Here is a 143,126-nt window from a genome sequence, read left to right as displayed (position 1 = left end):
GATTATCTGGGTGGGACTAAATGCAATCACAAGTATCCTTATGAAAGGGAGGCAGAGGAAGATTTCACACACACAGAGGAGGGGGCCCCATGTAGAGGGAGCAGAGCTAGAAGATGCTGGCCTTGAAGATTGGAGTGATGCAGCCACAAGCCAAGAAATGCTGGCAGCTACCAGAAGCTGGAAAAGGCAAGGAAAGGTTGCCCTCCCTACAGCTTCTGGGAGGAGCATGGCTCTGCTAACACCTCAGTTTCAGCCCCACTGATACTGATTTCAAACTCCTGGTTTCCAGAACTGCACAGGCTGAGAGTTTGTAGTAGTTTGTTCCAGCAGTCATAAGAAACTAATGAGGGGAATTCCCAGGCAGCACAGAGGTTAAGAATCCACCTGCCAATGCAGGAGACACAGGTTCAATCCCTGGTCCAGGAAGATCCCACATGCCACGGAGCAGCTAAGCCCCTGCGCCACAACTACTGAGCCTGCGCTCTAGAGCCCACGAGCCACAACTACTGAGCCCACGCGCCGCAACTACTAAAGCCCACATGCTCTAGGGCCTGTGTGCCGCAACTACTGAGCCTGCGTGCTGCAACTACTGAAGCCCGCTTGCCTAGAGCCCGTGCTCCACAACAAGAAAAGCCACCACAATGAGAAGCCCGTGCACCGCAACAAAGAGAATCCCCCGCTCACCGCAACTAGAGAAAGCCCACGCGCAGCAATGAAGACCCAACACAGCCAAAAAAAAGAAACTAATGCACCAACACACTAGTTTACTACTGAATCCTCAGGGCCAAGCCCAGTGCTCAGCACACAGTAGGTCTTGATAAGTATGTGTTAGATTATTGAATGAAAGTAACTATACCTAAAGAAAACTATCAAAAAAATAAATGGGATAGAAAAAAAATTAAGCAGGCAAACATTAATCAAAAGAAATATGGTACCACTATCTTATGAGCCTAAGTAGATAGTAAGGCAAAGGATTACCAATGGGGAATGTGTAGGCACCTAACAGCATAATCTGGAAATAGATAAAGCAAAATTTGACAGAATTAAAAGGGAAAAGTGATGAGAACATGATCATAGTAGGAGATTGTACTGTTCCTCTCAAAAATGAATAGGTCAAGCTGGCAATGAATGAGTAAGATGGTAGATGTGAACATCACAATTAGAAACTGGATCTAATAAATGAATGCATGGGGACAAAAGGCAGAAGGCAGGCCACGGATCAGAGGCTGAGAGAAGAGACTGCAGGGGCCACTTGGGGGCTGGGGGTTGGCGCTGGGCCCAGAAATCAGAGCAAAGGAGGGGAAACTGAGTGCAAGGGGCAAGGGGTAAGCTTCAGAGAGAGCAGAGAAGTAAAGGGGGTCCAAGCACCTCCATCTATGACTGTTCATAGCCTGCCCATCACTGGTGAGCTCTGTGACTTCAGGCAAGCGAGGGAACCTGTCGACACCTCAGTTTCCTCCTCCGTAAAATGGGGACACAGGTTGACACAAAATAGTCATCAAGGGGGTTCAGTAAGACAACGAACCTAGAGGATTGGCACACAGTAAACACACAGTAAATGGCAGCCCTTTGTAAAATCGGAGACTGGGATGAATGCATGGGCAGGCGAGAAGTAAGTCTGCCTGCTCTGGGGGCCAAAGGGGGCTGGGGCCAGAAGGTCTTCCTCCAGCAGAAACCAGGTTTCTTCCAGTGTTCCCACTGAGAGGCAGCTGATCTGAGTCCCGAGGAGCAACCCCTGTCTAGGGGTTCCTGTCTAGGCTCCTGGGGAGACCCTACATGGCTCCCCTCCATTCCCAACAGCCAGGACTACCTTTCCTGAGGGGTCCCATCAGGCCCCAGGAGCTTTGAAGACAGATTCTATTTATCATTCTCGGATGCGTGGTTTAACTCCTTTGTGCCTCAGTTTCTCTATCGGTAAAATGAGGGTAATAACGGTCCCTACTTCATAGGGTTACTGAAGGAATCAAATTAGTGGATACATGTAAAGCACTCATAGCAGGGCCCACCACACAGTATCAGGACCAGAGACCCTAAGGAACCCCAGTCTAGACAGACCACCCTGGGGTGTCTGCCCCCTACTCACTAGTAGACCTTTGCGCCTTCATGGTGATTTCTGTTATTGGTCCTGTGGGGACTCATGTACTAAAGAAAAACCACATCTTGGTTAACTGGAGGTTACCACACACCTCACACAAGGGCTGCAAACTCAAAGGCTTACAGGAACCTCGCATGTAAGACAGATGGTGAGACAGGCTGGAGGGGATTGAGCGTCCAGCTCATCTCGAGGGCACAGACTGGTACCCTGTGGGAACAGAAGTCCCAGGTGGCCTCATTTTCCGACTTTTCAAGAGAAGCTGCAAACAAGGTTCATATCTCTAAGGTCCTGATTTTAAAATGTTGACAACTCAGACAAAATGGTTAAAATACCATACTCTAAACTAGCCCAAACTAGTCACCAGTTTCTTGTTTGAGGACAAAGAATCCACGAAGCAGAGATGCCAAGTTCCTGGTGGCTCCCAGCTTAGACTGGGGTGCCTGAAAGTTAGGACAGCTTTCCCTAAAGATCCATGGGGGAATTAGATTCCCTGGGGTAAAGTACCAAAACCGTTTTCTTTTTAAATCAAATTTTTTTTTTTTAAATTACACTATACTAGGTGTGCTTTATTTATTTATTAATGGCTGTGTTGGATCTTCGTTTCTGTGCGAGGGCTTTCTCTAGTTGCGGCAAGCGGGGGCCACTCTTCATCGCGGTGCGCGGGCCACTCACTATCGCGGCCTCTCCCGCTGCGGAGCACAGGCTCCAGACACGCAGGCTCAGTAATTGTGGCTCACGGGCCCATTTGCTCCGTGGCATGTGGGATCTTCTCAGACCAGGGCTCGAACCCGTGTCCCCTGCATTGGCAGGCAGATTCTCAACCACTGCGCCACCAGGGAAGCCCCCAAAACCGTTTTTTTAATTGAGGTACAGTTGATTTACAATATTTTATTAGTTTCAGGTGTACAACATAGTGATTCAAATTTTTCATAGATTATATTCTATTTATAGTTATTATAAAATATTGGCTATATTCCCTGTGCTGTATAATATATCCTTGTAGCTTATTTATTTTATACATAGTAGTTTGTACCTCTTAATCCCCTACCCCTATCTTGCCCCTTCCTCTCCACACTGGTAACCAGTAGTTTGCTCTCAACATCTGCAAATCTGTTTCTTTTTTGTTATATTCTTTTTTTTTTTTTAGATTCCACTTATAAGTGATAACAGACAGTAGTTATCTTTCTCTGTCTGACTTATTTCACTAAACATAATACCCTCCAGGTCCACCCATGTTGTTGCAAATGGCACAATTTCATTGTTTTTTATGGCTGAGTAGTATTCCATCATATATATATGTCCCATCTTCTTTATTAGTTTGTTTCATAACCAATTTGAATGTCAGTGCAGCTATATGTTTGCAACAAACAGAACAAATAAGAGGTGTGACATTAATCACTCCAACAATGACAGCAAAATACCAGTAATGAATGAAAAGTTGTATACTTGATTTTCTTAAATGCTGGTGTTGGAAAAAAAAAATTCAGTTTATAGTGAAAAATCTTCAGACCCTCAACTTTGTGGAGTAAAGAATGAAAGAGAGAGAAGATGGGTAGAGGCAGGCCTACCACGCACACCTCTCGGCGTATCTCTGCCACCAAGAGGGAGCAGGGACTCTGAAAGAGTGGGGTGGGCGTTCTGGCCCTCAAGGATGTGAGACTCTGCAGGGGTCCCCGTGAGCTGACCGATTATAAGACAGCCTACCCCACTGAACATCCTGCCTCTGGATACACAGGGTAAGAATCCAGCAGTGTGCTCCCTGGAATTCACTCAACCGAGTTAAAAACTTACGTCCACACGAAAACCTGCTCACAGATGTTTATAGCAGCTTTACTCATAACTGCCCCAAATTGGAAGGAACCAAGATGTCCTTCCATAGGTGAATGGGTAAATAAACGTGTGGTACATCCAGACAATGGAATATTATTCAGCACTAAAAGGAAATGAGTTATCAAACCATGAAAAGACATGCAGGAAACTTAAATGTATGTAACTAAGTGAAAGAAGCCGATGTGAAAAAGCTACACACTGTGGGATGCCCAATATATGACATTCTGGAAAAGGCAAAACTGTGGAGACAGTAAAAATTTTGGTGGCCTCCGGAAATTGAGGGGAGAGAGGGATGAAAAGGCAGAGAGCACAGAGGATTTTTAGAGCAGTGAAACTACTCTGTATGATACTGTAATGGTGACACCTGTCATTTATACATCTGCCAAAACCCAATAGAATGTACAACAGCAAGAGTGAACCCTAATGTAAACTATGGAATCTGAGCGATGATGATGTGTCAACGTAGGCTTACAGACTGTAACACACTTGCCACTCTGGTGGAGGATTTTGACAGTGCAGGAGGCTGTGGGTTGGGGCGGGGGAGGGCACAGGGGAGTATAAGGGAACTCTCTGTACTTTCTGCTCATTTTTGCTCTGAACCTCAACTTGTTCTAAAAAAGAATGCCTAGTTTTTGAAAAATGCAGGCAAGACGTTTTGAGCGCACAAATGTTGCCCGACAGCGCCCCCTAGCACCCGCGAACTGTGAACTTTCTTATAGACAGTAGGGCTTGGAGTTTTTTTGGAAGTACCGGAGAGCCAGAGACCAGGGGAAAATTTGCTTCTCTGAGCTGCACTTATTGATAAGTTGGGTGTGTTCGGGGTTAGAGGGAAGGGCAGGGCGAAGGAAGAAAAGGCAGGCTGAGGCTGGCATTTACCAAGCCCTGGCCCCGGTGTTTTAGCCAAGTTCCCAGGTTTCCAGGCCATGGCTTGTGCTGAAGGCTCGCAAAGGCTGCCAAGCTTGAGCGCAGAGGCCCCGGGCTTTCTTGGAAGGCACTGGAGGCACCCCATGGTCTGTGGCAAGCCCGGCAGCAGTAGGGTTTGCCTCCAAACGGTTGAACTGTGGTGGTCATGGGCCTCACCTAGAAACTCTGCAGTTCTGCAAGCAGATGGGCCCATGGGGCGTGTGTGCCCACCCCAGTGCCAGGCCTGCTGACAGCAGGCAAGTGTGTAGACAGGCAGAGGACCACACTTACACAGCAGGGACGTTTTGGGTCAATGGCCACCAAACAGAAATAGCCATGCACCGGGCCACTGGGTGACAGCTTCAGCAGGCCTAGCTGGTGATTTACGCTTCACAAGGTGACGCAGTCCCAGGGAACCTCTGGAAAACCACTTGGAGAGAGAGCTCTGTAGGCAGGATTTCTCATTTTCTCATCACTTTTCCATTTTCATGATATAGCTCCCCCCTGGGGCTGAAGGAAGGGGAAAATGCTTTTTATATTATATTAGTGGCCATGTGGAAAAGACATGTTTCCCAGGACATTGGATTCGGGGTGAAGACGCACATTTATAAAGCATATGTGAAAAATGTCACGTGTGGAGGGTATGAAATATTTGTTGTCATGTCTCGGGCTACTCTTGTGAAATATCAAAGGACAGAGAGAGCGAGGCCACTGGGAAGAACGTGAGCTGCTGGCCTTGAGGACACAGCCACAGAGCAGGGCACCAGAGAGTGTTTAGAAAAGAGGTGGGTGGGCATGGCGGCATTGTCTGTTCATGTTTGCTGTACTTGCAGAAAGAGCATCAGGAAGGCACTCAGGACACTCACTACAGTGCTTCCCTATTGGGAGGGGTGAGGGACTTTGAACTCTACTCCTTTTTTATCTTTTCAAAGATTGTAAACAGTGTGGATATGTAAACTTTTCAAAACAGTACATAAAAATAAAGCAAACAAACAGCCTTTTACTTTGTGAGGCTGTGTCTCAGAACAGACTATAACCTTCAGAGAAATACTGTATCTTTTGACGAGAAAATAATCTCAGGCTTCCTCCCTCTAGCCACCACTTTCTCTGTACCCAGCGACTGGTCATCAGCCATCCTGCAGTGCACAGAGGCCTGTACCAAGTTGTGTGTGGAAGCCCAGCGGCTTCTACAGAGAACAATCCCCTCTCTCGGGGAAGCCTTCCCCCAGCTAAACTGCAGTCTTCCTGCCGCTGTTTTAGGCTGTCCCTTGTTCCGCTCTCTAAGAAGGCAGAGGGCTGATCGTGGGGCTTTTCACTACAGCGGTTCCGAGGTGTCAGGTTAGCAGTCAGCCTCCCTCCGTGTGAATAAATCTATAGCGGTGGAGCCCAGCTCTGAGCTTTCCCACCCTTGAGGAGTAGGCTAGCGGGCTGAGAAAAGAAGACTCAATCATCTCCCAATATCTGGTTTCCCTTTCGTCTATGATAAGACAGCCATCATTTGGTCACTGAGCACACAGCTACCCAGCCTCCCTTGCAGCTAGGTCTAGCCTGTGGCTAAGGCCAGGCCAAAAGGATGTGAGCAGAAGTGATGTGGGCAGTTTCCAGGTCATGCCTTTAAAGGGAGAGGATGTGCCATGTGCTTTTTGGTCTGCCCCAGTCCCGCTGGTTGGGATGCAGACGTGGCAGGGAAGAGCCATTTGGAGCCGCATGTATGAGGACAATGCTCTGGGGTTGACAGAGTGACAGGCTGGAAAGAACTCAGGTTGCTGACACTGTGGAACCACCATTAGGAGCCCTAGACTGCTTACACCTGGCCTATTAGGTAAGCGAGAAATATATTGTCTCTTGCTGAAGCCACTGCTTTAGATCTGTGTTAAACCAGCCAAACCTTCATTACACTGGAGAGAGAAGAGAGGGAGAGAGAATGTAGAGAAAAACTTAATGTGGGAATTATGGAGAAGACAAGATAGGCGATCACCACTTTGCCTCTCTTCATCTAGGTTCGGGCAGTCAGTACAGTCACGCTAGCTGACGTCTCCATGCTCTGTGCTTTCCATGCACGACCTCAATCTCACTGCATCCTCACTCCCTCACCATTTTGGAAATGGGAAACCGAGGCTCCGAGAGCTTAATGTGACTTGCCCAAGTCCCTTGATACATTAGTGGTGGAGGTGGGACTAAGATTCAGTCCACCTAACCCGAGAGCCACACTACCTTCCAAAGACCCAGGTTGCAGGTTCTCTGGGTATGGCCATCCAGACTGTATGCTGGACCTTCTTTCTCTGGTGGCCTCCCACATTCTGGGGGCAGAGACTGTATATTCTTCATGAGGGGCTGTGGCTTAGGGTACTCAACAGGACAGCAGAGATAGGAAAACAAGCTAAGCGATGAAGGCCAACATGCCCCATCAAACCCAATCAACTTTGGGGCTTTGATAGGGTCAAGGGAGAGACTGGAGGGGAAGAGCCAGGAAGACATGGGGGCAGTGATTACAGAAGAACCTCAGTGTGTGTGCAGAGGCTGAGGAAGCAGCAGCTTGCTCCTGCTCCTAATAGTTCTCTGACGTCTGGCTCCCTCACACTTGAGTGAGTCTTTGCTCATGCACGACCCCTCTTGAGATGCCTGCTCCTCCTTACTAACTTGGTCAACTCCTGCTGGTTCTTCAAGACCGGCCTTGGCATCATCTCCTTGAGGAAGCCTTCCTAATCCCCCTAGGCTGGTCTTGGCACATTGTTGGGACTCCCTTGTCCTCATGCTTCCCTCCCGGGTCCCACTGGGTGGTACTTGTCTGAGAGCCTGTCTTCTGCATGTGCCTGGACCTCCTTGAGGGCAGGGGGTGTCTCATATGTTTGGCCGCTGCAGAGCCCATCCAGGGCTGGGTGCAGAGGAGGCCAGTTCCCTTTGGGCCCAGCCTGCTCCTTGGGAAGAGGTCCAGAAGCCCCACTTGGAAATAACACATAAATGAGCTGGAACTTGGCTCTGGAGGCATGCCGGGGTAGGGTCCTGAAGTGGGGAAGTCTGGTAAGCTTCTGTTCTGTGTGTGGAAACAGCTATGAGTCCCCATGGGCTCCGAGCACATGTACACATGGGGGTAGTCCAGGAGCTCCAAAGCCTAGGGATCCTACTACCACCAAAGCCTCCACTCCCCAGAAGTTTCCATGATCCACCTCTTTGTCCCAGACTGAAATGCAGGTCATGTGGGATCTGACATCCACTCCAAAGTGAGGTTTCTGTCTTTCACTGGTTTTGAAATTCCAATTTTTATTAAGCCGGTAAAGGAGAATTAAAAGCAGGCAATTTGGGCTTCCCTGGTGGCGCAGCAGTTGAAAATCTTCCTGCCAATGCAGGGGACACGGGTTCAAGCCCTGGTCTGGGAAGATCCCACATGCCGCGGAGCAACTGGGCCCATGAGCCACAATTACTGAGCCTGCGCGTCTGGAGCCTGTGCTCCGCAACGGGAGAGGCCGCGATAGTGAGTGGCCCGCGCACCGCGATGAAGAGTGACCCCCGCTTGCCGCAACTGGAGAAAGCCCTCGCACAGAAACGAAGACCCAACACTGCCATAAATAAATAAATAAATAAATAAATAAATTTAAAAAAAAGCAGGCAATTTAATTTTGCAAAACAAAGCCACAGAAATTGCTGGAGGGCCTTTCCTTTGTTTTGGCAAAATCAAGCCAGATTGCACTACGCATGGTGACGGCTGCTTCCTGAGGTGGCATTTGAGGGTCACAGCCCCAAATCTTGGCCAGGCTGTCTTTCTTGGCACCAGAAGCCTCCGTGATTTAGCATTTTCCCAGGAAATTCAGGTCCTCCTCCAGCTCATGATGACTATTCCAGATGTGGAAGGTGGCTTGAGGTGTGAGACGCGGCCGGGGTGAGTGGACACCCAGCGTGGGTAGCACAGGCCCCTCAAACGCCTGCTGCGGGTGGCACTCTGTGCATTGGAGACCAGTTTTCCCTATGGGAAGTATCCAGCAGTTTAAAGCAGCAGCCTTCTAGGAGGAGCTTTAAACTATGAGCAAATCAAAAGTTCGGAAGTGCTTTGAATCTCTGGGTTTTATGTGTCTACTGCATTGGGGGTTCAGAACTCTGCTCGTGGGCTCTGAGTCTGGGGCACAAACCAGCAAAAAGTGGTGCCCAGTGGTGGCTGTCTGGCCGGAGCTTTATTTAGAAGCTCCCGGTAGCAAAAACGTAACAATGACACCAACCAACCCTTACCCTTAAAATCTGTGATATCAGGAACAACGGGAAAGTGCAGAGACCAAGCATCACAGGATCCTGCTCACAGGCAGGAAAGGGCAGGCGCTGACCCTGGTAAGTTACCACCGCATGGATGATTCATTGATCTGCCCACTAACACCTCCCCAAAATTTATATTGTTGGAAAACAATCCACACTGCTGAGGGTGCAGCATGTTATTTTTAACGAAGAGTATTTCTGTTAAACGATATAAAGATGGGAACATGAAATTAACAAAACCTACAAGGTGAATTTGAATGCTTTTTGTTTTGTATTGTAGCCAAGGTATGTAAAATATTTTATTCAACCAAATATGGTCAAATATGGTAAACTGTCACCATCAATCATAAATCTTATCTTAAGATAACTATTTGAAAGAAAACTGGATATCCACATGAAGTTGGACTCTGGACGCCTACCTTACACGGTATATAAAAATTACCTCAAAATGGATTAAAGATCTAAATGTAAGAACTAAAACTATAAAACTCTTAGGAGATAAGCTTCATGACATTGGATTTGGCAATAACTTCTTGGATGTGACACTAAAAGCACAGGCAACAAAAGTAAAAATCGGTACATTGGACTATATCAAAATTTAAAATTTCTGTGCATTCAAGGACACAACAGAGAGAAAAGGCAGCCCATGGAATGGGAGAAAGTATTTGTATATCCCCTATCTGATAAGGGGTTAATATCCAGAATATGTAAAGAACTGCTATAACTTAATAACAGAAAAACAAATAACCCAATTAAAAAATGGGCAAAGGATTTAAAGGAGACATTTCTCCAAAGACGATATACAAATGGCCAACAGCACATTAAAAGATACTTAACATCAGTAATCATTAAGGAAGTGCAAATCAAAACGACCATGAGATATCCCCTCACACCCATTAGGACAGCTACTATAAAATAAAATAAAATAAAACACCCACAACACAACAACAACAGAAAATAACAAGTGTTGGCAAGGATGTGAAGAAATTGGAACCCTTCTGCACTGTTGGTAGGAATGTAAAATGGTGTGGCCACTATCGAAAACAGTAGGGCAGATCCTCAAAATATTAAACACAGAATTAACATAGCCAGAAATTCCACTGCTGAGTATATATCCAAAAGAACTAGAAGCAAGTTATCAAACAGGTATTTATACACCATATTCCCAGCAGCATTATTCACAATAGCCTAAAGTGGAAGCAACCCAAATGTCCACTGACAGATTAATGGATAAACAAAATGTGGTATATACGTACAATGGACTATTATTCAGTCTCAAAAATGAATGAATTCTGACACATACTACGACATGGGTGAACCGTAAAGACGTTATGTTAAGTGACATATGCCCATCACAAAAGGACAAATACTGTATGATTCCATTTATATGAGGTATCTAGAATAGTCAAACCCACAGAAACAAGTAGAATGGTGGTTGCCAGGGGCTGGAGGGAGGGCGAAACGTAGAGTTGTTGTTTAATGGGTTTAAAGTTTCAGTTTTGCAAGATGAAAAGGTTCTGGAGATTGTACAACAACTTGAATATACTTAACACTACTGAACTGTACATTTAAAATGGCTAAAATGGGAAACTGTGTTATGTGCATTTGACCACAATTTAAAGAAAGATAACTATTTGCAGAGGAACAGTTTTGTTTTTTTTTTTCCTCCATCCTCCTGCTGTCAGATCTACATGGAGTACTTCTAGGCACCAGGGACCACCTAAATTGCCTCACAGAGGTTTTTTTCATGGTATGTTAAAAATCTGCCTTTGAAGACATGCTAATTTCAGAATACATTTTATTCCTAAACTTTAGTTAAAGTATTTATGCTAGGCTTTTACCTCACTTAATTAAAAACAAAAACCCCATGTTTGATGTGTGTTGTGCTGTGTTTGGGGCCATCTTTCCTGGCCAGCTGCGTTCTGTAAATAAGACCAAGCTGTGTTTCTTCAATATGGGTTCTTGACTGAAAAAGAAAGAAGCCCTTGGCAAATCCTTTTGACCAGGTGAAAGCTGATCCCTCTCCAAGTGTTAGATGAAGATACTGGCTATAGGGCCAGGGAGGTTGGGCAGGCATGATTATCCCCATTCTACAGATGAGGACAGTGAGGCCCAGAGAGGAAAAGCAACTTGCCACAAAGTATGTCCATGGCAGAGCCAAGGCTGGGCTCCCAGTGAGGGCTCCCTCCCTGCCCTCCAGCCCACAGCTGCTCTGGATGCTGTGGGTGAAGCAGGAGGGGACAGCACACAGGCCAGGATGCAAGACGCCTCTGCCTCCGCCTCCCCCGGCAGCCTAAGGGACAGCCCTTAGCTCAGTGGGAAAAAAGGAAGTAAAAGCACAAGGTAATTGCTGGGCTTGCAGGCACTGGCTCTATGTGGCCTGACTATCCCACCCCAAGGTGAGAGCCCAGAAGGCCTCAGAATTCCCAGGCACCATGTCTCTGGGGCCTGCCCCAGGCATTGGTCAGGGCTCCATTACTGGATTTAGCATAAAGTAAAATTGGCATATATTAAGAACACAGAACAATAATGAAATTGGGCTTAACAATGACCCCTGGAGTAGGGGAGGGAGCATGGGCAGAATGCTCACCATCTCTGGCTCTGGAGCAGGTGGAGGTCACCCCCCGGGCCATGCTGGCCAGCCCCACCTGTGCAAGGAGGCCCCACCAGCACTCTGGGAGGGAACGCAGCAGGAATAAGCAGCCAGGGCCGTCCCTCATAGCCATTTGCTTCACCCAGCCCAGCCCAGCCATCAGAAGCTGGGGACCCAAGGCCCATAGAGGGGAAAGGGCTTGCCCCTTGGGAGCACAGGAGTTGAGGGCAATGATCTGAAGATCAGACCTGGGTTTGAGAGGCAGCTCCGTGACCTTCTATGTGGGTGATCTTGAGTAAGTTACTTAATTGTGCTTCTGCTCTCTCATTTGTGAAACAGAATTAATATTGGAACCTCTCCCACAGGTGTAGTGAGGATTAAATAAGACAGTTCGTATAAGGGCTTAGCACAGGACACAGCATAGAGTCAGGACTCACTCAATGCTCATTTCATTATTGTTTTAAAATTCAAATGCACCATCACTGTCGTTGTTACCATTCTTATTAGCCAAGGGCATAGAGCAAAGCGTGGGAGAGCCCTTCCAGCAGCTGGGCAGCTGACTCCACCTTCCTCCGCCAGGTGCCACCCCACCTATAATCGGTTCCACCTGGCCAGCTCCTAGTCATTCTGCACAAGTCAGCACAGCGTCCCCTCCTCCAGGGTGCCTCCCTGGTGCTCCCCACCCTTGGCAGTTTAGGTGCCCCCTCCTGGGTTCATATTCTAGGCATCCCCCCCATCACAGCACCACCTCTACCAGTGACAGCTAATTTTTTTCTTACCTGACGGCTCAGTGGGGGCAGGGAACACTGTCCTGATGATCATGGTAACAACCGCTCCATCCGTATCCTGAGCGCTTAGTAAGCACGAGGTGCTGGCCTGGGCCGAGTGCGGTGCATGCCTTTCCTCCAAGGGGGCCCCTCCTTGGAGAGGATCATGGCTACTCCATCTTACAGGTAAGGAAGCAGACCTGGCCTCTCACCCTCGCTGTGTTGCGTACTAAGTTTGTCCCTGGGCAGGGATATGTCTGTCCCAGCACCTGCCCTTATAACCAATCGCCGCTCTGTGGGGCCTCACGCTCTGGCTTCCAGCTCTATCTCCACGGTCGGAGTTGGTGTCCTCTGGTGAGATTTGCTGTAGATTCACCATGGGCCATTTCAGGGCATTCTGAGTCAGAGAAACAAGGACCTTCTCGCCCTCCCTCCCCAGCAGTCCCATGAATGGCTCCCCCAGACTTTCACCGTCCGCCCCTTTCCGCCTAGAAGAGCAAGCCACCGGGTTGAGGGATGCTGCCACCTGGTGGCCACAGGCTATCAGGACACGCGGGGATGTCCTGATGGGGATGGGGGTGGTGAGCGGCCACACTGGCTTGGCAGGCTGGAAGCAGGGCCCTCTCTGCTGAGTGCACTGCCAGACAGCCAGCGGAGCACACGTTTGGAGAAGGTGGAGCAGCTGGACCGCACAGAACACCACCCATGAGGCACAATAGCTTCATGTTTAGGCCCAGGAGTACAACAGACTGGGCCCAAATCCTGGTTCGGACACTTCCCAGACATGTGATCTTAATTAGTCGACTGATTGCTGGGAGCCTCAGCTTCCTTTCCTGTGTACTGAGTAGCCTTCTTCTCCTGGGTTAGGGCCACGTGCCCCAGCCAGAACGTGGAGATTCTTTCTAGAGCATCCGTTTTACTTCATTATCGCTTAAAAATGGAATTTCTATTGAACTCAGGCAAATTATATATTCAGCTCCAGAATTATGTTTGTTTTAAGCAAAACCTGAAGGCTTCTGAGAATCTGGGGTTTGTGCAAGCTGTCAGTCGGTTCTGCCAGCCCCTCTCCCCAGGATGCATCTGCACTTGACTCTGGTGTTCTACCTACCAACCCTCCCCACGTGCTTGGCACTTTGCACATGTTTCATTTAGCCCTCACACAGCAACAAATTATCCTCATTTTACAGAGCAGAAATCAGGTTCAGAGAGGCTGAGTAACTTGTCTGAGGGCACACAGTTGCTACAAGAAGGAGCCAAGCCCCAGACCTGAGTCTCTCTAACAGTAGGGTCCTCATCTGCCCACCATTGTAGGAGCCCTGGAAGCTGTCCTTCTGTCCCTGAGCTCTCGAAGGAGCACGACTGGGGGCGTTTGCTCACTGATGTACCCTCCCCAGCGTCCTGACACCAGCCAAAGGAGGCCATCCTAGCCAAGGGCGCCGTGCAGAGAGAAGCCAGCACCTCCACTCCCTCTGCTCTCACCTTCCCTGGCTCTCACCCTGCCCCCGGGGAAAGGCCAGACAGTTACCAGCACGCCTTCCTGCTGGTCCGTGGGAGATGCAGCTGGGCAGTGCTTCCTCTTGTCAGATAAGTTCCCTGGCTGTTTCAGTTCTCTGTCTCGCTGGGAACTGCTGGGAACTGCTGGGAACTGAGTTATGAGGGAACTCAGGGGCCATGAGCACATCTCTTCCGCCCACACGCTCTCCCGTGCCAGGGCTGGGAGTGGGGACACAGCTTTCCTCTCACTGAGGCCTGGTTCCAGGGGGCAGTGAGGAGGTATGTCCCATGCCCCGGCGAGGAAAACTAAGGCATGGAGAGGGGATAGGACTTACCCAAGGTCATACACCTAGGGGCAGCAAAGCCCCTGCCAGGCTTCTGCCTGAGGCCCACTGCCCTTCTCTGCAGATGGGAGGAAATACCTGAGCATCACCAAGAAGGGAAGGCAGTGTGTGTGAGGGGCCCTGGGGAGGACCGTGGTTCCGAGACATGCAGCTGGCCAGCAGTCTGGGCTAGGCAGACCCATGGGCCGCGAGGAAGGTCTCTGGAACATGGCCAGCCACCTTCCGCTCAGCAGGCTCAGCCCTGGTGTGTTTGCAGAACTTAAAGCTCCTCAGAGTGGCCATTTGGACTTCTGGTCATCCATCCGTCCATCAGGGAGGTGAAGCTGTCTGTGCTGAACGGGGCTATGGTGCCGGCAAGAGCCCTGAGGTCTAGCCTGACTGCCTGCCCCAGGCCCCTCTCCCTCATAAGCCAACCAGCGCGCCTGAAATGCTGCCATTGGAACCACTGCGTGCAGGGAGGATGCCACGTGACGACGAAGGCAGAGATCAGGGTGATGCCTCTACAGGCCAAGCAATGCCAAGGATTACCAGCAAACCTCCAGCAGCTAGGTGACAGGCCTGGAACAGATTCTCTTTCAGAAGGAACTAATCCTGCTGAAACAGTCTTGGACATCTAGTCCCCAGGACTTTGAGACCATATATTTCTGTTTATTTAAGTGACGCCATTTGTGGTACTTTGTTATGGCAGCCCCGGTAAACGAATACACCAGTCAATACCTCTCTGCAGAGATCATTCAATACTCTGACCTCTATTACCATAGGCTAGTTTTATCTGTTCTTGCATTTCATGTAAATGGAATCATACAGTCTATATCATTTGTGCCTGGTTTCTTTTGCTCTCCATAATGGTCTTGAGATTCATCTGCATTGTTTTGTGTATCATTGGTCCATTCTCTTTTTTACTGCTGTGTAGTGTTTCACTGTATACATATTATACAAATTTTTATCCATTTTTCTTAATGGACATTTGGGTTGTTTCCAGTTTGGGGTTAATAGGATAAAACTTCTGTGAACATTCTTTTTTTTTTTTTAATTTTATTTATTTTTTTATACAGCAGGTTCTTATTAGTCATCAATTTTATACACATCAGTGTATACATGTCAATCCCAATCTCCCAATTCATCACACCACCATCCCCACCCCCCCACCGCTTTTCCCCCTTGGTGTCCATACGTTTGTTCTCTACATCTGTGTCTCAACTTCTGCCTTGCAAACCGGTTCATCTGTACCATTTTTCTAGGTTCCACATACATGCGTTAATATACGATATTTGTTTTTCTCTTTCTGGCTTACTTCACTCTGTATGACAGTCTCTAGGTCCATCCACGTCTGTGAACATTCTTGTACAGGTCTTTTTGTGGACGTACATAGTGAGATTGTTTCTGTTGGTTTTTTCTCTTGTTTGACAGTTGGTCCTGTAGCTTAGCATGCCTAGTACTTTTTTTATTAATTGTAGAACATTGTTAATGAGAAGTTGTAGAGGCTCTGTTTGATATTAACTTTTTCTAGCAAGTATATCTTTTTTTTTTCTAGGAAGCAGTTAGAGAAGAGAGATTGAGATCATCTGGGGCCAGTGCTGGACACACATCCATCTTGGTCTCTTCCAGGCGGCCCTCGAAGGCCAGCAGAGCCCTGGAGAGGTGGGCATAGAAGGTGGTCTTCCTGCTGTCCTACTGCTGGAGAGGCCACCCTCTGTGAGTAGCTGTTTTATCCTTCCCCTGAGGCCCTGCCCTTTCCTGAGACACTCAGTGGACCGCTGTGTTGCCCATAGCTCCCTTGGCCACCCCTGGTCCAGCCACAGTGGCCCCCTCACAGTCTCCCACATGCAATGGGAGCTCCCCTCACTGGCCCTCCGTCCAAAAGAGCTCCCCTTTCTAACAGGTCTGGGATGCCTTTGCCCCACCCACCTGGCAGAGGGGAAGAGGAACTCTGTTCATACCCTGAAATAGCTCTCAGGATCCCGGGGGATGGGGCAGTAGAGATTGGCAGAGATGAAACCCGGGAGGGAACTCAGGGGCCTCTCCTAGCAAGGGTCCCAGACTGGGGTTTCCAACCTCTTAGCAGTGGGGCTGCACTTCTGCAACAAGAAATTACGCTTCCATTTTCTTTCCTAAAGGGAAAAAGGAAGAAAGCAACAAACCTGATGAGCATTCTGACACATCACTTCCCCGAACCGTAGCCATAATTGCCATCCCCAGACTCGCCCCAGCCTAGACCCACTTCCTCCCGGGAGCTCACAGCTGCAGTGCCGGAGTCAGACGTGACCCTGGAAGTAAGGTAGGTGGAGGTCAGAAGCTCACAGCTGCAGTGCCAGAGTCAGATGTGACCCTGGAAGTAAGGTAGGTGGAGGTCAGAGACTTGAGCTCACAGTGAGGGGAGAAGGCCTGGTGGGACTGGGAACGGGGCCCCTGCCGGCTCCTCGCCAGGCACATACCCCGGAGAGTCTTCCTCTGAGTTTCCGCTTCCCCGGAACAACTGTGGTCCTGGAGCAAAGAGAAGGCCTCTGCAGGGGCTCTGCACCGGCAGGGGGATTTCTATCAGCTCTGGAGGACTCAGCAGAGCAGAGAGTAAGGTCACAAGAGCAGTGTTGAACCCTTTTTTCTGAGGGATTCTCTTAGGGTCCCTGGGCCATGGGATTGGTTCCTGGAAGTGAACTCTGAGCTCCTGGCCAGGCCTGAGGACTTGGCTGTCCAGCTCAGCTGTCCTGGGCCTGGTTTACGCACACCTCAGGGAGAGGCTTTCTGCAGGCTGGGGCAAGAAGCGGGGTGTGGTTGTGGTGTGTCTGTGTGGGGCTGCATGTGTGTGTGCGTGAGGGAAAAGGGTGTGCCCTAAGGGCTCTGCACTCACTGTCAGATTGGGACGTTCTCACCATTACTTCACCCAAAAGATAGGGAGTCCAGGGTCGGGAGGGACTTGGAGCCTGTCCCACAGCCTTTAAGGACCAGACTCTCATGTGGGGTCTCTCTGGACTGGATTTCACATGATTTTCACATGTGTGAGCCTCTTCCCATTTAGCCATTTGGCAGGTGTGCCCCCAGACACTTGCTGTGGCCAGACCCCGTCTGGACCGGGCAGTGGGACACAGGGCATCGAGGCAGCTCTGCCCTCGGGAGGCCTCAGGGACGACAGGAGGAGAGGAGCACAGGGCAGATGGGGCAAGGACCCACAGAACTGACACATAATGGAAAAGGGACTGAATGGAGCAGCCCCGGGGGGACCCTCCTTGTTGTGAGGGTCTGAGTGCAGAGAGAGGAAAAGGGCTTCATGGAAGAGGTCACATTTGAACCGGGCCTTGAGCAGTTTGGGATGGAAGATGCATTCTCAGGAGAGAAAATACTGTAAGCAAAAGCCTGGTGCTGGGAAAGTGTACATTTAGTTATTCAGATCCACTCAGTCCTTGGTTCCTGTAGAAGGTGGTGGCATGTCCTGGGCCCTATGGGGTTGGTACATGTGCCAGAGAGTTTATGTTCCTCAAATCCATGCAGGAACAGAGGCTTCCTGCATGTGCCAGTGAGATTCTAAAGGACAAATTTCTAGAGACGGAGTTACAGAGGCGAGTGACATGTGCATTGCACACTGGCAGATATGTATGGCCAGTTGACCTCCGTGGAGCCCCATCAGTTCTGAGAGAGATCTCAGCTCTTTCCAAGTTCATCACCAGGATCTGTCTTCTGCCCCAGACAGTGAGGAGGGGATGCCTGTGGCATTCGCGCGCATAGGAGCACTTAGAATGTGCTAGATGTTTTTGTTCTTCCTTGGGGTGTCCAGGCAGCCTTTCTGATTCCCCCAGGAGCAGGCGGGGGTCCCCTTTTCTGTGTCATTCCACAACGCCGGGAGCTAGAAACCCCTTCTCCTTTCCCAGCTGGTGTTCCTGTTGATGAGCTCATCCCCAGCCACTGGTCAGCGCCTGGCTCAGAGGAGGGCGCGGCAAGCATTTGCTGTGTGACTGGCGGATACAAGGAAGGTGGATCCTACCTTCTATCCTTCCCTTTCCATGAGGCAGGACAAATTGTCCCCAAATGTCAACAGGCCACGCAAACCCCACCACACAGGCTGGTATGCCTTGGACCTTGCACAGACAAGGATCAACATACCTACGTTACAGAAGAGAGAACTAAAATTTGGAGATTGAGTAACATGCCTCACTCAGAGCGTGTTAGGGATGAAGCTGAAGCTAGAAGCAGCGGGCCTGAGCTTTCATACCAGCTCTGGCCATGGCTGCAGCCTGGCTGGAGCAGAATGACTGCATCGACGTTCAGTGCCCGGCCCTGCTTGGCCGGAGGTGGCTGGGAGCCCCTGAGGTGGGCAAGAATGTCCGGGCTCAGGGAATCACAGAGGAGTGTCTGCCTCCACCCACGCCTGTGTGTCTGTGCTCCGTCTTTCTTAGGCTATCGTCCATGGAGAGGCCCCTCACGGTCCTGCGGGTGAGCCTGCACCACCCCACGCCAGGTCCTGCCACCTTCGCCAATGTCCCTCCGCAGCTAGAGCACGACACCAGCCCACTGCTGGTGGGCCGGGGCCTGGATGCCCACCTCCGGCTGCAGCTCCCTCGCCTCTCCCGCCAGCACTTGTCACTGGAACCCTACCTGGAGAAGGGCAGTGCCCGGCTGGCCTTCAACTTGAAGGCTCTGAGCCGCAAGGGCTGCGTGTGGGTCAACGGGCTGACGCTGAGGTTCCTGGAGCAGGTGCCCCTGAGCACCGTCAACAGGGTCGCCTTCTCTGGCATGCAGATGGTGGTCCACATCGAGGGAGGCACCTCCCTGGAGGCCTTTGTCTGCTGCTTCCAGCTCAGCCCCTCGCCCCTGATTTACAGGCTCCAGGCTGAGGAGACCGACGAATGGGAAATCATCCCCCAGGAGCAGCCTCCCTCAGGTTCAGGGCAGCAGGCTCGGGGTCACCTGGGGCTTCTCGACAGCCCTTCCCAGCCCAGCCCTGGAGGAGCACCAGAAATACAGCTCCAGAGGGAGCCCCCAGACAGTGCGCCCTGCGAGTCCCGCCGGCCACCCCGGAGCAAGCCTTAGCTGAAATGGGACTTGAAATAGTCAAGCTACATCATGCTAGGTTGACAAGCCAGGCCTGCCGCGTAATAATGAACCTATTCTGCAAGCATGAACCACCAGGGGTGAGGGGAGTGCCCTCCGCATCCATAGCTATGCAAGGTAACAGGAACTTCATATACTTTTAGAGGCCCTGAGGGGTTCTGGGAGCCTCTCTCGGTGTTTCCCCACATTTCCCCCTCTCATCTGACTAGGAGTTACTTTATGTTGCTAATTTCGTGTGCCGCTTAAGAGCTGGAGTTTGAGGTTGCACCAGGAATGCATGGACACATGTAACAATTACGTTTGTGGTAGCTTGGGGTTACCTTGGGCTTTCAAATACCCACAGGCACTCGGGGCTTAGGGAAGCCTGTGTTTAATAAACTGCAAGTATTTCATTAAGCTGGCATACCCAGTAGGATTCCCTGATCCCCAGATGGGCCGCCTGCACGCCACATCCTCATGCAGAGGCAGGGGCGGGAAATAGAGAAGAGGTGTAAGAGGAAATTGGCAAGGCGGGGGCTCACAGTTCTGGAAAGGATGAAGGTAGAGCGGAGGGCTTCCTGGGGATGGGGAGCTGGGGGCTGGGCCTGCCCGGGAATGCATTGCCACTGTCATCCTCTTCATCCTCATGCCCCCCCACTCTCACTTCTGGATCAAAGCCTTGGCTGACCAGAGGGCAAAGGTCTTCAGGGGAAGGTAGCTTCCCAGAGCAATGGGCTCTTCCAAGACTAATTCTATGAGAGGGCGGGGTGGGAGGTTGTGACAGAACACAGTTCAGCAGTTATTTCACTCAAGGGTGGGTCGTATGCCAATGGGGGTGGACTACTAGGGGATCAAGAGTGGGCTCATTTTCTCAGTGCCTGTTGGGAGGTATGTGCTGGGGGGCAGAGCACAAGCAGCCACGCTCCGTGCCGTCCTGGGGAGGGGGAGTGTGGTTTAGAAACCGTGTTCACCTGTGTCATGCAGGGAGGGACCTCAGACCCAGATAGTTGCCATCAGCCTTGACCCTGCTCTACGATATCCAAGGCACTGAAGCTGCCCACGAGCTGGCTCACATCCCCAGGTCTGTGACCACCTCCAGCAAGGCTTCCAACACTCCTCACTTCCCGCCCAAGAAGAGAGATCCTTTTGCACCCAGCGTAGGCCGCAAGGAAGTTCAACCGCACTGCCAGGCCTGAGCATCTTCTCCTTGGGGAAGGTAGCAGTGGGCAGGACCCAGGCTGCCCAGACTTGGGAAGATTCCATCCGATAGGGAATGAGGCAGATACACTCAGGTCACAGCCACAAAGCAGAGGAGGGCAAGGGATGTGAGAAGAACGGGCTGTCCAAAGCTGTGAATGGCCCATGGGGCCGCCAGAGCAGTCCTTCACTCAACTTTCACCAAGCACCCACCTTGTACCAGATGCTGTGCAAAGCCCGGGGAACCAGCAGTGAACAGGTTGACTAAGGCCCTGCCCTCAGGAAGCTTACTTGGGACTCAGGAAAGACGTGCATTCAGGAGATGATCACTGTGGGCAGTGCTAGAGACATTGTGTTTTCTCTCTCTTCATGCTGGTGTTAACCTCAGCTCTACTATTAAGTGGCCGTGTCTGGTGAGTGCTTACTACGTACTCCACGCTCTGCTAGGTGCTGTGTACATTCCCCCATTTAATCTCCACAACGCCCAGATAGACAACGGCATTAACCACATTGTACAGATGAGGAAATTGAGGCTCAGAAAAGTGAAGTATCTTGCCCAACGTCATGCCACTCACTAGCTGTGTGGTCTTCGGCAAGATCAAGGCTGCTTTGGTCTCCATTTCTCCTTCTGGAAAATGGGCAAGATGATAGCACCTCCCTGCTGGAGCCCGCTGGGCTCCCCACTGGAGCCAGCCAGTGGGCTGTGAGGGTTTTAGGAGGTGGCACATATAAAGCACTTACAGCACCTGGCACACAGCGGCCACTCAGTAAGCGTTAGCTACTATCGCGAGACCTGAGAGAGGGAAACGTATAGGTCCTGGCCCAAGGGCTCACCTTAGACAGGAATATGGAGTGAGAGAAGGTTGGGAGCCTGGCGGGATGGCTCCAGAGCCTGAGGGCTCATCCACACTCTGTGATTCCCTGATGAAGAATTTTGTCTTAGCCATGGACCTGGTGGGCAGTCAGGAGGGGGTTTATTATTGTGAACGTTGGCACCAGAAGGCCCAATATTCAGGGTTTGTAGAATGGGAGACACACGGTCAGGGCGGGTGAGCAGCAGAAGCCCTGTGTGGTGTGGTCTGATGAAGCCCATGTTTTGGGACTGCCTTTATTTTTCACACAATGATCCCTCCACAGACCGAAGTGCTCCCCAAACTATGCATTAGGGAGCAGCAGCCCTTTGCATGCAGAACTGAGAAGCCACTGCCTGGAGACTAAACCTGAACATCAAAGGCTGAAGAGAGGAAGCTGGCTGGTGGCTCCCCAGAGTCCCCAGGGTGCAGCTCCCCTGCTCCACCAGGGAACCTCTGCCATAGACCGAGAGTCCTCTTCCTTCCAGGAAGGAGCAAACCCAACCCAGCTGGGGGCCTATGAGAGGGAGCAGCCCGCCTCCTCCCTGGGGGGGACTCTGACTTGGGGTGAAGTCTAGGAGGCCCTCTGGGCCCCAGGATGGACTGTGCAGCACATGGGAGGAGGGCAGACCAGAGACAGGGCAGAAGGGAGCTAAGAAACACCCAGCTTGTTGTTTCAGACTCTACCTGTTCATGAAGTCCCCTCCGGAAACTCACTGCCTGCCTCATACACGTTTCCTAAACAGCAAAGCTCCACTCCATGCAAGGCTCCATTTTTCTTGGGTAGAAAACCATTTAAATCACCAGACCCCAACACCCACCCCCCAATTCTCGCCCAGCAGTTAGAATTATCAGACTGGTTTCAGGCGCTGGTCCATGAACTTGATACCCCTTTCCTTTGCTGCTCGGACAGACTGAGCAGGGCGGTGAGTCCCTCTCAGCAATGTCCTCTGCATTCCCTCAGCTCCCATACGCAGGGCAGCCTATGTGGCTGAGGGGTGTACATGAGCATGCGCGTGCACACGCACGCGTGCACTCACGCGTGCACGCACACGCACACATGCTGTTGTGGCTCCAAGCTGGGGCTCTGCAGTCAGGCTGCTGCCTGGGTTAGAATTCTTGCTCCACACTTACTAGTTCTGGGACCTTGGACAAGTGACTGAAATTCCCTGTACCTCAGTTTCTTCTTCTGGGAAATGGGGAAAATAACAGCTTTGAGAAGGTAACATGAGGCACTGCCTATAAAGAACCTGGTGCAGTGTCTGGCACACAGGAAGTGCTCAATAGGGCCGCTTTCATTGTTTGATTTAGTGGAATGAATTGAATGCATATAGACACATGGACTCAGCTTATACACACACACACACACACACACACACATGCACACACACACATCTGCTACAAAGAGCTACATCAATTACATTCAGGCATACCCCAGAGCGCTACAACTCTCTGAGAGGACATCTGGAAATTTAGAAATCATTCCCTGTGCCCTTTCAGGCATTATAACCCCACGTTCCTCTGCTCTTCTAAGAATGGGAGTCTCCCCGACTTGTCTGTGAGTCACTGCGTTCGCTTGAGCCCCGTGCTGAGGGAGACACGAGAATGCTCCATCAACAACCCCAGCGTGGGGCTCTGAGGCACAAAGAAACGCCGTCAGGTCGTGGCGGCAGACGCATCAGACAGCGCAGTCCTGGCCACAGCCATGCACGGCCGTTCTCTCCCGGCATCGGAACGCCGCACCCACGGTTTCCATGTCTGTCTCCCTGTGAGACCCCAAGATCCACACAGACAAGGACCCTGGGTGGTTTGCTGTTGTATTACCGACGGCCCTCACAGAGCTGGGCAGAGCCGGGACAGACAGACAGGCACGCGTGGTCAGGGAAGCAGTCAATTTGGCGGTGCTAAGGCTTGAGCCAGGCTTCTCGGGGCAGGCAAGGGCCAGGCCAAGGCCTGCAGTGGGGGGGGGGGGCAAGAAGCAGGCCGGCCCTCTGGGGCAACAAGGCCGCGAAGCTGAGGGCAGACAGTAAGTCTTATCTGCTGTAGGCTTCTGTTGGGGCAGCCCAGAGCCTCTGGCTGGGGCAGAACAAGGCTGGTTCTTCTGCCTAGTTCTTGAGACTCTGCAGCCCAAACTCAACCCGAATTCTGGGTTTTTGGAACTCGGTGTGATGACTCCTGAGGAAGGTTGACAGATTTGACAGGGTCCCACATACCAAGAGATAGCTCTCAGCCAGCACTTCCTGCCCCAAACAGAGGCACGGAGGTGTCCCCAGCAGACCCTGGGAGGGCTCCCAGCCACGGCAATCAGGGGTTGGGCTGGCTGGGTTGAGTCTGGGCCTGTGGGCCACAGAGACCACCTACCCCAAACACACACTAGGAGCACACAGCCTCCCTGAAACAAGACTGTCTCTTAAAAGAGATTTCCTGTGGTGCAGGACGCTAAGATCTCGCCCTGCTAGAGGCATCTGCATTTTCAAAGAAAGGATTGGAGAGGACAACGCTTACCCAGTGGAAAGGGTGACATTAAAGTTTTCACAGTAGGCTGACAAAGGAAACATTTTCCCTTTCCCCTCAAATCGACGGTTACTTCGTACACGTGAAGTAAGACAGAGTTAAGGGGCTAGCTCAAGGTTGCCCTGTGACCAAAGAGAGCTGAGACAGGAACTGAGAAGGGATTCTTTCCCAGCAGCCCACTGAGCGGCCAGGCTGCAGTCAGCAAAGAGATGTGCAAGAGCAAGGGAGCCCCACGCCAGGTGAATGGTTTGCTGCCGCCTCCATAACCTCCTCCCGCCGCCAGACTGGGCCGGGAGGCCTGCCTCCTGCCGTATGTGCGGCGTGAGTTGGTTTCTCCAGCTTTGCTCTGTGTCCCCTTCTTCCTCTGCTTCCGCTCCATGGCATCTGCTGGTACTGGTGCCTCCAGCAGGTTAGCTGGTCTCTGAATCACTGAGGCAACCTCCCCTCACTGAGGCAGCTCTCCCTGCACCCCGCGCCCCAGTCACGCTCTACCACACCAGGCCCCGAAGCCAGGCAAGGAGGAGCTAAGCCAGCTCCTCCACCTTTAGGAGGAGATTTCGGAGTTAATAAACTCTATTCACGTTGCAGGTTGTGGTCCCTCTTACCTTGAAAGTGAACTCACAGGCGGATTAAAGTGAAATAAAATCTACCATTTGAGTTACGTTCTCAGCTGATTGGAAACATGCATTACCTCCCCATGACCGGGCCGTGAGAAGGGAAGTTATCTTTCTTTAGAGTTTGTAAACTCTTTATGGCTGAGGCAGCTTTAATCCTGCTGGGGGAAAAAAAATGATCCGGGAATAAATTGCTCTCATTTACCTTTGTTTTCCAATCATACGCTCCAGTGGGAACAAAACAGCCTAAGTGAGTGGATGTGGGGAGCCAGGTGATCCTCAACAGAAGACGTTCATTATTTTCTTCTTTAGGCACGTGAGTGGAAAGGGCTTTAGGTGCCATTTGGCAGGGGGCTCGCACCACAAAAATGTGTGCCCCGTAGTAATGTCAGCATCCTTGAGCTGTTTCTATCTCTGCTTCCACTTCCCCGTGACGCCCACTTCTTTAAGGGCCACCATCACCAGAGTGCGCAGCTCCAGACATTTGGGAACAAGAAAGAAGGAGTCTGAGAAAGGGCAGATGTGAATCAAAACCAAATTACAGTCCAGGGAGGAGGGAGAAACCGTGGGGTCTGGGGCTCTGGAGGGGGCTTTCCTTCCCCCCTGTTCTCTGATCCTCTCTGCGTTACCTAACACAGAGCTTACACAGAGCAGGTACTGGGCAAAGCCATCAGGACGCCCCAGGCTCTGAGCCAAGCACTTTAACTGCTGGAAGGAGCCCCAGCTGGGATGTCTGCCTCACTTTCCTTTAAAGATGTGTATGTCGGGGGGAGGGGGTGGGGAATCTTCAGAATAAAGCAGAGACAGGGGCCTTTGGAGGGAGAGCTCAGCCAGGCAGCCAGCCATGGGGTTTCCATAATTGCTTCTCTGAGGGATGGGGATGCCATGATATCACTCTTCCATTCACCTGCAGCTTGCTGCAGATGAGCTAGGAAGATGGACCCTATTAGGTCACCTTGCTTGTGGGACAGGTGGGGTGACGGTGGCCGGGAGTATATCAGTCAGGATATAGTCAGGAAAAAAAAAAAAACAACCACTCTTAGTATTTCAACAATTTGATTCAGTGAATTGGGTATACAGGTGATAGAATCGCCAAAAAGCCACGCAGGCAATGCAATTCAGAGTTCAGCAAGAACAAGAAGTGCTACCACAGCTAGCTCCCACCCCCGGGGCTGCAGGGGCACCTGCAGAGACCGTGTTGCCAGAGCGGGTGCTGTGCGGCACAGAGCTAGAGCTACCCGTGAAGCTGGGACCTTGGAGGCAGAGGCCATCCAGCGGGAGCTGGAGCCACAGAAGAGATGCAGCTGCTGCCAGACTCTCCCCAAGGTGCTGAGAGAGAGGGCAAAATATCCTGGCTTCTCCCCTTTCCTGGCCCCCAGTGACCGAAGCCAGCCAAAGGCAGCTGATGAGCAGCCTAGGATATGCAGCCTGCAGGGATGACTCCCCGAAGTACAGAGGGCAAACCGTCAAACCCAGCACAGGGAGTGTGCCACCTCAGTGCCCTCAGTCCCAGCATGAAGCCCTGGGGTGGCCGCCAAGAATGGAGAGGAGATGGGAGAGGGACGCACAGCACAGAGGACTCCACTGCTCAGGGGTCTCCTGAAGCCATAGGCAAACACAAATCCCCCTCTACCACTGTCACCCCAGCCTGTATGACCTTCAGCACCTGTAAGAAAGGAAGGGAGAGGGCACAAAGGACGAGTGCAGGACAGTGAGGTACAGACGCGGCCTGGCCTGGCCCACACAGTCCTGCAAGGATGTCTGCTTTGATTCCGCAGCCCTCCCCTCCCGCCTGAGAGGCAGGGCAGCAGAGCAGGGTCCAAATCCCCCCCTGCCCTTCACTTACTGACCCTGAAACTTCATTTCCCAAGCCTCTTTTCTTCGTGTATAAAGTGGGGATACTATTAGTACCTACCCCACCTCTGTGAAGACTGAAACACACAACCTATACGGGATCTCAGCACCTACCTTGGAAATGCTCAATAAATGTCAGCCATTTCTTATTAGACATGAACCACCACCCATCCCCAAATGTTCCTCCCTCCAGAAAGCTTCCTTGACTTTTTCCCACAAAGAGCTAGCTCCTTCCTACCTCCAAACCAGTGTTGGGACACTCAGAGGATTTTCAGGCATGATCCATGGAACAAAAGGTACGTCCTCAGCTGGGCATATGTGTACTTGCTGTGTGCTCTACATCATGCCAGCACTCCCCCCCAGCAGAGCCCTGGGGGTGGCGGAAACTGTCTGCAGATCGAACAACCACCTGGCACACAGTAGGTCCTCAGTAAGTGTCTATTGACTGTGAGGAAGAATTTGGAGGGGGTGAAAGCAGACCTTTAGGGAATGAGGCTTTGAGAAGCACAGCAAACCACAACAAAGATGCTGGTTAAAAGGTTAACATGCACTTTAAAAAACTAATTGATCGGAATGAGAAGAGGCCAGCAGGTTTTTCTGTTTCTAGATGGGTCCCGTCTCCGTGAACCACCCAGCCCTTCACCTCTTGGAAACACACGCACGAGGCACAGGGCTCCCACGCTGGAGCTCTGGCCCGAGAGCCCTGGAGGCAGGCAGGCTGGACGCCGGACGTCGGAGGCTTCCAGCACAAGTGCTGGGACTCATTACTGAGGAACACATAGTCCCCTGTGGCACTCGCTGGAGGCCAGAGAGGGAAGCTAATCATCAGGGGGCTCCGTCTTTCGTCTTTCGGTTTTACATTCCTCTTCCCCGGGGCCTGCGGTTGCTGTGCAGACTTCAAGCTGCAACATCAGGAAAGACTCATGCGGTCTGACTTCTTCCCCAACACACACACTCACACGCACACGCCTGCCTCTGGGCTTTGTCAAGCACCCCAGGTAAAGTGTTGGTTAGAAAACCATGGGGTAATGATGAGCTGTGAGTTTTGCTCCTTGCGGTTAAAGAAAGAGAAAATACCTCCACTTAAGATTCTCAGCATGCTTTACAAACCAGAGTGAATATTTTGGCTCAGCTCAGAGGAAAAAACAGAAGCCAAGGAGATCTCATTAGAGGAATGGCAAGGAGCATTCAGAAAAGGCCAGAGTGTTCTGGATAACGAAATGCTATACACCCTGGACATGAGGTCCTGGGAGTGCTGAACAGCTAACTCTGACGGAGAGAGCAGCAGGTTGAGAGAAAGACATTCATCATGGCCGTGAGACTGAGAAAGTCGCCAAAAGCTCCGCATGCCTCACTTTGCCAATCTCAACAATCAGGGATGTGCTGGTTAATGTTTAACAACCGGCTCTCTGGGTGGTGCGTGAAGTCTGGTTGCAGTGTTGACCCATCTCCGATTTCCATGGTGTAAATTCTCCAGCTGTGGTCAATTTCAACGTATCAAGATGACATCACTGAACTTGGATTTGGAAAGAGATGCACAGTGAGCACAGCTTTTCATAGCATTTCCGCCATACAGACACAATTTACAAGAGCATAGATACAGTAAAATACAGTAAAATAATTAGGAAGCTGTGTTTTGATTATTTACTAACTTTGTATTTAATATAGTTTATTTAACTGTGAGTTCATACAATTTAATTTTTAATAGTGGCTTAACAGTCGTCTCTTACAAGACAGCATGAGACAGCTCCAGGACGCCACTGTAAAAGTGCCAGCCCCTTGTGCCCAACTGTGGGCCAGAGACACAAAATAACCAATGCGAAAATGCCTTGGAAAGAAAGATGCTAGTACACAGAAGCCCTAGAGGGGTCAGAGTAACTATCCTAAGAAATCTGTATAATGCTTTGCTATTTAAAAGTGAATGTGTGTTTAGATTTAGAACATTGGATATTCAAAATAACCTTATGAAGATGTTAAACCATCCCATGCAACAGAAGAAGAAACTAAGGCTCAGAGAGGGGATGAATGCCCAAATTCACTCAGCAGGTCAGTGGGAGAGCCAGTATCTGATTTCTTCTAGATCCTTGCTCTTCTCCTCACCCCCTTCCTCCATGCACACTCAGTGAAGGGCAGCTGATCAGCTCTGGTCGAGCTTGGGTTGCAGAGTCACATTGTCATGTCCCTCTAGCAGATGTCACCAGATATGGTTTACAATGGCAGTGCTTGTGCTAGGGCTCTGGAATCAGTCCTCTGGCTTAAAACATGCAACGGGGGTATTAAGTAAGAGACCACACTCCCTTCTTTCCTGGGAACTCTTTTAGAGTTCGGGGCAGTGACAGATTGCCTGGCATTTAGAGGAAGGAAAGCACAGCTCTCTGGGCCTCACCCCACCTCTCATCCCTCTTAGACAAAGGATATTGGAGTCTCTGGTTTACTGATCAGCAGGAAGCAGAGGGGCTTTCAACTCAGTCTCTGAGCTGTAGCCAAACCCCAAGGCCTGCTGGACACTGACAACAGGGCAGTGCCTGGTTGGCTACCCAGGCAGTGTGTGAGCATTACCCAGCAGCCCCTTGGGAGGCTCCAGACAGGCTACCCCGCAACCCAGGGCAACTGGCATTGGATTCCAGAAGGCATCAAGACCCTCACTTGAGGCTTGGATCCCAGACCCCAAACTCACATGTGGCAGAAACCCATCCCTCCTCCAGGGCAAAGTGAGCCCCTCTCCTACCTCTCACCTTCTCCCAACTTGGCTACTACCCCTCTGGCTTTTGGGTAGGAGACACCCCATTGCCCAGGCCGTGTCCCCTCAATCCTGTGTCATTTAAAATTTTCTGACATGTAGATTTGGTATGCTTGGCTCTTTTAAACATCACGCTTTATGGCCTTTTGCAGTGTAATTTTGTTCCTGTCCTGCCATTCAATTTGAATTAAATATCAAACAGATGTGAGTCATTTTTTTGCTCTTTATGAAGAAAAAGTTTAATATTAGGGAGCATGCCCTCCTATATGATCAGGAAAGCCATTCGGAGAAATAAGCCCCTTCAAATTAAAAAAGAATCACATTGGTTAACATTAAGATGCTTTCAAGCGATACATTTTGAAGTGCTAAGGGAAGGTGTTATCCAGCAAGCTATAAAGCAGCCAGGAGAAAGGAGGAGAAGATATACGGCCCCAGGCTGATGGGGAAATTGGAGCTCAGAGAGGGGGCAACCCCACCTGGGGAGGAAGCTCTAAGCTTGGAGGTGAGGTTCACAGATGATGGTGGGGGAGGCCATCTTCCCCAAAGGCCGGGGTGGGAGCGGGGGATGCTCTCTGCAGCCTGTGTGGTCCGAGTGGGAAGGCAGTCATGAGGAGCTCCATTCTGCTCAGAGAGCCAACCTGACCTGGGTAGCCATTCCCCATCCTCACATACTTGCACCAGCTTGGCACATCATCCCCCCACCAGCAGCCCCAGGGGTGGGCTTGTATGTTTGGGCATGCTGAATGGTGTAATCCCCTTGTTCCTACTCTAGTCTCTTGGATAGTGTGATCTTTGGCCTCGTGTGCGTCTTGGATGCCTCCGAAAATGCCAAGAAAGCTGTGGCTCCTCTTCAGACACAGGAACATACATAAACCTCCGTACAACCTCATGGTCCCCTGATTTAGACCCCCTTCCCCCCAGGATGGCCCTAGAACAGAGCATTTCATCATCAAGACACTCAGCCCACAGGACTGAGGCCCTTCTCTCACAGAGAACAGGAAGCTACTTTCCTGAGCACCCACAAGCCCAGCACTGTGCAGGGCCTTGGCGTGAGCTGAGGGAGCTGGTCAGTCTCCAGACCCCTCTGGCTTCTTGGCAACATGCATGCCTGGAGCTCAGCATTATTGGACCTGCCACCATTCATGGCTTTGAGCCAGGGCTTCTCCAGTGCCGGCTCAGGCTAAAGTGTTTCCATGTGGTCCTTTGACTCACTGCACCTAAAAGGCAGTTCTCCAACTACAGCCGGCTGACTATAAATGACATTTCCATGTGGCGGGGAAAGGGGCCAGAAGGCCTCTGATTCCAGCTGGTTCTGGACATCCTGGACCCTGAGATGAGGCTCTGCACACCCAAGGTTCCCCTCTAGGGATGATGTGCAAATGCCCAGAGGCCCTGCTCCATGGGGAGCAGGAGGCCCCACTGATGAGAAACAGAACCGACACTTCCTAGAATTCCGCACACAAAAGAGAAGTTCAATGGAGGGATTTAGAACAAAGAAAAGCCTAGACTTTGGAGTCAGACAGTCAACGTCTGGATCCCAGCTCTATCACTTACTACCTCTCCCAGCCTCAGTTTCTTCCATCTGTAAAGCAGAAATGCATGTCTCCTAGGGTGTTTGGGAGGTTGAAATGGACTGATGCACGTGCAGCACTTAGTACAATGCTTGACCTACAGCAAGGGCTCAACATTTGGAAGTTATCTTTTTTGCCCTTCCTTCCAAGAGGACAAGACCCCTATCTGATGGTGCTTGTGGGGTCTGGCACGGGGAGGTAGATCACAGCCAGGCTTGCTCCCTGCAGTAACCATCCTGATAACCACAAGAGGAACAGGAGATGCAAAGGGAGGGGATATGAGTTACTGTCTCATAATTCCTGTCTGAGGGGTGGGGTGGGGAGGAAGAGGAGGGAGGGAGGGGGGAGGGGAGAAACTGCAAAAATATCTACAAGTGGTTTTAGAAGAGGAATTGAAATTCACAAATCATTGCTGCTATTCCAACTGTTATTTTGCATCCGTGGCAATTCAGTAAGAAGGAATTGAGGTCCGCTCTGAAAGCCTGGGGGGAGAGGGAGGTGCAGCAGAGCAAGGGTGAGGGATCCAGGACTACATCCAGATTCTAGAAGGGCTCTGAGCTCAGGTGGCAAGGGCTGGGCTGGTCAGGAGAGGATTCCGGTAGGAGGAGGACAAAGCTGTGCCTTGAACGATGAGAAGTCTGTTGAGGGAGAGAGACACCCACAATCTATGCCTTGCTGCTCACCAGGCAGGGGTCCGAAGATAAGGAAGCCTGCTCTCAGGGGTCTCGGTCTTAGGCTCCCTCCATCTTCCAATGCACTCGGTCACACACAACAGCCATTCATTTCTGCTTCACTCAGAACAGGAGGTCCCCTCCATAGTGCTGCCCAGGTTTAGAACTCCTAACGGCAATGAAAACGCAGTTCCCTCACCCTACCGCTAGGGGAAGCCGTGCGCCGGTCAGAGCCCTGAGGACACTCCCAGCCCTCCTCAGGGGCCAAGGTCCCTCTCCAAGTGACAGGGGCAGGGGGTGTATGTGGGGTCCTGGGCTGTGAAAGGAAGCTGACTGTGATGGGGGCTCAGCCCCATTTCCCCCAGGACACCCTGCCCAACCTTGGAACTTCATGCAGGTGGCCACACTCATTCTGATGACCCTGCTTCTATGGTCTCTGCATGGGCAGGGCCCCAGCTGCAGGCTTTTCTCCAGCCTTTGTGACCACATACATCTTGTCCTGGACTGATGACATGGGCTCTCATCCTAGCAGGAACTTGATAACTTAGGCACATTCATATCAATCTCTATTCTCATTTAATTTTCATTTTTATTATGCATTTAAATATTGAATGACTTAAATATATTTAAATAAGCAATTACATCTCCCTCCAGTCTTTCTTTTTCAGGGTATGCATTTTCCCACAGTCATAATCAGGGTGCGTAAACTTGCTTTCTTCAGTTATTTCCTGGGCATTTGACATGGCTTCACACTTGTCATATTGATCTTATTGGCTATTCACTAATGGCATCAATGACACACCTCAGTGTATAACCAATCGATGGGCATTTTCACTGGTTACATTTTTTTTTTTTACTGTGTTCAAAGTAACACCCTAAACTATTTATAAAATAATTTTCCTTTTGAGCTATTCCCTTGGAGATGTTCCCAGGAGCTGGATGCCCAGTTGAGAGCTGTGTGAAGATTCTCTGTGGGCTTCATGTTCTATGAATGGCCTCTCACTTATCCATGTGCCAACCAAGCATAGTGCATTCCTGATTCCCATTTTACAGATGAGAAAACTGAGGTGGGTGGAGTGGCTCTCTCCCTGTGCCATTTCTTGGCATGTGACCTCCTCCCTCCCGATGCACTCTGGGTTTAAAAGGAGACCTGAGTGTCTTTGCCCAAGGCTGTGAATGAGTAACAGTGGAAATGCCCGGATGGCAGCATGGAGATAATTATAGGATGAAGAATGTCGCTTCTTCAACCTCTGAAAGAAGCCTGCAGATGGCTGTCTCTGACCAAGCCCAAGACTGCCCTCCTCAGTCCCTCCAAGGACCCTTTAAGCCAGGGAGGGCATGCTTTTTGGATCTCTAAGCCCTTCAGAAGATGTGAAAATGGGGGCAGGTCAGCCACAATGAAGTGCTGGCTGCAATGTATACACACCACCTCAGGGCGCTGCTAATCTCCCAGGTCAGGGCCTGGTGCCACCAGCTGCCCACTGCAGGCACAGAGGCCGGGGTGGCTCTCACCCAGTTGCGTGTATGATCTCACATCACTGGCAGGCGGTCACTGGGCTCCCAGGACCTGGCAGGGGACCATTCGTGGGTACCTCTCTCTGCCCTGCGGCAGCCTGAGCGCCCTGCCCAGCCTTCTCTAGATGCAAAGCTGCCGCAGCTGCCGGGCCAGAGAGGCGCCGGGCTCACACAGGCATCTCTGGCCCCCAGTTGTGCCCCTGGGCGAGGTGCATGGGGCTAACCAGAAACACCTGTGTACATGGAATTTCCTGCCCCAGTTCAGCCTTCATTTCCTCCGCCAGTAAAAACCCAAGGCGTGCAAAGGTGAAAGAAACCAGCCAGTCAATCACCCAGACGACGGCCACCAGGGCCGCAGAGACAGGACTCTCTAAATTAAATTTTAATTCCCACCTGATGGCCTGGCCAGGACAGCCATGATTCAAACCATGTAACCGCCACCACGGCCAGGCAGATCCCTGCCCGGTCCTTGCGGGAATTAACCTCGCCCCTGGGCCAGCGGACAGGGGTGTCAGCCTTGGCCATCAGGTCATGAAATGAGACCCTAAGAATGAAAGCACTCCCTTTCCCCTCCACTTTATTGTGCAGCTGCAAGGGCTGCCCAGCTGATTAGCTGCTCACTGCCCCAGGTTGTTTGAATTATTAGGTGCTGGAGAGATCAGATCCCACCGGTGATTCAGGGACATTTACCAAGACAACATCAAAGCCGGGGGGCAGCCCGGGTCCAAAGTGTAGGATAATGGTCAGGGCCCAAGGGTCTGTGCTCTGTCCTGGCCCAGCAGGTTTAGGTGAGGAGAGAGTTGTAAAAATGCCTCCATTTTTCCAGAATATTTTTTCCAGAGATTCCTGCCGGCTGGAGGAGGTAGGGCTTGGAACAAGAAAAGAGATATTGAGCTACCTGTTGTATGGTTAAACCAACCAAAGCATCGTCAGAGACAATGGCTTGCCTGACCATACAGCTGGCTGGGACCAGTCCACCAGACTCAGTCCATCACTGGAGACTGAGTCATGACTCCCATCTTCCCGTCTCAGCTAGCCATGAAAAGGGCAGGGAAGCGGCCTTGAGGGGGTGATCCTGGGGTCCACAACAGACCTGGGCTCAAAGCCCAAACTGTGCCCTTACACAAGCTCAATTCTCTCAGTTTCAGTCTCATGGTGATAAAATGCGAAATCATGATAGCCCCACATTTATAAGGTTGGTGTGAGAAATAAAAGAATGTCCATGAGGTGCTTTATGCTGAGGAATGTGACAAGCCAGGAGACCAGATGAGGCTACTTTTGCCAGGAAACTTCTGATTTTCTGTCAGTGGCATGTCAGCCATGGTCACCACAGGAACGGAGGTGAAGACTCGCCCTTCAGGAGGACTTGACCCCATCCTAGACACCCATATCCCCACTTCCGGTCTCGTTCAGCCTTTGGCAAGATGCACATGCCCCCTTCCCACCCTGTCTGACTGGTTTCTTCTTTGAGGGGTTCAGACACCAATATGTGTCATTGGTGATGGCAGGTGAGCCAAGGGATGGTGGGATTGGCACAAATCCATCCGAGACCTGGAGAAGCAACTGGGAGAGAGAAACTTCAGGACAGAGGGCTGGGGGCAGGAGGCCATAACCAACTCCCCAGCAGAAGCACTGTAGAGCCCTCATTGGGAAGTGGAAAACATCCAGGTTTTTGACAGCTGCCATCCGCCATCTGTTTAAAAATAGTTTTATGATTTAAAAACTATATATGCTCATTATAATATACTACAACTACACACCATAATGTGGGTGAATCGCATCAACAACTTTGAGCAAAAGCAACCAGACAGAAAGAGAGTTCACACTGCATGATTCCATTTATATAAGGTTTTAAAATAGGAAATGGAATCTGTGGTGTTTAACTCAGAAGCAGGTCATCCTTGAGGGCGGTAGTGACTGGAAGGGAAGACAGGGGAACTTCTGAAGGGCTGCTGATGCTCTGTTTCTTGATCTGGGGACTGGTTACACAGGTGTGTTCACTCAGTGACAATCCACTGAGCCGTACACTCATGATTCTGGCACGTTTCTGTGTCTTTTGTTCTATTTCACAATACATTTCCTTAAAATAAATTGCCAGGTCCTTGGCAACACTGTGTTAAAAACAAATATAAAACATTCATGCTCAGTCTAGAAAATGTTTTTTTTTTAATGTAGAAACTTGGAAACAGATCCCTCATCCTACCATCCTAAGTTACTTCTTTTTATTTTTTAGTCTATTTCCTTCCCACCTTTTGCCATGTATAATGTGTGTGTATTTTATACATTTAGTCGTATTTTTGAACTTAAAAGTGCCTGTGTGACTTCTGTTGTCTCAATATGATATTGTAAGGATTTGTGCACACGTCCTTAATGCCTCTTGAAAACTATCCTTATGACTCTGTAACATGCCACCATAGGGACATACCATGCTTTAACCTAGTGGTTCTCAACCTCAGTTGACTTTGCCCCTCCTCAGGGAGCATTTTGCAACGTGTGAAGACATTTTCGGTTGTCACAACTTGGGGGGCGTGGTGGCTGCTGGCATCTAGTAGGTCAGGGATGCTGTTAAAGAGGACAGCCCCTACAGCAAAGAATTATTTGACCTCGAACGTCAACAGTGCTGAGGCTGAGAATCCCTGTAAATAATTAATAATAATAATAATTAATGTTATTAATAAGGCAACAGCAAACTTCCTAGATAAATCATGCCGTGCGCCTCTGAGTATGTCCTTTGTATCAGTTTCCGTGGGCAAGCTCCGTGTTATGGCCACTTTGCAGAGCTTGATATGTATTGCTAGTCTGTCTTTCAGAAAGTGGTTTCCGTTCACCCACACCATCCCGATCCTTCCCCCTCCTTCTCTAGTGACAAGCTCTGGCCTCAACCTTTAGAGGCTCATGGACCTCCCATTCCTAAAGATATCTTCTTTGCCCAAGACTCCCTCTCTCCCTGTGGCCCATTTTCTCATGCTTTCTCAGCAGAGCTTCCCGAAAGAGGTGTCCACATCCCTCGTCCTTCTCTCCACCCACTGCTCTGGGCACCACAGAAGGACTCCCACCCCACTGAGACTATCCTCAGAGTTACTACAGGCCCCCCCTTGAACCAAACATCAAGGTTGTTTTTCAGTGCTTGGCCACCTAACCCTCAGACACATTGGCCACAGGCACCCCTCCCCCATCTCTCTTAGAAGATTGCCTAAGACTCTCGCACCTGCCACTCCTTAGGGCTGGTCCTCCCCAGGGCTTGGACCCCACCCTTTCTCACCCACAAACACAGAGATGATCCCAGCCCAGCCTGCTCTCCTGAACTCCAGACCTATATTTTCAACCAAAACAAGGCAGCTTGGCCTCTCTCCCAAGCCAGGACACTTGAGCCTTCCGCACTTCACCTTCTTTGGTGATCTTTCTGAAACAAAATCACAAATGCAATATGGTAGACTTGATTTGAATCCTGATTCACACAAATCAACCTTAAAACAAAAATATTTTGGGGACAATCTTGGAAATTTGAATATGAACTTGGTATTAGATATTAAGAAACTATGGGAGATGTGATGATGGCACTGTAGTTGTGTAAAAAAAATGTTCAGTTTTAGTATGGGTTCATGGGAAGTTCATTATACTATTCTCTCCACTTTTTACGAAATTTTTCATACATTAAAAAAAAAAAAACAAACACTGCAAATCTGGCCACATTGTTCTCCTGCTCAGAACATTCTGGTATTCCCTACTGCCTAGAAATAGTCCATACTTAAATGTGTCATACAAGCACTTAGAGCCTTGTCTTGCATCCTTCTCCAGCCTGCACTTCCCCAGACAGACTCTTCTGCTCGGTCTGACAAAAGCCAGGAGCAGGGGGTGATTTGGGTTCCAATCCCCTCCTGTAGTTGGTCATGCTGTCTTCTTTCACCTGAGAATTCCTAAGAATCTTTGCTGCTGGCTGTTTCGCCGCACAACGAATTGGCCATAAGACCAATTGAAATAACATAAAAGATAAAATAGTGAAAATAAAAGAGGACATTAAAAAGGACATAATGAAACATGAAAATTAATAACAAAATTAAAAAAAAATTTTATTGTGGAAAATGAAAATACAGAAACTATTTGAATACATTTAAAATGTGTGTAGATTCATGATTACAGTTGTATCTGGATATATCTTAGAGATCTTCCTTTCTCAAAGTCGATCATTAAGGGTTTAGGATCTAATGTCAGGCGTACATAAGTTCTTTACAATATTAAAAAAATCTGCTGTAAGTCTCTTCAGATTTCCCTGGAAGTAAAGCTGATATTTCTTACCAATATATGTAGCCCATATAACTGGTAGTACACATCTGGACTAGATTTAAATGTTCCATCATATGCCCAGTTTTAAAATTTCACCAAATCATCTAAGCCAAATTCTGTGCCAAATACCAAAATTCTGTCTCCATCATGTTACCCACTATCAAATAGCAAAATTTTTTTCACCGTTTTCAAGAAACTTATACTCATCAGGAATCATGTAACCATTTATTTGGCCGAGGGAGGGGGGGATAGGAAGTGCTGATTCTTTTTTTGCCTCCAACTTCTAATATTGCAATGATAAATTTGGTAAAGTGGCATTAGAGAACAATTTGGATCTAAATTAGCCAAAGAATTGATAATTAATGCTCTCGAAGAGTGTCGTGAATCACTAGCTGCCTCTTTTATACTATCTTTTACGGCCTTGAAAGCAAACTGTCACCCAGTTACTTTATCTTTTACGGCAGAAGTGCCTTATGGCCAAGCGGTGCGGTAAAACTGCTTGCGGGAAAGAGTTTACGGCAAAGGTACAAGATGCGGTTACGGTACTCGGAAGAGGGGACGCAGTTAAGAAGGCACAGCTTGGGGCCCAACCTGGACTTATTGAATCAATTCTCGGAGTGGATTTTAGGAATCTGCATTTCAGCAAGCTCTTCAGGTAATTCTTTTTTTTTTTTTTAACTGTGGTAAAATATATATAACATAAAACCATTTTTAAATGTATAATTCAGTGGCAGGCATTAATCACATCAACACAATATCACAAGCAATCATCACCACTATCTGTTTCCAGAACTCTTCTATCACCCCAAACGGAAGCTCTGTACCCATTAAGCAGTAATTCCCCATTTCTGCCAGCTTCTGGTAACTTCTAATCCACTCCCTGTCTCTATGGATTAGCCTATTCTAGGTAGTTCATGTAAGTGAAATCATACAATATGTGTCCTTTTGTGTTTGGCTTGTTTCAGTTAGAGTAAATATTTTCCGGTTTCATCCATGTTGTAGCATGTACCATAACTTCATTTTTATTGCTAAATAATATTCCATTGCATGGCTATATCACATGTTGTTTACCCACTCATTCTCCTATTGATTGACAGACACTCCATCTTTTGGCTTTTGTGAATAATGCTGCTGTGAACATTGGTCTTTGAGTATCTGTTCAAGTCCCTGTTTTCAATTTTTTGGTGTATATACTTAGTAGTAGAATTGCTGGGTCATAAGATAATTTTATGTTGAACTTTTCGAGGAATGCCAAAGTGTTTTCCACCAGCTGCTCCATTTTACATTCCCGTGCACGAGGGTTCCATCCCCATTCTCAACAACACTTGTTATTTTCCATGTTTTTTTTATTATAACCATCCTAGTAGATGCGAATTGGTATCTCATTGTGGTTTTCTTCTGGTAATTCTCATGCATACTAAAGCTGGAGAACTGTACTGTTTAAAAAGGAGACAGAACTTTCAACAGAGAGATAAGGACTCAGGTAAAGGGAAGGGGATTTTTGTCATTTTTCAAAGAAAAAGAGATTTTTCTTTTTTGTTGTTTTAAACAAACACTGGTTACTAGTGCTGAATTCAGTGGCCCATCAAGAGCACCTTATAGTCCTGAAGCAAGTTTGAAGAGTTTGGGAGTTGGGAGGGCGGGGCTGAGATCTAAGAAGACTGGGCAGATAGTGACTGAGCTGGGGGCAGAGGTGCAGGATTAGTGACGATGGAGCCGTGGAAACCTGAAGTCCCCCACTCTCATGAAGCTCTCAGCAGTGGAAGGGATTGCGTCTGAGCCTCTCTCCAGGGTCTAATGATTTCATGTGTTGACTTTGTAGGATAACTGTACCTTTTAGGAAGAGCTGTAATGAGAATGAACAGTGGGAAAAGCGCCATCCAGCTTTTTAATAAAAAAAACCATGTGAGTCATGGGTGGAGAGACTAACTCCTCTGCCTTCCCACCAGCAGTGTCTGTGGAACAGTGCTCAGTGGGCAAGATATCAGGCTCTGGATCCATCTTGAGACATATTCGATCAGAGAGGTTTTCTTGTTTTCTAGGACTTTAGTCCAGGCTGTGTGAAAATCTCTCCAGAGTCAGGGGATGCCCCTCAGTACCGCGCCCCCCATCACCCTCATTGAGAAGCTGCTGCCCAGTGGGGGTTCTGAGTGTCTGGGAAGTGCTGACCCCTGAGCCCCATAGAGGCTGCCCTCTCCCAAATGCCACATCCTGCCAGAAAAAACACTCACTGCTTTAGGTGGAATTCTGCTTCTTGGACTACACTGGGCCAATTAGCATAGCAGAGCTCTGTGGGTAAGCACACTCTCAATGGGACTTGTAAGAGCCACAGTCAGGAGATCAAATAACCCCCTTGCTCTCTGTGCAGCAGGCCTGGACTCCATCAGAAGGACACGCCCAGCCAGCCAAGACGTAACTTTGGTGCAGACAGCAGGGCAATGAGGCAAGCAATAAAAAGGCCTAATCTCTTAAGGCAACATGAATTGTTGGCAAGAACATAAGGGGAAAGCAACATTAGCCAAGGATCCTTTTCCTCTTGTTATAGATGCCTGCTGACTGCTTGGAAAAAGAAGAGGGGGGGAGGGCGGGGAATCCTGCTAACACCAGTGGGCAGCAAGGTGCAATTTACAGAACTGATTTCCCCCAAATTTTAACAGCTAAACAGTATCATCATCCCAGGTTCAGTGTAAGAAACAGGTTATTCTAGGTATTTCGAGCAAAAGGGGATTTTTGTATTGGGAATCATATGCCAACCAGATTGTGGGAGGAGCTGCATATGCAAAGGGGTGATAATAAGCTGCTGTTTATAAGGACCCATTACATGGCTGAGACATCAGGAAGCTGCTATAGCTGCCACCATGGCTACTGTCACATGACCTCTCCCAGCCTGAAGCTGGTGACCCTCTTTCTTGAACACCTCTAAACTCACAACAGCCAAGCTTGCCTCAGCAGGAGGAAGAGGCCTCCCTCAGCTCCAAACCTCCCATGAGAACCACCAGCTAGTGGGACTTACTTCCCATCCAGAACTCTAGTTGCAAGGGCATCTGGGGAGCTTTCCAGGCTCTCCAAGGAAGGAGGGTTGAATTGAGAACAGGGGTGCCTCACCTCCTCATTTTTCAGTTGTGTCCAGAGAGGTTAAGTCAGTTGTACAAGGTCACACAGCTAGTAGGTAGTAGAGCCATTACTTAAGCCTAAGATTGCAAGACTATGAAGCCTGTTCTTACCCACTGCTTTCTGGGGAATATAGGAGAAAAAGCACTCTACATATTCTAAGCATTCCTATTAGTTATAATTACATTGGTGGTTATTATAGATCTCAGATTAAATTGCCAGGAGACTATTATGGATAAAATTACTCTGGAAGTCATGAGAAATGAATTGTTCAAGTATCAGTGGAGAGAGCGTTCCGAGGAAGTGGTTAAGAGAAAGTAAATGTGACTAGCTGGACTTAGCTGCAGAGCAAACCTATATCCTCCTAGATCTCTGTTCCAGGCTACAGGTTCCTCACTCCCTGCCATTGCAGCCTGGGGAGATTTACAGCACCCTTGTTGAAGGGTTAGCATGGAAGGGCAGTTCTCACAACTAACGCTAGCACGTAGATGCCAGGCATGATGCCAAGCATATTTACAAAGATTAGCTCATTTCATCTGCACAAGAACTTTTGAGGTAGGTGACTGTCTCCTTTGAATTTCATAGATAGGGAGATTGAGTCTCAGGGAGGTTAAATGCCTCATCCGAGGTCACAGTCAGTCTGTGGTAAAGTCAGAGTTGGCACCCAAGTCTGTCTAAGTCTGTATTCTGAAATCCTTAGCCCCTGGCTACGTGTATGTACACTCCCTGGCCCTCCAAGGTCTGGCAGCCCCTCACAGCACACACACAGCTGGATTAAGGCAAAAAGATTGAATACCAGCTGGGTGGACACTGCTTGTAACAGAGCAGTGGTGACCAGCTCCCAGGACGCCAGTCTGGAGAAATCAGTGCAGGTGGCTTCCAGCAGGCCTGGGGACAGCTTGTAGGGCATCTCTCTACCCCAGGGATTCTTTCCAGGTCCATCATGCATTTCCCCCACCATACCCCATCCCTTGGGATTTTTGGCAAGTCCTAAAACCTCATTGTTCCAGCTTGAGAGACGTTCATGGCTTGCTAGTTAAGCCTTGCATTGTATGCATAGAGAAAGAGATTGTGAGAGAGGAAGTGACCTGCCAAGGGTAATTTAGATGGCTAGAATCAAGGGGGTAGGAGCAGAACCCAGGCTGCTTCATCTTCTCCTCAACTTTGGAGCTTACATTTAAAGGAGGAGGCGTCATAGCCCAAACTCAGTGCCCCTAGAATTCCTTCATCACTAAGAAATCCCCCCCAACCCTTACTTGTTAGCTTCTGAGATAGTGATCATGTTCATGTTTTATTTCTTGATCTGGGTGATAGTCATATGGCTATATTGACGCTGTGAAAATTCATTGAGCTGATTACTTATGGGTTTTTTTTTTCATTTTTTATATTACATCAAATTTCAATAAAAAGCTTACTTAAAAATAATGTGGGCTGATTTGCAACAACATGGATGAACCCAGAGAGTATTATGCTTAGTGAAATAAGTCAGATGGAGAAAGACAAATACTGCATGATTTCACTTATACGTGGAATCTAAAAAACAAACAAAAAACCAAAATAAATGAACAAACCAAACCAAGCAAAAACAACACGTAGATACAGAGAATAGAGTAGTGGTTACCAGAGGAACATGTACGGAGGGAGGGGGGGAAATCAGTAAAGGGGATCAACTGTTTGGTGATGGATGGAAACTAAATTTTTGGTGGTAAGTACACTGTAGGGTACACAGAAGTAGAGTACAGTGTTGTACACCTGAAACTTATGTTATAAACCAATGTTACCTCAATAAGAAATAAATAAAAATCATGGTGGCTGATTAGACTTCCCTCAGTACCAGGAAAATAGTCCATGTTTTCACTGAAAAGTATTTTCCTTCTAGTCTTAAGAGCCTGAACAAACCATATCCAGTGCTGCTGTCAACTCAGGGTTTGAGAAAACTGAGGAGTGAAATAGTCAAGAAGGTTTAGGGGCTCTTTGGCAAAAGCAAAGACATTCCTTTTACTTTTTCTTCAGAAAGCAGAAACACACACATACACATACAAGTGAGACTTGTGACAGAGACTTGTAGCTGTTCACAAATTATTTACCTCTTCCTCTTGGGCAAGCACTGGGCTGTACTTCCCAGCCTCCCTTGCAGGTAGGGGCAGCCATGTGACTGGATTCTGGCCAGTGGAATACCCAGAGTGGGTAGAAGTAATGGATACAGATTCCATGTTTGGCCCATAAACCCTCCCATGTACAACCCTTGATTACCTTTTCCTATCTACTGGCTAACTGGAGAGTTCTCTGAGGTCCTAGAAGAGGGCAGAGCTGTAAGACAGAAGGAGCCCAGGTCCCTGGGACATCATGTGGAGGAGAGCCACGTAGAAAAGATGCCTGATCAGGAAAACCTATGATGGGACATTGCACAAGCAAGAAATAAACTTTATTGTGTAAAGTATTGAAATGCATAGCTTGTTTGTTACAGCAGTTAGCCTACCCTGAATAATACAAGAACCATTTTGAAATTAGGCAAATCCTGGTCTCCAAATCACCCCTATTTTCTCAACGTAGAGCCAGCCCCAAAGAATTTTTAAAATCTGAGAAGCCAAAGTGCCCTCTTGCCTGTTACCGATTGACTTTTAATTCAGAAACAGTTGTAATAGGTACCATTTACCAGCTTCCCAGGTGAGTTAGGGCAAGAGGTCAAGGTGGGGAGACTCATTATAAGATATGAGAGTTGTCAGTCCTTTTTTTTTTTTTAATTGTTCTGTCTCCTTCTTTGTTAACAAAGTGCTCAGAACAGCAGCATTCCGAACACATTCAATACAGGGCTAACAGTCCTGTACCACCAGAGGGCAATACTATATAATGGCTGATGCACATAAGATAACTGAATCCTCATGAAAGGGAGAAATGGAGTCAGTAACTATGGAAAGGGGCAGGAGGCTGACACCAGGATTGTGGAAGGTCTCTGCGTGATGGAGTGGGGGACAGTGAGGAAAGTTTCTTCCAGATACGTGACCCCGACCTCCATCTCCTTTGCAATTGTTCTGAGGACCAACTCTGCCTGTAATTTTCCTGCATGTCTGAAAATTCTCTAGCTGAAATATCCTGTTGCACGAGGTAAGGAAAAACTGTGCTGAAGCTACCTTCCACCAAAACATACAAATGTGCAGAGCTGTTAGAAAAGAGACACTGAGGGAAAAAAAAATAGATATAAAAGGAGAAGCACATGAGGAGACAGAGTCCCATTTTGTTTTCTCTTGGGCCTGGGGCCTGCAAAAGTTTATAAGGAAACAGCAGTTTCTCTAGCAATACCCTGTGGTTTCTTATTAAAACCCAAGGTTGTGAGTTCTGCTTCCTGGAATGGGTGGGGGATGAGGTGGGGTCTAGCTTTTTTCCAGACCAAGCTTCTAGCTGAAAATAACTAGAAAAGAAGACAGAAATATATATATGTATCTTTTAAACTGTTCGATGGCATTAAAGAGCAACCAAAGATCGCTAGAAGCAAGATCTCAGAGAGAAGGGGCAGCCAGGAGTCTAAGCCCAATATTTGGCATCCCTTTTTTCCTTGAGAAGTTTGGACCTTTTTTTTTTTTTTTTTTTTTTGCCGTACCGTGCAGCGTGTGGGATCTTAGTTCCCTGACCAGGAATCGAACCTGTGCCCCCTGTATTGGGAGCACAGAGTCTTAACCACTAGACTGCCGGGGAAGTCCCTGGACTTTTGATTGAAGCGCTGATCAGAAAGTGGCAGCTGAGAAGCTGAGTAAGAACTTTTGACAGCCTCTCACCAGGTTGCAGGAACAAAAATTAGAGTCTGAGACCTGCCAATCAGGAGAGGATACGATGAATGGCCCAGGTTTTCAGTGGGGATCTCAAAGATCTACTACCTAGGATAAGAGGGTCTTAGGCCAGATTTCCTGGAAGACAGAGCCAGAGGCAAAAGCTTGCATGCTGCCACTTTGCCAGGAAACACACTTGCAGGGAAGCTGGAGTGAGGAAGAAAGGGAGTGGGGCAGAGCAGAAGGGAGAACGTGTGTAAGGGAGGGTGTACTGAATTCTACAAAGCACCAGTTCTCAAAACCCTCAATGTCGTCGAAAACAAGGAAAATCTGATACTGTTACAGACCAGATGAGACGTGATGACTAAATATGAAGTGGTATCCTGGAACAGAATAGGAACATTAGGGAAAAACTTATGGAAACCAAATAAAGTATGCAGTTTAGTTAATAGTTATGTGCCAATGTTGGCTCCTTAATTGTTACAAATGTACCTTAGTAATGTAAATTGTTACCAGTAGGGAAAAGTGGGTGCAAGGTATATGGAACTCTCTGTACTATCTTTGCAACTTTTCTGTAAATCTAAAACTATTCTAAAATACAATTTTATTTTAAAAAAAAGAGTAAATAGGTAGGTTAAACCAAATGAATTTTCTCTGGTGAAAATGTGAATAATAATGATAATGTCTTGTGGGATTATAAATGTGTATTTAACATCACTTATAATTAAATCATATACATATTAAATATTAATAAACATAAACACATATAATTATATTACATACATAATTAAAACACATACATAATTAAAACACACAGCAATAGCTCAAAGGCAGAAGGATGGGGATACATGGAGTTAAGATGTTCTAAAATCCTTGTATTGTCTGGGAAATTGTTAAAATATTCATTTATATTAGATTTTAATAAATCAAAAATGCATGTTGAATCTCTAGTTTCATCACCAACAGAATAGAAACTGAATGCGTAACTTAGCAACCAATAGAGAAGAAAAATAGAATAATAAAAATACTTAATATGAAAGAGTAAGAAAGGAAATTGAACATAAAAGAGGTAGGACAAATAGAAAATAAATAGTAAGTTGTAATGCTGAAACCTAAGTATCAGTTATAACATTAAGTATGAATGAAGAAAATGCTCCAATTAAAAGTCTAAGAGGAGATTTAGAAACAACAACATTATGCAAATGTTTCTTTAAATAATATACTTTAATTATAAGCATACAAAATTATTAAAAAATAGAGATGGAAAAAGACATTCAATTCAAGCAGTAACTAAAAGAAAACTGGTGTAGCTAAGTAGACTTCAAAACAAAGCATTATCGGAGATAAAGAGGAATCATGTATATTAAAAGAGTCAATCCACCAGAAATATATAACAATTCCAAATTTGTATGTACTTCATAACAGAGGCTCAAAATATAAAAAACAAAATTAGATAAAACTAAAAAGGAAAAAGACAGATCTACAACTACAGTGGGGGACTTAAATACACTTCTCTCAGCAACTGATAGAACAAGCAGGAAAAAAAATCAGGATTTAAAAGAATCGAGCTATAAAATAAAAAAAGTTGACCTATAACATACATACTACCACCTCTAAACAGTGAGAGATTGAGTATACAATTGACCTTTGAACAACATGGTTTGAACTGCGTGGGTCCACTTATATGTGGATTTTTTTCACCAACTGTATAGTACAGTACTACACAATCCACGGTTGGTTGAATCCAAGGATGTAGAACTGTGAATATGGAGGGCTGACTGTAAAGTTATACTTGGATTTTTGACTGCATGCGGAGTCGGTGCTCCTAACCCCCTGGTTGTTCAAGGGTTGACTGTACCTTCTTTTCAAGTGTATATGAACACTTGCCAAAATTGAACATATGTTGAGCCATAAAGCAAATTCAAAGAACTGAAATCATACAGAAGATGTTCTCTAACCACAGTAGAATTAAGCTAAAAATCAATAACAACAAACTAGAAAATACTCAAATGTTTGGAAATTAAGCAATATACTTCTAAATAAATCATGGATCAAAGAATATCACAATAGAGAGGAGAAACTATCTGAATAATAATGAAAATACAACATAGGAAAACTTGTGAGCTGTGGACTGAATGTTTGTGTCTCCTCCAGATGCATGTGTTGAAGCCCTATTCCCCAGTGTGATGGTATCGGAGGTAGGGCCTTTGGGAGGTAATTAGGTTTAGACGAGGTGACATGAATGGAGCTCCTATGGTGAGATTGGTACCCATAGGAGAAGAGGAAGAGACAAGAACCTTCTCTGTTTTCACCATGTGAGGATACAGCAAGAAGGTGTGCAGATCAGGAGAAGGGCCCTCACCAGGTGTTAAATCTGTTGACACCTTGATCTTGGAATTTTCCCCCTCCAGAATTATGAGAAATAAAAGTCTGTTGTTTAAGCCATCCAGGCTATAGAATTTTGTTATGGAATGACTAAGATATTGTGGAATATAGTCACAATGGACCTGGACCTGGAAGGAAATTTATAACCTGGAATTCATGTAAGAGAAAAGAGGAAAGAGCATCTATCTCCAGGAAGTTAGAATATCAACAGCATATTCAACCCAAAGAGGTCCACTTCCAGGTGCATGAAGTGGTTTGTGGCAAGGCAATGCTCCCACTAAAAAAAAACCCTGGAAACACAGACAACTTATAAAAATCATATATTCAAAAGCATCAGAGAACTACTGAGGCAATGGAGATTAAAGGATAAGATTTCATTGAGGGGAGAACTTTTTACCAAATGAGGGCAGAATACACATTATTTTCAGGAGACATTTATATGGTCGATTCATTTTCAGTAAAGATGCCAAATCAAACCAGTGGGGAAAGATAAGTCTTTTCATCAAAAGGTTCTGGAACAACTGAATATCCATATGAGAGCAAATGAAACTTGACCTCCCTACCTCACACTACATGTAGGATTTAATTTGCCATGGATCATAAACCTAAATGTAAAAGCTATAACTGTAAAGATAGTAAGGAAAATATCTTCATGATCTGGGGTAGGCAAAGATTTCTCAGAACTAGAAAGATATAACTATAAAAGAAATCATTGAGTGGAATTTATCAAAAGTAGAAATGTCTGTTCATCAAAAGATACAATACCATCAAGAAAATAAACAGACAAGCCCCAGACTGAAAGAAAATATTGACAAGATAGATAACTGAGAAAGAACTTATATTCAGAATACATAAAAACTCCTACAACTTAATAATTTAAAGGAAAAACAACCCCATAAAAATAAGCAAAAAACTTGACAGACGTTTCACAAAGGAAGATTTTTGAATGGCTAATAAGTTTGTGAAAAAGTGCTCAACATTACAAGGCATTAGGAAAGTGGCAAGGATGTAGAGCAACCCAAACTCTATTACTGGTAGGAACATAAAAGAGTACAACCATTTTGCAAAAGTTCTTTGGCAATTTCTTAGCAAGTTAAACATGCACTTACACTTTGACTTAGCAATTCCAATCCTAGTTATTTATCCAGGAGGTACAAAAACCAACTTATACAAGAATGCTCCACACACCTTTTTTCACAATAACAAAAAAAATTGGAAAAAAAACCCAAACCCAAATATTCATCAGCAGGAGAGTGGATAAACAAATCGCGATGTATTTATACAATGTAGTGCTATTCAACAATAAAAACAATCAGTGCACACAGCAACATGGATTGATATCCCAAACAAAAACAACTGAAGACAAAAGAGACATACTCTATAATTCCATTTTTATGACGTTCTTAAACAGTCAAAACCAATCCGAGGTGAAAAACATCAAAACGTTGGTTGCCTCTGGGGGTAGAGATTAACTGGGAAGGGACTCAAGGGAACTTTCTAAGGTGATGAAAATGTTATGTATCATGATAAAGGAGGCAATTAAGTGATATATCCATTTGTCAGAATCGTAAAGCTAAAATGTGTGCACTTCCATGCATGTATATTTTACCTTAAAATGAAAGAACTGTTAAAAATCATCATCAGGTAGGGGAGTTCGGGGGAGTATAATGGATGCAAGAATGGCAGAATTTGATAATTGTTGTAGCTAGGTGATGAATATACTGGCGTTAATAATACTCTCCTCCTTACTTTGTAAATGTGAATTTTTCCATAATAGAATTTGTTAATGAAGGTGAAATAAAGAAGTTTTAAAATTTCTTTAAAGAAGAAAGAATGAAGAGAATTAGTTGCCAGCAAGTCTTTATTAAAAGAAACACTAATGGTAGTTTTTCAAGAAATAAAAATGAAAAAGAATCTGAAAAAGAATAGATATATGTATATGTATAACTAAATCACTTTGCTGTACACCTGAAACTAACAACATTGTAAATCAAATACACTCCAATATAAAATAAAATTTTTTTTAAATAAATAATTTCAATTTAAAAAAAGCAATAAATATGATCCACATGGAAACATAGATATACAAGAGAGACTGAAGAGCACCAGAAGGGATAAATATGTGGATGAACATAAATTAATGTAACTATACAGAATAATCCTAATAATACGGAGTTTAAAATATATGTGGAAGATTCATGAGAATAATGAAAAGTTGAGAGAGTTAAAAGTATTCTAAGTTAAAATATTCTAAGGTGTTGAAATTATTGAGAAGATAGGAAAAATAATTTTTTGGTAAAATATCAAGCAGACGTCTTGTAATATATGTGGTAATTTATTACAGTAGTAATAGGAAACTAATGTAGTATCCACTGATGATTTTTGCCAAAACTAATCCTTACTTTGATGGTTGCACAATGCTGATTTTCCAACTCCAGCACTCCCTCTACATTTTCTAGTTGCCACTTGTCATTCTACTAAAGGAACAGAACTCCCCCTTTCTATATAAATAAATAAATATTAAATGTATAAGTATCTATTAAATATATATTTATATGCAATATACTATATGTATAAGTATATATTATATATGTACATATATTATCTTTTTATAATCAGTATGGACTCATAAATCTGTCAGATTGTCCCAGATTTGGCCCATGGGGGCCTGTTAAACTGGCTCATTGTTGAGCCTCTTTAACTGGCTCCCATCATTTTGTGAGTGTGTGTGTCTGTGCATGTGTATTTCCCTACTTCCTAGCATAGCAAGATATTCCAGTCTTATATATTTCCTGCCCTAGCCCTAGAATGAGCCATTTCTCCAAGGAGCCCTAGACTCCTTTTAGTAGGAAATGGTATTAAAAATCAAGATCTGGGTATTAGATATCCATATTGCTACAGGGGTGTCTTTTCTTCTTGGCCTTTACAGCAGCTAGAGCTAGGAAATACATGCGTGTATAATAAACACACACACACACATATATATATATACACACACAAATATATGTGTGTGAACATATACAGACATGTACACATATATATTTATATATACCTATTTTAGAAATGAGTTCACACCAGTACCTCCAGTCCCAATTCATCCCCATAGGGCTCTTCCTTGCCTTCCTCCATTCCATATTTCTACATTCCTTTTCCCCATGGTGAGAACCCTGGCTTCCAATAATATCAACACATTTACTCTTTTTTCTAAAACCTATAATAGATCCAAAACTATTTTAGAGGACTTCCCTGGTGGCGCAGTGGTTAAGAATCCGCCTGCCAATGCAGGGGACAAGGGTTCGAGCCCTCGTCCGGGAAGATCCCACATGTCGCGGAGCAACTAAGCCCTTTCACCACAACTACTGAGCCTGCGCTCTAGAGACCGCGAGCCACAATTACTGAAGCCTGCGCGCCTAGAGCCCGTGCTCCGCAACAAGAGAAGCCACCGCCATGACAAGACCGCGCACCGCAGCGAAGAATAGCCCCCGCTCGACGCAACTAGAGAAAGCCCGCGCAGCAACAAAGACCCAAAGCAGCCCACCCCCAAAAAAATTGTTTTAGAATTGATTTTCCTATAGCATTGCAAAAAAAAAGCAAACAATAAAAACGGTTCAGGATTTGTTTGTAACTCTTCCTTGCCTCCCTTCCTCACCACAGACAAAGTATCAAATACTGTATTCATAAGTAAAGTCAACTGCTTCTTTGCCCACCCCTGCATTCAGTAGGGTTATGGTATTCATTTGAAATAAATTGGGTTCACTGGTTTTAGTTTGATTTCAGTTTTAGAAATGTTCTCCCTGTTCATTCTTACAGATGCAATTTTAGTTTTTGAATATGTGGAACTCTAACATACTTCCAAAAGCCAAAAGTGTGCAAAATATACTTAGAAGAGTGTTACTGTCTCCCTTGCTTTCTGCCCCTTACCCCTTCTAGTTAACTATGTTCATTGTTTTCTGGTTTATCCTTCCTGTGTTTCTATTTGTAGAGATATATGTATGTTTTCTTATTTTGCCTTCTTTCTTATACAAAATGTAGCACACTATATATGCTCATTTGCACTTTGCTTTTTTCATTTAACAGTATCTCCTGGAAATCACTCCATAATCAGTTCATAGAGATCTTCATCCTTTCTTTTTACAGTGTGTAGTATATACTGTGTGTATGTATCAGAGTTTATTCAACCAATCTTACATGCTTGGATATTTAAGTATTTGTCAATATTTTGCAATTACAAATAGTGAAGCAATGAATAATCTTGAAGGACTGTATTTTCGTGTCATTGGGGTGCATTTTCAGGGTAAATTCTAAAAGCAGAATTGCTTGGTTAAGGGTACATACAAAGATAATTTTATTAAATACTGTGAAATTCCCCTCCATAAGTCTGTAATAGTTTGTATTCCTACCAGCAATATATGAGATCCTGTTTCCTACAGCTGTGCCAACAGGGTGTAGTTTCAAGCTTTTGAACTTTTGCCAGTCTGATAAGTGAGAAATGATACCTAGGTGTATTTTTATTTACATTTTTCTTATGAGTGAAGTTGAACATCTTTTCATATTTTAAGCACCATTTTTATATCTCTTTTGTTAATTGTTTGTATCATTTGAGCATTTTTTTTTTTTCTTTTGGCCGCGTTGGGTCTTCATTGCTGGGCATGGGCTTTCTCTAGTTGTGGCGAGCGGGGGCTACTCTTCGTTGTGGTGCTCGGCCTTCTCATTGAGGTGGCTTCTCTTGTTGTGGAGCACGGGCTCTAGGCACACAGGCTCAGTAGTTGTGGCGCATGGGCTTAGTTGCTCCGTGGCATGTGGGATCTTCCCAGACCAGGGATGGAACCTGTGTCCCCCGCATTGGCAGGTGGATTCTTAACCATTGCGCCACCAGGGAAGTCCCTGAGCATTTTTTCCATAGAATTTTAAATCTCCTCCCCAGTTTTCAGAAGATATATTTATATGACTGCTGTGGACTGAATTGTGTCCCCCCAGAATTCATATTGAGGCTCTAACCCCAATGTGACTATATTTGGAAATAGGGCCTTTAGGAGGTAATTAAGGTTATATGAGGTCATAAGGATGGGGCTCTAATCCAAAAGGATTAGTGTCCTTATAAGAGGAGACACCAGAGAATAATCTCTTCTATTTCTCTCTCTCTCCCTGTACACGTGTACAGCGGAAAGGTCATGTGAAGACAAGTGGCCGTGTGCTCTGGAAGAGAGATTTTACCAGAAACTGAACTGTACCAGAACCTTGATCTTGGACTTTCCAGCCTCCAGAACTGTGAGGAAATTCTATTATTTAAGCCACCCAGTCTATGGTATTCTGTTATGGCAACCTAAGCAGATTAAGACAAGGACAATAACTTTTACCTGTGTTATATTTTGCCAGTATTTTCTTCCAGTTTGTCATTTGTCTTTTTTTTTTTTTAAATTAATTAATTAATTAATTTATTTATTTATGGCAGTGTTGGGTCTTCGTTTCTGTGCGAGGGCTTTCTCCAGTTGCGGCAAGTGGGGGCCACTCTTCATCGCAGTGCGCAGGCCTCTCATTATCGCGGCCTCTCCTGCTGCGGAGCACAGACTCCAGACGCGCAGGCTCAGTAGTTGTGGCTCATGGGCCTAGTTGCTCCGCAGCATGTGGGATCCTCCCAGACCAGGGCTTGAACCCATGTCCCCTGCACTGGTAGGTAGACTCTCAACCACTGTGCCACCAGGGAAGCCCTGTCATTTGTCTTTTGACTTTCTTATGGTGGTTTTCTTTTTCCATGGAAAAGTTTTGTTTTGTTTTTTAATGTAGTCAAGAGAGAAGTATTATAATAACCTTTTCAGATAATTGTGGATATTGTTCTCTGATTCTACACCCAAACTTATTAAGTGGTAGTTTCCTAACGGTTAGTAGTTATGTAGAATATTAAAACATATCACTGGACTTTTCATACTTTGTGACATTAAATCCATTGGTTTTTCTTTCACTTCGAATGAATTCTTTTTTAACCAATGCATGATGTTGTAACATCATGCATTTGGAAAATATAAGTTCACTAAGTTATACTATCTTATATATTACTAAGATATTTAAGATCTTTCCAAACGTTGACAGATTTGTATTATATAACATCAAAAAATTATATTAGTTAATACCGTCACCAATATCATCAGAAAAGTTTTTAAGTTTTGGGAAGCTGTCAACTGTCAAGCTCATGGTGGCAGACACAGGCTTTAAAAAATTTTTAAATCTGCTCATTAAAGACACTTTTAATTCTTAAGTGAAACTGTGTGTGTGTGTTGAAGAATTCCATGACTGCTAACAGTTTGGGGCCACTGCCTTGATTTATGCTAAGACACAGTTTTACCCACCAGTGCTTTTGTAATATCAGTGCAAATGTCAATACAGTGAAAAAGGCAAATAAGGCCTTACTATTAATTATGAACGTAGTCTCGACCCACAGACCCCAGTAAAGAGTCTCAGGGACCCTGCAGTGGTCCCTTTGAGCACCACTGCTCTACAGGTAGCCTAAATCCTTTAAACCGTATTTTCAATCCAGCTCTAACCTCAGGGGGGAAAATATTTAAATCTAGAGATGCCTCTAGGCCTGGAAAAAGGTAATGTAGCCCTGATGGTTTTCCTTGGTTCCTTTGTTGTTCCCAATTAAGGGTAAATATTCATCTGTACTTCTCTTAGAGAAGGGCATTAACTGCTTACACAGACAGGAGGGGGTGGGGATTATTGAAAACATGGGAAGGAGTCAGACGTTACCGCCAATTACAGATCAAAGAGAGAGAACTTACCTCTGCAGTAATGAAGTAAGGAAGAAAGGCTCCAATGGAAGAGACGAGACGGTGGTGCATCTGTTCCATGGAAAAGACCACATCTGTTTGCTTGCGGGGGGCAGAGGACGGTGGGGAGAGGTTTATTTCTTTCCTGGGATTTCTCCACTCCCTCAAGCACTCACATTCACTTCTCTTTGCTTGAGTGTGTGATGAAAAGCTTAGGAACTAACTAGAGACCCACTCCCTGCCCTTCCACAAATAAGGTCAAGCTAAACCAGGGAAATGGTGACACCCCACCGTTTGACTCTCAGATCATCAAAGGTCTTGGAGAACAGTCAGGGTGGGGCCAGGAGGTGCTGGGGAAATGCACGAATGCTCAATCCTGCCCATTGCCTGCCCTGTCCCAAGATGTCTGGAGGGCCATTTGGCTACCTGTGTTAAAGCTTGTAAACTATGGCTCTTTGATCCAGCAGTTCCGCTTCTAAGAACTTATCCTCAACAGTCAGATGTGCACAAAGATGTATCTCTAAGGACATTCATCAGGTCTTTCTAATAGAGTGGGAAATTGCCTGAAAGAAAAACAGTAACAACAACAATAACCAATAATAATTGGTTAACTAAATAATGGTACAGCCCAGGATGTTTGGGACAGTGGTTCCCAAAATGGGGTCTGCAGATCCCCAAAGGTCACTGAGACCCCAGACTTTTCATGATAATGCTCAGACATTATTTAGCTTTTTCACTGTCTTGGTCTTTGCACCAATGGTGCAAAAACAATCGTGGGTACAACTGCTGGTGACTTAGCACATATCAGCAATGACACCAAACTGTACTAATCATCATTTTATCCTTTATTGCCAAACACTCACAGAAAAAAAAATCCCAACAGTTTCACTTAAGAATGTCCTTGATGAAGCAGTAAAAATCACTAATTTTATTGCTCTTGACCCCTCAGGACACATTTTACATTTTAAAATGTTCTCTGTGACCACATGGGAAGTATTTGTGAAGTACTTCTGCTGTATAACAAACTAGGATGGTTGCCTTGAGGAAAAAGCATTTGTGTGACTGAGTTGTGGGCTAAACTAGCTGCTTTTTTCATGAAACACCATTTTTATTTGAAACAACGATGACGGACAGCAGGGCTACATTAATATTTTCATGGGCTCCAGGCACTTTTGCTTTTTTGGGCCCCTTCCTCTATAAAAACATATAAAAATTATATTTTATGACTACGTTGGTATAAAGACAAATATATTAATGTTATATTTTAAAATATTTTATTCGATCTAAAAGAAGTAACCTTCATTTTCTTCTTCTGATTTTAAAGAAGTTGAAACACTTTCATGGGCCCATAAAGTCATGTGGGCCTGGGCTCTGTTCCTAATGGAGAAAGTGGGCCTGACTGACAGACGAACTGTGGTTGTTCAGACTCGGGTGTGTGCAAGGCTGAATTCTCCATGAGGCATAGTTGTAATATATCATGTTAATATATTTGTCTTTACACCAGTGCCGGGGGTTTTTTGTTTGTTTTTGTTTCTGTTTTTAAATGGAGGAAGGGAGCCCAAGAAGGTAAAGATGCCTAAGGCCCAGGAAATTCATAATGCAACCCTGTGTATATGGTGGACATTTTCTTGAAAATGAATAAAATGAACTTGTCACCTCAAGAAAGGTAATTGTGACATTATGTTGCCAATGGTAAATTTGAACTTACAAGCAAAAATTACAATATTGGGAAATTTGTATCTGCCACCATGAGCTTGAAATCTTCTCAGTACTTAAAAACCTTCTGTTGATATCAGCGGTGATATTAAGGAATGTGATCTTCTGATTGTACCATGAAAGGAGTTCGCATTTGGAAGACTGGGAGATCTGTATAACTCAGTGAACCACTGTTTTCCAAATGACCAATGAGTGATTATACCAAATCATGCATGGCTAAAAGATCCATCAAAATAATGGATAAAAAAATAAGATAGACTATTAAGGAAATTAGCCCTTTGCCTGTGGTGTGAGTTACAAATAATGTTTCCCTAGCTTATCATTTCTACTTGGACTTGATTTATGGTGGGTTTTTTTTTTTTAATGCAGACTTTTAATTTATTTTTTATTTTATTTATTTATTTTTTTAACATCTTTATTGGAGTATAATTGCTTTACAATGTTTTGTTAGTTTCTGCTGTATAACAAAGAGAATCAGCTATATGTATACATATATTCCCATATCCCCTCCCTATCCCACCCCTCTAGGTGGTCACAAAGCACCGAGCAGATCTCCCTGTGTGATGCGGCTGCTTCCCACTAGCTATCTATTTAACGTTTGGTAGTGTATATATGTCCATGCCACCCTCTCACTTCATCCCAGCTTACCCTTCCCCCTCCCCGTGTCCTCAAATCCATTCTCTACATCTGCGTCTTTATTCCTGTCCTAATGCAGACTTTTTAAATGTAAAATAAAATTTAAGAATTCTGCTCATTCCCCCCCTAAAATAAGATAGATTAATAAATCCGTTCAAAATAATACAAAAGTAGATTAACGGATTTTTATGTTACCAAATTCAAAAATTTATCCATTGGTTTCAGATTCTACATTGCTATTAACCTTTAAGAAACTACTACTTTTTGAGTTTTGGTATGGTATCAAAGAAGAACATCCAAAAGTATCTGAAAAGGATATTAAAATCTTCTATCTTTTCCCAAACACATATCTGTTTTTTTTTTAATGTAGGCTGGATTTTTTTATACTTAAAACAATAGATAGCAACGACCAAATACAGGAGACATTAGAATCTAGCTATCTTCTATTAAACCAGGCATTAAAGAAATGTGCAAAGTTGCAAGGCAATGACACTCTTCTCACTAAATTTTGTTTGTTTGGAGAATATAGTTATTTTTCATACAAATACATTATTTATATTAATGTGTAACTTGTTTACATATTAACATTTAAAAAATGAATAAATTGATATTTAAGATCTTTCTGTTTTAATTTCTGATAGAACAAATATTGACAGATATAACCCACATAAACAAGAGCTCTTTGCAGTCAGTAATTTAAGAAGCTAAAGGCATTTTGAATTCAAATAGTTTGAGAACTGCTGTTGTAGAATACCTGGTTAAATGTTCATAAAGGACCATTAAGTTTAAAAAGCAGGTGACAAGCCCTAAATGCAATAGGAACCCAAATACATTTAATATTAAGTAGATATGGATACAAGGGCTGAAAGGGAAGCAGTGGTTCTCTCCCAGTGGTATACCTAGGGTGATTTTTTTGAGCATTTTTATTTTCCAAGTTTTACATAGTGAGCATGCATTTATTTTGCAATTGGAGGGGAAAAAAAGCTGGTGGAACCCTCTGAGCCAGATTAGGGGAGAGTGCATGTCACCATCTCCGAGGTGGAAGAACAGGGCACACAAGTTAGAGGGGAAGAGAAAGGGGGGTGGAGCCTTTTGGAGAGAGGTGGAGAGAGGGCATCTTGAACTGCTCCCAGGGACAATATTCCTAGTGAGTTCTATGAGAATGGCACACTGCGGGGGGGGGGGGGAGTGTGAGGGGGATGGCACTAAGACCGCCTCTTGGAGGGGTATAGACTCTAACCCAAGGACAACAGTGCATGACTCAGTGGGGACAAAAAGACCCAGTCTGAATGGCGGGGGAGGATGCAGAGGATAGATGCTGGGTACAGAGGAAACCAAGCCCCTAGAAGGGCTCTCTTCAGGACTGAGCCATGAGAACTCAGGTCCCAGATGAACTTGGATTTGAACGCCAGCACCAGCCTACCTGCTCTTTGATCTCCAGCATATTTCTTAGCTTTCCGAATCTATAGTGTCTTCATCTGTAAACTGGGGATAGAAATGTCCCAGAAATAGTGTGCCTGCTAGGGCTGATGTGAAATGAAAATCATGGGATACATGTGATTTGACACATAGTGAGTGTGCAATAAGATGGAAAGAAAAAATAGCCTTGTAGGCATGACCCACTTCCATGTCACCAGGGAAATCAACTTAGAAACCAAAGCTGGTGTGGAGGTGAGTGAATTACTTCTTGGTGCCCTAGGGTTGCAGATTGGGATCTCTTACACAATCATGCTCTGTGTCTGGTCTTAGCCATCACTAACGACCTGGGGAAGAGGAAGCCTCAGGTCTGTAAACAGCCAGGGCACCAGCAGGCTGCAGGCATCTCCCCCTCTCCAGACGTGCCTGGCCTTCCCTACAGCCCAGCTGTTCTCTCTTGTTAAGGTTTCTAGGAGTACTGCTTATGTTTCGGACCAGAGCCTGGGCAGTGTGGCAACGCACCTGGAGGGTTTTTCTCCTGGAAGGAGCCTGGTCCACAGCAGGTGCTCAGCAAGTATTTGTTGAGTGAATTATTGAAGTCTGGCATCCTCCCGACTTGCTGTGGCCTACAGAAGCCTCACCTGGTGGGTGGCCCCTGCAGAACTGAGGGACCTCCCTAAGGAGCAGGGAAGGACAGAGCAACTGGGGTGGGGGGTGATCTCTGTCCCTTTCCAGGCACCTCTCTGGAGCTTCCCTGGGGGAGTCCTCACACATCCTTAATGCTTTGTTTTTGGACCCAAAGAAATATCATTTCTCCAGTTTCACCTCCTGTAATTTTCCCCTTCACTCATTCCACTTTAGCCTCACACTCACTCTTCCTTTCTTAAAAATTGAGATATTATTGACATATAACATTGTGTGAGTTTAAGGTGTACAACCTGTTGATTTGATATATTTATATATTGCCATGTGACTACCACCTTAGCACTAGTTAACACCTCTGTGATGTCACACATTATCTTTTTTTATGGTAAGAACACACTCACTATACCTTGACGATTTCAGAGACGCTTCTGCCTCAGGGTCTTTGCATTTGCTGTTCCTGCTGCTTGGAATACTCTTCCCCCAGATATCCACTTGGCTTGCTCCCTCAATTCATTCACGTCTTTGCTTAAATGTCACCTTCTCATGGAGGCCTTCTCTAAAGTTTGAAACCCCACCCCAACTCATACCTCCTATCCCCCTTCCTTGCTTTGTTACTGAGCCCAAGCTTGTACTCCTTGCCACACGACAGGCCAATAAATCAAGAGATGAGTTGTTGGGCCAAGGAATAATGACTTTATTCAGAAAGCCAGCAAACCAAGAAGATGGTGGACTTGTGCCCCAAAGAACCATCTTGCCTGAGTTAGATTTCAGGCTTCTTTTATACTAAAAGGGGAGGGAGTAGAGTCAAACATTTGCTGGTTCTGGTCAGTCTCTGGAGGGGATGTGTTAATTTCTTCCTCCCTGCAGTCATTCACAGGTTGGCCTGGTCAGGATGGTTCCTGTGAGCTAACCAAAGGTATTTTAGTTTCATGCTCATTACCTTGGAGGCAGGGTTCGCAGAGATGGGCCATTATATATAATTTAAGCTTATAGGAAACACCCTTTTAGTGATTAACTTGTAGTAGGATACAAAATTTCTTCCCTATTACAGCTTTATTTTTCTCTATAGGCTTTACACCATCTGGCACATCATCTCTTTTGCCTATAACCTTTCTTTCCCTACTACACTGCAAACTTCAGGAGGTCAGGGATTTTTGCATGTTCTGTTCACTGCTTCATTTTCATCACCCAAATTGGAGCATGGCACAAAGTATGACCACAGTAGTTAATTGAATTAATGGATGTGTGAATGGCATGTTTTGGACACTGCTTTGCACACTTTTAAAAAAATTTATTTATTTATTTATTTAAAGTATTTATTTATTTATTTATGGCTCTGTTGGGTCTTCGTTTCTGTGCGAGGGCTTTCTCTAGTTGTGGCAAGCGGGGGCCACTCTTCATTGCGGCGCGCGGGACTCTCATTATAACGGCCTGCACACTTTTAAAGTATAGTGTAAAGCATCATGGTGAGGGGAGGAGGTTACCACCGCTGCTACAGGGGCAGCTTGAGGGAAGGGAGGGGTCTTTAATGACTCATAATCTCCCATCACCAACTCCAGCAGCCACAGAACAACTCTGCGGAGGGTATGTATTGTTATCTAAAGTTGGTCCACAGCTGGGTGCTGAGGTGGCTTTGGTGGAGGGAGAGGAGAGAAGGAGAGGGAAGGCCCCTATTTAAGTCCTTGGGATGGGTCACTAACGCCTTCAGGCCAAAAACCAATTTAGGAATACAAGGTAAGTTTTGCATCGGCCCCTCTTTCTGCTTGTTTGCAGTTTAAAAAAAAAAAATGTGTGTGATGATAAAGAATCACTGTTTGTCTTAGTAAATCTCAACTTGGGTCCAAGAGTGAACATTTGCTGAATCGACGTAAACGCCTTCCATGCAACAATGCAGATCCAGACTTCTAGGGGTCACTATGAAGAACCTCAGGGGTGCGCATTAGTTGGTCGCGGGGAAGACCAGGTTTGATGGGGGCTTGTGTCTAAAGACAGCGGGAGGTTCTGAGGTGCGCGGGAGGTTTGCATTGGTTGGGGAGGGAAAAGTGCTTGCTGGTAACAGCAATCGTGCCTCCCTCCCTGCGTTAATGGGAAGGTTTCTAGGGATGGGCAGCAAAAGCCCCCCTCAGTAGGCGCTCAATAAGTGTCACTCGAGACGCACAGGCTGGGACGCGCGCTGGAGAAGCGCCTCTGCCGGGGTCCCGACCCTTTCCCAGGACTTAACTGAGGGCGAGTCCCCGGCTCGGGCGGGACCCAGCGTTCAGTGTCCTGGCGGGCTGACCAAGGGCTGAGGGCCAGAGCCAGGGCCGCGATGCGGCCAGGGGACTGACCCACCGACGTCCAGGCGGTACAGCGCGGAGGATCGCGCGCGCGCAGCCGCGGGCTTGGGGGTCAAGGCCGGGGCGCCCGGGTGGCGCGGGAGGGGTGGCCGGACGCGCGGGGACGGGATGGGATGTGACGAGCGGCGCGCTGTGCATTGTGGGAATCCCGGGGCCGCGGCTACTGGTTCCAGTTCACTCAGCAGCGGAGCCGGGCGGAGGGGGCGAGCGCGGGGCGCGCGGGCGGGAAGCGAGGAGGCGGGCGGGCCAGCCAGGAGCGCGGAGAGAAAAGGCGCGAGCGGCCGAGAGGGCACAGGCCAGACACCTTGCTGCTGCTGCCGCTGCCGCCGCCGAGCCGCCCCGTAAGTGCCGCGCGGGCCCCCTCGCCGCGCACCCCGTCCCCGCCGCCCGGGTCCGGCCGCCTCGCTCTTCCGGCCGAGGGTACCTGGGAGCCTCCGGGCCTGGCGCGTACCGGGCGGCGCACGGCCGCGCTCGGGCCGCCGGACTCAGCGCGGCCCACGCCGGGGCCTCGCGCGCGCACGGCGCCCTCCCAGGCCTTGCCCCGGCCGCGCGGGAGTCCCTCTGGTTTTGTTCAAAAAGCAAACCCGGAAGCCAACTTCTCTTAGAACCGCGTCCTCCTGCCTGCGCCTGGGCGCTTTTGTGGGCAGGAGACAGCCCTGGCCCGTCCCCCGGCGACCCTTCCCGGGGCGGGCGGGCTGGACTCGAGGCCGGGGGAGGCGGCGGGGAGCTGGCCGGCCGGCCTGGGCCTGGACGCCCGGGAGCTGTTGTGTGCGGAGTTGTACTTGGTGAGGCGCCCGTCCGCCGGCGAGTTGCCGTCCCCGGCACAATAAGTGGGGCCCGAGCCCCAGGTGGCCGTGGTGTAGGCGTCTGGCTGGTATCTGCTGGGAGGGTGGGGTGGGGGGTTGGGGGATACTTGCGGGACTGCAGCCAGGCGGGCGCGGGGAGGAGTTTGTCCAGGGACTGCCTGGAGAGGGGCCACGGGAACCCCCGCTGCTTTCGCTCGTCTTCTGACCGGCCTTTTGTTTGCTTTGTGGTTGGGAGTTTTTTTTAAGGTAACTCCGGAAGGCTGTAGGTTCCTCGGGTGGAGAAGGCCGGGAGGGAAGAGACTCGCTGGGGGTGGGGTGGAGTGAGGAGGTGAGTGTGCAGGATGCTGTTGGCCATGCCACCTGACAACAGGTGTGCGGAATGGCGCGCCCCACGTCCACTCCTGCAGGGACCACAGATCACTCAAGGATCTTGTCAGTAGATTGCTTGGAAGGTTCTTTTAGACAAGATGTTAGGGAAAAATATTCCTGAGTTTGAAAGTAAGAGACTTATGTATTGATACAAACAGCTGAGACAAGCCTTAAATTCAATAATTACAATTACCACGAAGTCCTTGTAAGACTTTAATGATCCAATAAACAGCATATAAGAATAGACAATTAGAGCGGCACTCCTGCTAGCTTCTCTCTTCTACCCTTGTGGCTTGAGGTTTTATCATTAAAGAGGGGGGAAAGTGCTTTGTTACAAGGCTTCCTGCTCTAGGGACTCAGGGAATTTTGAACAGTTTTAGGTTTGAGTGGGACACTCTAGTTGTGAATTAGATGGAATCCGTGTACTCCAGGCCACGTTTCGGTTACTAGTCTTTCAGAGGAGTTATTAGCTCTGAAATGGACACCTCATGCCTGCAACTGGAATTAATACCCCTTGTACACAACTAACCAAAGCTGGGCAGTAGCATCTCAGTCTTGCACAAGAGGCTACCCTATGAGGATAAATGTGTTTTTAACCTATTTTTCTTTCTTTCTTTCTTATTTTAAATCCTCAAGACTTTAAATTCTTCTTTACTCTAGTTTTAGGAGGAGAGTGGGAAATCTTTCCACTTTGTTATTGTTTTAATCTCTTACCATTGTTAATGCTGATCCCTAGATAAAGGCGTTTAGTAGGAGGGAAGGGGTTAAAGTATATGAAAATTGTTTGAGGCAGGGAGGGCCTTTAGAATGAGGAAGGGATGGCTCACATTTTATTAAACTTTAAGAGTTGTCTGGAACATCACACACGACACTCTACACTTTACACAACTATAAGTCACTAGCTTGGTCTATGCCAAATGGGCCAAGATCAGGGAGGGGTACGTCTCAATCTGCCATTTCTTCTGGTCCTCCAGACAGCAGATCTCTGGAAGATCCCTCATCCCTTCCTTCCAAGAGAGACTTGGACTACATACATGTATTCTCAGACCTGCCTCTAATAGCTTCAGAGTTAATGGCGCCCCAAGCCATTTAAAGGAGCTTTATTTAAATAAACAAGCATAAACTGAAAACCCAACCTGACAAAACCCAACAAGAATCTATATGTGGTGTTCATCAGAATTTCAGCAGCCTCTAGCTCTCATTTGAGTGTGCCTTTGGATTTATGTCAGCTTTTTCAGAGCCCCATTCTTGGCACATGGACTGGGAAGGGGCAGGGCTCAGTGGGGCCCATACCTGGCTTATGGGTCCTTCCTGAGTTCTGTAGGTTTAGAAATACATTGGGCCCCTCCCCAGCTCTTATGAGTGAGCCCAAGTGGGTCAGCTCTTCATTCCAAAGAGTTGTAAAGCTTGTTAACTTGGATCAAGCCTTCCAGATCAGTGTCTTGCAGCTTTCGGTAAATATTTCTTGAGAATCATTTTCTTGAGGGTCAGGCACTAGGGACAGAACCTGATCAGGAAATGTCCAGTCTTGCCATGTCCCTCCACCTCCCAGGAGGGGAGGGGGCTGGAGGTTGAATCAATCACTAGTGGCCAGTAATTTGGTCAGTCGTGCCTCCTATGTAATGAAGCCTCCATAAAACCCCCAAAGGACAGGGTTCAGAGAGCATCTAGGTTGGTGAACAAGTGGAGATTTGGAGAGAGTGGCACACTTGGAGAGGGCATGGAAGCTCCATGCCCTTCCCCAGACCTTGCCCTATGTATCTCTTCCATCAGGCTGTTCCAAGTCATATCCTTTTATAATAAACTGGTAATCTAGTAAAGAAAAAAAAAAAAGAAATGCCCAGTTCTTATCTTTGGGAAGCTGATATGAGGAGGAGAGGGCAGGCAGGCAGCCATTGCAGGATCAGTACAGGAGGCCACAGTAGATCCCATAGCAGCTCCCAGACAGTAACCTATTCAGGAGCAAGCCCTTACCAGGCACGGAAAGGCCAAGTAAGAGTTGGCTGGGCAAAGGAGGGCAGGTGGGGACAAGTGTTTGAGACCTGCCCCACATGTGCAGAGCCTGAGAACAATGAGAACAGGTCATATGGGGGAACTACCAGAGGCTCAGGATGGCTGGATTCTAGAGGGGAGTCAGGTGAAGCCAGGGGGCCAAACAGACCAAATCACAGAGGATCCTGATCAGAAACACACTGAAGGATTTAAACTTCTTCCTAAGAGCAGTAACAAGCTCTGAGTAGGAGGAAGGCTTGAGTAGGAGGAAGATGTGGTCAGATGTCCTTTATTGGGAATGCTTCATCAGTTCAGCAAATATTGAGTAGCCTCTAGATGCCAAGCCTCACCAGGGTCTTGCCCTACTGAAGCTCACATTTTCCTCTGATGGCCTTCCGTTCGAGTGATTCTCTCTGAGTTTCGCACAACCTTTAAAAGGGAGAGGAAGTTTGAAGGAAAATGTCCTTATGAAGCAAGCAGACACTGCCTTACTGTTGCTGAAGAATAGTGCTGGTTCCTTTAGTGTCGCTCAGGAAGTACACCACGGAGTGGGTTTGCAGAGGTGAAATTTTAATCCCAGCCTAGCTTCCTGCTAACTGTTCCTGCTTGTAGTGAGTAACACTTGTGTTCAGCTTTTGTTTTTTTCCCGCCATTAAAAACCTAACACATGAGGAGAGTAGTATCTGCTGGAACAAAATGTGTGGTTTAGGGTTTACTTACTGTCTCAATTTATCCTTCTCTCCTTGTTTGCAGTCCCTTGGTTCACTGAGGGTGGACTGTAAGTTCTTTAATCATCCGCCTCATTTTATGGTGTAGTGTTTTATGAATGGAGAGAGATGTTTTTCCTGATTGGCCAGAGTACCAGACCAAGTCTCTGTTCTGAGCCAATCAGAGTGCAGCTTGTGAACCCCTGCTCTGTGAGTGATAGTTGTGTAGTATATCCGCATGCCTCTGGGGACATGACAGCAACGACACCGTTAATCATTTGGTACGATAGGAGTAAACGGAAGAGAATGCAGTAAACAGGATTAGTGTCCTGCGCTTCAGAATTAAGTGTCTCGGGTTTGCCTTCGTGATTGGAGTTGATGGGAAGGTGACAAATGCATGTGGACACGTGGGCATTTATCCAGCTGCAGGGAATGGATGGGGCAGTCCTCGCTCTGTAACAGCGACTTGAGCGCTGATAGCTCAGATTCCTCCATCCTTGGGTGCTGGAGATAGGGCTGTCTTACTCGCAGCCCCCCAGCAGTTCTAATCAATATTTTGCTCAAGATCAATATGCACACATTCATTGCTTAGATAATAAAAGACTTCACCATTGACCATTCCAGTGGTTTTGTGAGTGTCCTGATTATTTAAGAGTTTTCTATGCTGCATCTTTTACAGAGGTCAGCGTCTTATAGATATGAGGAAGGTCAGTACTTTCCTCTGGTCTGTGTTACTGCGCCTGTCTTACGGCAAGAAGAGAGATTGCTGGAGCCATAGAATGGTCAGGGAGTCAGAAGGCCTCTGCAGGCTCCAACCTCAGCCATCAGGGAAATTGCAGTGTTCCCCTCCTGGGAATCCCCAAGGTAGCTCCACAAGCTCCCTGAATTTTGAGGGTCTGGGCTTCCACACGAATGGTCCCAAAGAAGGTCCCGGACTGGTGTCTCACTTACCACATCTCTGAGTCCTGTGGCCTTTGGAAATGCTGCCCTCATTTTTGTCAGGAGAACCCCATCCACTGTAACTAATCAGTCCCAACCCAGCCAGCATTTGAGGGCCTCTCAGGAACGAGGCAGGGTGGTAGGTTCTTAGAGATACAGTGGTGAACAGAGCAGCCTGGTCCATCCCATCAAGACAGACAAGGAAATAGGCAGTGGTGATACAGTGTAACAAGTGCTAAGAGTGGGATAGTTGGCTTTAGAATGTTTATATAAATTGGATCCGGAGTGGCAATCATGTTGGAGGGAGGGGCTGGAAACTGCACTTGCAAAGCACTTTATATAAGACTAAGAAAAGCGATTGAACATATTTCCATGGTGGCTGAGGTGCATCATAAGGGATTTTTCGCTGGGCTCAGGGGCCACCGCAGGAGCGTCTACTGAGGAAACAGAGTGATTCAGCCTGGTGGAGCCCTCATTGCTGGAAATAGGGAGAGATGAGCCGGAGGTCAGCGGGACCTTGCGTGTAAAGCTAGAGTCTGGGCGTGGGGCTGCTCCACACTAGACTGGGACTGGGGGCCACACGGCACAGCCACTGCAGGAATGGGTCTCCATCGCCAGAGGACATGTTGGGACCACTAGGTAGGATTGCCCCAGACTGAGGGCTGGAGAGAGTGTTCCAGACTGAGCGAGTGGCATGTGCCGAAGGGTAGAAGTGGGAATGAAGGTGGTTTGCAGCGCACTGAGGAACCAGTTAGGGTGCCCTGTTGGTGAGGAATAGAAGGGTGTGGTAGGATGGCCGTTTGCCTTCCTGAACTCTGTTGCCCCTCCTCCTTGTTTTTGTGTCCGTCTTATTCATGGAATCCTCACAGCCAGGCTTCTCATTTGGTCCTGTGCTTTGAGGACAGTTCACGTTGTAGCGGTCTCATCTCGATCGCTGAGGGGCTTGTCATCAAAGACCTGCTTCTCACTCGAGCCTGGCTCTTCCCTCTACAGCCCCCTCCACCAGTGTGTCTCTGTGTGAACTTTGGGTTTCTGCAAACAAGGTTCATGTCTATTGTGAATGATTTATTGTTGGAGGAGTTGCAGAGATAAAGACCACAGAGATCCCTTCAGGACCAACCACAGAATTTTCATTTCCTGGCCTGATAACAGTCAAAAAGACCGCCAAGCTAATGTTCAGTAACGAACAGATGCCAGGATTGCCTGAAGACCTATCACTGTCTTCAAAGCCTGTGGGGCCCTCTACAGGGCTGAGGGCTTCTGGTTTGCTGAACAGGGTGCCCCCCTGGTGGACGAGTCCAGGAAGGAAGGACACAGCTTTGTTAGTTCGATAACGTATTATTGCTGTTTCTCCTGTGGGCAAGCTCAGTGCCCTGAAGAGAAGGTGAATGCAGAAGGAGCCACTTTCTCCATGACGTAGGACTGTCCGTCTCTCAGAAAAGGCTAGACGTAGGACATGGGTCAAAGTAGGCTTTGACTGGTCACTCAGACCCTGGTTTCAGGGTCAGCTTTCAAGTTGGTCTGTCAGGTTACAGAGACTGGCTGTTTCTTCTTTTCTTCGGAGCACAGAGCTGGAGGACATTTCCCAATCTCTCTTGCAATTAGGTGTGGCCACGTGACCACGTTCTAGTCAGTGGATCACAGGGGTGATGTGCCCCACTTCCAGGCCTGGCCTCTGAAAGCCCCCATGTGTTGTTCTCCATGGCCCTTTCCCTCCAGTAGTAACCCTGAATTGTGCATTGAAGGGTGGGAGGAGTCTGGATCCACAAATCGTCCTGCAGAGAAGCACCAGCCAGTCATGGAAGCCACTTTGGACTTTTCACAAGTGAGAAATAAGCTGGCGGGGGGCGGGGGGGCGCTTATTTGTTACAGCAGCTAATCTAGGACACATAGGCTTTCAGTGGTAGGGCTGTGACTTGAATCAGGTCAGTCTGACTTTGGAATTCGAGTTATTAACCACGGTGCTCAACTGCCACTTCTGTCACAGCCACTCTCTCCCCCCACGTTGGTGCCTGGCCATAGCTGCCCACATCCTGTAGACCTCTGAAGAGCAGGATGGACCCAACATGTTCTTTGATTGGTTGATCTGGAGATTGCACATCATTTTCCAAATGATGTTTTAAAAATCACCACAGGTTACTGGATGTCATGAGGCTGCATGGCTCAGTCAGAATTCTTTCAGAGCTGTGGCTGCAGCTTGGGGATTTATAGTTAGAAGTGCAGGAAGAACATGAGGAGGGGTGAGGAACAGAATCCCTTGAGGACAGGCCCCTTGGGGAGGGGATGAAGACTCGGGCTGCTCTATCAGAGAGGAGCCTGACTCTAAATAAGACGTGAAGATGTTCTTCTATCAGCAGAGTGGCAGTGATGTTTAAGATCTTTCCTGGGACCTGGGGAGCTACAGATGAGTTGACTTACAGCACCTGGCATGGAGTAGCTCCAGGTTGAGTCGAGTTGGGGAGACAGGCACACAGATATATGCCGGCGTATGTGCTGTGGGAACACAGAGCAGTGAGCAATTCCATGGTCAGGACCGAGGAGAGGGGTCATGTGAGCGTCAGTTCAGCAGGTTGGCAAGAGGACAGAGGGTGTTTCAGGCAGGGGAAGCAGCCTATATAAAAACATTCTGGACACAGCTTCACAGGTCAGGAATTCAGGGGCAGCCTGGGACATCAGCCTAGGCAGGGGTGGCAGAAGCAGTGCTGCAGAAGTAGTTGAAGGATGCTGTTTGTGGCTGGCTCAGGGTGATGGGGAACCAGCAAAGTGGGCGGAGATCCTCTGGGGTCCATGGAGAGAGACTGGTGCTGGGGAGAACAGGTGAGAAGTAGTGGGAGCTGAACCAAGGCAGGGAGGGCGAAGAGAAGGGAAGAGGCTTGAGAAGTTAGGGAAGCCTCTGTTGAACCTTACTAATGACTGGGAGCTGCGGAGGTGGGCAGAGAAATAGGGACAGGGTGACTCCCGCCTGGCAGCTTGATGCATGGTTTTGCCACCGCTGGGGCTGAGAAACCCAGAGGAATTCACCTGCCTGTGGGACTTAACAAGTGGGCCCTGCCGCAGGCAGTCAGAACAGCTCTGGAGCTCAGCAACCAGGTGTGCGCCGGCTTAGGGACCTGGGAGTTACCAGCATGTCGACTAAGACTCTTGACTCAAGTCAGAGGGAAACCCCAGGAGCATTACTTTTGAAGAATAAGCGTGTCTAGGGCCCATCAGTTCCCTCAATGGTAGTGGCTCCTCTCTGGGACAGGACATTGTCCCATTCCCACAAAGGCAGCCCCAAACATACCCAGACAGGTCCGCCTGTAGACAGAGCTGGAGTCTGTGCTCCAAGAAGAACAGGCTTCTCCTTCTGGAAGGCGGAAGCATTCAGATGTAAAAGCTCTTAGTCCAAAGGCATGGGGTTGGTCTGTGAAACACATTTGCATTAAAGCAGAAGACTGCTAGGAGCCCAGTTACAGCTTTTCCCTGCAAACACACATGCACACACGTGTGCACATACCATTTCCTGCTCAGAGTGAGCATGGGCACCTGTTTGCAGGAAATGTTTTCAAATAGAGCTCATTACAGAAGAAATGGAGCCAACTAATTGTTTCAGAAAAACCAGACCCTTCTGGGACTCTCTTTAGCACTTGGTGATCAATTAAGACTTGGTGCCCGCCTTGACAGGGTGAAATACAGGGTTCTCATCACAGAGGCCTTGAGCCCCCTTAATTCTGGTGAGCCAGTCAGCACAGCTGCCCCAGAGTGTCCAGGAATTCTGCTCTCTGCTGTTTTGGCCATCTCTCTGTCAGGCAGGTGATCTGAGATGATCTTGGGGTTAGGGTCGGGTGTCAGAGTAACAAGGACTCCTAACTTTGTGGCTTCCATGGTCATAGAGACATGGACTGTGGCAACTGGAGGGGCCCAAACACCGTGGAGCCTGACCTCAGTTTACGAGAAGATGAGACACCTGCCCATTTTATTCAGTGGTCTGAGCATCAGTGACTTCTAGGGAAGGCTTGTCTGACGCCCCAGAACAGGCTGAGGGCTCTGCATAGCCCCTCTCCCAGCACCCTGCACTGGCCTTTCACAGTTACCATTTAAATGACTGTAGGGTTATTTATTGTTTCTCTTCCCCACCAGCTCTGGGAGAACAGGAACCACATCTGTCTCGTGCACTGCTGTCTCCATTCCCCAGCATAATTCCTGAAGTGAATGCATGAATGACTTGAATGCTCTTAGTAAACATTTGTGACCTTACTGTGTGGTGCTACACTAGGAATACAGTCGGGGGCAGCCCTCTGAGACCTTGCAGTGTGATGGGAGAGATGGCGGGGTGGGGCGGGGGCGTGTGCACGTCAGTGCTGTGGTGTGAAGCACATAGGAGCCCAGAGGATAGAGCACTCAGGGAGGGGTTGGCAGAGGGCAGAAAAGCCTGAAGGATAAAGGAGGTCCTGGTTAACGGGCACAGCCACTGTGGAGGAGGGCACTTGGGGGGACTGCCTGTGTTTGTGTTTAGACCTAAGGAAGCACAGGTAAAACTAGATGGGTGTGCCAGGCCTAGATTTCTAGGGCGTTTTGTGACAGGCCGAGGGCCCTGATTTTATCTTGGGAATTGTGGCAGCAGGGAAAACTTTAAAACCTGGGCCATGGCGTATTCAGACTTGTGTGTCCGGAGATAGCCCAGCCAGTGGAGGGCAGGTAGATTAGAGTGTGGCCTGTGGTGAGAAGTCCTTTTCAGGAGATGTTTGTGATCATTTGGTTAAGATAGTGGTGACCTGGATCCGGGCACAGTCGGGGTGGAAAAGAGAGGACCCCACAGTAGGTGTTGAAGAGGGGGGATCCTTCGGACTGGGGGGCATTTTGGATGGGAGTGGGTGGGGACCAAGGAAGGAAGAACTCTCCTCCCTCTTCTCTAAGGACAGGCCTGTCTAGCAGTCTGGAAGTGCTCAGAGGGCCTCTTACTCCAACCTGGCTGCCCACTGAACTCCTGTGAGCTGTTCTTGCCTCTCACAGGTAAAGGACCTTAAGGTAGAGATGCTGCTTTCATCAGAGAACCTAGGTATATGCCTTACATCTTCATTCTAGGGGCAGGTGACATAGTTTTCTTTTCTTTTATGAAGGCTTTGGCAAATTTATCAGCCCAGGTCTCAAGTGTATGGAAATACAATTATTAAACAAGCGTATAGATGGTAGCCAAGAAATCCCATTTTCTTTTGCATCATGTGGCATAAAGGTGAGGCACTTAAGAGCAGTCATTGTCAGCGTAACGTTTAAATGGAAGTGGCCGATAAAATTGATGTCATGGTATAAAATGTGAAAAGCGAAGCCGTTCTCTTTTCCAGGGCTGAAGCACACCGGCAGAATGCAGAAACTGGGCTCGTGGGGCTCAGCGGCTGCAGGCAGTGGCATCTGCTGGCACAACCCATTTCTTCCAGGGGCCAGAAGGCATGGGGGAAGGGGAGATGCACTGTCCCCAGTAATCCTGACCCGTGTGTCTCTTGCCTCCACAGTGTGTTTACTGATCCATCTCCAGGACCACCGCCATGTCCAGCCGGGGTGGGAAGAAGAAGTCCACCAAAACCTCCCGGTCCGCCAAGGCAGGAGTCATCTTCCCTGTGGGCCGGATGCTGCGGTACATCAAGAAAGGCCACCCCAAGTACAGGATTGGAGTGGGCGCGCCCGTGTACATGGCCGCCGTCCTGGAGTACCTGACAGGTGAGTGTGCCCGAGTCACTGCAGACACCACAGCTTTCCAAGGATTGGTAGGACCTTGTTCATTTCTTTTATTTTGAAATTTTTCAAACCTACAGAAAAGTTACGAGAACAGTACAGTGAACATTTTTACCTAGATTCAACAGTTGTTAACATGTTGCCCCACTTGCTTTATCTCCCTCCACCCTGTGTATGTGTGTGTGTGTGTTTGTGTGTGCACTTGGACGTTTCTGGAGAGCCCAGTCCAGTTGTTTTGCAGAATGTCCTTTAATCTGGGTTGGCCTAAGGCTTGGATTTAGGTTAAATGTTTTGGTAGGAGAATTCCATAAGCGATGTTGAGTCCTTCTCTGGCATCATGTCAGAAGGCGCCTGCTGTGGGTTTGTCCTGTCATTAGTGATCTTTGCTTTGGTCATTCGATCAAGGTGGTATCTGTGCATTTCTGCACATCCTGGATCACAATCTGTCACCCATTGGCTTTAGCATTCCTTGATGATCTTACCTGGATCTGTTATCACTATGGTGGTTATAAAATAGTGATTTTTCTATTTCTGTTATTTTTCCTACATTTGTTAGTCAGCATTCTTCTGTTAAGAAAAGCTTTCCTTCTGCCCTTCCCTTCTTTTTATTTTTTGTTCTATCAATGTTGGTTCACGGATTTTTAAAATTTAGTGTGTTATACACTATCATGTCATTACTCGTTATGGTGGTCACATTGTCTCAAATTTGACCTTCAAGCTGGTTTTTATGTCCTTCTGCCCCCTCTCCATCAGTTTCTGTACATTTCCTTGCTTTCCAACATAATGAGATAGTCTCATCTCCCCCTGACCTTCTCCTGCCCTAGTCTTGGAATCAGCCATCTCTTCAGGGGTGTCCTTGGTCCTTTTCCCAGATATAATGTTATTGGTCTTATTGGTGGCTCCATAGCAACTGTGGGAGGCCAGCTGGGCAGGGTTACCACCCCCCATTTTTAGTAATGAGAAAACCAACCTCTGGGCATAAAAAGATTTGCCTAGGGTCACATATAACCAGGAAGTGCTTGAGAAGGGATGCACATCCTGCTCTCCTTTTGTAATGCTTTTACCACTTTTTGCTTCCATACACCATCAGGGTAGGTGGCAGGCAGCGACAGCTGTCTCTCTAGAGCCAGAAAGGAGAGACTCAAAAAGACAAGGCGCCTCTTCCAAAGGGAAGTGGTCAGGCAGTAGAAGAGCTGGGTCACTTCCTGCTATCCCAGGCCTCTCAATAAGACAAGACCAAGGTTTCCCCCACAGAGAACACAGTCATGAGGGTTATAGAGTTTTTTTGTGTTCTGTTAAAAGAGTCTAGGCGTAAAAAGTAATTGGGGTTATAGTTGTGAGGCCTTTGCACATATTTGGAACTTGGACCCTCTGCTTGTCAAAGACTCATAGGTGGCATGGCTGGTAGCATGAAGTAGGCCTCATTCTTCTCACTATGCAGATGAGGAAACAGAGGCCCAGAATTTATGTGTCACATCCAGGAAAACCATGTATAACACTGGCAGTCAGCCAGGGAGACCAGGGGAGAAGTCACTAGATAGGACTCAGAGAACATTTTTAAGGTCTGGCCCGGCAGTTTACATGCTTTGTGACCCAGAGAGAGTCACTTAACCTCTCTGGACCCCAATTTCCTTACAAATCAAATGGAGACAGCAGTCCCTGCTTCACCAACTCCAGGCTGCTGTGAGAGGGCCTTTGTTTGAGTATAATGGTAAGCTGACATGATGTGCAAACCCAGCCAGCCGGTGTTTCCTGGTTCCCGAATGCTATGATGCCCCCGGCACTGGAGTGACACTGGGGTGTTCACAGACACATTCGTTAGGTCAAGTACAATAGCAGTTTCATTTCTTCTGTCAAGCTTCCTCTTTTCAGTTAGCAGGGCGTTGGTGGGGGGATACCATTGCTCCATCATGTCTGAGGCAACTACTGTCTGTGCCACACAGAAAATCTGTACGTCTTCCTTGTCTATGCCTGGCTGGCTCTGAAATTGAGTGCAGTGCTCATGAGGGCCAGGTCAGCAGGTCCGTTCTCATGGGGTCCAGGCACCTTGACCCTGCACCCTCCCCACCAACTGTGCCTGTCTCTGGCTGTCATGGGTGCAGTAGTGGTCCCAAAGAGGGGTGGGAATGGTCAGGGCAGCCCAGCCCTAGAGCTGGCCAAGTCGCTCAAGGCAAATCCTTACTCTGGCGTTAGCCATGTTAACCTCTGTATATTAAAGAGTAATATATATTTTTAAATTTTACCATGTCCTTCCAGCAGAGCTATTAGCTGAATCTGAGCCACTTCGTCTGCCTACACGCAGTGCTGAGTCATTGACGTGACTGTTGCCCAGTGCCTGCCCCCGACTGGGTACCTGGTCTGTGTGGTGGGGCCTTGAGGGACGTCCTGAGCACTGTACTCCATCACTGTTGGTGGTCACTTGTGTCCGGTTGCCTGATGGGACAGGAGCTGAGTTCTGGGGCCACATCCAGTGAAACATTGCTCCATCCCACCCATCAGGACAGTGCTGTACACCCACCCTCACTGCTCTCAGGCGGTGATCTGCCCTGAGCCCCTCGGGCTGGGATGTGGGAGCACTTGGGTATTGGGAAGTCCCGGGCATCTGCCTGCTCAGAACTTTGGTTTTGGTCCCTGAGAGAGAAGTAAAGGTGGACCAGCTCGCTTTCTGCTCTTTTCTTTTGTTTCACTGAAGACCCTTTCCCACCCATTCCACATACTCACTGAGCACCTGCTGTGTGCCTGGCACCATGCTAGGCTCTGTACGAGTGCACAGGAATGATTGGGGGGAAGAAATGGTCTCTGCTCCGTGGAGCTCTCACAGTCTAGTCTGGGAGAAAGAACCAACCAACCCAGATGGTTACTGACTGTGCTGAGTGCTGTGGAGGCTGTAAACGGGACAAAGGGACCCAGGTGGTGATGTGGCCCAGGAGGGCTTCGTTGAGGAGGAGACATCAGCTGAGACCTGGAGAAGGAGACGGTGCCGACCAGCCCTGCGAGGGCTGGGAAAGGGGCCCTGCCACCCACTCACCTGCGCACAATGCACCTACTGGGTGCCAGCCTCTTCCCAGAGCTGGGAGAAGCCAGGAGAGCAGCACTCACGCAGCTTAGGGCCGAGTCAAGGATGTGGCCCAGACATCATGCTCCAACACAAGGCATCTGAAGGAAGTACCACCCATTCCGCAGGTCCTCATTGAGAGCTACGGTGTGTCCGGTGCTGAGATGTAAGCCAGAACAAGACCTCCCCCCAGCCCAAAGAGCTTTGTCCAGAGGCAGGTACAGGCAAGAAAAAGGCAGTGATGATGTAGGACCGCATGTGCTAGGAGTAGGTTTCAGAAAACGTTTCCTGGAGGATGCTTGTTAACCAGTTGACCAGAGCCGCCCTGCTTGTCTAGTTGTCACCTGAAGGGCCCTATGGAGGGATTGTTTTCTTCTCTTACAGGTGGCGTACACAATTGCAGGCATGGTGATGGGGTGCCACACAATGCTCTTTTGAAATGGCTGGGCCAGGCCTCCTCCTGTGAGAAGGCCCCGGTGGAGAGATGAGGAGGGGTCTGGATGCTCACGAGTTGCTGAGCTAGCTGCAGGGCCCACCTAGGAACAGGTAGCTCTGGAGCAGGGAGCTGACATCTCCTTGGTGGCCAGCCAGGGGCACCACTTGGGGTGCCACGATGTTCAGTAGAATCAGGTAGAGGCAGCAGAGCCAGGTGGTTAAGAGTGTGGACCTTGGTGTCAGAGCTGCCGTTTCTTCACTGTGGTCTTAGGCAGGTCACTCACATCCCCAAGCTGCAGTTTTATTATCTGTGAAATGGGGGTTACAGCAACTGTGTCATAGAGTTATTATGAGGTGGAAATGAGAGGATGCACGTGAAGTGCTTTTCTGTGCCTGCACAGTGTAGGTGCCCAAATGCTAACTGGTAGCGTAAAAGCAGAGGGAGGAGTCCCCAGTAATCCTGCTCTGGCTGCTGAGGTGACTGAGGGTTGCCCACTTCCTTTAGGGATGGCGATGGGGGCTGTCACTGCCCACTCATGCGTGGTGTCCTTTCATCAGGCACCTGTAGAACATCTTGGCTGTTTCAGACCTACTCGCTCTGGTTTATTTCAAGCTGCCATTTGACCCCTCCTCAAGCCTGAAGCACCCTCAACACCAAGGTGCCCTGTTAACCGAACTCTTCTGTCTGGTATTGAAGGCCACTTCTGTCCTGAGCTCGTGGCACACTCATGAAAACCTTGAAGGGTTTTCTGGTTAGCTAGGAGCTGAGCATGCCCAGCCCTGGGCCTGTGTTAGGCCGGAGCTGAGGCCAGATCAGCATTAGAGCATCTGGACAGGCAGCAGCCCGGCAGGCCAGGGGCCGTCAGGCCCAGATAGATGATCTCCTGTGAAGAGCATGTCTTCGGGGGTGAGGGACCATGCTCACTCATGGAGTACTTCGTGGGTAAGTACTCCTCCTTAGGGTCTGTTCAAGGCTGGGGTGGATGTGGGAGGAGGATGTGGCCTTGCCTCTTGCTGTGAAACTTGAAGCTGGCGTCTGTTTCTCTTCTTGGGTGCAGAGCCCAATCATCTGCCAAACTTAAAAGGAAAAGGCAACATCTGGAACAAGCTTGAGTCTGGCGACCAGACAGCTCCTTCTGCGCACCTCTATGTGCCTGGCAGCCCTTCTGACTCTTCCCAGAGCTCCTCCTGAGGAATGTGATGCTGTTTGCTGGTCTTCCCAGTGCCCCAGGACAGTCCATTCTCCACCCGTTGGCCCTTGACCTTCCAGCCTAGGTGATGATAGTAGCCCCACCTCTTGGGGTTGCTTTGAAGATTGATATTGCATCTTATGACTTTAGCCAGCATTCCTACCAAACACTCAATAAATGATGGATAAAAATAAGTATTATCATGGGGAAACTGAGGTAGTTTCTTTGAGGCATCATCTTTGTCCCCATATTACTGTGGTACTTTTTTCTTAAATGATATTTAAAGGGAACTTGAATTTAGTTCAGCTCAGAAAGCATCTTTGGAGTTTCTTCCCTCTACTCAGCACAGCACTGCTCAGTGCTAGAAGGTATAGGAGACATGAAATAAGGAACACGTGACATGGCTTTTGCCCTAGTGGAACTTCCATTGATGTTGGGGACACACAAGCCCACAGACCAGTAGGGGAATAGGGCAGGTCTAAGGGACAAGTTAAAAGCACTGGAGTCCTACAGTGGGGGTAGCAGGGGGAATGAGAAGTGTGTGGAAGAGCAAAAAGCAACCATGCTATGATTCGATGGATGCAAAGCACTCTGGGTCAGCATTGCTCAGACTGTGTTCAGCAGAACCGAGGTGTTTCGTGAAATTTAAGAGGTAGTCCACCGAAACATAAGGCTCTATGGGTGAAATCAGGAGATGGCTAGATTCACATTCCCTCTTTTGAGATGGATATGTGACTACCTTTGTTGAGTTCCTGAGTAAAGGAACTGGTTTTAGTTTGGGAACCACTGAGAAACCGCTCTCTTTACTGCAGGACTTTTCAGAGCCTTTAATATACTGGTGTCCCATGAATCCCCAAGGGAGGGAACTGTGATATGTAGTGGTTCCCAAACTTTTATCAGAAAGCCTTTCAAGGAACACCTGTAAACACCTTGCACCATACCGTGTGGGGACACTTATGGGTTAGGCCCATGAGAAATGGTCCATGAGAAATGAAGAGTGCCAACTGAAGAAACAAAGATGAAGGCCACCATGAAGGATGCATTTTGGTCTGGCTCATGGCATTGAGGCGCAGAACTTGGCTGATAGATAAGGAGACCTAGGTCTGCCTCCTCCATACAGGGCTCAACATATTAGAAGGTGCTTCAGCATTCACACAGGGAAGCTACGACTTGGGGAAGCTGTGCAGTTATTCTGCTAAGCTGAGCCACTCATGCACTGACTCAGGGAGGGCCCACCACTCTTCAGGGCTGTGCTAGTCACTGAGATGCCAGAGAAAAGTCCCTGCCCGTGGGACTTACCCTGGAGGGAAGTGCCTTTGGAGTCACTCACCCAACGCCTGAGAGAACAGGCCTGGTTCCTGGTCATCAAATCCAAAAAGATGTCTGATGACATCTTTTTCTGGTCCAGAAACCCTGTTACATAGCCTGATCACACAGCTTATTCTGCCAACCTGCCTCCTAGGATGTAAGCCTGTTTGCAAAAATCAAATCTGTTCTCAGAGGATTTCTCGACAGTAAGGAGGATGGGAAGCCCTGGCTGCCAGCTCTCAAGACTGAATGTTGACACTTCGTAATAAGTGTAGACCCCCCCCCCCCACCAGGGGACCACCGTGAGAGTTCTGCTGATTTAGATACCCCAGCTCTGGTCTGTTTAAAAACCTACTGTTGTAGTATTATATTTCCACCTCTCATAGGATAAGGCCGTGGCTAGAATTTTTTTTTCTGTCTTCTTTGGCTCTAATCTACAAAATGATGAAGATATCCAGATTTGCATATTCTTAACCCCCTACTCCTTTTCCATTTCCCCATGCCCTGTCCCTCCCCATGCCCTGTGTTTCAGACCTCGGTCTTCCCTCTCCTGTTTCTTGTCAGTGACCAGGACCTCCACGCTCTTCTAGCAGGCACCTGGCATCGCTCACAGCAGGCACTCCAGTCTGAAACTGCCTGTGAGTACTTCGCTAACCATGGGGAAGTTTACAGGGCCAGCTCCTGACCTGGGGAACGAACAGGTTTAACCCAGGGGACCCTTATGGCTACTTTACAGACTGGATGAGTTCTAGCCCTTGTGCCTGACTGCATCCTGTAGTAAAACCCCAGGGAAAAGGGATGGTTGTTAAAAATACATCTTGCTATCTGGTTTTGGCTAGTAAAGTGATCATCCTCATCCCAAATTTCAGCTTGTTTGATTTCTAATCTATAACTCAGGTCAGGTGTTGCATAGCCCTTTGGTGCTAGTCACTGTCTGCACTCCATCCCTGCCCCCATCTCTTTTAAGTATAGTAGGGAGAGGCCTCCTCTGTCAGCAGTGTGTCCTGTTACACAGATACTCATTTCAACAAACATCCATCCACTTGGCATTTCTGGCCTGGGAAAGAAAGGATCCGATAAGCTTGGAAGATTAGGGTAGGCAGAGCCTGCAGTTGTCTCTGTCTCTTACCTGGCCTCTTTACCGCTTTCCTATCCGGAACAGCCAACTGTGTCCTGTACTCAAACAGCTAAAAATAGGGCAGGGAGAAGAGGACAGGCGGGCTCCGTGATGCTCAGAGGCTCTCTGAATTCCTGTGTCTCTTGCTTGTTTGCATGACCACCCTACCTTAGACTTACACTTCAGGCCAGGACCCAGCTAACTCTTGCCAGTGACTTCATGCTTCCCTGGAGCTCCCAGAACCCCACAACACTCACTGTTCTGCAAAGCCCTTCAGCAGCTGAAAGGGAGGACTAGATTTTAATGAGCCAGAGGGTTGCGACTAGAAAAAAATTGGAAACACAGAAGTTGAAACTCCAGTGTAGTGGCAGCCTATATTTAAATGTATGTTCCCTTTTCCAGTTATGTGAGTAATTTATGTTTGAAAATTTAAGAAGGGAAAACTCACTCATAATCCCACTGCCCAGAGATAGCCGCTGGCACTGAATGCCTTTTGTGTGTATGTGTACATGCATGAGAGGGAGTTAGATTTTAGTCTGTTTGTTTTTATTAATATCTGCTATTGATGATTACTGTACATGATCATACAAAGCAAATCATGAAGTCATTAAGGGAGAGCTACATTGTCAGTCCTCCTCAGTCTCCCAGGAGGAATAGATGATTCCGTGGTGGATGAACATTCAAGGGGCGCTTGAAAAAAGCAGCACTTTAGCACAGTGTGCCTTTGACATTTCCCTGATGACTTGTTGTCAGGTGGCCAGCCTGTTAGCAGACCCAGGTGAGTCAGACCTCGGGGCTGAGGCCAGACATAGAAACCACTGAGGGGTGGAGTTTCCCCAGTGCTTCACTTCCCCAACCAAGGTGTGGAGGCGGCAGCACGGCTTGAGGACGTGCTTCTCCCAGGGCCACTTGAATCTGCTGCAGAGCTCAAAAACTGAATTTTTATCTGGTCCTTCATTCAGTCCTTCTAAAGAGGCCATGAGGTTGTCCAGGAGAGTGTAAGTGTGTCCTGGGCCCCCTTCACAAAACAGTGGACCCATGTCCCCTGCACTCCCGGCCCTGGGGCTTGGACCACATCACTTGGATCAGAGAAAGGAAAGGTCTCATTACTTTCATTTGCAAGTATTTTCTCCTGCTCTGTGACTTCATATTCTCTCAACACTGTCTTTCACAGAGCAGAATTTTTTTTTATTTTAAAAAACTTTCAATTCTTTTTTTCATGTATTGTGCCGTTGATGTTGTATCTAAAAAGTCATCACCAAACCTTGAGGTCATCTAAATTTCCTCCTATGTTATCTTCTAGGAGTTTTATAGTTTTGTATTTTACATTTAGGTCTCTGATCCATTTTGTGTTAATTTTTGCAGAGGGTGTTAGGTCTTTGTCTAGATTCAGTTTTTTGCATGCGGATGTCCAATTGTTCCAGCACCATTTGTTGTAAACCTCTCTGCTTTCTTGAAGATAAGCCACGGTGCCTAGGAAACCTCAGTGGTCAAGGATTCTCATTGTTGCTTCATGATTTCCCTTTGAAGGGCTATATGCAACTTTCATTTCTGTCATTGGGGTCAGCATATGCATAGCTGAGTTCCCACCAGAGGTTCTGTTTTTGCTTGGGCCAATGGGAAGGCACAAAACACTACAAAACTGATTCTGGATTTAGGCAAGGAAAAATGTGTGACCCAAACTGTGCGTGCGTCTTTCATTCAGACCTTCCATCTGGGCTCACTTTATATACATCCTTTAGAATTTCATTTAGTGAGGTCTTCTGGTCGTAAGCTTTCTCAGGCTCTGATTTTGAACATGTCTTTATCTCATCCATAAAGTTCTTAGCTGTTGTTTCTTCAGTGTCTCTATTCTAGTCTCTTTCTCCTTATGGAACACAAATTAAACATTCATTGGTCTTTTATCTAAGTTCCATATCTGTTCATCTCACTCGTATTTTTCATTTCTGTCTCTCTAGATTACTTTCTGGATAATTACTTCTGGTCTATCTTGTAGAACTATCTCCCAGTTTACTAATTCTCTCTTCAGCTGTGTCTTATCTGCTATTTAATTCAGTCACTGAACTTTTAATTTCAGTTTTGATATTTTTTACTCTAGAAGTTGTTTGGTTCTTTTGTGAATCTGCTTGGTTATTCTTTATAATACCTTGTTTTCTCTTCATTTTCAGAATTTTCTTTAAATATATATATTATACACAGTTCTCATATATTTTTCTGAATAATTATTTTTCCCCCAGCTTTATTAAGGAATAACTGACAAATATAATTGTATATATTTAAAGTGTACAATGTGATGCCTTAACATAAATGAAATGATTACCCAGTTTATCTGAATAATTCTAGTATCTGAAGTCTTTATGAGTCTGTTTTTGCTGGATTTTCAGTCATTGTTCAGAAAGCCTACCTCTCTCCAAGGCTGCAGAGGAATTCCCTCATGCTCTTGCTTAGTATTTTTATGGTTTAATTTTTTACATTTTTACTTTGACCCATTTGGAATTTATCCTGATATATAGTGTGGGAGAGGGATCAACTTAATTTTGTTCCAGATGGTTACCCATCTGTCTCAACACAATTAATTGGATAGTCCGTCTTTTCCCTGGTGATCTGAGATGCTGCTTTTACCATACATGAAATTTCTAGATATAATTAGGGCTACTTCTCGACTTTTCTTTTCTGTTTCATTGGTATGTTTATCTAGTTATATACTTTATAATATGTTTCTCATATCTGGTAGGTCTTTCCTGTCTTTTTATTTTTACAAAAAGTAATTATTTCCTTTAATAAGTAACACATACCAATGATAAAATTCACGTTCCCAAAGGACATACAGTGAGACATGCATTTCTCTCCCTACTCTTTTGCACACCCAGTTCTCCTCTCAGGAGACAATCAGTGTTATCAGTTTCTTATATATGTTGTATATGTTTCTAAATATATTCTCCTCCCTTTTCATTTCAGAGTAAATATAGAAAATGTAATGGGTGCATGTGATATACAGAGACTGACATTTCTTTTGAGCCAAAATCTGAGGGTGGTTGATCTGCCTCTAACCTGCCCCAACATCCCTGGTCCCCTCAGCCAACCTTGAGTCCTGATTTGATACTGAGAGGGACGGCCTGCCTGGATCCTGGGCCACCCTGGGGCTGCTTTCCCCCGGGATGACAGCTTTGTAGTTCACACGGCCTGCCGTGGATCCTGAGTGTTTGTTCTAATCCATGAAACCAGGACAGTGCCTTGGAGAACATCCCTGCACTTCCATCCTGCATCACCGCCTGAAGGCTGCAGTGCTTGTTCACTGGTTTAGTAATTCATCTGTAATGACCTATTTGTGAAAGAGTTACCAAGCTCTGACCAGGTACAAGGTGCCGAGCTGGGTGCTGGGGGTCCGAAGAATCACTGTTGATTTCAACAGATTTGTACTGAGTGCTTGTGATGGGCCAGACATCCCTGAGGACATATTAGTGACCCCCAAGGCTGGGACTGTGCCTTCCCTACCCCTCCCTCATCACCATGTACTCAGCTGCTCAGCACATAGGTTTTTGTTGAAGGGTAAGAAGACTAGTTAGAGGAAGGGTGAATTTCTGGAGGGGGGTAATGTAGGTAATGTCAGATGCTGCCAGGAAATTGGTAAGGATGAGAGTTGAACTAGACCCCTGGATTTTTTAAATGATGCATAATTAGGATGAACACCAGGGCGTCGTGGACCAGACCTGCCTGAGGAGAGGCAAGTGGCAGGGCAACTGTTGGTGGCAAATAGGAAGGCATTGGGAGTGTTTCAGGAGTTGATCTCTCACTCCTGCCACAAAGGGATGTCTCTAGCTGCACCTCAAATAGCGGAGGAAGCCAGGAGCTGCCCAACTGATTACAGCAGCAGCATCCCAGGAGAGGTGCTCGAGGTCCCCCTGGGTCCCCCTGTGATGACCATCAAGAATGGCTTTAAAAGAACTACTTACTTACCGAGAGGAGGGGGAAGTAGGTAAGAATTCTACAAATATCTCTTCTCTCAATATCTTCCCATTAAAATATCAGCAACTAATAAAATATATTTATAGCCCTCTCACTTTCTTTCCCTGCCTGAGGGCTTCTCTGTCTAGTCAACCCAGAATAAAATACCATGCGAGCAAAAAGCCACTCCTCAGAACTATAAATAAGTTCTAGCAAGAAGACAAACCCAAAGGATACTAACCACAGTCAGCCTCTCTCTCTCTCCCTCTCTCCCTCTTCCCACCACCCCCTCCAGTTCTGGTTGCCAAGAGGATGATACGCGCACTCCTCGGATTTGCCAGGCTGCTCAGCCAGCCTACAGCTCTGACCCTGCCTCCACCTTCCCTCCCTCCCTCCCTCTCTCTTCCTTTATCTTCCGCCCCACCTTCTTCCTTTTTAGACAAGTGCCCTCCATCTAGTGGCCAGAAAACACGTGTTCCCTGGTACTTCAAGAGGCCTGTGGGGTCTACAGGGGGACATGTGTCGAATGGCCTTGATAGAAGACATTTACGTATGTCCTCCTTATAGAAGGAGGCTCCTTCTCTGCCAGAGCCCACCTTTCTTGCCTGCAGAACTGTGAGAACCATGTGGAAATCCAGGGCCTCTGGAAAAGGCTAATCTGTCGGCTTCCTTTGCCATCGATATCCTGATTGATGCTCCCTGGGGTAATGGGTAACTGAGGTAGTCTTTGGTTAGCATTTCTCTGTTGTCTCTGTAAATCTGGATATTGACCGCTGCAAGTCAGTATCTGCTGTTCATTCAGAAAATGAAGGTCTTTAACTCCAGTAGCATTGTTTTCTTTGCTCTCCCACCTCTGCCCCAGGCCCTGGCAGTCGCCCTCCCAGATTAAAATTGTGGCTTGTCAAGATGTGAGTTTTGGGGCACAGAGGGCAGTGCTTTGCACGCAGGCAAAGGCGGGACGGTTTAGGTAATAAAACGCCTGCCATACATTGAGCATTTACTATGTGTCAGGCATTGGCTAAGTGCTTTACATCTGGTAACTCACTGAATCCTCAAACCACCTGTTTTGCTTAGGAGGAAATTGAGGCTCGAGGAGTTTAAATAACTTCTCCAGGGTCACTCAGCACAATGACTCATCTCTAGAAGAGCACTTCTGTAGGCTCTCAATGGAGCTGAAACCTTAGCAGTGAAAGGAGAGCCCTGGGACTTGGGATTACTCAGTGCACTTCGCGTCTCCTCTGCCTTTAGTGGACATCTCAGGAGGATGGGATACGCCCAGGCCTCCACGGCTGGCTCCTGTCCTCCCCAGAGCAGCAGCCTGACCCAGGAGGCAGATGTGGACTCAGGGGAGGGGCGGGCCCTGCGCAGTCACAGGTGATTGCCAAAGGGCACATGGTGTGGGTGTGCCAGGCGGGAGACAGCCCTGTGGCCTGCCGTGGGCAAACAGGACAGGGGTCCTGCGGGATGGGCCTGGAAGGACGAGTAGTCCCTGACAGGAAGGAGGAAAGTCGCGGGCTTGTAGGAAGGAGGTGCATGAGCACAAGAGGGGTGATGGCCATTGGAGGGACGTGTGCTGGGCTATGGGGAAGGGGCAGTCTGGTCAGTCTGGGAGGTGCTGCCTGTAGCGGGACACAGAGGTCCTGGGGGAGAAGCACCAGACGGCCGCCCTGAGGAGAGCGGAAGGCAGTGCCCAGTCGGGTGTGGGGAGGCCGTAGCACTCAGCAGCACTGAGGGTGGACTGAAGGGCCAAAGGGTTTTGCCCGATGTCCCTTCATTGTCCTCTTAGTGAAGGGGAGGTGGAATCCTGGGCGACAGAGCTTAGGCAAATCCTTAGACAAGTGGCCCTCAGCATTGGGAATCCGTTTGGGCAGACAGAGCTGGGCTAGTAAAGGTGACCCCAGGAGCGGCAGCCCCTTTCGGGGCCTCCCCTACTATGACACACTCATATATCGCTCTAAAATCAGTCAGTTATGAAAGAACCTAAAAAGTCTTCATGTGGTCAGATCTTTTTTTCCACAAGCAGGATTAAGCAGGCTGGGACAGACGTCAAGGCAGGAGGGTGCTTACGACACGCAGTTGCCAAGGCCAGTGGGGTGGCATATAGCATAGTTGCCATTTCTCATTTATGCTGTGTTTTCAATTTACTTTTTACATTTTGAAAAGATAGATTGTGCACAAGATAAACTCAGCGCCAAAAGGCTGGAAAAAAATGTCTCCCTCGGATCTGGTCGCCGATTCCACTCCCAGGAGGCAAAGCTGTGCCACATCTCCAAGAACATGTGTCAGCGCGGGCTTAAGCGCGGGCGACAGGCATGGCCTCTGCCCCCCACAGGATGGCAGCCTACCAAAGCCCTGCTCTGCTCCTTGTTTCCCCTTTAGAAGTCCATTTGGGAAATGGCACCATGTCAGGGCTCTTTAAATGAGTTTCCTCTTTACATTACACTCTTCAAATCATTTCATGTTAGCAGACGTCTCTGATTGTTCACCCCTTCCTGAGATGAATTAAGAACAAATGGCTGTGATTTTCCATATCAAAACAAACATACATATTAACCATTTCCTTGTAAATTAATTTCGAGTCCTTGAAAGCAGTGAGCGGTAGGGAGAGGGCCCTGCCCGGCTGTCAGCCAGACCCTGGGTTAGAGCAGGTTCCTCTGGCCTTCCCCAGCCACGTCGTCCTTCCGCCTTCCTTCTGGGGCCTTGACTTGTGCTGCCTCAGCAGCTGGCTTTGGTCCTGCCCTTGCCACGCTACCCCCTGCTGAGTCAGACAAAAGCCCCAGACCCCATCCTTAGGCAGAGGATGCCTGTGGGGCCACCCTGGGTGCTGCGTAATATCAAGGCAAGTCTGGCAGCACCGAGGTTAAGCGGGTTCAAGTGCATTTTTCAAACATATGTAAACTGTTAAGTGTAACAGCAAAGGGTAAACTATCAGGGGAGGAAACACCAGGTTTTCCATATTGCTTTTCTCCTCCTCCTCTTGGCTCTCACGTACATCCCATCTATCCACCTAGCCAGCCAGCCAGTTATTTTGATAGAGGAAACTGAGGAAAAGAAAGTATAGTTTCCTTCCCATAGAAATCAAGCCTGTTATACTATTTTAAAAGATAAGGTGTGTGGTTGTAGCATCAGTATTTGGAGCTTACGTTTACCAAGTGTTCTAAGCATGTCGTTTGGTAACTCATTAATCCTCACAAGCCTAGAGGTGACCTCAATTATCATCCCCTTTTGTAGAATGGGAAACTGAGGCACAGGTGTGTCTTGGCAACTCTCACAGCTAAGTGCAGGAGCTGTGATTCACACCCAGGCTGTTTGACAGTGCGCCCCCGGCTTCAGCATGGTGCTGTTCGGGGCTGCTGCCTCCACTGAAGACAGAGCTAGGAGGTGAGCTTACACAGAATCGCTAGAGACTTGGGGAGGGAAGAGCAAGACTTTCCTGAAAGGCAAGATATTCACACACCAGGCTGGGTTGGCGGTTTAGATGAAGGTAATATTTGCCAAGAATCATAATCTCTTTTTTGTTAATGTGAATAATGCAAAATTACTAATTTTTTATTTTGAAATACCAAAAACAATTAGCTTACTTTAGAAACTCTCATATTAAGCTGTGTTTCTTTCTTACCGGGAGACTTCGTGGGGAAGGTGGGAGACTTTGTGGGGAAGGTGGGAGACTGGACCAGATGCTGCCTCCTGGACCCTTGGCTCATGGGCCCTGAGGAGTGGATCTGTCATTTGGGTTTAACAGCAGTGGACAAGCTTGTATGAGATTCGGAACATCTGCAGAAAAACAACAGAATGGTTCATTCTTACAAAATACCTTGTTTTCTGCACAGAACATACCACCTTCAATTACTGCTGTAGGTTTTATTTTCTCTGTGGAACCCCTGTTTCCTCGGAGGCCCCTGGGACAGGCAGACTAGAGAGCTTTGCTCTGGCCCACAGGCAAGACCCCGGTGCTCCAAGCTGACAGCTCAGCGGGCTTCAGCCCCTGCCACTCATCTCCCGAAAAGGTGGGATGTAGGCCGGTGGATTCTGGGCTGTCGAGGGAATTGGAGGAAACTGTGGTGCAGTCAGGACGCAGGAAACGCTTAGCAGTCGCTCTCCGATTGAGGTTGATTGGGTTAAGGCCTTCCAGAATGGCGTAAAACAGTTCTGAACTCAATGAACTGCTGATGGCAGCCTGATGAATGGAAGGAAATACGATAAACAGATTCCTTGTCATGCTGTTGGCTTTGTAGCAGATACCTGTTTTCTCCTTGGGATTACGTGAACATTTGCTTTCCTTTGATTTCTGGTTGTTCTTTTCAGTATTGCTTTTGTGAGAGGAGACGCTTCAAGCAGTTCTGTAGAAGCCCCCGACTCTTTCCTTTGCAAGGTCTGTGTTTAGCCGTTGGTGCGGCCTCCACACATCACCTGTTAGCTGTTAGGAGTCAAACTCTGCCAACCATGACTTCAGCTCCCTGAAGGGAGATAGACGGAATGCTTCAGTACAACAGATAGGGCTCAGTTCAGGCGTTTGGGGAGTGGGGGCGGGGGGAAAGACTCTAAGCCTTTGGTCTCTGGGTGAACTTGGAAAGTAGACCTGTCAGAGGTATTCATGTTCAGACAGCTGGGCTGTAGCTGAGAAGGCTGCCAAATAATGCTGTTACTCAAGGCTGTGGGAATTTCGTCAAGTGGCCTTAAAACAATCGCGTTCCACGCGGCTGGGGAATGGCGGGCCCAGGGGTGCCTCTGCCGTGCCTGCTGCTCTGAGGAGAGAATAAGGTCACGTCGCTGGGCCAGGCCGCTGCATATGATGGAGCCAGCGACTCGCCGCTCGCCGGGGACCGGCCCTGGCCGGGAGTTGGAGCCAGAGACACCCCAGTGTTTTGCCAATTAGATCTTAAACAAAAAGATCTTAAAACAAGAGACTACCTCCCAAGGTGGCCGGTGTAGCTCATCATTCAACCTGTCCCCTTTGCAGTGTTTATAACTGGGGAACCTCACCACACTGAGGGTCCTCCCCAGAGTGACCCCACGTGCTCTGAGCCCCAAACCAGTCCCAGTGCTGGTCGGCGGTATCAAAATTAGACTGTCGCTGGTCAGGAAGACTTGGCTTGATGGGGTGGAGGACCTGGTCAGAGGTTTGTTTCTTCTCCCCGTTACTGCTCTTTGCCAGGTTCCTCCCATGGTTTCTTAACGGGTTCCATTTGTTTGGGTTACAACCTCAGGGCTGTGGCTCCTGAACCTCCTTCCGAGGCGGGATCCAAGCATGGAGCTCTGGAAACCGTGGAGAAAAGAATTTGCGTCTATAGATGTGGTGCTTTCCTGGTTTTCTTTTTCAGAATCCTTTTTCTCTTAAAACAGCCAGAGGCAAAAAAATTTAGAGATGGACAAAAGCCTTCCAAAATGCAAGATTAATCACGTGCAGGAAACCCTCCCTGTTAGGGAGGCATGGGCTCCATTCAGGTCGAGGCAGAGCTGAAGCTGGCTCCGGCCTAGCCCAGGAGGCGGCCCCCTTGCTGGTGGGGGTGAGGGGCCCATCCCCGCAGGCAGTGGGTATAGCGGCAGGAACCCAGGCACCGCCCTGAGCCTAGGGCTTCCATGAATTTGCCCTTGCTATCATTTGCAAAGCCGAGGATCACTTACTAGGAAGGAAACTTAATCAGGAAATCACCTTTGGTGGCGTGTGCCCTGCCCCAATTCCTCGGCACTCACCACCCTCTCTCCTGCCCTCCCACAAACATGCCCTGGAGAGCAGATGGGAACTGATCCATCTTGTTGAGTTGCTGGCAGTTTGCACCTCTCCTCTCCCACTGCAGCAGGCAGCCCTCTCTTAGCCAGGAAAGCCCTTTATGATGGCCGTTTCTAACACTGGGCTGAGGATGAAGGGGGGTTGGTATTACTGAATACTTGGCAAGGGGCGAGTTTGTGCTCTGGGTTCCTACTTTTATGCGCAGCAAGAGTGCGTCCTCCATCTTTCTGGGCTGTTGTCAGCTGCCCCAGCCCTCTGCCTGGGGCGGAGCGGGGAACACACTTCTCATAAAAGGTGTGTCTCTGAGGTGCTCCCTCTTGTGTGTCCCTTGCCGAAGCCGCTGCTGTGGTAACTATCCAACTGGAAAACATGCAGGAGTAAACAGAAGATAAAGCTCTTGCGCAACCAGCCAAGATGTGACTCTCTGCTCCTCTTTGTTACCCCATTTGACGCAGCTCCCTCCCTCCCCACAGGGCTGAGGGTCCTCTCTTTGAAGATAGGGAGTGGGAGGGCCAGTTATCTTGGTCTTCGCAGATCAAAAGTGAGCTGGGGTTTTGCAGAAAGGAAGGAGTCCTGGATTTTCTGGCTCCTTGGTGAAGAAGTCAGAGGGATGACAGGAAGGACACCCCAGCCCAGCTCTTTCTGAGGAGCTAGAACACTCCTCACCCCACTCCACACACCTCTCCAGCCCCTCCATGTCCACCTTGTTGTTACTCCCAGGTGGATCCAGTCTGGCATCCCTGAGTCCAGGCTGAATTAGCAGTAAGTGAGCACAGTCCTTGAAATTTCCCAAGTGGAGAAACTCAGGCTATTTGCGATTGCAGACACAATGTGAGAGAGGCGGTGGAGGGGGAGCTAGTGGTAGCCCAGGGGAGTTCCTGGAGAATTGATCGTCCTATTTCTCAGCTGTGGGTGCTGCTTAGAGCTCAGTGCACTGCTTTACTTGCTTGTGTTACATACTGCCTGTCCCTCACCCAAATCAGGGGCCCAAACACACTTGGAGTTCTGGTGATCCCTCTCCACCCTCCAGGTCTTTGCATTCATCATCTGCACCTTCCCCGCACAAAAAATAGTGATGCCAAAAATAAAAAGACCACCTGCCTCTTCCCCCCCACCCTCCACCAGCGGCCACTGTGCCTTCTCTTGGGGAGAGCCTGCACCAATACTCTGGGCAGGAAGAGGAAACAGGCCACTTCCACTTTCCCGAGAAACCATAATTTCAAACGATCTTCTTGCCAAATGGATGGGCTTAGGACACTATTGTGGGTTTCTCTCTGTCTCTCTCTCTCCTCCTCTTTCTCTCTCTCTTTTTAAATGAGGGCCAGGTAAAGCATTCTTAGCACATTATGGGGAGAAGGTTGTAATCCCCCAGCCTCCTCCTGTATATTCTGGCTTTGTAGATACTGATGGCCCCGTGTTTCCTGTGGCCTCAAAGTGGAGGAAGGCTGGGGAGGTGAGGGGGTGGTGGAGGCCAGGAAGCCAGCCAAGTGGGCTACAGCTCAGCGGTGCCAGCTGCCCTCTCCAGCCTTCCCGCCCCTTGGGCTGGCTCTCCTTCCTGTGCCCTTACTCCCAGGGTCAGGCTCCTGTTGCATCAGGCTCCGGCCTCACTTCCTCACAGGCAGTGAGTTGGACAATAGCGTTGCAGATGTGCTGCCTCCTGCATGAACGTGGGAGAATGGAGGCCAAGCTGGGCTCATTTCTGCACATGGGCATCAGGTCACTTAGGCATCCCAAGCACCCTTTCTTTCTTGGCCATGACAGGGTCATCTCCTCTGGGCTTCGGGACACACAGTCACCATCAATCATAGGGAAGCTTCTGTGAAATTGACAGGTGGGCCTGTACTCAGGCTGTATGGGGAACAGCCCTGTGGAGACTAATGGATGAGGGTGGGAAGTGTACTGATTATCTCCCCTTCTTCCCCGGGCCTCACTCTAGTGACTTGCTCATGTGACGTTCAAGGCGAGGGACCCCTATGGCCTGGGAGCATCAAGCAGGCAGGGGCCTCAGTTGCCTCTGGTGTCCAAGTGTCATCAGTGCAGTGATTATTGAGTAAATGAATTCCTGCCTTGGATTTAGGCATTGAATCCGTGCGATCCAGGTGTGAGTATCCAAGAAGCTTTTCAGCTCGACACACAGACTAGTTTTTGCATTGGGTTCAGCCGTTAGTACCCCTTAACAACATAAACCATGTAATATTGTAAATTTTAAATACGTGGTTTTAATGTAGCTAGAATTTTTTCCCTAGTTATTTTATAATGATTCCGAGTTTTGGCTTTGCTGGAGACATCTAGTGTTTGCAACATAACTTCGAATATTAGAAATCCTTTAGTACCAGGAAGAGGTCAGACTTGAGCTGAGCCTAGAAGGGAGGGCTAGATGGATATTACAGGCAGGGCTGTGGCATGGACAGGATTGCAGAAGTGAGGGTGTAAGATACATTTTGGGACAGTCTGCATTTCTCATTAAGAAAATGAGGCGAAAGTGATGAGGTTGACGCTTACAAAGAGAACTGGGCCACCAAGGAGAAAAAAATCTCTTGCCAAAGGGTACTTCCTAATTTTCCCCATCTTTGGTGCTGTGGAAGAACCTGTCTTCTTGTCTGGCGAACCCTGCCCCAAAGGACTGGTCAATAAACTCTAACTTAGCACGAACTCTAAGTCAGGCTCATATCCTTCTAGGTTTTTTATTATTTTGTGGAAAAAGTCAAATATACAGAAAGCTGAGAGAGGAGCTCTCTGACGTCTTACTCTCTTACATCACTCCTGGATTTAACAAGTGTTAGTATTTCACCACATTTGTTTTCCTCTGTAGACTTTTTCAGGATTATTTGAGTAAGTTGCAGACACCAAGGCCCTTCACCCCTGAATACTTCAGCATGTATCTCCTAAGGACAAGATGTTCCCTTCAGAGTGGTAATACCATTATCACACCCAAGAAAACCAATAATTCCTTTGTGTCTAATATCTGGTCTACATTCAAATCTCCTCAGTTGTCTCCAGAATGACTTTTGTAGCTTTTTTTGCAATCAGGATCCCATCAAGGATTGACACTATATGTATTTGGCTGTTGTGGCTGTGTAGCCTCTTTTAATCTACTACATCCCACCTTTTTTGTTTTATGTTTTATGACGTTGACTTTGTAAAGGGTCCAGTCATATCCTTCTAGTTTTGAATCTGAGTGTGCAGGCGTTCAACATTGGTTCCATTAACAGAAATTTACTAAGTAATATGCCACCACCCCCTGAAGTCCTGTAAACCCACGCATGACCCGTTGTTCAAGATGCACAGTTCAGTCTCAGGGCCACACTGCTGGCTCCACGGGGTTGGTGCTGGTGACGTCTGGAGTGCTGACTGTGGGCAGCCCGTTCTGGGAAAGGGCTTCAAATCTCAGCTCTACCACTTCTCACTGAGGGACTTCAGCTGGTGGTCCTTTCTCCTCTCTAAGCTTCAGTGTCTTCATGTCCACAACAAAGGGGTTGGACCAGGGGTCTTCCTAGTCCCACTCAGCTTTGCCTCTCAACACCTCTGTGACTTGGCTCCAGGTGTTGCCAGGCAGACCGCCTGCAGCTTCGTAGCTCAGGGTAGCTGCTTCGGGAAGCCATTGCCTGCTCCCATTCCTGGCACCAAGAACAGGGGATCCGGGAGGATGCACACGGTTCTCTGATGCTTTAACGTGACCACATGCCCTTCCCCTCTGCTCCCCACAGCGGAGATTCTGGAGCTGGCTGGCAATGCAGCAAGAGACAACAAGAAGGGCCGGGTCACGCCCCGGCATATCCTGCTGGCCGTGGCCAACGATGAAGAGCTGAATCAGGTATGGGGCTCTCCTCTCCCTCCCCCACCCAGACACTCCAGCAGGCAGTCTTGCTGCCCGAGAGTTGTCTGTCCAGAGGGAGGGTGCTGTTTGGCTGGCTGTCAAGGGTGTGGACTGCATTTTGCACTGTCAGCAGCTTCCCCGTTCCCCCCCATGGCAGTTTTTCCCCAAGACTTTATTGGTTTGGGGGAGGGGAATGAAACAAGGTATTTGGCTCTCCTTGGAAGAAAGATGGTTCGGAAACTCCACCCGAGTGAGGGACTCTGAAGACTTGCTCCCCGTGTAGTGAGCCAGGGTCCTGCCAGCCTCCTTGTAGATGCCATGGAGGAGGGAGCTCTACCAACCAAAAGCAAGAGCATGGGGGGGCAGGGCTGAGTTCTTGAAGGTCACGGACACGCTGGTCTGGCTCACCATCCACTATTTTGGTTTTCCTGCAAGCTGCTAAAAGGAGTCACCATCGCCAGCGGGGGAGTGTTACCAAACATCCATCCGGAGTTGCTAGCGAAGAAACGAGGATCCAAAGGGAAGTTGGAAGCCATCATCACACCACCCCCAGCCAAAAAGGCCAAGTCTCCGTCCCAGAAGAAGCCCGTGTCTAAGAAAGCAGGGGGCAAGAAAGGGGCCCGGAAATCCAAGGTGCGTAGGTGATTTGGCAGGGACGTGTGGAGTGTGAGGCAGGGCGGGTGCTGGCAGGCGGGGTCATGCGGGCTCCCCTTCCTACTGAGGGCTCATTCCCCTCTGGGGTGGGGGCCTATGGAACAAATGGAGCTGGTGACAGAGGGCTAGTCCAGCTCAAGTGGCCAGAGTCTGGACGCAAGTGGGGGACTAGATTTCTGTAGGCAAGGGGGATGTGGGGAGGTGCTGGGGCAGATAGCCCCAGGCTGGAAGGACCTGGTGCCCACCCTTCCAGGAGATGCCCACGCCCGTGGGGTGGGACATGTGTGTACAGGAGCTTCCCTGTGCGAGCGACAGCAATCGAGTCCTGCCCAGAGGTGCCAGCTGCCCGCTTGCCCTTGACGTGCCCAGAACTGTCATTGTGTTGCCATGGCTGCATGTCCTCCAACGAGCCTGTTCCAGCAGGGATGGTTCAGACGGTTAGCTCTTTGAAATGACCACCTTGTTAAGGAGGAAAATAGATGCGTTATTTGGGCGCTTCCTGCCAGACCCAGCTTGGATTGAGACTAGGTCGTAGGTGCTGATCTTCCTGTGGGGAGCGAAACCTTCTCGTGAGCGTGACCTAATGTCTTCTGGGATGGGGCAGGCCAACTAATCCCAAGCCAGGATCTTCCTAGTCCACCCTTGGGAGGTCCACACCTGTGGCTGGTTGCATTCACCTGTCGGAGATTCCAGGGTAACTGGGACACATGGTTTCTGTTTCTTCCTCGCTGGGCCCTGCCTCTCAGCTGTTGTCACAGACTCCAGGGCCAGCAAACTAGGCACAGCGCAGCTCTGTGTTTAATAAAATGGAATCTTAAGGCTGCTCCACCCTGCCCTGCCCTGCCCTGGGGTGCCCCGTCAGGAGTCATCCTTCTGGCCTCTAGCCAGACTAAGAGGAAATTATCTCTGGCAGAAGGTGGCTTCCCTATTTTGTAAGACCCCCAGTAATATCCCCTTGGAAACGCCCTGCAAGGCCTAACGCGGTGTCAGTGTCAGGACATTCTTACTAGAGCCCAAAGCCCTCACCAGAGTGAGCTGGTGAGGACACCTTCCCAGAACAGGTCCAGGAGCAGTGACCCGGAGCCACATGCCAGCCCGCCCTCCCAGCATGTCCCCTCCTCTGAGCTCATCCAGACATCAGGCAGGCCTTCACCACATGGGGGGCACCTTCTGTGACCTCTCACCTCCCACCCACACTGTTTGTGTTTGTGGACTCTCTTTAGGTGAGGTGTAAGAGGCTGTATTTTTTGTACATCCTTCTGGGTGTGGACAAACACTTCCCTGAAAACAACAAAATCTAAATTCCTCTTGCCAACAGACACCCCCCACCCCACCCTACCCCACCAGGCTCAGAATCACTCCCAGCTCTTTGAGAGAGAAACCCGATACTGAAGAGTGTCCTGTAAGTTATTTCCAGACACTGCACTCCACCTTGCTCACAAGCCCTGGAGGAGGCTCAGGGCAGGCGGGGGATTTCACAGAGTGCTGTTACTCATTCCTGCTAACTATAAAATTAGCAGATTGAACTGTTTCTTTTTTCCCTTACAACATTTGCATTTGTGGGGAGGTGCAGGACAGGGAAGGCAGGGGAAAGTGCCTGTGCATCCCCCTTTAAATGTCAAAAAAGAAGACGAAGATGCCAAATTCATCATCTCTTGATTATGGGCCTCAGGGAGCTGGCTGCCCACAGAGCAGGGGGCCAGCAGGGGACCAGCAGGGGCAGAACTGCGGCACCTCTCCAACCCGAGTGTCTCTGGCAATCCTGGGTTGAACCTCGCTCCCTGTCACCCCCAGTCTTCTGTCATAGTTTTTGCCCCATAACTTTCCGAACTTCCCGTCTTACCAAACACTATGAATGCTTTTTTCTTTCTTTTTGGACTTGAAATATAGAGGGTGTGTGTGTGTGTGTGTGTGTGTGTGTGTGTGTGTGTGTGTGTGTGTGTGTGTGTGTGTGTGTGTGTGTGTGTGTGTGTCTTTAGCTTCTAGTAGCTATATTTGGAACTCAGTGCTTCTAATAACCATATGCCAATAATCACTCGAACACTCAACTTTTCCCTTGATTACAAAAGCAGGAAGTCTGTTATGGTGGTCTGTTTTTCTTCTCCACAATAAAACACATTGTCTGCTTACTGTACCAGTATTTGGCTAACATTAAACCCTGGGGGAAGCTGAAATTGGAACCGTGAACAGCTAATTTTCAAAACATTTGTTTAATGTAAATTGTGGTGTCAGCTCCCAGAAACAGCAGAGAACCCTGCATCTCCAGGTTTAAGTGGAATGTTCTGAAAATAACCTTTCCAGAGACATGCAGACAAAGCCTTAGTAACATGCTAAAGCACTTGTAGTGAAAGGGAGTTGGTATTTTTCAAGTGTCAACACTTGAATTCCAAATCATAATTTTTTCCCCCAATTCTATGTAATTGGAAGGTTTTGAAAGTCTCCAGTTGTGACAGCTGAGTCAGCCATAGTGGAAACTGTTAGAGAAGGCGACAGAACCCACCAGGGGCTGGGCATCCGGGGCCCTGGCAGTGCCTTGGGGTTCCTCCTTCTACTTGGGTGGCCTCAGGCAAGTCTGTGCCTCAGTTTACCCCCCGCCGTGAAGTGATGGGGTCCATTCCAGCCCTACAATTTACTGACTCGAGTGAATGTTTGCATAATGTCTTTGTGTAGGTAATATGTGTGAGAGTTTGGATGGTACAAAGAGTGTGCGGTAATAAAGTCTCACTCACAGTCCTCCACTTCTCCCCAGAGCAGTCTCTGGAATGAGTTTTCATGTACCCTTTCAGAAAGTCTAAGCTCATAAAAGCATACAGATACATAAAGTCTTCCCCATCCTACTGGCCTTTAAAATGTGTGTGTGTGTGTGTGTGTGTGTGTGTGTGTGTGTGTATATATCGTGTTCCCCACTGTTTTGGCAGTGTGGTGTCAGTGCTTACTGGTGCCAGCTCACCTGGCTTTACATTCCAGTTCTGCCAGTTGCTGGCTGTGTGACTTGCGGAAGTTGCTTCATTTCTCTGGTATCTCAATTTCCTCATCTGTAAAATGGAGGGTATAACACAGGGTGGTTGGGAGGCTTAAAAGAGAATTAATTCCCGTGAAATGCTTACAACAGCGTCTGGCACACATGTCAGCTGCTGCTGTTACTCCCTTGGCAGTTCTTACTCATCTTGGCGTGTGGAGCTGCTTTAGTCTCTCATGGTATGACTCCAGTTACTGATACTGTAGGCAGGAGCAGTGTATCCAGTTCCCTATGGATTGTTCCTCGTGTCCATTCTGACAAACAGTGCCGCAGTGACCATCACTGTGTGTGGGTCTCTCTGCGTAAGTGCAAGTGTATCTGTAGGAGAAAGTCCTCAAGGTGGACTTACTGAAGCAGACAGTGTATTTTTTAACTCTGATGGCTGTTACTCCCATATACAGCATATTATCCCATTAAGAAATTTCAAGAGTGGACTTACACATTTGACACAGAGTTGTTGAAAGAAGATGCATCCATTCGATCCATATTTATCACATCTACGTGTGCTTGTTCCCCTTCTTGGTAGTGAGGGTACAGCACCTTGGTGCTCAGGGAGCTCTGGTCTAGTGAGGGAGGTAGAGTCACTGCCCCAGGGGAAGGTGGGGCAAGTGGTGCTCCGACCACAATAAAGTGGAGTGATGGCATGGCAGTGTTATCTTACATAGGTGCTCAGGGGAGGCTTCTCTGGTAAGGTAACACTCAAGGCATTTAAGTGATTGAGAGGAGAGAGCTCCTGGCACAGGGGGGAGCATGCCTGGCTCTTCCCAGAGAGAATGGGACAGGCCTTCATGTGGGGTCCCCAACGTTTCAGAGAAGCCTGGGGACCCTTCTCAAGATAAGGTTTTATTTATTTTTTTAATTTTACTTTTTTAAGAGAGATTTGGCTGGCCCCAAATGATTTTTGTTTTGTTTTGTTTAAATTTTATTCATCTTTTTGGCTGCATTGGGTCTTCGTTGCTGCGCGTGGGCTTTCTCTAGTTGTTGCGAGCGGGGGCTACTCTTTGTTGCGGTGTGCGGGCTTCTCATTGCGGTGGCTTCTCGTTGCGGAGCACGGGCTCTAGGGCACTTGGGCTTCAGTAATTGTGGCACGTGGGCTCAGTAGTTGTGGCTTGCAGGCTCTAGAGTGCAGGCTCAGTAGCTGTGGCACACGGGCTTAGTTGCTCCACGGCGTGTGGGATCTTCCCGGACCAGGGCTCGAACCCGTGTCCACTGCATTGGCAGGCGGATTCTTAACCACTGCGCCACCAGGAAGTCCAAAATAAGGTTTTAAAATGCATAAAATACCGAAGATTCAAAGGAAACCATTGATGCCTAAATCTTCAAGGTTAAGACCCCTGTCAGAATGCTCACCAAGATTCATAGGATAATCTTTAAGGTATCTCCAAGACGACAGTTTTTGCCAAAAGTTTTGATAAATAGTCATTTTACCTAGGATTTTTCAAACGTAAACCCGCTCTACCACCCCAGTTGAACTCCACCCCCATATGTGAATCACTCTTCCTGATCAAGAAGATACACTTGCTCCTCACTGCCTGGCAAAAAGCCCAAGATGATTATGGGAGAGCGCCTCTTTCTTTTTGAGAAATATTTAAACTGCAAATGAGTGATTAATGTTCTGGTAAGGGATGCCAAAAAAAGGGATTGGTTCTTTTGAGAGGCTGCCATCCTTGCAAAATTTTGCTGACTTTTTAATGAAATTTCCAGAGATTCAAACAGCAGAGCAAATGAGACTAGGCGTAGGTAATCTTGGGTTGATAATTTCACACAAGTCTTTTTGAACACTCAGTTCTACAGATTCTTAAATACGTCTCCCACTGACTCTGACCTTACAGGTTTTTCTGCTGCTCAAAACAAAACTGGGTGTATGCACAATACATGGAGTTTTTGGATTTGTACAACAATATGAATCTCTAAAATGTCAATCTTTTTTTTTTTTAACATCTTTATCGGAGTAAAGTTGCTTTACAACGGTGTGTTAGTTTCTGCTTTATAACAAAGTGAATCAGCTATACATATATCCCCACATCTCCTCCCTCTTGCGTCTCCCTCCCACCCTCCCTATCCCACCCCTCTAGGTGGTCACAAAGTACCGAGCTGATCTCCCTGTGCCTTGCGGCTGCCAATCATTTTTTAAAAATCTTTATTGGAGTATAATTGCTTTCCAATATTGTGTTAGCTTCTGCGGTACAACAAAGTGAATCAGCTGTAAGTATACATATATCCCCATATCCCCTCCCTCTTGAGCCTCCCTCCCACCCTCCCTACCCCACCCCTCTAGGTCATCACAAACCACAGAGTTGATCTCCCTGTGCTAGGCAGCAGCTTCCCACTAGCCATCCATAAAATGTCAATCATTTTGGAGATTGACAAAGTATTGCTTGCTAGCTTTTGTCCTCCCTGGGCCAGGTTGTGAAAATAATCTACCATCTACTCTCACCATTTCATATAAGAAAGGGCATTTTAATACCAAGAAGTGAGGAAGGGACCTAATCGCAGACTTACAGACCTTAGGAAAACTTAGGGCACACTTGTTATGATTGGAATATAGTGATATCTCCCAAGGCAACTGTGTAGACCTGAAGCACCATGTCACGGGGTGCACACCTTGCAGGGAAGAGGCAGGTGTTGGTTGCCAGGTGGACAGACTGTGAGAACTGGGAAGGAACAGCTGGTCTTGCACAGGGTTTGCTGCCTTCTCTGCCTTGGTCACTCGTTTAGTCAGTTCTCCTGCCTTATCTCACTTTCCTGATGAGAAAGCTAAGTCTTAGGGAAGGTGAGCCATTTACTTAAGGCTATGCAGCTAGTAGACCAGGGCTCAAATGCAGGACTTCAGAGTTCAGATATAGTGTTACTTGTGTGCCCTGTGACTATGGACCACGTCTCTAGGTAGAATCCCCTCTGGTCTGATGGTAGAGGGCTGCAAAGCCACCCAGTGCAGCGTGAGTGGGGCAACAGCTTAAAATAATTTTTTTAAATACCACATTCTGGCCTCTCATTAAATTTGTTTGTGCATTCATGATATATATTCTGTTTATAATTTCCACCTCTTACCCTCTACAGCATTCTTTTTCTCGGTGTATTGAATTATAATTGACATAAAGCACTGTATACGTTTAAGGTGTACAGCATGATTTGACTTACATATATCATGAAATGATTACCACAATAAGGGTAGTTAATATCCATCATCTCATATACAGAAAAAAATGGTTTTTTCCTTGTGATGAAAACTCTTAGGACCTACTCTCAACAACTTTCCTACGTATCATACAGCAGTGTTAACTATAGTCATCGTGTTGTACATTACATTCCCAGTACTTATTTATCTGATAACTGCAAGTTTGTACCTTTTGACCACTTTCCTCCAATCATCCCTCATCCCCCAACCCTCTGCCTCTGGTAACCACAAATCTGATCTCTTTTTCTGTGAGTTTGGTTTTTTTTGTTATTGTTTTTTAAGATTCCACATATAAGAGGGATTATGTGGTATATGGTATTTTAATTTCTCTGTCTGACTTATTTCACTTAGCATAGTGCTCTCAAGGTCCATCCATTTTGTCGCAAATGGCAGAGTTTCCTTCACTTTTATGGCTGATGAATGTTCCATTTTGTTTTTATATAAGTGTGTGTGTGTGTGTGTGTGTACGTGTATTATATTTTCTTTATCCGTTCATCCACTGACGGACACTTAGGTTTTTTTCCATATTTCCATATCTTGGCTATTATAAATAATGCTGCAATGAACATGGGGTGCATACATCCTTTTGAGTGAGTGTTTTTGTTTCCTTTGGATGCATACCCAGAAGTGGAATTGCTGAATTACGTGGGAGTTCTGTTTTTAATTTTTTGAGGAGCCTCCATAATGTTTTCCATAGTAGCTGCTCCAGTTTACGTTCCCACCAACAGTGTACCAGGGTTCTCTTTTCTCTACATCCTTGCCAACACTTGTTGTTTCCTGTCATTTTGATAATAGCCATTCTAACAGGTGTGAGGTGCTGTATCATTGTAGTTTTGATTTGCATTTCCCTGATGATTAGCGATGTTGAACACCTTTTCATGTACCAGTTGGCCATTTGTATGTCTTCTTTCGAAAAATGGTCTTGAGTTTTTTGCTCTGGAGTTGTCTGAGTTTGTATATATTTTGGATATTAACCCCTTGTCAGATAAATGATTCAAAAATATTTTCTGCCATTCCATAGGTTGCCTTTTCACTTCGTTGATTGTTTCCTTTGTTGTGCAGAAACCTTTTAGTTTGATATAGTCCTACTTGTTTATTTTTGCTTTTGTTGCCTTTTCTTTTGGTGTCAAATCCGAAGTCATTGCCAATACTAATATCAAAGAGCTTACTGTCCGTTTTCCTCTAGGAGTTTTACGGTTTCAGCTCTTATGTTCAAGTTTTTAATCCATTTTGAGTTAATTTTTCTGTATAGTGTAAGATAGTGTTGCAGTTTTATTCGTTTACATTGGCTGTCCAGTTTTCCCAACACTATTTATTGAAGACACTGTCCTTTCTCCATTGTATATTCTTGCCTCCTTTGTTGTAAATTAAGTGACCATATATGCCTGGGTTTATTTCTGGGCTTGCTGTTCTGTTCCATTGATCTTTGTGTCTGTTTTTATGCCAGTACCATACTGTTTCATGACTACAGCTTTGTTATGTAGTTTGAAATGAGGGAGCATGATGCCTTCAGATTTGTTCTTCTTTCTCGAGATTGCTTTGGGTATGTGGGGGTCTTTTGTGGTTCCATACAAATTTTAAGATTGTTTATTCTATTTCTGTGAAAAATGCCATTGGAATTTTTTTTCACATTTTACTATTTTTTTAAATTGAAGTATAGTTGATTTACAATGTTGTGTTAATTTGTGCTGTACAGTAAGGTGATTCAGTAATACATATATATACTTTTTTTATTAAGAGCACATTTTATTTTTTAAATTTTATTTTATATTGGAGTGTATTTGGTTTACAATGTTGTGTTAGTTTCAGGTGTACAGCAAAGTGATTTAGTTATACATATACATATGTCTGTTCTTTTTCAGATTCTTTTCACATATAGGTTATTGCAGAGTATTGAGTAGAGTACTCTGTGCTATACAGTAGGCCCTTGTTGATTATCTGTTTTATATATAGTAGAGTGTATGTTAATCCCAAACTCCTAATTTATCCTTCCCCTCCCCCCTTCCCCTTTGGTAACCATAAGTTTGTTTTCTAAGTCTGTGAGTCTATTTCTGTTTTGAAAATAATTTCATTGTATTAACTTTTAAGATTCCATATACAAGTGATATCATATGATATTTGTCTTTCTCTGCCTGACTTACTTCACTTAGTATGATAATCTCTAGGTCCATCTGTGTTGCTGCAAATGGCATTACTTCATTCTTTTTTATGGCTGAGTAATATTCCATTGTATATATGTACCACATCTTCTTTATCCATTCTTCTGTTGATGGACATTTAGGTTGCTTCCATGTCTTGGCTGTTGTAAATAGTGCTGCAGTGAACATTGGGGTACATGTATCCTTTCAAAGGATGGTTTTCTCGGAATATATGCCCAGGAGTGGGATTGCTGGATCATATGATAGCTCTATTTTTAGTTTTTTGAGGAACCTCTGTATTGTTCTCCATAGTGGCTGTACCAATTTACATTCCTACCAACAGTGTAGGAGGGTTCCCTTTTCTTCACACCCTCTCCAGCATTTATTGTTTGTAGACTTTTTGATAATGGCCATTCTGACTGGTGTGAGGTGATACGTCATTGTAGTTTCAACTTGAATTTCTCTAATCATTAGAGAATCTTTCCATGTGCCTTTTGGCCATCTGTATGTCTTCTTTGGAGAAATGTCTGTTTAGATCTTCTGCCCATTTTTTGATTGGGTTGCGTGTATTTTTTTGCTGTTGGGCTGCATGAGCTGTTTGTGTATTTTGGAGATTAATCCCTTGTCTGTTGCATTGTTTGCAAATATTTTCTCCCATTCTGTGTGTTGTCTTTTCGTTTTGTTTATGGTTTCCTTTGCTGTGCAGAAGCTTTTAAGTTTAATTAGGTCCCATTTGTTTGTTTTTGTTTTCATTACTCTAGGAGATGGATCAAAACAGATATTGCTGTGATTTATGTCAAAGAGTGTTCTGCCTACGTTTTCCTCTAAGAGTTTTATACTGTCGGCTTTACATTTAGGTCTTTGATCCATTTTGAGTTTATTTTTGTGTATGCTGTTAGAGAATGTTCTAATTTCATTCTCTTAGCTGTAGCTGTCCAGTTTTCCCAGCACCAGTTATTGAAGAGATTGTCTTTTCTCCATTGTATATTCTTGCCTCCTTTGTCATAGATTCCTTGACCATAGGTGCGTGGGTTTATTTCTGGGCTTTCTGTCCTGTTCCATTGATCTCTCTTTCTGTTTTTGTGCCAGTACCATACTGTTTTGATGACTGTAGCTTTGTAGTATAGTGTGAAGTAAGGGAGCCTGATTTCTCCAGCTCCGTTTTCCTTTCTCAAGATTGCTTTGGCTATTTGGGGTCTTTGGTGTTTCCATACAAATTTTAAGATTTTTTTGTTCTAGATCTGCAAAAAAATGGCCATTGGTAATTTGATAGGGATTGCACTTAATCTGTAGATTGCCTTGGGTAGTACAGTCATTTTGATTCTTCCAATCCAAGAACATGTTATATCTTTCCATCTGTTTGTGTCATCTTCGATTCTTTTCATCAGCGTCTTATACTTTTCAGAGTACAGGTCTTTTGCCTCCTTGAATAGGTTTATTCCTAGGTATTTTATTCTTTTTGATGCGATGGTAAGTGGGATTGTTTCTTTATTTTCTCTTTATGATCTTTTGTTGTTAGTGTATAGGAATGCAACAGATTTCTGTGTATTAATTTTGTATCCTGCAACTTGACCGAATTCATTGATGAGCTCTAGTAGTTTTCTGGTAGCATCTTTAGGATTTTCTATGTATAGTATCATGTCATCTGCAAACAGTGACGGTTTTACTTCTTCTATTCCAATTTGGATTCCTTTTATTTCTTTTTCTTCTCTGATTGCCATGGCTAGGACTTCCAAAACTATGTTGAAGAAAAGTGGTGAGAGTGGACATCCTTGTCTTGTTCCTGATCTTAGAAAAAATGTTTTCAGCTTTTCACCATTGACTCTGATGTTAGCTGTGGGTTTGACATATCAATGTACAGCCTTTGTTATGTTGAGGTATGTTCCCTCTATGCTCACTTTCTGGAGAGTTTTTATCATAAAGGGGTGTTGAATTTTGTGAAAAACTTTCTCTGCATCCATCGAGGTGATCATATGGTTTTTATTCTTCAATTTGTTAATGTGGTGTATCACACTGATTGATATACAGATATTGAAAAATCCTTTCATCTCCGGGATAAATCCCACTTGATTGTGGTGTAAAGTCCTTTTAATGTACTGTTGGATTCGGTTTGCTAGTATTTTGTTGAGGATTTTTGTCTATTCGTCAGTGATATTGGCCTGTAATTTTCTTTTTTTGCGGTATCTTTGTCTGCTTTTAGTATCTGGGTGATGGTGGCCTCATAGAATGAGTTTGGGAGTGTTCCTTCCTCTATAATTTTTTGGAAGAGTTTGAGAAAGATAGGTGATAGCTCTTCTCTGAATGTTTGATAGAATTCGCCTGTGAAGCCATCTGGTCCTGGACTTTTGTTTGTTGGGAGTTCTTTTGGATTTTTTTGTTTTGTTTGTTTGTTTGTTTTTGGCTGCATTGCAGCTTGCGGGATCTTAGTTCCTCAACCAGGGATTGAACCTGGGCCCTCGCAGTGAAAGCACTGATCCTAACCACTGGACCACCAGGGAATTCCCTGTTGGGAGTTTTTAAATCACAGTTTCAATTTCAGTGGTTGTGATTGGTCTGTTCATATTTTCGATTTCTTCCTGGTTCAGTTTTGGAAGATTGTACCTTTCTAAGAATTTGTCCATTTCTTCCAGGTTGTCCATTTTTTTGGCGTATAGTTGCTTGTAGTAGTCACTTATGATCCTTTGTATTTCTGCGGTGTTAATAGTAACTTCTCTTTTTTCATTTCCAATTTTATTGATTTGAGCCCTCTCCCTTTTTTTCTTGATAAGTCTGGCTAAAGGTTTGTCAATTTTGTTTATCTTTTCAAAGAACCAGCTTTTAGTTTCATTGATCTTTTCTATTGTTTTCTTTGTCTCTATTTCATTTTTTTCTGCTCTGATCTTTGTGATTTCTTTCCTTCTACTAATGTTGGGTTTTGTTTGTTCTTCTCTTTCTAGTTGCTTTAGACATAAGGTTAGTTTGTTTGAGATTTTTCTTGTTTCCTGAGGTAAGATTTTATTGCTATGAACTGACCTCTTAGAACTGCTTTTCCTGCATCCCATAGGTTTTTTTATTGTCGTGCTTTCATTTTCATTTGTTTCTAGCTATTTTTTGTTTTCCTCTTTGATATCTTCAGTGATCCATTGGTTGTTTAGTAGCATATTGTTTAGCCTCCACGTGTTTGTGTTTTTTACAGTTTTTTTCCCCTTGTCGTTGATTTCTAATCTCATAGCGTTGTGGTCAGAAAAGAGGCTTAATATGATTTCAGTTTTCTTAAATTTACCAAGGCTTGATTTGTGGCCCAAGATGTGATCTATACTGGAGAATGTTCCATGTGCACTTGAGAAGAAAGTGAATTCTGGTGCTTTTGGATGGAATGCTCTATAAATATCAGTTAAGTCCATCTGGTTTAATGTATCATTTGAGGCCTGTGTTTCCTTATTGATTTTCTGTCTGGATGATCTGTTCAAAGATGTAAGTCAGGTGTTAATATTATTATATTAACACCATATTATTGTGTTACTGTCGATTTCTCCTTTTATGGCTGTTAGTATTTGCCTTATATATTGAGGTGCTCCTATATTTGGTGCATATATATTTACAGTTGTTATATCTTTTTGAATTGATCCCTTGATTATTATGTAGTATCCTTCTTTGTCTCTTTGTAACATTCTTGTAAAATCTATTTTGGGGACTTCCCTGGTTGTCCAGTGGTTAAGACTCCACACTTCTGATGCAGGGTGGCACAGGGTTTGATCCCTGGTCGGGGAACTAAGATCCCACATGCTGTGCAGTGTGGCCAAAAAAAAAAAATTAAAGTCTAATTTGTCTGATATGAGTATTGCTACTCCAGCTTTCTTTTGATTCCATTTGCATGGAATACCTTTTTCCATCCCCTCACTTTCAGTCTGTATGTGTCCCTAGATCTGAAGTGGGTCTCTTGTAGCCAGCATATATACAGGTCTTGTTTTTGTATCCATTAAGCCAATCTGTGTCTTTTGTTTGGAGTATTTAATCCATTTACATTTAAGGCAATTATCGATATGTATGTTCTTATTTCCATTTTGTTAATTGTCTTGGGATTGTTTTTGTAGGTTTTTTTCTTCCTTTCCTCTTTTGTTCTCTTCTTGTGTGATTTGGTGACTATCTTTAGTGTTGCGTTTGGATTGCTTTCCCTTGTGTGTGTATGTCTCTACTGTAGATTCTTGGTTTGTGGTTCCTGTGAGGTTTTGATATAGCAGTCTGTATATGTAGAAGATTGTTTTAAGTTGCTGGTCTCTCAGTTTCAAATGCATTTCTTGTATCCTGCATTTGTACTCTCTTCTTGTGTGTGGATGATTTCCTACCTTTACTGTGTGTTTGCCTTTACTGGTGAGCTTTCCCGTTCATAATTTTCTTGATTCTAGTTTGGACTTTTATCTTATGCCTAGAAAAGTTCCTTTAGCATTCGTTGTAAAGCTGGTTTGGTGCTGCTGAATTCTCTTAGGTCCTGCTTATCTGTAAAGCTTTTGATTTCTCTGTTGAGTCTGAACAAGAGCCTTGCTGGGTACAGTATTCTTGGTTATATACTTTTCCTTTTCATCACTTTAAATATATTGTGCCACTTCCTTCTGGCCTGCAAAGTTTCTGCTGAAAAATCAGCTGATAACCTTATGGGGATTCCCTTGTATGTTATTTGTTGCTTTTCCCTTGTTGCTTTTAATATTTTTTCTTTGTCTTTAATTTTTGTCACTTGGACTAATATGTGTCTCAGCATGTTCCTTCTTGGGTTTATCCTGTATGGGACTCTCTGCATTCCCTGGACTTGAGTGAGTGTTTCCTTTCTCATTTTAGGGAAGTCTTTGGCTATAATCTCTTCAAATATTTTCCCAGGCCATTTCTCTCTCTTCTCCTTCTGGGACCCCTCTAATGCAAATGTTGGTGCATTTAATGTTGTCCCAGAGGTCTCTTAAACTGTTCTCATTTCTTTACATTATTTTTTCTTTGTACTGCGACAGTGCTTTCCACCATTCTGTCTTCCAGCTCACTTATTTCTTCTTCTGCTTCAATTACTCTGCTACTGATTCTTACTAGTGTATTTTTCATTCCAGTTATTGAATTGTTCATCTTTCTTTATTCTTTATATCTTCTAGTTCTTTGTTAAATGTCTCTCGTATCTTCTCGATCTGTACCTCCATTCTTTTTCTGAGATCTTGGCTTATCTTTACTATCATTCTTCTAAATTCTTTTCAGGTAGGTTGCCAATCTCCACTTCACTTAGTTCTTGTGGGTTTTTATCTTGTTCCTTTGTCTGGAACATATTTTTCTGCCATCTCATTTTTTCTAACTTTCTGTTTTCGTGGTCTCCTTCTTCTGGCTGCAGGACCGTAGCTCCTCTTGTTTCTGGTGTCTGCCCTCTGGTGGGTGAGGTTGGTCCTGGACTTGTGCAGGCTTCCTGGTGTGAGGGACTGGTGCCTGCCCTCTGGTGGGTGGAGCTGGGTTGAGTTTCTCTGCTGGGCAGGGCTGTGTCAATGGGTGTGTTTAGAGGTGGCTGTGAGCTCAGTACAGCTTTAGGCAGCCTGTCTGCTGATGGTGGGGCTGTGTTCCTATCCTGCTGGTTGGCCTGAGGTGTACTAGCACTAGAGCCTGTAGGCTGTCGGGTAGGGCCAGGTCTTGATGCCAAAATGGTGACCTCTGGGAGAGCTCACGCCAATCAGTATTCTCTGGGACCTCTGGCACCAGTGTCCTTGCCCCTGCAATGAGTCACAGCCGACCCTCACCTCCTTAGGAGACTCTCCAAGACTCGTAGGTAGGTCCAACTGAGGCTCATGTGGAGTTACTGCTGTGCTGGGTTCCAGTGTATGTGAAACCTTGTGTGTATCCTCTAAGAGCGGAGTCTCTGTTTCCCCCAGTTATGTAGAGCCCCTGCACTTAAGCTCCATTGGCCTTCAAAGCCAAATGCTTTGATGGTTCCTCCTCCCGATGCCAGACCACCAGACTTGGGAGCCTGACGTGGGGCTCAGAACTCTCACTCCTGTGGGAGAACATCTGTGACATAATTATTTTCCTATTTGTGGGTAAGCCCAGCCGGTGGGTATGGGATTCGATGATGTCATGAAAGCGCCCCCCTACCATCTCGTGGTGGCTTCTTCTTTGTCTTTGAAAATATCTTTTTTGGTAGGCTCTAGTTCTTTTTGTCGATGGTTGTTCAGCAGTTACTTGCGATTTTGGTGTTTTCGTGAGAGGAGGTGTGCTCAGGTCCTTCTCTTCCACTGTCTTGGCTGGGGATCTCTCGCCATTGGAATTTTGTTAGGGATTGCATTGGATCTGTAGATTGCTTTGGGTAGTATGGACCTTTTAACAGTATTAACTCTTCCAGTCCTTGAGCATAGAATATCTTTCCATTTATTTGTGTGTTTAATTTCTTTCATCAGTGCCTTACGGTTTTCACCGTGCAGGACTTCCACCTCCTTGGTTAGATATAATCCTTGGTATTTTATTCCTTTTAATGTGGTCGTAAATTGTTTTCTTAATTTCTCTTTATGATAGCTCATTATTAGTGTATGGAAACACCACAGAAATCTGTGTAATGATTTTGTGTCCTGCAACTTTACTGAATTCTAACAATTTTTTTGGTGGAGTTTTTAGAGTTTTCTGTGTATAATATCATGTCATGTTCAAATAGTGACAGTTTTACTTCTTTCTTTCTGATTTGGATGCCTTTTCTTTTTCTTGCCTAATTGCTGTGGCTAGAGGAAAAGAGGAAAAAAATTTTTAAAAACCTTCAGACAAATGAAAATGGAAATACAACTTACCAAAACTTATGACATGCACCAAAAGCAGTTCTAAGAGGCAAATTTATAACAATAAATACCTACATCAGAAATTTTTTTAAATCTCAAATAAAAAAACCTAACCTGAAGGAACTAGAAAAAGAACAAATGAAGCCCAAAGTTGGCAGAAGGAAGGAAATAACAAAGGCCAGAGCAGAAATGAATGAAATAGAGACTCAAAGGACAATAGAAAAGGTAAATGAAACTAATAGATAAACTAAAGATAAGTAATCGTTCCTATTGGTTGTTCAGTAACATGTTGTTTAATCTTCATATATTTGTGATTTTTCCAGTTTCCTTCTTGTAATTGATTTCTAGTTTCATACCACTGTGGTCAGAAAAGATACTTGACATGATTTCTTACATTTATTAGCGCTTGTTTTGTGGCCTATCGTGTGGTCTATCCTGGAAAATGTTATATGTGTACTTGAGAGGAATGTGTGTTCTGTTGATTTGGGTGGAATATGCTGTGCATATTTTTTAAATCCATCTGGTTTAACATGTCGTTTAAGGCCAGTGTTTTCTTATTGATTTTCTGTAAGGAACATCTGTCCATGGATGAAAGCGGGATATTAATGTCCCCTGTTATTATTGTGTTGCTGTCTGTTTCTCTTTTAGGTCTGTTAATATTTGCTTTATATATTTATTTGCTCCTGTGTTGGGTGCATAAATATTTACAAATATTATATCCTCTTGTTGGATTGACTCCTTTATGATTATGTAATGACATTCATTGTCATTGCAGTCATTGTTTTAAAGTCTATTTTGTCTGATATAAGTATAGCTACCGCAGCTTTCTTTTGGTTTTTATTTGCATGGAAAATGTTCTTCCATCCCTTTACTTTCAGTCTGTGTATATCCCTACATCTGAAGCGTGTCTCACGTAGGCAGCATATAGATAGGTGTTGTGTACTTATCCACTCAGCCACTCAGTGTCTTTTGATTGGAGAATTTAGTGCATTTACATTTAAAGTAACTATTGATAGGTATGCACTTATTCCCATTTTGTTAATTGTTTTTTGGCTGTTTTGTATTGGGTTGGCCAAAAGGTTCACTTGGTTTTTTTCCATAAGATGGCTCTAGTAGCACTTAGTTGTCTTTAACTTCATTTGAAACAATTTTGTTAGATTGTATTGTGACAGCTGTCATATCAGCATGCATTTTATAAAAGACATCAAAATTGGTGAATTTTTGTGTAGCCTTTTTAATATTGAAGATGGAAGAAAAAACAACATTTTAGGCATATTATGCTTTATTATTTCAAGAAAGGTAAAAATGCAACTGAAACGCAAAAAAAGATTTGTGCAGTGTATGGAGAAGGTGCTGTGACTGATCAAACGTGTCAAAAGTGGTTTGCGAAGTTTCGTGCTGGAGATTTCTCCCTGGACGCGGCTCCATGGTCGGGTAGACCAGTTGAAGTTGATAGCAATCAAATCGAGACATTAATTGAGAAAAATCAACATTATACCATGCTGGAGATACTGGACATACTCAAAATATCCAAATCAAGCGTTGAAAATCATTTGCACTAGCTTGGTTATGTTAATCACTTTGATGTTTGGGTTCCACATAAGGTAGGCAAAAAGAAACCTTCTTGACCATATTTCCCCATGTGATTGTCTACTTAAACGTAATGAAAACGTTCCGTTTTTAAAACAAATTGTGATGGTTGATGAAAAGTGGATACTGTATAATAATGTGGAACAGAAGAGATCATGGGGCAAGTGAAATGAACCACCACCAACCCACCAGAGGTCAGCCTTCATCCAGAGAAGGTGGTGTTGTGTATATGGTGGGATTGGAAGGGAGTCCTCTACTATGAGCGCCTTCTGGAAAACCAGATGATTAATTCCAGCAAGTACTGCTCCCAATTAGACCAACTGAAAGTATCACTTGATGAAAAGCATCCAAAATTAGTCATCAGAAAACTCATAATCTTCCATCAGGATAACGCAAGACCGCATGTTTCTTTGATGACTGGGCAAGAACTGTTACAGCTTGGCTGGGAAGTTCTGATTCATCCACTGTATTCACCAGACATTGCACCTTCAGATTTCCATTTATTTCAGTCTTTACAAAAATCTCTTAATGGAAAAAATTTCAGTTCCCTGGAAGACTGTAAAAGGCACCTGGAACAGTTCTTTGCTCAAAAAAGATAAAAAGTTTTGGTAAGATGGAATTATGAAGTTGCCTGAACAATGGCAGAGGGTAGTGGAACAAAAGGTTGAATACGTTGTTCAATAAAGTTTTTGGTGAAAATGAAAAATGTGTCTTTTATTTTTACTTAAAAACCAAAGGCACTTTTTGGCCAATCCAGTAGTTCCTCTGTTCCTTTCTTCTTCTCTTGCTCTCTCCCTTTGTGATTTGATGATTTTCTTTAGTGGTACACTTACATTCGTTTCTCTTTTGTGTATCTACTATAGGCTTTTGCTTTGTGTTTATCATGAGGCTTATATATAACAACTTATATTTATAACAGTCTATTTAAAATTGATAACACGTTTGATCCCATTCGAAAGCTCTGTATTTTCACTCTTCTCTCCATGTTTTGTTTTTGACATCACATTTTACACCTCTTTATCTTGTGTATAGTCCTTAATTAATTATTGTAGTTACAGTTATTTTTAGTACTTTTGTCTTTTAACCTTTATACTAGCTTTATAAGTGATTAATCTACCACCTTTATATTTACCTTTATCAGTGACAAAGGTGCTTGTACTTTCATATGTTTTCCTGTTACTAATTAGTGCCCTTTCTTTTGAGCTTAAAGAAGTCCCTTTATTATTTCTTTTAAGGCCAGTTTAGTGGTAATGAACTCCTTTAGCTTTTGTTTGTCTGGAGAACTCTTTCTGTATTCTTCACTTCTGAAGGACAGTTTTGCCAGGTAGAGTATTCTTATTGGGAAGTTTTTTTTACTTTTAGCATTTAGAAAAATCATGCCACTCCCTTCTGGCCTGCAAAATTTTTGCTGAAAAATCTGCTGATAGTCTTATGGGGTTTTTGTGTGTGTGTGTGTGTAACAGGTTTTCTCTTGCTGTTTTAAAGAGTCTCTCCTTGTCTTTAACTTTTGCCACTTTAATGATAATGTGTCTTGGCACGGGCTTGTTTGCGTTCATCTTATTTGGAACTCTCAGCTTCCTGGCAGGATTTTCTTCTTTTTTATGGCTAAATAATATTCCATTGTGTGTGTGTGTGTGTGTGTGTGTGTGTGTGTGTGTGTGTATTACATTTTCTTTATTCATCTGTTGATGGGCACTTAGGTTGTTTCCATGTCTGAGCTATTGTAAATAATGCTGCTGTGAACATGGGGGTGCAGATATCTCTTCAATATAGTGTTTTCATTTCCTTTGGATATATTCCCAGAAGTGGAATTGCTGGAGCACATGGTAGTTCTATTTTTTATTTTTTGAGGAACCTCTATACTGTTTTTCCATAGTGGCTGAACCAATTTACAATGTGGGGCAACAGCTTTAATGCAGGTGACCGTATGCAAATGAATCACTGCTGAAAATTATCAGTATTAATTATCATAGGTTAAGCTTTATAACCTGGCTGCATAGGCAGCTGCTGACTTGTATCAGGGGCACAGGGAGCCTTTCAGGTCCCCTCCTCCCAGTAAAACCAGCTCCAATTCCCAGATGCCTGAAATTCTATCATTTAGGGCTTTCTGACCTCTTAAAATCCAAGTATCCTTGGGCAGAAGCACTAAAATATTTATCTACTTAGCAACTGCATTTCATTCCCAAGCGTTTACTGAGCACCTTGTGTATGAATGGTGTTCACTGGGTAGAGTAGTGGCTTTAAAACTTTTTTGCTTGCATACTTCCTAAAGCAGTTTTGAAAGTCTTCATAGCTCATACATCTAAAATTTGACAGCTAAACTTCTCATAATAAATTTAAATATCTACTAGAAAGGGTATAATTTTGATATATAATACATATTGAACTTTAAAAAGAAAACTCTTTCATCATTTAAATGTATCCAATGAAATCTACTTACTGTGATGACTTGATATACCACAAAATACACAAACAGGCTCTTTTTTAACAGTTGGAAAATTTATATAATTTTACTCCTTTGAGCCCTTATTTTCCTTTCACTTGCCTCACAAATTTTTATCCTAATGTAACACATTTTTTTTTGCTTGTAGTATGTTAGTGATTTGCGCAACAAAAATAATGTACATAAATTTAAATTCATTTTGAAAAATTTTCTTGTGATCATAAAAGCACTAAATCTTATGGTTTCCACAGGATTGGATAGTTATCACATTTATTAATAATACACAGTTGATCAAACTGATAAATACTTGACACATTTTAATTTTAAATATTAAGGAGAAAGTAAAATTTTTTTGGAACTGTATCATGTCATGGGATGCATGGAGATAGTTTTTTCAGTTAACTCAAGTACCCTAGATGAATGTTGCTCATTGTAAAAATGAGACATCATCCTATATTTTATTTATAGGTATAAGTGCCTGGGAAATCTTGTTCACAAAAGTAATTAAATGGGACTGGAAAGGATTTTGTTATAGCAACATCGCTCAATCCTCTGAACTCTTTCTGAGTTACATGCCAACAATCACATAGTAATCTGTCATCAATTTGTTTTAATAAATGTTTTATTTTAGAATGGTTTTAGATTTACAGAAGTTACAAAGCCCGTATAGAGAGTTCCTGAATATCCCTCACCCAGTTTCCCTGTTGTTAACATCTTCCATAACCCTGGTACATTCATCACAACTAAGAAACCTGCATTGGTACATGACTGTTAACTAAACTCCATCAATCTGTTCTTTAATGGTCTATCAGCTGTTAACTCAATTTGGTATTTCTTCAGTTTTGTTGAAAGCACAGAATTAGAAACATCTGACTTGTGAAAGGATTTGTCATCCCGTCTTTGCTTTTCTTGTTTCCTGGAAAGTATATCAAAAAGGCTTTACTAAGACTTAACCATGTAATTGTTGATTATACCTGTCAAATCTGATACACTTGAAGTGTTAGGAAACCAAAAGAGTGATAATTTTACTATATCTTTGCTAATACCATGTTTCTTGTTAAAATGCTTTCTGTCTTACCATGTATATCAAAACCTTGGAGCATCAAATTTACCTCATTTAATTAATGGAAAATGTTCCAGGTTAGCCATATAACCTAAATGCCAAAGCAGTCCTTATTGTTAAAGCACTTAGTAAAATTAGACCTTATTTTTCAGTGTAAGTAAAAATGTTAATATGTTAATGAATTTGAGTATTAAAAGGGAAAATGGATAGGGCACGGGCCTTGCCCTGAGTTTTCTGTCCAGATCCTTCCTGCAGGAAGCCATGGCCATTTATCATATTTTATATATTTTATAATATTTTTCACCCCGTACTTTGTTGATTTGCTCCCACTGGACCATCCTCAGGAGTAATGTCCTTTTTGATAATAATTGGGGGAAGGAAGAAGTACCTAAACAAAAATTGCTATTGTGCCCACTTTCCTCACTCACCAATATATCTGAATGCAAAAAATCCCCAAATGAGCCAAAATATCCATTTCTAATACAAGCCTCGTCCTTGACAGAAATAAAAGACTGAGAAAGACATGCATCCCTACTTGAAGGGTGGTGCTAACATTCACTCTTGGGAAGTGGGAGAAATGTTTGTGAAGGGAGACCCAGCATGAAACCGTGATTGCAAGCATAGATCACTCTTAGGGCAGATCCACTTCAGGAAGAAGTACATTAGGCAGCAGAGGATCTGCAAAGTAATCATACCTCTCTACATGACATACCTTTGCAAGGCTCTTGGAAACCCCAGAGGACATATACTTCAGTCTGAATGACGCTGGAAAGAGGCCCAAGAGCCTGCCAAGATCCATGCTCACTGCAGGGGGGTGGGGCATCTCAAGGGGACAGAGAGGCTCACCAACAGCCCGCATATGGATCCATCTCCAAGGCGGGTCTTAATGAAAGAGGGTGGGAGAGTCTTACCTCCTGGGCTCAGAGGGTTGGAGGGTGATGATCCTTGGCCTGATTTTTGGCTCTTTGAGAACTAAGGATCCAGAGCAGTTTGTTTTTTCCCCTCAGACGTGAATACTGTACAGGCATCTAGAAAGTGAAGACCCTGAATTAAGAGACATTCACTTGGTCTACAGTTACGCAAGTGGTTCTGTTCTAAATTATCACTGTGAAGTTTTGCCTTTAGGTAGCTATTTTTTTAAGATTATAAAGGTGATGAAAATACACTTTAACACTCTTTACTCTTGGACTTCAAAATAAGCCTGCAGCCCCCACTTTGAAAAATGCTGAGAACTAGTAGTGGTTTAGTTTCCTGTTTTCTCTTGAGTATTATGGGCATTCACCTGCCTGTTAGAAAAGCCCAGATTCACGTGGTCTCCATCTGTGCAGGCCTCATACTGACTCTTCTGTTTGTGCAAGAAGAAGCAGGGAGAAGTCAGCAAGGCAGCCAGCGCCGACAGCACGACCGAGGGCACACCCGCCGATGGCTTCACTGTGCTCTCCACCAAGAGCCTCTTCCTCGGCCAGAAGGTAGGCAAACGCGGGCCCCGGTCTGCTCGCGGGCCCTGGGACAGATGGGTGCCTCCACCAGCAGGAAGGCTGACTGAGGACCACTCCTGGCCTCATGGGCTGGAGGAGAGAGTGGGGCCTGGGGCGGCTTTAGGAGAGGACTCAGGGAGGGCTGGACAGGGTGCTGAGGGGAGACTGGCAGGTGGGGAGAGGAGGTGGTGGTAAAGAAGAGGGACAGCAGCTCCTATGGGGGTCGGGACACCCTGGGCTTAGTCTGTGGAAGGAGCTGTGTATATGGGATGACCTGGTCATCCTGTAGTCCTGCCCAGAAAAGCAGCTGGAAGTCAAAACTGGGTCCTGGAAAGGGAAAGGTCTAGCAGGCAGCCCAGGTGTTCCGGTGGGCACTGAAGGTGGAACCTTGATCCAGGGGGCGGGATTGTTGCTAGACACGCTGTGCCACCTGAGGACTCCTCAAGCCAGTCGTTTGTTTGTTTTAACCGTGGGCAATATGTTTTCAGCCGCCCCAGTGATGCAAATTTGCCAGGACGCCATGGTTTTGTAACAAATGATTCACTTTTGTTGAAAATAAAAATGATGCAAAGGCTTTTAAGACCTGAGAATGAGAGTTCATATTTCTCTGTTAACACCAAAAAAGGGGGTGGAGAGAGAGCGGGAATTACTTTTCTGAATTTTTTTTTATCCTACATTAAAAAAAATTAAAGGCATGGATTTGAGCTTCCATGTAAATTGCGTTTAGTTTGCATGTGGGGAACAACTTGGTTCTGAAGCTGCATCATTTTTAAAACCTCACTGTCAGTTTCCTTTTGCATCTCAGTGACACAGTCCTTCTGCTCATGTCATTGCAAGTGCTCCTTCTCCCCCTCCCTCTTCCTGTCACTAATTGCACTCAGGCTCTCATGATGCAATTCCTGTGGTGGACTCTGTGTTCCAGCAAATAACCATTACAGTGTACATTTTATAACCATTATCTGTATTTTGTATGCATTTTTCAAAGGAAAGAATAAGCAGCACTCTGTCATCTTAAGGTCTGGGGCTTTGAAAGTTTTTGTTTAAAATATTTTTTATTTATAAAATTTCAGCTCAGCAGTGAAGGCAACCACCTGGGTTTACTTTCACACCCTTTAACCTGTCCTTTGGGTAATATATTGAAAGTTAACGTGACCTGTCATCCAAATTGCTTTGGTTTGAACTAAAGTGCGAAAAAGCTCTGCAATTTAGGACTAGCTCCAGTGTGCTTCAGATCCCTAATGCTGACGATTAGCCAGGACTTGGAAACCTGTTAAGCAGGTAGAACAGTTCAGTGCCTGGGTCCACCCTCTCCCTCACTCCTTCCCGTACCCCGCTCTTGGGTGCCCTGACCCTGGCCTCTCCCTTCCCCGTGTTCTTCTTGCTCTTTCCTGCTGGTTACCTCAAAGCCAGCGTCAAATCAGAACTCCTCACACCCCCTTGCTGGATTTCCAGAATAGCCGTACTCAGCCATACAAATGTCCATGTACAAATGGAGATGCCCTTCTTGCCCTTCTTGGCCTTGGGATCAGGGCCTCGTCTGCTGCATACGAGCCCTGGAAGGGAAGGGAGGTAACAGAGACTGCAGACACATTGCTAGCTCCTCTGCAACCAAGCAGTGCTATCTCCTCCATTTTGGGTACAGCCTGGTCTCAGGCCTCAGGACCAGGCACCACAGGCAGGAAAGTACCAGAAAGTACAAATCCAGCTAATACTGACTATACTCCACTCACGGTTGGGGAGGGAGAGTCCAAAAAGCTATAGAGAAGCACTGATACTCTATAGTCATTTACAGGCATGTTATCTAATATTATTTAGGAAATAGAGGAAAATGGAAGATGGAGGCTTGACAGCCAAACTAATGTGGCTTTTTGATATCTTGACTTTCGGAGGGAGAGCCTGAAGGGACTGGTTGAACTGGAGCCCAGTGTAACATGGTCAGCTGTGAGAGAGGGGGCTGAGTGCAGAGCCAGAAAGAACACCTGCCTTCTTTCCCGTATCACACAGTCAGGTGTGAGTGGTGAGAACAGAACCCCAAACTACCACAAGACTGCCCTTTGCTTCCAGCTTAATGACCCAGGACACACACATCCAGGATGAGCTACCCCCAAATCCAGCCCTGCAGGTGCCCTTTAGCAGAGTAAACTGTGTCTCCCCAAAAGTGGTGTCACAGAATAAAGCATCATCTCAAGTCAGCCTGGGCACCCTGTTAGAAGCTAGTGTCCTAGCAACCCTTTCTGGAACCCTGTGCCCTGCAGCATGAGAGGGAGTAAGTGTTCATAGTTGAGAGCGTTATTTTGAAGCAGGACTTTCTGGCCCTTTATAAATAGTCTGTCCAGTGAAAGTCATGGCATTTAGTGCAAAAGGGGCCAGAGTGGTCAAACTGACACATAGGAATTTTTACACAAAGCACATTTTAAAGTGTCATTATTACAGACATTAATTTTGACTTGGATTTTAGGAAGTGTTTCAGAAAGGGTACTTTACAATGGTGACTGTATGGTGCCCTGTGTTCTATGAGTCTTACTTTCCACCTGTGACAATGAAACCAATGCTGGAATAGTGCAAAGCAAGCTGAGGTCAGAAAGGTGATACTGTGCTCGCTACAGCCCTGAAAGGCACAGTTGCTAAGCTACTTGCAGGAGAAGATGGCCCAGGGCTTAGGAGCCTGGGATCTCATTGTTGTTGATAATGTATTACACATACTGACGTCTCAGGAGTAACCGCCCTCATTGCTCTCTGATTTTACCCAGTATTCCACACACATTGTTGAATTATTTTCAAAAGGGAAACAGTGCTGTGAATCTGAATTGACTAAATGTGTTTGCTTTGTGGTTCAGTGGAGATTCTCAGCTTCTTCTCAGAGATTTAAAAAGCTTTATGTCCAAAAAAAGTACTTCCAATGTGTATTTCTATAAATCTGTGTCAGTGGTAGTAAGTGATGTAGGCTTCCTTGGAAGAGTCAGTATTATTAGAAGCAGTTGGGAAAGCAGTGTCAGGAGGGCATGCGTGTGTGCCTCCCCAACTATCAGGATTGCAGCCGCAGCCCTGTGGGCCACTAGAGGCAGGGGTAGGTACCGTGGGTTTTCTTCCTCAGATGCAGACACCCTAGTCCTGGGGGCTGGGGAACAGTAAAGAGAGAGGGAGCTCTTGAAGCAGGAATGAGGAGGAAAGGCCCACCACCCTCTTCCACCCTATGGCTGATGACTGGCTTCTGAGACAGTTTAGGACGCTGATGAAGCCATGTTTCTGGGCCTCCAGCAGTGCCCACGGGGGTCCTTGTCTTTGTGTGGCACATTCTAGCCTGAAACCCACCAGATGCCACCTCCAGGCCTGAGGCCTCTGGGGGAATTCAGGCCGGGGATGCCTGCAGGCTGGCAGCATAGCACAGAGGAAGGAGCCCCTCCACCCCAGAGGCCAGGGCAGGAATGGGCCCTGGAGCAGGCCACAGGGAACACATGGTGATCCATGAGGAAGTGGAAACAGTTCTGTGGAGGACCTCGCCTCTCCATCCTCCTTAGTTAAAGTGGACTCTGGGAACAGGAAAAGCGTTGCATTTTATGTGGTGAGCACAGGGGAAGAAGTCTTCTTCCTTGTCCCTTGTGAGGGAATGAGAGATACGAACAGGCTAGCCTGGACAGTGACAGGCTAGGCTTAACAAGTCACTCAGGTAATCTTTAATCATCACGTTTATTTCCTAAAATTGAATTTCTGATCACATATGTTAAAAAAAAAAAAAAAGGATTGTACTATTTCCTGTAGCCAAGGAGGTCATGTCAAGGCAGCCCAGATGTCCATCCAGTAGCCCCAAGCCACCGGCTCCTTCCTTATGGGCAGGCTGCCTCCCGACCTGCTCTCAGTGGTGGGTGCCATCCTCCCTTCCAGAATAGCCAGGTTAGCTTTGAGCCACCTCAGGTCCCAGCCAGGCCAAGGGCCCGGTCCCTGAGCTCTGGCCTTTCCGTTAGCCCTGCTTTCAGGGAAGCGGTTTGTTCACTTCATCTTAAAGTTGTGTCTGGATGTTTGACATTCAGTTCCAGCTCTGTTTGTGGGCCTACAGAAACCTGAGCACTGTCTTAGGCATTGGATGGCCGTTGGGCAGGAGGCAGCCTGCACTCTGCCTTCAAGGAGCTTGTACCCTAACGAGTTCACGTCAGGAGTAGACGACAAGGGTTAACTGGGCATAACCCCTCGAGGGGAGACTGGGCACTGTAGACATCAGAGGCTGGCTCCAGCAGAGCCCACTGACACGAGCATCATCAGGTCCCCGTGGTGGAAGAGATCTTGAAGGACACTTAGCTCAGTCCCCTTCCCCCAACCCTGCAGCCAAGTGGGACCCCCTTTCTGCTCTATAACTGGCACTCTCTCCAGTGGCCAACGATCTTCACAGATTCTTTAAATTCACCATTCTGTGGTTTAAAACTTAGTTTTCCATCTTTCCCAATGTCAAGACAAGGAAGTAGTCACCTTATTCACATTCTGAAATCATTAATGACCCTCCTCCCTCCCAGAAAATCAGACTAAACTTGGGAATTTTCACAGTTTCCCAGAAATCTGATTTCCCAGCGCACAAATACCCCTGCTCTGCCATGTGCTTCAGACAGCTGTGGGCCCCTTTGGCTAAGAGGCCCAGGTGGATTTGACCCTGGGTGGGCTTAGGGGGGCCTGAGACCTCCTAGGACTGGGCATCTGTCTTGGGCCTGCCAGGCCTGCTGGCATGTGTCCTCTGCACAGTGAGATCCTTTTCAGGCATGTGTATACGTGGCCTCTGCTCATCCTTCTCCTGTCCAGGGGAGCTTCTGTTCTTGTTTCATGACCAGATGATCAGATCACTGTTGGCTTCTGCCCCCTGGTCCAGCCTGCCCAAGCCAAGATGATTGCCCATCTGTCTTTCCAAAGTGCCTGAAGCAATTTGTCCTCTCCCCTCCCCATTCCTCTCCCAAACACACAAACACAGACCACCCCCCTCCCCCAAGCACATGCTTTATAGTCCTCTATAATTGTACATTTTTAATAGCAATACTGTTTTGTGGCTCAGCGCCTCACCCTGAGGACTTCTGCTGAGCCTGGTACCCAGCAGAGCATGATGTGGGTGAGAGTGAAACTGCACTTGGTTAGCTGGGGCTTCTCCATGCTGGTGGCAGTGGCTCCCTGATGTGCAGGATTCAGTGCTTCCAAGAGCGGGGCTGCTTCTGCTCAGAGGGAAGGTGATGAGCCCCGAGTCAACTGGGAATTCTGTTTGCAACTGCTCCCTCGCTTCAGCAAGGCCACAAAGCCCCGCACTTTCCCCCAGAAAGCCCTAAAGAGCAGGGGGAGTGCTCCCCAGGCAGAGGCAGAGGCAGAGACAGTCTACCAGGGTCTCCCCGGCTAGTTGAATCAGAGCCCATGGCAGTAGCTGATTTGCCGGTGAGACATTTCTGAATACAAATCCAGAAGTGTCTATACAATTAGAAAAAAATATTATGAAGTTTAAAGATTTAAACATGTATGGTTTTTAAACAAACAAAAAAGGAATCTCCTAGATGTCTTTAAAGTGTATTCATTCATAACACCAAGTGAAGTGTTCTTTTCCCTTTTTTCTCCTTTCCCTTCCTCCCCCAACAATCTCCTGCTGCTTCACACAGTGTGGGTTTTTATTTTTGGTGGGGAGCAGGGAGTACTGGCTTAATTTGAGTTTTATAAACAGCATTTGCTTGAAGTCATATGCAGTTACTTACATGATACCATAATCAAACCCTTCACCCTTGTCCTGAACCCTAAACCTTCACTTGCCTTACTCTGAGACCCCGACCCCCCCATTGTGTGCCCATCCACACCCCTTCCCCCTGAACCAACACCATTAGCACCCTCTCCCTGATGCTGTCTCTTCTGTGCCTCTGTCCTGGCACCAGGACCTGTGCTCTGAGAGCTTCACTGTGTGAGGGCACCCCAGGGGGCTTCCTTCAGCTTCAGGAATGCCAGTGGCTGGCCCCTAATTACCCTGCAGTGCTGGGAACCATACCCCGGAAAGTCCAAGTGGAGAGAGCTTGTACCTCTTCTCTCTTCGAGCACTAACTAAAAATGAGGCCTACCACGCTGTGGCAGGGCCTAGCCAGAGTCCTTCCCCCACCCATAAGACCAAATTCATTTCCACAACTTTCAGTCTAAGCAGGTCCCTTTTTTGAGAATCTGCTGATTGCGTCTGGGAATCAGAAATGTGGGTTTATATTTCTACTGCTTATAGCACGTCAGGTTTTTGTTTGGTTTTGTTTTCAACAAAATGTTTGGCCCCAGAAATTCAGTGACTTGGAGCTCAGTTACCAAGAGCTTCCCAGCCGAGTGTCTGCACACGGCCCTCTCCTGGGAGTGAGCGCCTGCACTAAGCGCCTGCCCTGCTGGGCCCCGCAGGTGCGGTCAGCTCCCCAAGCCGGGATTGCAGTTGGTCTTGGTCATCCGCTCCTCTGGGCATTGCTCTCTGCTGCATCTGGTAGGAATGTCTGTCACTGAAGAATAGCCATCTTCCCTGAGAGAGTGTGAGTGCTTAGCTGCAGGCGCTTGGACCTAAGAACAGGAAGGGGATCCTGGGCCAGCTAATTCCCCCTGCCCTCTGACAGCCAGTCTAGAACTTAGGATTCCTCTCAAACTGAGGGTTGCCGTGGCACCAGAATAATAGTGGGGAGGGAGGACATTCAGCGGCTCTTTACAAAGACTCAGGTGGTAGGGTACTCATAAAACTCACTCAAAGAAAATGCTCTACCCCTTGGGCCTCAGAGTAGCCTCACCAACAACGTGAACAGTTTAAAAGACACGCTGTCTTGCTGGAGAACTGCTGTGTCTCTTCCTGGGTTTGGCCAGAACTTCAGTATTACATGACTAACAGGCACGTAAAATTAGATGCTACTAAGTAACAGGCCATTCTTGCTTCTCGCCACCCCTGAGCAGGGCACAGGAGCCAGCCAGCTGGTAGTCACGGTGATGGGGACAGCCTCAAAGACCCATGACCACTTGGAAGAGAACAGTAGAGCTACGAGGGGTTTGCCCAAACCAGCTAGGACTTCTGCACCATCCCAGTGCTCAAAGAAGGGGACAGTCACATATACCACCCCACCCTACCCCAGCAATGAGTACTTGACTCTGGGTCCTGATAGCTGCTGTACTTGGGCCCCCAGATCACAAGTTCTTTTCAAGGGAAGTGGATCCACCAGCCTGATGTGGCTTATGCCTCCCTTTGGCCCCAGGCATCACCAGACAAACACGTTCTGGACCCTCAGCCTAGCTTGCTTCTTTTTAGCATGCCGAGTGGCATTTGAGTCTTTCGTTTGACATGGATTCAGTTTAGCCAGTGACTCCCTCTTCCCCTTTGTGCCCAGTGCACCTGGAGTGCCCACTGCCCTTCATCTGTATCCCAAGGCTCACGTCTCTGTGACTTCCCAGCTGTCCTGTTATTTCCCACCTCATGCTTTTCTTTTCAGCTGAACCTTATTCACAGTGAAATCAGTAATTTAGCCGGCTTTGAGGTGGAGGCCATAATCAATCCTACCAATGCTGACATTGACCTTAAAGATGACCTAGGTAATTGGGGATGGGGTTTGGCACCATCAGCTGTCAGTTGAAAAGTTATGGAACCCAGAATTTAGGCTCTTCATCTTCTCAAACTTCAGATGGTCAAACCAAATTCCCAAAACCAAGATTAATGTTTGAGGGTAGACATTGAATGTCTGCTTACTTCAAGCCATTCCAAATGGGAATGATCTGATTATGTTTTATTAAGCCCGATTGGCTGCTTTCCCCTTGATTATAAATATATTGCCATCTAAATTCTCTTCCATAATGATCACACTGACTGCTGGTTACTCGGGGGGGATTTTTAAAAACTGTGTATTTTTTGTTTTTTTTTGTTTTTTTAAGAACTGAAAAATCTCAGGTAACTACAAAATGATAGTTTCTCCATTTAAGCCTTAATTAGAAATGACAAAGCATGAAAACACTTGAGAAGGGAGACAATTAAGCTGCATCAGTATACTATTAAGTTGTCTTTAATCCACCAGCAAATTGATTTCCCCCAAATTTACCACCTACTGTCACTTCGACTTCTTCTACAACTGAAAACAGTATATGACTGAGTGCCACCTTCATGAATTATTTGGCTCATGTATGATATTAAAAAGAAGGGCAATATCTCTTTCTGAGTGAGTTCTTCCAGTGGAAAACTGCCCCAGAACCATGGCATCTCCCTGCACAGGAGGGTGGACGGTTCAGGGCAAGCTGAGGGGTACCCCTCAGGTGTCCCACTCTGTGGCCTCACCTTTACAGAGAGGAACTGTCAGCTTAGGGCACAGTGAAGGCTCCTGTCTCCTTAGCTGTGAGCCTTGCAGGGGCAACAGGCTAGCAGGTGCCCACCAAGGCAGCCTTGTGCCTGATGCTGGCTTAGGTATGTTTTGTGTATCTTTAGTTCCCATCTTTGGCCACCTTTGTAAGATGGCAGATTTCCTTACCGGGAGAGATGCTCATGCCAGAGCCCAGGCCCGACCCACACAAACTGGGTACAGTAGTGGGCTGAAGACATGAGAACTGGGACTCAAAAATGCCCTGCTTGAACTTGTTTTCTAACTGCCTTAAACAGATACTTTCTTTAAAAAAACAAAAACAAAAACAAAAAACTCACAAGCTAGAAAAAGCTAGGATCCTATCTATCCATAGTATATTTTATATGTAAAATACATAAAAATGAGATTGATTAGAATAAGAGGTAGGCTGGAAAAATATTTTTACACATCGAGGGGGAAAAATAAAGGCATTCCTCTGCGCACACCTATACTGTTTTCTCAGTTTTCAAGAGATGTCCCTCGAAGGTAGACAAAATGATGAACATCACAGGAATAAAAATCAAACCCTAAAAGGTGACTGCTGCTGATAAAATGGAGAAACTTGTTGTTTTGGTTCGCCTGATAGTCCACGTTTTTTTAAAAAACAGATGCCATGTTTTAGTAGCCTTCTCAGTGGGGTGCCAGTCTTACAGGCTTTTGCGAAGTGAAGTGGGGCATTCGTTGTTTTGTTATTTCTTTTAACCTTTGGAAATGATCTCATGTGTCTGTTTCTCTTTTTTTGGACTTGTCATTCAAATGTTTAATTTAAACATGTCACATTTGATATTCCTCCTCCTCCTCCTCCTCCTCCTCCTCCTCTCCTCACCCCCATCCACATGTGCGCACACTTCGTGGACTGATTGCCCTTTTGGCTCATATGTTGGAATCGACCAGGTAGGCCAGCCCTGCCATTGGGGCCTTAGTAAATGTGCCTGTGCGTGGGTCTCGGTCCAACACAGTTGATATACATCTGTTTACCTGTTATAGTTGCAAGTTGTACAGGCTGACATTGCCTCGATCGACAGTGATGCTGTCGTTCACCCGACAAACACTGACTTCTACACCGGTGGTGAAGTAGGTAATGCCTAGCTGGGTGCTGCCGAGTGTGTGTGTGCATGGTCAGTCAGCCGCCGCAGACAGCTTGATCCTTTGACAGCTATGCAGGGCTGCATTCATTTCACACTTCCAGCTGTCCTGACCTTCCCCAGGTCTCCTGTCCCCGGGTTGTGAATGCGAGAACTACAGCTAACTGTCAGCCAGGTTGCATCATGCAGCTCACAAATGGGCACACTTCTGGTTTGGAAACTGGTTCAGCAAAATTTCTTCACTGCTTCCTGAGGCACAGCTTTGTGGGAGACTGGGTTCACACGTGATTTGAGCTGCAAGCGGGATGCAGACAGATCGGCCGAGTGGCATCCAGGACCACTTCTGTGCCCCCACCGTGGACCAGACACACAGGAATGCGTATGCATGGGTCTGTGTCAGAAGCACGCTCATTCCTGAGGATGGCCTTCAAGCCTTAGATGCACGTGGGGGGAATTTTAGAACACTCTCCCACACTCAGGGGTTCTCAGGCCTTATGTGTACGAAAGCCACCTCATTCTGATGTGCTGTTCCTAGATCACTCTTGAGAAACACTCTCCTAGACCCAGAAAGCTCCTTCCTCTCCTCGGCAGCTGACACACATGGTCAGTTGGCTTCTGGCACTGAGTAGCTGAGGGTGGGGTGAGGCGGAGAGAGCGTGTGGCGTGCCAAGTACTATGACTGCAGACCCGCTGCACGAACATAGATAGTGCCCTGCTTTAAGAATGTGTTGAGGGGCTTTTATAATGAGGAGGCATCCAGGTGTGATGGCAAAAAAGTACAGGTTTGGAGCTAGGTAGAAGGATCCTGAATCCTACCCTTACCATTTACTGGCTATGGGGCCTGGGCAAGTCACATAACTCCTCAATGCCTTGGTTTTCCCTGTCCGTAAAATAATGGTGATGAGAATTATGTTAAGTCATGTAACCAAAGCACCCTGCTTCATGCCTGGTTCATGATAGGTGCTTATCGTAAAGGTCTTGCTCTCAGGTGCGTATATGATTTTTACAGTAGGTGTGCTGGTCCTGAGAGCAGCATTCTGAGTATAGATTCAAACACCAACTTCCAAAGAGAATGGATACATTTCTAGTAAGGGCAAAAGTGAAGTCATCTTGAAGGATGACGCTGTTGGGATTCGCGTGTGTCCCAGACACTGGAAGTGCAACAGCTTAGCAATCTGTAGCTGTCCAGCTCTGTTCAGTGTCACTCACAAAGCCCGCTGTTCACAGTCTGCCCCAGCCACTTTGATTTGGGCTAATTGCTCTCCTGGGCATTTTGGATTTTGGACAAGGATAGAAAGACAAACTGGATGGAAAGTCAGGATTCGCCAAGCCTGCCAGGCCCAAATGAAATCAGGCTGTAGGCAATTAAAATAAACTCCCCTTTCCCAAGATTTTGGAGGAGTTTAAGAGCTCCTAAGTCAGGCAGCTTAAGAGAAAGATACTTCTTCCTTTCTTAACCAAGTGAAAACTTGATGGGAGGGAAGTACTTATTTGGAGGAAACTAAATAAACGAACAGCTGAGGGCTTATCTTTCAGCCAGGAGTGACTAAGGCCTAGGTTCGTCCTGCCATCCAGAACTTTGGGTGAAATGGAAATTGTGAAACTTGCTGGGCAAAAGAATCTCGCCCAGGCTCAGGGAGAGGAAGAAAGGGCCAGTCTGCTGCGGCTGTGAAAGTGTTTCCCCAGGATTAGCCACACCAGGAGGTGGAGCTGGAGGCTTTGAGGCTGGGTGGGGCCAGATGGGGTAACATGCAGAGCCAACTGTCCCCCCCCCCCCCCCCGCCCCCAGAAGAGCCCAGTCCTTCCTAAACCATGAATGGAACCGGTCTCCTTGGAATAATGACAGTGCTAGTGCTTTTCTCTCTGACATGCTTGCCCTTAACCCACTCATATGCACAGGTTAGGCATGAGTAGCCTTGGTGACATGTAAGTAACCCGGGTCCAAGAGCTCGGCCAAGGTTACGTCGTACATCACTCATGGACACTGTCACAGCAGGTCCAGACAACCTGACTGGCCAAGGAGGAAAGACGGTGCCAGGTCCAGAACCCAGGTCTTCCAAAGCCCACCTCAGTGCTTTTTCTCAGCGAACCATTCCAAACTAGTACTGAACCCAGATCTCTTGCAATACCAAAACAATGATCAACCAGATTCACACATGGTCTCAATTGGTTCCAGTTCCCACTTTGATGTGTGAGAGGGGAAAAGAGGAAGCGAGGATGTAATCACTCCACTTCTCATACTTGGTGTGAATTCCTGAGTCCCGAGACTGCTGGAAGAAGGAATGCGAGTGCAGGAATGCTTAGCCCCAGTGATTAACTTTTACCCATCGAAAGTTCTTTCTAACAGTGAAATAGACCACAGGCTGAGCCTGACGTTTGTCCAAGCCTAAATTTTTGCTTAGGCTGGTTTGAACACTGATACTTATGCCTGCTTTCTAAGCATGAAATAATGCTCTTGTTCTCATGGGAGTAACACATGTTTATGCTTGGGGGCAAATAAGCCAATTGCCTTATGATTAACCCTGAAGTTAAGCCTAAAAAGCAAGAGTCTTACATTCAGAGTGTTGACAATACAGTTGAAATGGGCCTGTTTCTTGTTAAAAAGTACACGTGTGTCTACATGAACATGTGCATACATATGTGTGTGTAGGAGTCAAGTCCTGACCGGGTTGATTGCCTGCAATCTAGGGTTCAATTTTTAAGTTTGGGAAATGCATTAAGTGTAATTTAACGTGCAAATTTCACTTCTAATTAAAGCAAGATTTACTTATAAGTAAAAATTTTAAAGTAAACACTCTTCCTAAGATAAAACACCTTTAATTATAAATCAGCCCATTTTCTTAATATTTTTCTATTTCAGAAGGAAGTTGGTAGTATTAATACAACACTGATTTTACTTTACCTTCCAAATTTCCCATTTCTCCTAAAGAGTAGATAGAATAGAGAATGTGGACCTGAAATAGTCCTGCCTGGAGCATGTTTGTATCCATCCTTCAAGCTGGAGGATGGGTGAGGAGGGAAGGCCAGACCAGGTACAGCTGGGCAGCAGCATTTGGGATCCAACGGATTCAGACTTCGGATTCATTTTTCTCGGTTGCATGGATATTTTGGGTGAACCTGTAATTGGGCCTCATTCACCTGGGTTGTACCCTCAAACTCTCCACTTCCTGGTGGGTGGAGTTGAGCCGCGAGGCCCAAGCCTGCTCCCTTAAGCCCATTTGGCCACTGTCTCTGATGCTGAACTTTGTCAGAAACACGCAGAAGCTGCCACCACTGCCGGTAAAAACCTCTGAAGCGGATGTGTTTTCCCTCTGGACACCTCTGCCATTTAAAGCCTACTTCACTGCTTTCCAAGACAGGTGAAGGCTTGTGGGCAGTCGGGCTAATGAGGAGGGACGCTGGATCCCACCTTAGGGATCCCAAGTTAATCTCTGTCTGAAAGTCAGGCCTTCTCTTAGCTGAGAGCTCCTTGTGGGTGATGGCCTGCTGCTCACGTTCATTCAGGCCCCCAGACTTCCTAGAGTGGGATGGCTTATAGGCAGTGCCTGCCATTAGCCCTGTGCCGTCTTATCTGTGACAGTGCCCAGGCTGTCTGCTTTTCCTTCTAGGCACTTCCTGGGGTTAGTTCACCCCACCAGAACAACATGCAAATGAGGCAGGTTTCTCTAAGATAATCAGACCTGGTCATTCCGGGGTGAATCCAAAGAGAATCTGGGCTGGTGCATCCCAGTGCACCCTCACTGACCCATACCAGAATGTGCCAAGGGCACCTTGAATTTTCCAAGACAAATGGTGAATCTTAAGGGGAGTATTTTATCCTCTTGTGAGGAATGTACTTTAAAATGTGCACAACTGAGGAAGCAGAGCTTATGGAAGACGTAAGACCCCATTCTGGCCAAACTTGAAAGGACGATTTTGACTGCTGCTTGCTGCCCCACGTGAGACATTTAACCCACAGACCTTATAGGTGTTGGTAATCTTATTTGGGAGCTTGGCTTTCATAGCAAGAATTGGTTACTTACCAAGTACCCTAATTCAAGAAGAATTGCTCCCTGCCTCCATTTGATTTTTTTTTTTCTTTTTTTAATCTGGTCCTGAACAGTTAGTCATCCTCCTTTAAGCAACAGGTTCATCTTTAAGCTCTGTTTCTGATGTTGTTCTCCTTTACCTAAAACGATTCTGAATCATTTGTGTGATTAAGGAAATACTGTCTGAGGCCATTTTTTTTTTTTTTTTTTTTGTATTCACATATGACACCAAAGCTGCAAAATAGGAACTAAGCATGGTAATAAAACTGGCCCAAAGGTGGCCAAGTCTGAATGCTTTCTTCTGGGCCTGCCGCCAAGAGGAGAGCTAGCTGCTGATGGAAGCATGGTATGCTTCTTCTAAAACCTCCTTATTTGGGGCTTCTCCCCAGAGACAGAGAAGAAAATCCAGGGGGAGGCATCAGCCTTGGAAGCCGGCACCATCTGGTTTCTCACGCTGATGGAAAGCATGCAGGGCAGGCGTGCTTGCAGAGAACAGGCGTCTCCCATCTCCCTCGCATCTCTGGCATGTCCAGGATCACCCCGAGTCACCCCCAGATAAGAGGCAGCAAAGAGAGCTCGGTGACCAGCCATGCAGAGTGGTAACTGTGGCCGACGGTGAATCTCTTCGAAACTTCACTTTTTTGACTCAGCCAGGGCTTTGTTCCTGTCTTGCAGCTGTCTGGAAATTTAGCCAGTCAGATCATTTTTAGTATGTAATCACCTGACATGCTAAGTGTCTGTGTGTGCCCTGAGACGCAAGGATGGCAATCTGACCTCTCCCTGTCCTTGTCTAGGAAACACGCTGGAGAAGAAGGGTGGCAAGGAGTTTGTGGAAGCTGTTCTGGAACTCCGGAAAAAGAACGGGCCCTTGGAAGTAGCTGGAGGTGAGGTGGGGAGGCACTGTGCTGATCTGGGCGTGGTGCATGCTGCCTTAGGGTAACCGTTTTACGGGACGACTTAGAATTCAGAGGTGCATGGCTATCTCCGAGACGGAGGCAGAAGAAAGCCTTTTAGACTTTTATCACATACAAATTGTCAGGGGAACTTAAGGGTTGTGGAAATTGCCTTTCCAAGTTTTTTCTTCATTACTTAAAATAGCTTCTAAGTGTTTGATGTCTAGCCCTCAAATTTTAAGCAGTTACAGAAGCCAAATTCGGCAAATCTAAGAGCTGAGAAGTATAGATAGGGATACTGAGCCATCTGCAAAATTGCTGATGAGATGCAAATGAATCATTTTCATTCAACCATCTGTGTTTTTCATGGGAGAAATGTAAATATACATCTCTCATTTACCAATTACACCTTTCCTGATAAGAGGGGTAAGAAGATGACTTGACATGTGATGTGAGGAGAATTTACTGCTAAGAACTAGAGGCAGGGCACTTCTCACTGATGCCAGCCTGGATTTGGGGATTTTAGGTGGACACAGGGTTTCCCGAGCACCTGGGAGTCTGAACAGTGGGTGAGGCTGGCTCACCCCACCAGCTATGTGAGGACAGGCCACTCCCTTCCTCCCCTTTGGGCTCCAGTTTTCTCTCCTTACTAGATGGTTCCCAATTCTGTCTTTCAAATCCTGTTTGTTTTTCAAATGAATCTTAATATGGGCATCAACAGTTACTATGTGACAGCCACACAGCCTTCTCTGAGGGTACCCCAGGCCTCACCTCTCTTTCCCCAGTGACTACGCACGACCTCCCATCCTGGGCTAGTCACGGGTCCTGGCGGGGATAAGAGGGTGGCATTGCCTTTGACCTCTGCTCTGCCAGTTCTGTTTTGCCTGCAAAGGGCATGGCATTGCAGAGAGTTGGTGCGGGCACAATTACCGAGCTCTTCCAGGCAGTTCCCCCCTGGAACCGCCCACACTGAACAGGGAGGACACACACAGCATAAACTACCCAGCCAGGGGCTCCTGGCCTTTCCTCAGCCCCTTACTGGCACCTCTCTGTGCCAGCCCAAGGTCCTTCCTGTTGGTACTCCAGTTAAAGCCCATTTGGTGACCCTCAGGAGGTGTGATGAGAGGTGGCCCTGAAGCTGCCACACACCAAACTTAGCTGGTGACACCGGAGCCACAGCTGGCACAAACCCGTTAGACTTAGCACAGCTAAAGATATGTTTGCCTGTTTCAAAAACAAGAACGCATTTCGTTCTTGATTTTAAGATCTGTTTTAGAAAATGTTTTAAAATATTTTTTAAGTAAGTATAAAGGAAATAGTAAAACATATCCCTGTTCCGCTGTCCAAAGATAATCACTGCTAACACATTTCTTTTGAATGCATAGTTTAGCAGTTACTTCTCATGTAGACATGCAGGTGAATTAAGTCCCCCAATCTCAAGCCCACAGTTCTTGAACGAGTCAGCAGAGCCAGGACTCAAAATCAGACTTGTGACTCTGGGATCAGAGCAGTTGCTACTGCAGCATGAGACACTTCCCATAAATCACTCTTCTCCAGGTTCTGCTAGCGACATACCGTACCCATTAACAACCCAGACTCCTTGGATAGCGCTGATGGTGTTCTTCACAAAGTGGGTTTAGAAAACACTTGGTGAAAAAAGTTTGGGTGTCTTACTGGAGCAGTGGGTGGAGACGTTAGTGTGCTCCTGTATAGAAGTCTACCAGGCAGCACTCACCAGACCCATTGGTTCCAGAACCACCTTCTTTGCATTGCCACTTTTGGGACAGGAATCCTGGAACATGCTCTGGGAGACATGGGCTGGCCTGTTATATTTCCTGGTAGGAGCAGGCCCAAGACCAGTGTCTTCAGATCTGACAAGAGGCAGAGAACGAGAACAAATCTGGAAAGGCAGGTCTGCTATGGAGATCTGTAGTTGGGAAAAGGCTCCTCTTCTAGGAGAGGAAAACGGTTCCATCCTAAAAACACTGTCCAATTAATTCTGTCAGAACTTACAGGATCGGTTAGTCAGGGAGAAGAACAGGGCAGCAGACATGCTATTTGGGTTACTTTCCCAGTAGGTTTATTCCGAACTGTGTCTGAGAGACTTATAGATATCGATACATCATAATTAAATGCACATGAATCCACTTGAGGAAAGGGCGGTTGGAGACCCCCAAAAGGCAATTAATTGGAGGCTACAAACATTCTGACACATTTGGTCAAGTTATTTAGATGGTTAAGGCTCGGCCTTCTGGGAGGGTAGGGAGAGGGTTTACTGTGACCTTGGCTAAAGTTCCTGGTGGCCATGCGTCCTAACACCAACTTTCCAGGGGTGGAGGTTGGCTTGGCGTCCCCCCTGCCCCGCCACCGAGGGCAAGCAGTTTCCAGCTCGAGCTTCCGTGGGAATCACAAGGCAGCAGGCAGCTGCAGCCCTCCTGAACCAGGTGGTCGGCAGGCCCGGGAAGACGTACTGGAGCTGGAGAGCCGGCCTGGGCTCGGCACTTAGCACGCGTGCTTTGCAGGGGGACCCAGCTCACTGCTTCTGTCTCGTCCCCTCCAGCCGCTGTCAGCGCAGGCCATGGCCTGCCCGCCAAGTTTGTGATCCACTGTAACAGTCCCGTCTGGGGTGCAGACAAGTGTGAGGAGCTTCTGGAAAAGACAGTGAAGAACTGCTTGGCCCTGGCAGATGACAAGAAGCTGAAGTCCATCGCCTTTCCATCCATCGGCAGCGGCAGGTAAGGGCCCACGGCCTGTCCCCCTGCGTATGGGGCCCATGCTTGCAGGGAGCTCTGACTGTGCGCATGGTCAGCTAAGGCTACTTTCAAGCACTTGCCTTTGTTGAGGAGACCGGAAGCTCGAAATCGGGAAGGACATAGACATTAAGTAATTGTGAGGGACAGTTGAAGAGAGGTAGGGAGACAGGAAGCCTGAGGAGAGACTCAGACTTGAGCCGTGACAGCAGATGTCATCACAGAAGGTGACCCTTGAAGGACACTAAGACCTTAGGTGGGTGGGGAGGCATGAATGCAGGGATACTGACCGGGAGAGCCCCTCCCAGACCCAGCCCATATAGCTGCGTTACAGTTCTGTCCCTGAACCCCAGCATGCTCTGGGCACAGCCCTCTCTCTGCCCCTTATCTTTGTATTCCCAAGCATCCTCCACCTCCCCAAAACCTGCTTGCTCTCCCCGTGTCTCACTGCCCTGCTGATGAGGTGGATCTGAGTGGGCAGATACGTGAGAGTGAAATCGGGCTGGGCCTCCCCCACCTCCCAGCCCTGAAATCCCCCCAGGGAGACTCACGGAGGTTGTGGGGAGCAGCACAACTGCTCCTAAGACAGACTCACAACCCAGAGGGCCAGCACTGGAAGGGTGTAGTCCTTGACCCACGGATGAGGCAGGCAGGATTCAGCCACAACCCCCAACCGCACCCGCTCCCGGGTGGTGCACCCCCAGATGCCAGCACACAGCCCATCAGGTCCTGCCTGTCAGAGCAGCCCTGGGCTCGGGCCCGGGCCTGGCTAACCAGCTGCGTGATGGCATGCAAATTAACCCCCACTCTGAGTCCAGCCCCCTACTCTGTAAAATAGATGTGATCGTCCCCACCACGCAGCATCTCAGGACTGCTCGGAAATTAAAGGAGCTCTCCGAAGGGAGCATGCTTTGAGAACTCTCTGCCACGATGAAGATACGAGGGCTGCCTCTGAGGCTGTGTCTCACTGCCTGTCACATCTCCACGGTCCTCCCTACCAAGGGTCTGAGCAGCAGGCCTCTGGAAGGCTCGCCATCTGGATGGGGCACGGAAGCAAAGGGAAACTGGCCTTCAGAGCTCCCGCAGCCCCGGACTCTGTGTCATCCCTGGGGCTTCCCATGCAGATCGGGAGCCTTCCAGGGTCTCTGCCATCAGTCCCTCCCAGTACCCGAGGAAGGCGGGCTGTGCAGTGGCAGCACAGGTCCCAGCACACTGACGTCCCGTGACACCGCAGGCTGCACTGTCCTCCCGGGCGAGCCTGAGTCACCGTCCTCAGCACTATTCCGTGTGTGTATAGAAGGCTGCTCTTCTCAAAGCACTTCTCTGCCAAACCCATGAGGAGGACAGAGAGTGGATTTTGCTGTTTTTATCTTGGGCAGGCCTTGTAATTTTGCTTCCCTGAACAGTGCCATCACTGAGGGTCCCACACCCCAAGTGCCAGTGACAGAGCTAGTCCGGGGCAGAATTCCTGTCACATCTGCTCAAGCAGCGCTTAGTCGCTGTACCCAGAAAGCCTTGCTTACAGGCAGACAGGCACTGTGCCCCAGGGCTCCCAGGGCTTCCTGTGGGCCACGGCAGTCACACGTGACTGGTGGACCCACCAGAGGACCTGCTATGGGAAAAAAGATCTTCCTCTGGAGCCTCTGTCACTGCCTGCCTCCACCTGGGACAGAAGGAGCATTCCTCTGCAGTCCCTCCTGGAGGTGAGCTGTGGGCGCCGCACCTCCCCTCTCTTCCCCTCCTGGCCCTGGCCCTGCAGCTCTGGGCAGCCGAGGCTTCCCAGACCAGGTGCTCCTTTGCGTGAGAGCCCCTCAGTCCTCTGCACTGACAGTGGGCTGTCTTCTGGGGCTTACTAGCACAAAGAAGCTGGTGTGTGGGGTGGGGAGGGACCCTGAGCAGAGGACAGGTGAACACGCACATGGCCCCCAGCTTCGCGTTCCCACGCTCACTCCGCCCTGTGCCGAGCTCTGCAGGGACATCCAGAGCTGACACGATTGTTGTTCTGGACTGCCATCTATGTTTCCCGTCACCATACATCTTCATTCTGTTCGCTTCTGCCAGAAGCATCTGTTGAGCGTCATTTTAAAAGTCAATACCATTTAAATGCCTGTTGAAAGCAAAGCTGACAGAGCTAGAGCATCTAACAAACAGCCTTTTTCAATCGGCTCTAAGAGCACCTGGCGAAGACGAGCATCCTTCATAAGCTGGTCAGCAAGCACCCAGCAGGTTGAACTTTCCCAGGAACTGTGGAGAGGTGTATAGGTGCCCGACTCAGTCCCAGAGTCAATTCAAGACCTTTTTTTTTTTTTTTTTACGAAGTGCTTTTGGATCTGAGCATAATTAGCCAACTCCCTGCTTCTCCCACCTTCCCAGCCCCCCACCTCCCATGGAAGTTCTATTCTTCAGCACTGAGCTGCTGTGTGACCTTTGGTAAATGAATCACCCTCTCTGTCCCTGGCCTGCCTTATCAGCTAGTGAGGCTAAGGGACTGCCCTTCCTCACAGACGGTTCTGAGGCTCAGTTAATTAGTGTTTCGGATGCACTTTGATCTACTCTGATGAAAGGTGCTTCTGAGGAGAGAAGCAATAGGAGCCTTTATTGGAGGTAATAATTTCATGCTCTTTCATATGACTAGTGGGAAATTTTTAATTGAAGCGTAAAAGTCATGCCCATAAAAGAGCATCTGTTATTACAAACTTATTTACATTTTTCACGGAGTAAAAAGTTTTAAAAAATAATCAGTTGAAAGCTTTTAAGAGGGCGGAATGCCAAAGTCAAGCACATGTGCATAGCCACCCAGCCCCACATCTGTCGGGCAGACCTTGCCCCACAGAGCCATGTAAACAGCTGCCCTCTCTTTCATGAGCAAAGAATGGGATTACACCAGAGCCGGCCAGTAAATCACAGTGGGGTTTAGGAGGGGAAATAAAACAGCTTGTTTGTGGCATCCAGTGTCTCTGGCATAAAAGTCATGTTGGAATTAAAACAATATAAATGCAAAACATGCTGGTAAAGAGCTGTGGGATCACTTTCTCTCAGCTGAGGCCCAGCATCTTGGGCATGTGGAGGATGACCACAGCCCTACACGCCCTTCCTCCAGCCCATCGGCCCGCAAGATTGGGGGCCAATCTTAAAGCCCACTGGAGGCAGATGAGACCCAGGGTGTAACCCTGGCCTTGGGAAACCACCTCTGGCGTCTGGACCTCCTGTCCTTGGGCATTCTGGTCACAATATTGATGGATACCCCACTCCCTCTGCTCTGTTTGTTTGACGTTAGGGAACGACCCCTCTCCAGAGGGGCAGTACTCAGGGAATAGCTAGTTTGGGGCTTTGATTAAACTCTCCTTAGATTTATGAGCCTAAAAGGAAAGCCAGTTCGTTTTCTTGAAGCTACCACTTGTGGGTATTCATTGAGTCCCAGGCACTGTGCTAAACCCTTTATCTGCAGTATCTCACAACAACCCCGCAAAGTGGGCAGCACTATTAATTCCACTCAAAGGCAAAGAAACAGAAGCTTAGAGGGGTCAAGTCACTCACCAGAGGTCACACAGCGTGTACTTGGTAGAGCCAGAATTTGCTCGGAGGTCCTTGGCCTCAGTGCTCTCGGTATTAGGCACGTGGAACCCCTGCCTCCTGTCCCCTTTGGTCAACAGACCCACCTCCGAGCATCCTGCCAGAGGATCACCCCACTGCCTCTGCACTCTCTGTGTGAGTGGATTCTAGAGAACCTTGGAAACACCTCTTGGAATTCCCTGACCTGCCCAGGCAGAGCCATCGGCCTCCCCTACCCCCTCGGTGTGGGCCTCAGAAGACAAATACAAAGGACAGAGACAAACTGAATTGGGGAGAATTACTTATTAACCCAAAACATGTGAGCCCTGGAGTGAGAGAAGGTAAGAGGCCTCTGTTGGGGGTGTGCTGCCCTGGCCTCTCTCTAGCTTTGGAGGCATTGGGCCCATCACCATCCCCTTCTGAATTTTAGCTTCACCCTCTTGTAACCCACTGCTCTCAGCTCAGGACCTCGATAGCCTGCCCTTTACCTCTGGATGGAGTAGTCTCTGGCTGGGCAGTTACTCAAAGCCAGACAGATCACAGGAAGGCCCAGGAGCACAGTGTGAGGGAAACCTAATCCCAGCAGAGGAGGGTTCACATGGGGTGACAGACATTTTGCCCACGTCACCCAAGCTGCCAAGACGCCCTGCCCTATCCATCTCCCAAACAGCCAAGACAATTAGACAGGTGGCCTGGTCCAGCAAAAAAAAAAAGCAGAGGAGTCCATCTAGAATCTACTTTAATTCCTGTTTAGCCTTCAGGGTCAGGCTCCTAGTCTTTCTCTTCCAGAAAACCCATCTGGGCTTTCCAGCCCCCAGGACACAACCTCTCCTCACAGCAATCTCTGGGTCCCTGCTCAGCACAGCCCCTGGCCTGGAGTCCTTTGCGTCTGCCCTGCCCTGCCCCTGGAGGCTGAGCTCGCCAGGAGCAGGGACGCTTGGCGATGCCCTACACGAGGAGGGGCTCAGCACAGCTGGAGGGAGTAAATCCTCTTCTGTGTTGTGGCCCTGTGAACCCACGTCTCTGCCATCAGATGGGACAGTGGACAAGCAACCCATGTGTACAGCCCCCGGCCATCACTGAGCAGGTGACCCAGGAGGGCACCAGGCGGAGGTAGCCCGTGGGGTCCCCTTGCAACAGCCAGGGAAACTGAGGTCTAAGACACTTGGGAAGGGCTGTTGCAGACACAGCTGGAGCGACCTCAGGGGGAAGCTCAGACACCTTCTTAGTCTGGTCAAGGCAATAAAAAAGGTCGAAGTCTAAGATAAACTCCATGTGGGGTGGGACGCGCTTGGCCGCAGAGAAGCTTAAGACATTTGGCATGAGCACAGCTGGCAGGGTCAGGAGCCGAATGGGAATAGGAGGGAGGGGCACCCATCTCCCAGGGGAAGCAGCTTCTGCATCACCACCACTGTCGTCATTGCCATCGCCGAGCAGTACCTATTTTCCAGTGGAGGAAACTAATGCCAGGAGAGGTGAACGCCTGCTCCCGAGGGCAGCTAAGATTGAAACTGGAATCTGACTGGAGTGCAGAAGCCCTTATCCACCCCCGCTCTAATGCGCCTTGAGGAGGTGCCATCTGGTCTCATCCAGAAGGCAGACACAGTACAGCGGTAGAACAGAGTGACTGTCACAGAAGCAGTAAGCCTGAGATGGGGAGGAAGGCACAAAGACCTGGCCAAGCAGGTATGGCCGTTCAGAAGGGCTGTGGTTATTCAACAGAAGAACCCAGCCAGCCAGCCAAGAAGCCACAAGATGAGTGAGACGCGTAGGCAGGCAACTCTCCTCAAGCTGGTCAGTACTGCACCAGGGGACCCCGGCGGAGCCCCTGCCACACCGCAGCGTGCCAGCAGTCCTGGCCCACGGCCCTCCAAGAGAACTGGACATCACAGACCCGGGCAGCAGCCCTCTGGGGGGCCTGATGCTGACTTTGTCAGCACAGGGAAGCAGCAAAGATAGCAGCAGTCACCCAGTCCCAGCTATCATGGGGTCTGGGGTTGGGGAGGCCATTTTCCACTGTGTGGGCCTTTAGAAAGACCCTTCGAGACTGCCCACTTTAGAGATGACACTGTTGATTGAGGGCTGTCTGTACAGTATTTTGTTCCATACACACAGCCTCCCCAGGTAATAAATACTTGATTAGCTACCCCATTTCACCAGGTGGGGAAATAAGGCACAGAGTCAGGGCCCAGACTCAAATCCCGTGTGGCTCCAGGCCACTGCGTGTGCCACAGCTGCCCCTGTCTTGAGGGTGCAGGGCCTCTGCACGTAAAGCACGCTTGTGAAAGCATCCACTTCTACATTCCATTTTGTTACAAATACTTCTAACTGTGCCTACTAGAAAACATTTTTGGGACCCACCTGGAAACGTCAAGAAAGCCGTCACCTCCTCCATTCCTTCCTGGTGGCTTGCGTGGTCCAGAGTGGCCACAGTCCCATGGCTGGGTCTCTTCTTTAGGCTGTGACTGCCTCAGACAGAGGGATGGGTTTGTCAACAAGAGGTTTTCCTGGAAACAAATCATATTCACAGTTCACCCAACAGCAACCTTGAAGGACAAGGCCAGACCAGCCCAGGCTCCCTTAACAGTAGGGCATGCAGGCGTGGGCTGCAGGTCTGTGACCTTTGACCCCGACCTTTCTTCCCAGTGCAGGTTCTTAACCTTTGGGCCCACCCTGAGTGCGTGTAGAACAGTGGTTCTCAAAGCATGGTCCCCAGGCTCACCTCATCTGATTTCCTGGGCGGAGCCTGGCAGCCTGCGTTTTGGCCGGCCCTCTGTAATCCTGACAGAGGCTAATGTTGAGAACTGTTGATGTAGAGGAACAGGAACTAATGTCCCTTCGGTCAGAGTCACACATCCCTTTTCAAGGGTCCAAGGCAGAGGAATAGAAAGCTGTGGGAGAAGGTCTGTGTCAGAAAGCGCTGGGCACAGGCGGAGTGACCGGCCTGCTGCGGGTGCTCCAGGGAGGCCCTGCGGCCACACCCTGCGTCTCTGCAGCGCACCACATCTCCCCTGCCTCGGGCAGAGCGGCCGCAGGGTGGCATAAGGGCAGCTCACGAAGCCCTGGCCAGGGTCAGCTCAGGCTGGGCAAACAGCAGAGGAGATGGGCTGTGACCATCAGGCCACACGACAGACAGCTTGCTCTTCAGGCAAGTTCCACAGGCCCTCACCTCGGCCCAGCTCACCTGTGCAGGTGCAAGGCAGAGACGTGCAGGAGGGCACCCTTAGTGGGGGAGCTTGGGGCTGGTGGAGCGTGGTCTCGGGCTTCCAGTGCAGAGGCAACTCCTCGCAGTTCTCTCAGCCCCCGCCCAGCCAGGTCGTGCCCGCAGGCCGAGCTCTGCCCGGGTCAGCGGCCCTCGGAGTCCCTGGCCTGAGCGCAGCTGCTTCCAGTGGCGGGCCGGGCCCCGCTGTCCTGCCGTAGCCTCCCAGCCCTGCCCACTCCCGCCTGTCTGCCCAGGGGCTGCCGCCTCCTCAGGCTTTCCTCACCAGGAACGAAACGAGTCCTTAGGGCAGCTCCTGTATTTACAGCAGGAGAATAAACACTTGCTCTTTGTGAGATGTTTAAAATGGGCCCTCATTCGGGTGACCCTGTGCCTGCGCTCCGCCATGGCTGGCCTGGCCCCTGCCTCAGGAGTAGGGTTGCCTGGAGGAAGGGCGGCCCCTATAAGGGTGCGAGCTGAGTGCCCCACGACACACTCACTGGAGAGGGGTCCTCAAAGCAGAAGGTCGGGTTCACTCCATCCAGCGCTTTCCAGCGCGCGTCTTGTTCCGGACAGTGTAGCCTTTGTGCTCCTCGACTCCTGTGAAAATAGTCAAGGCAGCCGAGCCAGGTGTTGTGAGGACAGCTTCTTCCCAGACTGAGCCTGCAGGCCCCAAGTGGGGATGGGTGCGAGGGGTGTCACCTGCCCTGCGGGGTCCCCACCCTCCCCACTTCCAGCACAGCCCCTCTCCCCACCACCCTCCATCCCAGCCCGCCTTTTGGTCACCCCAACTCTGCTGGTGGACGGAGCCCCAGGGTCTCCTCAGGAGGAAGCTGCCTGTCCGGCAGCCCTGTCCTGGCTGGAACGCCCCTGCAGCTCTCTCAGACTCTGACCCTGGTCTGGTTCACAGGCTCGTGTGTGCTGGCTGCCAGGCAGGAGTGCCTTGTGCCTGGGGGTGGGGGAGGCACCTGCACATGAGGGAGCCCCAACTCCAGGTCACACCCTACCTACTGCCGCTGGCTCCTCTGCACAGGCTAGGAACGGCCTGGGGTGACACTCTTGTCCTCTAAAAAGGAACTTCGCTTCTAAAGCATCCACGAGTTGCTAGGGGTCCATTGTCAAGCTGGGTGAAGCCCTGTTTGATCAAAAACAAGTCGCAAGAATGGTTTTCTCCTTGGCTCTGAAAGGCTCTGAAAGGCCCTGAGTGCTGACAATAGAGTAAGTGTGACCCTCCAAAAGAAGCCGCTGAGGTGGTCCACAACTCATGCCACTTAGCGAGTGAGCCTAGGAGAAATCCCGCACCTGACACATTTGAAAACCTCTCACCTGGCAGCAAGTACCCCATCCGAAGGAAAGCCCCAGCCGAAACTGGCAGGTTGACCCAGCACTTCGGACTCCACTGGACCCGCAGGCTCAGGGCAGACTGAAGACTAGACCTGCTTAGGAACAAAGAAATCCCCATGGAGACCAGCCCCTCACTCTCACCCTCAGTATCCTGGACTGTAAACCGGGGTCAGTAGGGATTTGAATCCAGGGCCACTGGATCCAAAGTCCATGTTATTTCCCCCAGACTAGGCAAGTTGACACATTCCTGCTATGGTCCTCCTGGGCCACCTGGGTCCTCCTGCACCTGCAGTGCTGACCAGGAACAGCCCCAGCACACATGGAGCAACGAGCGCCCGTCCTTCTAGTCCCGCTTTCAGATTCTTGCCCGAGTTCTGAGCCCCTGCCTCCAGAATTGCCGCGTGACGTTTACTTTAAATGGAATTGTATGGGAATTCACACCAGTTTGGCTTGGAGACTGGGATGCTGTCCCTTGAGATGAAGAGCCTACTTGTCCCAGGGTCGTTCGCTGCTCACAGCTCCCCGAGGCCTGGGCCTATGGGGTGTCCAAGCTGGTGTGTGCCGGGAGGTGGATTCCTGCTGCCCATGACATCTGAAGGCCAGTGTGAAGGATGTAACCCTCTACTTGCATGGAGGGAGGCTGGTGCTTCCTGGAGAAGCTCCAGCCTCCAGCCGTCCCTGAGGCTGAGACCCCCGGGGGGCCTTTGGGAGCCTGGGCTGTGTCTCAAGCCCCGTGCTAGTCCTGGTGATGTTGGGAAAAGAACCGTGGGCGCTCACACTGCCTGCGGGAGACTACACTCAGCCCACACGCCGCGAACCACAGATTCTGTCGCCTTGCTGGCATGCCGCCTCTCAGAGCACAGCACATTCTCCCGCGGGTCATAGTTCTCTGTCTCCTCGTTCTTCCCCTGTCTGGTGGCACTGGGCTCTCTCACGCCTGTGTACAAGCAGCCAGAGGTCGAGTACCACTTGTGGACCCTGACCCAACACGAGGCCACTGCAGCAGAGAGGGCCTCGAGGGGCTCCCGGGGGGAGGAGGTGGCCGGGGACAGGGGCCTGTGGCCGCCACGGCCCCCTAGTTGCTGAGCCGTCGTCCTCTCTCTTGCAGGAACGGTTTTCCGAAGCAGACGGCAGCTCAGCTGATCCTGAAGGCCATCTCCAGTTACTTCGTGTCAACAATGTCCTCTTCCATCAAAACGGTGTATTTTGTGCTTTTTGACAGCGAGAGTATAGGCATCTACGTGCAGGAAATGGCCAAGCTGGACGCCAACTAGGCCGAGGAACTGCAGAACCAGCCTGCACCGTGCCCCCGCCTCCAATTTGAAAGAAAGAAAAGAAAAGAAAAAAAAGATTCCCTCCACTCCTAGTGGGAGGCGGGAACCCTTTCATTTTTTTCAGTTTTGCTCATCTAGGGAAAATAAGGTTTTGGTTTCCAGTTTAATTGTTTTTGACCTTCTAAAATGTTTTTACGTTAGCACTGATAGTTGACATTACTGTTGTTAAGCACTGTGTTCCAGACCGTGTCTGACTTTAGTGTAACCTAGGAGATTTTATAGTTTTATTTTAATGAAATCCTGCTTGACGCAGAGCAGCGGGGAGAGCAGTGTCTTCTACGTGGGGCAGAGTCCAGGAAGCCCATTTTGTAACCGTGTGTCGTGGTGCTTTATTGTACACCCAGTGGCATTCTTTTTACTATAATGTTCCTTTTTTTCCCCTCAAGAAGAAAAATCATGAATTTGCAGCAGACTTAATTTTTGTTTACTTTTTGTCTTAATGATGGATTTGAAAATGAAAGATTTAAAAGGCAGAACAGAATCTGTTGTCCTTAATTATATTTGCAATTTGGAATTCGTGTGAATTGATTTAGTAAAATGTTAAACTGTTGCGACTGGTGTGTTCCAAGTTATTGTGCCCTTGAGTCCTAAGTCGGTTTCTCTCGTCGCAGGATGGGGCACCTTGGGTGGGGCAGCCCACCCCCAGGAAGCACCACAGTGGCCATCGCACTCCCCGGGTGGGGAGAGCATCTTCAGGCCCTGATAAAGGGAGTTCATATAAAGTCTCTCCTTTCATCCTTCTGAAAGGAGCACTTGGGCAAGGGTGTGATCCCCGTTTCATGGATGAGGAAGCAGATGCACCAAAAGCCATGTGGGTGGCAACTGGGCGGCTGGTACTCCAGCCCAGATCTCTAGCTCTCTCCAGCTCTCTCCTGCTGTCTGCCCCCTCCCAACGATCTCTCTGGCTCATGGCTGGACCCAGAGCCCCTGGGCCACTTGCCAGATGGAGCTACAGAAGCCTTGAGCCCTCTGCTGGGGCTGTGTCGGGCCTATTGCTCCTGCAGGATGAGGCCCCTGTTGCCAGGAGCTTTCCAAAGGCAAGGTGCCACCACCAAGGCCCCCCAAGACATGCTGTCACCTTTACATGCCTTCTTGCAGCCGTGGGTGTTTCGGGATGATCCCAGCTGCACCAGAGTAGCTTAATTCTGGTTACCTAAACTTGTTAGCAAGGACTTCCCTGGTGGCGCAGTGGTTAAGAATCCGCCTGCCAATGCAGGGGACACGGGTTCGAGCCCTGGTCCAGGAAGATCCCACATGCCGTGGAGCAACTAAGCCCGTGCGCCACAACTACTGAGCCTGCGCTCTAGAGCCCGTGAACCACAACTACTGAGCCCGCGTGCCACAGCTACTGAAGCCTGCACCCCGCAACTACTGAGCCCGCGTGCTGCAACTGTTGAAGCCCACTTACCTAGAGCCCATGCTCCGCAACAAGAGAAGCCACCACAGTGAGAAGCGCACGCGCCGCAACGAAGAGTAGCCGCTTGCTGCAACTAGAGAAACCCCGCGTGTCAACAAAGACCCAACGCAGCCAAAAATAAATAAAAATTAAACTTGTTAGAAAAACGCAGACATTATTTGCTTTAGAAGGTACTTTCACCTTAATCTAAATTTGCCTAAAATGCACAGAAGACTGCTCTTGTCGCTTTAAAAAGAAACGTGCCTGATTCTAAAGCAGACTTTACCCAGGAGGAAATACACAGCACACTGCACATCACGGATGAATGTAAAGGATCGTTTTTCCTTTCCAAACTGTGCTTAATGAAATCAAAATAGAATTCCTAAGCCATCACACAACCAATCTTTTCAGTGTAAAAAAATCTTCACATTTTTTTTTCCAAGATCTTTACTGGGTATAGATGACATATCCCTACTTATTGATTAGATTTTGGCAAAAAGAGAGAAAGTTTATCATTGTCTTTTCAAGAAGATGCATCTTGGGATTAACATGTACACACTACTATATATAAAATAGATAATTAAAAAGGACCTACTGTATAGCACAGGGAACTATACTCAATATTCTCTAATAACCTAAATGGGAAAAGAATCTGAAAAAGAATAGATACGTGTATATGTATAACTGAATCACTTTGCTGTACACCTGAAACTAACACAACATTGTAAGCCAACTATACTCCAATATGAAAATAAAAACAAAAACAATGAGGAGAAAAAGAAGATGCATCTTAAAAATGATATCACTCCATAAATAATATCTGCAAACTGTCTGCCTGGACAAACCATACCGAGTAGCTATTCACCCAAGAGCGTTGTTTCTGCAGGTGGAATCTGCAGCGTGTAGGGTGATGAGAAGTACGCTGTGGTTACTGTGAGTTCGTGATACTGATTATTTATTGTCTGCCTGGCACTGTGTTGAGTCTCTTGTGGGTACCATTCATTCTGTCCTTGTGATAACCCTGGAGGGCAGGGTCCTTTTGTTAGAGCCATTTTACAGCTGAGAACACCGAGGCTGCCAGAGATTGAGTAACTTGTGATCGCACTGCTTATGTGACAACCAGATTCAAACACAGAAATGCCGACCACCGTGATAGGGCCCCGGACGGCACACTCTAATCAGCAGCAAAGAGAGTCCATTTGGCCTTGGTGCCATTTCCAACGCAGAAACCAAAACACAGATGGAACGGAGGTTTAAATGGCTTCTAGGTAAATGGCGTTCATTTCCTTCACTCTGGAGAAGGAACACCTTAGAAGCCAATCCTGTGTTTAGTGGAGATCGTCCACTAGATGTCGCTAAAAGGATTGGGAAGTCAAGAGAGGAAAGGGCAGCAGGTTTCTGCTCTTCCTTGAGCTTGCACAAAAGAATAGATTGCATTTGTCAGGATTTGCGTGAATTATTTACCATAATCAGCTAAATGTTTCTAAACTTTCAATAATCCAGAGTGCGCTGTGCCCCTGAGATGCGGGCTCACTGAAGAAATTGTTTCCAATGAAACTGAGGGAAAGAGAGCCAACCCCCGGCCTGGGAGCCCCACCATCTCTAAACCACCCAGTCTGTTTTTAAAACTGGGATCAAAAATTGTTCTCTGATGTCAGCCTCATGTTTTCAGGGAAGAAAGAAAACAGCTCATTACTTTAAAAAAAAAAAGGTATAACTGCAAGGAACCACTTGAAATATACACATACCTCAAATGAAGACAAGTTTGCAGTTAGTAAAATTTACCAGAAGTGAAATTATTCTGTGAAGGGGGAAAACTGCAGGTTCTGGAGAGGTAACAGCTGTCCCGCCCTCCCCTTTGCCTTGAGCTGTGTCAGAGGCAGGCTTG

At 47.2% G+C, this 143,126-nt stretch overlaps 3 protein-coding genes across 6 annotated transcripts; all 3 read left to right on the top strand.

Moving 5' to 3' along the window:
• Window positions 1–16,412: 16,412 nt before the first annotated feature.
• On the top strand, window positions 16,413–19,290 carry TIFAB (TIFA inhibitor). Its single transcript, XM_068534872.1, has 2 exons — window positions 16,413–16,546; window positions 18,657–19,290. Exon 2 carries the CDS (start codon window positions 18,667–18,669, stop codon window positions 19,288–19,290), a length of 624 nt encoding a protein of 207 aa, XP_068390973.1. The 5' UTR covers window positions 16,413–16,546; window positions 18,657–18,666.
• An 87-nt stretch (window positions 19,291–19,377) lies between these two features.
• On the top strand, window positions 19,378–22,333 carry DCANP1 (dendritic cell associated nuclear protein 1). Its single transcript, XM_068534871.1, is given in 7 exon segments — window positions 19,378–19,391; window positions 21,625–21,736; window positions 21,739–21,810; window positions 21,936–22,023; window positions 22,026–22,164; window positions 22,166–22,236; window positions 22,239–22,333. Coding segments are annotated over 7 exon segments (591 nt in total).
• A 37,726-nt stretch (window positions 22,334–60,059) lies between these two features.
• On the top strand, window positions 60,060–140,392 carry MACROH2A1 (macroH2A.1 histone). Of its 4 annotated transcripts, none has more exons than XM_068535923.1 (9): window positions 60,060–60,215; window positions 70,177–70,381; window positions 90,885–90,991; window positions 91,430–91,627; window positions 113,199–113,309; window positions 120,764–120,863; window positions 127,565–127,654; window positions 130,224–130,398; window positions 139,617–140,392. In XM_068535923.1, the coding sequence occupies exons 2-9, from the start codon at window positions 70,210–70,212 to the stop codon at window positions 139,780–139,782; spliced, it is 1,119 nt and encodes a 372-aa protein (XP_068392024.1). In that variant the 5' UTR covers window positions 60,060–60,215; window positions 70,177–70,209; the 3' UTR covers window positions 139,783–140,392. The 4 variants fall into 4 exon arrangements, with proteins under 4 accessions (XP_068392024.1, XP_068392025.1, XP_068392026.1 ...); XM_068535924.1 differs by having other exon boundaries at window positions 60,061–60,215; window positions 113,202–113,309; XM_068535925.1 differs by lacking the exon at window positions 120,764–120,863 and adding an exon at window positions 122,645–122,735 and having other exon boundaries at window positions 60,061–60,215.
• Window positions 140,393–143,126: the final 2,734 nt, after the last annotated feature.

Source organism: Eschrichtius robustus, chromosome 2, assembly GCF_028021215.1.
Source record: "Eschrichtius robustus isolate mEscRob2 chromosome 2, mEscRob2.pri, whole genome shotgun sequence".
Lineage (NCBI taxonomy): Eukaryota > Metazoa > Chordata > Mammalia > Artiodactyla > Eschrichtiidae > Eschrichtius > Eschrichtius robustus.
This window is presented reverse-complemented; position numbering and strand designations above follow the sequence as displayed.

What these genes read in the sequence shown, in the direction of transcription:
- TIFAB (XM_068534872.1), top strand. Translation starts at nt 18,667, where the DNA reads ATGGAGAGGCCCCTCACGGTCCTGCGGGTGAGCCTGCACCACCCCACG.
- MACROH2A1 (XM_068535923.1), top strand. Translation starts at nt 70,210, where the DNA reads ATGTCCAGCCGGGGTGGGAAGAAGAAGTCCACCAAAACCTCCCGGTCC. An exon ending in CGTCCTGGAGTACCTGACAG is followed by an intron (nt 70,382 to 90,884) that starts GTGAGTGTGCCC and finishes TGCTCCCCACAG; the next exon opens with CGGAGATTCTGGAGCTGGCT. An exon ending in ACGATGAAGAGCTGAATCAG is followed by an intron (nt 90,992 to 91,429) that starts GTATGGGGCTCT and finishes TTTTCCTGCAAG; the next exon opens with CTGCTAAAAGGAGTCACCAT.